Source organism: Maniola hyperantus, chromosome 5 (assembly GCF_902806685.2).
Source record: "Maniola hyperantus chromosome 5, iAphHyp1.2, whole genome shotgun sequence".
NCBI classification, from domain to species: domain Eukaryota; kingdom Metazoa; phylum Arthropoda; class Insecta; order Lepidoptera; family Nymphalidae; genus Maniola; species Maniola hyperantus.
Window position 1 is genome coordinate 12,671,010 of NC_048540.1, and position 144,179 is coordinate 12,815,188.

Sequence of the window (144,179 nt, forward strand, 5' to 3'; positions counted from 1 at the left end):
CTAATTCAAGCAAAAGTTCGGAGCGCACTCGAAAGTTTTCAGATTTTGTAGAGAGAGATTTTATAGAATAAAATATCACCCGCTGTCGCCAGTCACTTCTAACTTATCTCAATAACTAGCCATTGTCCTCTGTTTGCGTTTAATGGAGGCCCTTCCTAAATCCGAACCCTTATCATATTGGCACAGGCTGTGTATTGATGCCTTTGATTCAAGCCCGGGTTTTTCAATCATGTCTACTTAGAAGCTTGGCAGGGTTATCCTTAAGGCCTTTAAAGACACAACGCGTGAGCTCAGCGACGCGGCAACGAGTATCGTATTACAAGGAACTGTATGAAGGCGTACACTCTAATAACGCACATACCCAGTAGCCGCGCTTCTGAAGTCGCGCGTTGTAGTGTTCGCCCCCTGCGAGTGTTCGTGACGTGCTTTGTAGAGTTCCTTGTACAGTTTGCGTCAGGTAAAAACTGAGTCACTCAAGAGGGGATGGAGAGAGCTATGCTTGGAGTTTCTCTACGTGATCAAACCAGAAATGAGCAGAACCCGAGTAATCAGAGTACTAAAACGTTTTTGCTTAACGTTTCCGATACGAACTACTAAGGGTTGGAACGCCCTTCCGGCGTCTGTGTTTCTGTCTGTACAATAGTATCAGGTACATTCAGACGCCTCCATTGTCACTTCGCACTACCAAATAAGTAAGTCAATGAATCACCGACTGCAAGGTTGGATTTCTTTCTCCTAACTCATCCCAAATTCAGTAACGTGACTTCCTATCCTTTCACGTCTTTCCCGTAGACCTTGGATATTGCAACGCTTTATCAATACCAAAGCCACGGAAAACGTTGTCGCACTGATTGTGTTTAAGCTGCCGCTGATATCACGCGTCGCTGCAGTTGCGTATTAAGTCTGTTCAGGGCTTTATAGAGAGTTTTAGCTACGGAAATTGAGCTTCAAGTGTTGTGACGCTTAGCTTTGAGATGATAATTTACCCAAAATAAATCACTAGAGAAATATTTCAAAGCTCTATGAATAATAGTTTAGGTATTCGGGTAGGTAAATAGCTCTATTTAAAAGCGGACTAAGCTCATCGGATGCCCCTGTTCTGTGTTGTTTTTTCTTGCGGATTTGACTCTCAGAAGGGTTCGTTACCTTTTAATGCCCCTTCCATTTAACCAATTTTGACGAAATTTGGTACAACTTTCATCCCGGAGATGGACCTTAATCATCGTGGACGAAGTTGTGCGCATGATGTAGTTAATCTAAATATATAAAAGGAAAAAGTGACTGACTGACTGATCTATCAACATCATCATGATCAACCCATCGCCGGCTCACTACAGAGCACGGGTCTCTTCTCAGAGAGAAGGATTTTGGTCATAGTCTACCACGCTGGCCATGTGCGGATTGGTAGACTTCACACACCTTTGAAAACATTATGGAGAACTCTCAGGGATACAGGTTTCCTCACGATGTTTTCCTTTATCGTTAAAGCAAGTGATATTTTAATTACTTAAAACGCACATTGTTCCGAAAAGTTAGAGGTGCGTGCCCGGGATCGAACCCCCAACCTCCGATTAGAAGGCGGACGTCCTAACCACTAGGCTATCACAGTTTTTTTTTCTATCAACGCACAGTTAAAAGTATCGTTAAAACTTTTAGTTTGCAAAAGCATAACTGAGCAAACATGACGAGAATAGTGTTGAAAATAAAATTCCGAATTGGAATGGTTGCAATAGTTAAACAAAAGTACCTAGGTATGAATAACAAGTTTCGCGTTCGCACATCACCTTGTTACAAAATATGGGGCACGGTGCGAAGCGAAAAGAGTTCCATTGCTCTTTGTGTCGTTCAGCGATACACCTCCGGCGCGTTTAGTTCACATTCACTACGTTTACGGTCCCAAACATAGTTTAGCTACCGCCTACCGTGCCTACAGTTTGAAGGCTTAATTTTTCCTTACCATATTATTGTTATGATGCCAACCAAAGTTTAGCGCATACACACACTCATACTCACTCGAAACCACAAATGTTGGGAGCGTGTGGAGTGCTACGAGACCAATCAGAAATGAAATCTGTAGTTGTCTACAGATTTCATTTCTGATTGGTCTCCTAGCGTATTTCTCTAGTGAGAAATTGAATAGCTCAATGCGTCGCGTAGCTGAAGCAGCAATGTGCGGGGCAAAAACATAGTTTAGAGAACTGATAGAAATTGGGGTCTCCCGTCTCGCACCGGAATTGGCAGACCACCCACTGGGTGGACAGACGATATCAAACGAGTTGTAGGGAGCCGCTGGTTTGAGGCAGCAAGATCGTGGCGTGTGAATGTCCGTTCAAGGGTGTCCAGTCTTCCGTGTCCAATGCTATGCTGTGGTCTTCATGGCGCCGTACACAGCACACTCCTGCTGCTGACGTCTCGCGCACTTTCATTATTGATTCTCGAGAGAATGTTTTTCTAAACTGTATGCACGCTAAACTGTTACACAAATGTGTTACTGCATAGTTTAGATAAAAACTACTCACTTCGTGTGAGCCTCATGGTAAACTGATAGAAAATACTGACGAAGTAAATCTTATTCTTGGAAAAAGGCTTCGTTGAGTAGGTAGAGCACTTTATACCGAGAAAAAACATGTACCAAATTTTTTTTCGGTGGGTGCTTTACTTGGTGGAGATAGAGATCAATATGCTATGTAAAATTTAAGAATTTCACTTAGCTTCGCTGCCAATATGAATCGACCCTAAGAGGGTTAACTAGGGGATCATGGGTATTCCCTTCGGGCACATATTATTATGCCAGATCTACTTAGTAAAACTCGTACATTGACTGACAGACAACGCACAAATTGAACAGGTAAGTTTAGAAGGACTTAATTTTAAACAGGAGTTCCATAAATCCTTCAGAGCCTCAATAGCTCAACCGGTAAAGGAGTGGACTGAAAACCGAAAGGTCGACGGTTCAAATCCCGCCCGTTGCACTATTGTCGTACCTACTCCTAGCACAAGCCTGACGCTTAATTGGAGAGGAAAGGGGAATATTAGTCATTTAATATGGCTAATATTCTTTAAAAAAAATAAAATGTGTATAGTGCATTCAATATTAACTGGCGTGTTTCCACTTGAGATCGTCATTAGCAATAGGATTACATTCGACATGCCACGTAAACAATAGGGGTAGTAAACCAAACACTCATAGAGCCCATTCATTTTGTTGCAAACCAATTAGTGTTGATACTTTTGAATTCACCCGCCACGACTTAATCCTATTGGTATTGCTAATGGCAGTCTCAAGTAGAAATACGCCAGTTAATATTGAATGCACTATATTAACACTGCCTTGAAATATAGTCCAATTACGAATGTACTTGTTAACGGTGGGGTGGGTTGCGGAGCGCGGGCGGCGCGGCCCGCTGCGCGCAGATTCGCGTAGTCTGCGCGATTGATGGACGAGGGTTTACGTGAGCGTGGTTTTAAATATTTTAAGTGTCGTTTAGTAAGTTCTATTATAAAATGGTGCATTACTGTTCTGTCTACGGATGCTATGCGAATTCTAAACAGAACAAGGGTCTAAAATTTCACCGATTTCCCCGCGATTTTAATCCCAATTTTGTGACAACCCTTGCATATTTGCGTAGGAACACGTATATACCTACACGAGCGGCGGCATCGCTCGACTTCAAAGGCGTCAAACAACTGGTAGTATTTCGTTAAACTGTGATACTAATGTTACACACAACAAAAGTACGGATTTTTGAAAATTCATCTCCCTAAAGATCAATTCACATTGGAAATATAAGCAAAATCCTACATTTTTAAATAGCGACACGTCACTAACACAGCTAATACGATGTATCTAAGGCACATTTTTTTTTTCAATAAAAACTCAAAGGGATCCTGAATCCATGCGAAAAAAGTCATGGAAATTAGTATTTGATAATTTGACCAGCTTGCAAGATAAATTACAGTTAGTAATACTATCCGAGCTAGAATATAATGATACCTAAGTTTGCTAAAAGCTAATGTTGCTCTGAGCTGTTTTGTGATTAATGACTCGCCTACGCAGCGGGCGGCAAAAACTACGTCTTCAAAGAGAAGTAGGGAGAACCAGAGCTCTTTTGTTCTACACGTCTTGAATACCTAAGGCACCTATTGGCATTTCAAGACTGAAATATGCTGAGTAGGTACGTACGGCTTTCGGAAACAAATTAAATTGCTGGTATGTAAGTAATATACCAAGGTAATTGTTATTTTCGTGTGTAGGATTGTATATATATAGTTGCATACCTACAATCTACATAATATTATAACTAGTTCAATAATGGTGCTTTGTGCGACATTAAGGAACTTGTTCGACCGCCGACGACTAGCGAGAAACGAGTTGAGTTAAAAACTAGAAACGTGTTGGCAATCCTAACCTATAAACCGATGATATCTGGAGTGCGTGTGTTTTGACCGCCAAAAGAGCGTCGCTGAGCGAGTATTTTTCTTTGATAGCTCTTGTCGCGACAATTAACTAGTGGTGAGAGAGTTCAATATATTATGTATGTATCTTTTTACTGACACTGAATCGATTTTCCGTTTCTTGCTGAGCAAAGAAGCAGTCGTATTTTAGTCGACGACGACGGTGGGATAAGTGCCTAAACGTGGTGTCGTAATAAATGGCACAATTTCAGACATTGCTGTTCAGAAATAAAAGCTTTATGTGAATAATTATAAAGCCACTATAGCTAGTTTAAGCCGGCTGCAACAATTCGCCAAATAGCAAACAAATGCAGTTTAGAACTGCAATTGCTGTTTTAGACATGAACAAATTCGATACACATACGTTCAAACTGATACGGCCACACCTAGTTATAACTGGCTAAAACCAAGTATATAGGTATCGGCACTTCAGACTTTGGCCGAAACATGTACTCTTAAGTTACGTTGTCTTAGCCTTTATTTACTATTGTTTCAGGGATTGGGCACAGAAGCATACGTGAATAGCGCGTTCAGCCGCTGAAGGTTATGTTCGAAGAACTGTACAAAGGCTTTCATTCTGCCGACAACGTGTGAAACCACGCCGCTGCAATCGTGTAGAGTTTTTAAAATTCGATGAGGATTAGAATTTCTAGAAATCTTTGAAAAAATTATGTCTTCATTTACTGACGACCCAAATACCAATTTTCATGGATGTAACTTAAAAATGACAGACGACATTCAACGAGATATTCATATATGTAATATAACATTAGGTGTCTACCGCAAAACCTTGTAAATTCTACATTGTAGAGACAACCCCATAAGACCGTCCAATATTGTGTGACTTATGAAACTAATACCTAGCACACAGCTAGTGCATGCTAAATTATTCACAAGATAAATATTGGAGAATGTATTCCAAGACAGATTGAATATTTAGATTGTACAGAAGTAAATGTGGAAGGATCTCCTTTTTGATAAATGGATGCTCCTATAAACCGAGCGCTGTCAAGAAATGAGAAATATCGTTTTCAGAAAATTTTCAGTTCATGCTATACCAAGTACTTACCTAATTGTATAAACCCTCTTTACTTAATTGCCCTGCAGAACCACTGTTAGCGTTTGATTAACCTTGTATACAATCACATTGAAATATAAGTTGACATCCTAACACTTATATTCCAATTTCCAGATTGACCCACCAGGGTAACGAACACGGAACCTTCCTTCTAAATACGGTTAAAGAGCTTTATTCTCACTTTGAATATTGAATTCACTTACATGAGAAATTTCACAAAATAGACAATGTGACAATAAAATATATAAAGAGAATATTATCACAGAACCTATAATTTAGCGATTTTATGGGTCTTGGTCTCAATTTTTCAATTCATGCCAAGTACCAAGTAATAGGCTACTTGACAATTTTTTTAAGTTGGTCTTAAATGGTTAATATTTGTCCTATTATATCAAAAAAATTAACGCTATATTTTTTTGCGCCCTAAAAACCGTAAAACTTTAATTTAAAAAAATATTTTTCTTAGACAGGTGAAAACACTGTCGGCCATGTTTGGCCGATAGATTATCTGTGCTCTGACGTCATGCATTTGTAAACAACAGCATAACCACAGAGTACATTATATATACTGAGCATAACCTACCAAAGTTTAATAAACATGACTTCTATACTAGTTTACATGAAAAATATAGTAATTATCGTTATTGTATCATCCGAGAATGTAAAAAACGCATCGATAAAGACCACAGGAAAGTTGTGGATTAGAGTGCCCAGTGAAATAAATATACGTAACACGCAAAGACTTGCTTAAAGGGATCCTATATGACTAACGACTTCAACCCAAATTTATTTTTGCAAAGATCACTTTGTTGTAAGTAAGTCTTACTTAATAACTTATTCAATTTATAAAGAGAAAACGATATTTTTTTACGTTTACTATGAGTTTTTAGAAATATATAAAAACTAGCTTATGCTCGTGACTTCGCCCGCGTGGACTTCATAAATTTCAAACCTCCATTTAACCCACTCAGGGGTGGAATTTCAAAAAATCCTTTCCTAGTGGATACCTTCCCTTTACCTACAAAGAACACACTCACCAAATTTCATGTATCTAGGACCAGCTGTTTAGATGTTTAGGCTGTGCGTTGATATATAAGTTAGTCAGGACTCTAAATTTTATATATATGGATACTACGTTAGTCCCCGCGTGACATAGGAATGACATTTCTTTGTTTACATATTTAATGACGTCACATCATGGCTGACAGCGTTTTCTGCGTTTCAAATAAAAATAAAAATTGTATTTTTTTAAATTGGATTTATATATCCATCCTGCGTTTTTAATAATTGTTATTGATATATTTCGTTGTTTTAAGCAAAATACTATAATAAATAATCATTTATTGGACGAAATTAGATATGAGTCAAGTAGCCTATTGTATAAACCCTCATTACTACATTTCCCAGCAGAACCACTGTTAGCGTTTAATCAACCTTGTACAATCACATTGAGGTGGTCCCTAGAGAGCCTTTATTTTTTAGGCCCGTAACAAATTTAATCAGCCGAGCAAAATAACATAACCGGTCAAGTCCGGATCGGATGACGACAGGTAGGGTTCCGTAATAATTGTAATAGGTAGGTATGGTAAGCGACAGGTCGAGATGGCAATCGAGGTGGTGTGCTCGAGCACGGCTGACGTGTGGGTGTGCGGGGCGTCTACCCGCCTTAGGCCCGGTATCCACCTAAGCGGAGATGAGAGGAGATGCGTTCAATCGACCAATCGGATTCAAAATAGATGACGTGAGAAAAACATTATCACGTCATTTTTTAAAAATCGAATTGGTTTACTTTACGCATCTCCTCTCCGCTCCGCTTAGGTGGATACCGGGCCTTACACCCCGATAGCCATCTCGACTTGTCGCGAACTTACTTGTTTTTGTGAATGACTTTTTTCTATCACTGTAGAGCTGGTCTTGCAGGAATAACTACATACATTAATAATATATAGCAGTGTTGTAGTACCTTGTCTTTCTACTACTCTATCGCAGAATAGGGAGAAGCCGTGAGCACACGAGTATCTACTCGTGTGCCGTGAGTGTTGCTATCTTTTTGTGATGGTGGACTTACAATCAACTCGCACAAACTGCTTTTTATTACGGTTTCTCTTATAAACTCTTCTTGTTTCCTGTGCATAGGTATAGCTGTTATACATAATACAGTACTGTTTATTCCAGCGTTTCTTCTGCTTGATGCATTTTGAAAATCTTGCATAAAAAATCTCATTAACTCAGCCAATTACAGCTCGAAATACTTTACCTATAATAGTAAAAACTAGGTAATTGGACTACGGAACTCTAAAAATGAGCGAGCAATCCAACTGCACCCAGATTAGCTGCCTCGAAATATGTACGGTTATTAATCATCGCGGGCCATTGTACAGTGTAGACTGTAGACCCAACTTGTATGGGGCTGTTCGTAACATCCACTCTTATGAAGTTCACGAAACTAATCTATCATGCAGTAGCGTCAAACTTTAAACCAGTATCTGGGATAGATAGTTACATAATGAAAGCATCGATTTTCGCGCCTCTGGGAGTCAATATGGCCGATCTAAATTTAACCAATTTAAAAATTTTGCTCGGTTTTCAAATGGAGTAAGTTTTATGGTTTTGACTTGAATGATACAAATAGTCGAATCGAAGTTTTACATAATCCATCGCTGCCATCGAAATAAATGACAAGATTATGGTCAAGCGAACAAAATTTTTCACGGTTTAGAAACCAAATAAATCAGCACCACCTCTTAGATACTAATGAACTACCCGTTTGAAATCCAGACGACGAATTTACCATTGCCATTTTGTTTGTTCAATAACCCTGTCCATACGAAGTAATATAAGTCAATGATCGCTGCAGACTTCAACGATCAAGTCGACTGCTGACCAAGTTACTGACTGACAATGACGACGATGACTGACTGACGATAAACACCCGGTCCGAACCATTGATTCTAGATTGCTGAGCACAAATGTTTCCTTTATAATATGGTAGACAAGGAATAAGGACGCACTATTCGAAATTTTAATGGGAGTGAATATCAAAGCAAAGAATAGTCATTGTTATGAAAGAATGAGCTGTACAACTTGTGTGCTTGTGTCTTGGACTAAAATGTTACCCTTGCAACCCACTACAGCTACTTTAAAAATGCAATAGACCTACCTAAGTTAGGCTGAGTCAGCCAACTTACATACCTACGTACCTGCTAAAAATTTGGCTATTGACCTAAATAGGAGTTGGTGTTAGAAGTTCGTACTTTTGTGGATGGATCGATGTGCTATTTAAGTCATCAAATTCTCATGAAGATTTCAGTACGAGAAAACACAATTCTTGTAATGCATTTCAATGATTTGTGAAATTCCTAGGCCATGCACGGCGTAGTTATGTGGAGTATGCTGGAAGTCGAGAATGTCTTGCTGGTATTATATCTACGTATTTATGTTGTTATGTACCTTACCTATTTTTATTACCTACCTATGGGCTATGTTGAATATGCTATATAGGTTGAAGTATGTTCTAAAATTGACAACTGCACTGACTGGCACAGCGGTGAGCGCTGTGGTGTACTTATAAGGGAGGTCTCCGGTTCGATTCCCGGCAGGGGCCATTTGGAGATTTATAGTTTCTAAGGAAAAGTTGACTCACTGACTACTGACTGATCAATGCACAGATCAAACTACTGAACAGATCGAGCTGAAATTTGGCATGCATATAGCTATTATAATGTAAACATCCGCTAAGAAAGGATTTTTGAAAATTCAACCTCTAAGGGGGTCAAATAGGCATTTTAAATTTGTGTAGTCCACGCGGACGATGTCGCGAGCATAAGCTAGTAAAATATTTTTTTGTAAGTTACCTACTAGTGTACTTTGCTTAAAAGTCTTTATTCGAAATGATTTTTAAAATCTTTATAATATTATGAGAAACATTAACATTTTTAAAAAAATTTTGCTTCGAATGACGTTATTCATTTAGAGCAGTTATACGATTAAGTAACGTACAGAATATAAAGCTTGTATGTTTGGATAGGATACTTTAATTAGGAAAGTAGGTACCTATGTATGTATAGTATATGTGTATATATAATTATAATTTAATTGATGGAATTTACTGAAAGCGCGTTAGCATTGATATTACATATTTTATTCAATAATACGTAATAATTTCTAATTTTTAGAATACAAAATATTATGATTGTTTTTATTTGACTTGACTCGTGCGGTTAGTATTCTTTATAAATTTTATCGACTTCTATGGATATACGCGCTTTATATCAACTCCGAGCGAGGTGATCCGCTGACGTTACGGAGTTGATGTAGTGAGTGTATGTCCATAGAAGCCCATTAAGAATATTAACCGTACCACCTTGAGCTTGCTTCGTTTGCTAAAGGCGTTCATAGTTTCTCTACCATCATGACGAAAGCAAAAACAAAAACCTGTGATGTAAAAAGGAAAACAATCCAGAAATTGCGATGGACCAGTCACAAGACAAGAAATAAAACTCTCATTTGCGGTGTTCCCACTAGATTTCAACATGGGGTTATTCAAGGGGCGAACCAACAAATTCCTAAAAGGCCGGCAACGCATCGGTAGTTCCTCTGGTGCTGCAAATGTTCATGGGCGGCGGTAATCACTTAAAATCTGGTTGTCGTTGAGCAAACGAGCAGGCAAGTCATCAGGACCCGCCTGCTCATTTGCTCGCTGTCCCTATTTAAAAAAATAGAAGAAGAACTCTATAAAGGTCCTAGCGCGAGCATACTCATCGCCCGCACGTGAACGTTTGCGAGTGAGATGATTCGCCGACGCCACGGGGTTGATGTAGTGAGCGTATGTCCATAGAAGTCCATTTTAAAAATACTAACCGCACGAGGCAAAGCGGTGCAGGTTAGGTGTCTAATGAGCTATGTGTCGGTAAAACAGAGAAACGCAAAGCGGAATATAAGGTGGGTGTTAAACCATTTCAATACAAATGGTGTAGATTACCTTCCCTTTGTACTGCGTCAGCAGTTATAATTTTACTACACCGTCATTACTTGCCTAATCAAAACGCTCGTTAAATAGAGTGCGTAGTTTGAATACAAACGCGAGACATGCGAACAAATTCACGAGAACGCAATTATTTCTAAAGATATTATAGACGTCGAATCGGGCTATTAAATAAAATGTTTTTAATGTTTATTCATTTACTTAGAAAGCATAAAAGTTAGGTATACAAAACTATACCCACTTAATACTTATGTAGATACCACACCAACCCATGCCCATGTCTATAGATAATAGATATTAATTTCTTGGTGACAAAGTTGTATGGAAGTGGAAGCAATCGGCTCTGCATTCAACTGAACAACAAATCTAAATCCAAGTGGATACATAATTTTATATATTATGTATGTACTGTGTAATAGGTATGTCTACAAAATTTCATTGAGTTTGATTGGTTAGTATTCAAATGAGAGCTTAACTACGTTTGTTTGGAGCGCACTACGAGTGAACTCCTTTAAAACTTGTAATACTTAGATTAATTGCCTTTATTATCATTTTTACGTCCATGTTGTATGCCGTGTTTTATTATACTAACAGATTACCATTTAAAAATTAAAGCAATCTGCCGACGGCTACAATCCTTGGCTCTTTATAATCTTGCTTACCGACATAAATTTTCAATTAACGTAATGAAAGGAACAACGATAAAGCATTTTATAGGTCTTCCTTGCCGTTATTATCATCATTATTTAGGTATAAGATAAGGATAACTCAAACCAAATTATTAGTAGATTAACCTGAAAACGAAATCATAGGCTACTGGGAAAGCCGATATCGGAATTGCTTTTATGATTAGCCCGTTCAATTTGACGAATGAATTATGACGCTTTCCAAAACGACAAAATCGGACCTGACAAGTTTCCTTTAATTATAAAATTTTACGCTTTTCGCACCTTAATATATTATTAAGACGGGTCTCTTTCGAGCGCTCTTAAGGGTACCCCACCCCACACTCCACCCGTCTATGATTTATCAGAAAAAATATGGTTTCAAAGTTACACGGACTCCAAGGATTGGTGACTGTGTATACTACGCGACAGGTCGAGATGGCAATCGGGGTGTCATACCCCGATTGCCATCTCGACCTGTCGCTATCCCGCACCGGGTTAGCGCGGAGGCTGTGTGTGTGCGGAGCATCCCCACCCCGATTGCTATCTTGACCTGTCTTGTAAGTACTATAAATCTTTGTAACTAGGCAGTTAGGCACATAAGTATTATTTTAAAGAAATCTGAATAACATTAAGAATCAAACTTCATTTGTATGGTGCATGTTAGAGAGAGACTCCTCTTACGGATAACTTTTTGAAATTTTTTTATGAGCTAACTTGGCGTCATACAATTATTACAGCTTGAGAAATCTACGTATGTTTTCATTCAATTTTAAATCGCGTAAATAAATTCATGAAATACGTTAAAGCTTATTATGAAAGGAGCACCTATCTGCATTAACATTATGGATTCTGCTTACTTATTACATTTAAGTAAAATTAACACATTTATGCTTTTACTACTGAGAGCTTCATTAATTTTTAATGTAGGTAAGTAAATTCGTATTCAAATGAAAGCATTATCCTCCCCTTTGATCTGGCGATCCTATAATAATTAATAAAATTATTATAGCAAGTAGGTCAGGTAATCAATCGTGCAGGCTATATAGGTTCAGCCCAATTTAGCTTAGGCAGTTGTCCGACCACCGACGATTAGCGAGAATCGAGTTAAGCTAAAAACTAGAAACAAGTTGGTGAGCAACGAGAAGAGAGTTTGTAGTTAGGATAGTTTTGTCGCTGGGTTATGAGTGAGTGTGCGACTGCGACGGATCAGTAATCACCAACACCTCGATTGCGGTAGAATGACAGCTACAATGACACTACCGCAATGATCTGATTGGTTGACGCTCGCTCACTATTGGCTACAATGCATTGTTGCAAAAAGAATCCCACAAATTCAGCCAATCACAACAATTGATATTTTAATAATGATTGATGATTAATGGATGATTGATTGATTTACCGGCATACATTAATTAATCACCGCGAAGCCCTGCGCAGTCTAAGATGGGAGCGGGCTAACCTGGAAGGGGTACGGCAGTTTTTATTAAACACGTGCCCCTTTGGTTTCTACACGGCATCGTATCGGAACGCTAAATCGCTTGGCGGCACGGCTTTGCCGGTAGGGTGGTAACTAGCCACGGCCGAAGCCTCCCACCAGACCAGAACAGAAATTTAGAAATTATAAAATTCCAAGCCCCTGCCAGGATTCCGCGTGGATTTAGGTTATTAGGTACTTAAAGATCCTGTTGGAATTTCTCAAAATCATTTCTTGAAACGTTCGTTATAACGAGAACCTACAAGTATAGTTCGCAACAGGTCGAGATGGCAATCAGAGTATGAGGCGGGGGGACATCATCCCGCCGCACTGGGTTAGCGCGAGGGCTGTGCGGGTGTGCGGGGCGTCCCCACCCCGATTGCCATCTGGATCTGTCGCGTACTAATAGCAAAGATAACATCTTGTTTAATATATTATCTTTGCTAATAGGTAGGTACCTACCTATTATACCTACTACATTTTATGTTGCTACCTACACACATTATGCAAATAAACAATTAATTATTGTTTATTTGCATAATGTGTCTATCGGCTATCGCTGCGGCACCGAAAAAGCCGGAAAACAACCTTACTTTATACGACGTCAAATAAAAATTTGAAATTCTAATTAGGTAGGAACTTTCATAAGACTCTCATACAAAATACAATTTTCGTTGCAAAGGAACATTTTAAAATTTCATAAAGGCGTAGAAAATAAAACTTAATCCTTTAATTTATGCAAACGTTGAAAATATTTTAGTTAATTAGCCCGCTCTCGACGCAACCCGCCGACCGAACGCCCGACGGCGTTGTCGATTCACTATTTTAAATTTTTATATATTTTCTACTTTTGGTTAATTTTTCGTCGAAATATAGAACAGATAGATGTTACACATTCGTTTTATGGCGTTTCTTGTCTGATTTGAATCTAAATAATACAACAAAATACAAAATACTATAGTACTCGACATTTCGAGATTGCCGGGGTGGGGATGCCACGCACACCCGCACAGCCCCCGCACTAATCCGGTGCGGGATAGCACGGGTGACGTGCGGGTGTGCGGGGCGTTCTCCCGCCTCATACCCCGATTGCCCAACCCAACTTGACCGGATTTTAGGGCTCCGTACCTCAAAAGGAAAAACGGAACCCTTATAGGATCACTGTGTTGTCTATCTGTCTTCCGTCTGTCTATCTGTCTGTCTGTCTGTCAGTCAAGAAACCTACAGGGTACTTCCCGTTGACCTAGAATCATGAAATTGGCAGGTAGGTAGGTCTTAAAGCAGACATTCGGGGAAAAATCTGAAAACCGTGAATTTAGGGTTAAATCACATAAAAAAATTAAATTGTGGTCATGAACTAATAATTAGTATTTTCAATTTTCGAAGTAAGATAACTATATCAAGTGGGGTATCATATGAAAGGGCTTTACCAGTGCATTCTAAAACAAATTTTTATTTATTTTATGCATCATAGTATTTGAATTGTCGTGCAAATGTCGAAAAAATACTACTGTAGTATACGGAACCCTCAGTGCGCGAGCCTGACTCGCACTTGGCCGGTTTTTTATCTTCCTTGTTAGTTTAGTTTTTCTTAAACAGACCATTCATTGTCATGTATGTAATTGGATTGTTAAAATAGACCTATTAACATAATAACTGGTAAATAATTCTATTCGTAGAGCGAGATAAGATCAACAGTTCGTGTTGCTGACGACTGAGCCGTTAGTACTATTATATTATTCTGTGACTGAGTATAAAACTTTAATGAGTTTTACTCACTTGTTAACTTAAGCAATAATACAGTGTGAAGTTTAAATACCTACTGCTGCTTTGTTTAGCTACTACGCTCTCGTTAAGGAAATTACTACTAACACAGTAAACTTGACAATCATGCATGAACTATCACTTTGCTAGCAAAGTGAGCCCCTTGTTTTCTTTTTTTAAATTCAGATACGACTGCAATCTCACATGATGGTAAGTGATGATGCAGTCTAAGATGCACGCAGGCTGAAGGGGTATGTCAGTTTTTATTAAACGTCTACCTTTAACCCTTTGGTTTATACAGGGAATTGTACCGGAACGCCAAATCGCTTGGCGGCACGGCTTTGCCAGTAGGGTGGTAAGTAAATAGCGACGGCCGAAGCCTCCTACCAGACCAGACCAGAAATTATTAAATTATAAAATTCCAAACATCCGGGAGTCGAGCCTGGGACCTCCCACAAATAACACTCCCACAGCGCTTACCACTGCGCCATGGAGGTAGGTAATTGCAAATGTTTATGCAAGGCATTATGTATAGATAGCTTGAACATGTCATTTTTGGAGTTCCATAACAAGGAATCGTTTTCATTTCGTGCAATCTAACCACACGAGTAGATAGTCTACTCTGTGGTCTAACCGCTGCGCTTTCCGGTGCAAAGTTGCTTTGCCTTGGGACCCCAACGTGCCCCAACATCTTATATCGGCTTTCCGAACTACGCCTTACTAAATCATGCCCGCGACTTCGTCCGCGTGGGTTTAGGGTTTTAAAAATCCCGTGGGAACTCTTTGATTTTCCGGAATAAAAAGTAGCCTATGTCCTTCCACGGGATGCAAGTTAAATTTAATTAAAATTAGTTGAATGGATGGACCGTGAAAAGCTAGCAGACGGACACATAGACAGATGGACAGACAGACATACTTTCGCATGTTTATAATATAAATAAATATATAAATAAATAAGCCTACCTCAATTTTTTTTTGATATATTTTGTATATACCTATATACATTTTTTTTTTTTTTTATCTTTTTTTTTTTACTTTCATTTTTTTCTAATTAATAATACCTTTTTTTTTGTTTAATATTGCTTAAAGGTTTTTTTTTTTTTATTAGTTATGTTTTTTTTTTTTTAATACAATAAAACTTAAAGCTAGCCTTATCTAATTACTATATAAATCATGACCGCGTGGAATGGTGCCAAGAATACTGGCTGCATTTCCGCGCTGGACAGCTAGGCTGATCCGCTGCGCAAAAAATGAGCCAGCCCTTCTGTCACCAGTTGAGGCTATTAATCGCGGTGAAATGTCTCGTAAAAAATTTTTAGCACTAAGACTCCATGGCCCCAGGGTCTCCACGGCAAACGGCACAAAAATGTAACTCTCTATAAGAGAGGCATACTTGCGCCGCTTGCCGTTTTCAGCTGTTTCTGCTGCGGCTCCCGGTCTTGATGCTGTCTTCCTGATATGACACGGGGCCAATGTGTCAACGCAAGTTGCGTCCCACATTAGCGCCCGTCCCCGTTCCCAGGGAACCAGCGTCAATCCATCAGGTCTCTTGCCATCATCCCGACTAATCCCTGCCGGCTCAATGAGCGCAGGAATATTTATGGTGGCAAGAGCTCTTTTAATTGTATCGTTAAGAGAGCCATGCCTAAACAGCCTACCGGAGCTCCTTTGGCAAGAGAGTCCGTGGATTCCAAATTTATCAACCTCTTTTCCACACGGACATCTGTGCTGATGGCACAGTGGTGTTCCCAATCTGAGACCTAGAGCCACAAAGGTTATATCTAGCTCTAATAATTCAGAGGTCATCCCAAACGCGGGCAAAGGCCTCCCCCTTTTTCTTCCAGGTATCCCTGTTAGCGACCAGACTTATAAATAAGATTTATAATATCAGTGAGGATTAACTATACAACATTTTAACAAATTTCTAGTCATTAATTCCCAGAAAAACATCGGTTCCGTTGTTAATTTTGGACTTTACTTCCAAAGCTAGCCCTGTTTCCGAAGTTTAGTGCAAACTATTGTTTCCAAGCTCACTTCCACAGTTGTGGCGCAAACTTACTAATGACCTTTTATGTAAATATAATTATGTATGTACTAGATCTACGTACTAAATGATGCCCGCGACTTTGTGCGTGTGAATTTAGTTTTTTGAAAATCCCACGAGGAATCTTTAATATTCTGAGATAAAAACGTCATGTCTGTGGGCTCTCCAAGTCTTTAACTGATATCTATCTATTTAACCGTTGCTTCGCAACGAAAGAACGACCAGACACACATGTTATAATGTATCGGGTATAAATAGTGTATACTTACCTATTATTATATGTCATATACTTCGAATGTGATAGCATGAAACTTTTTTCAAAAGAATAGAAAACTAAGAATAAACGTAAAATATTACAATATTATACCTAGTTATTTGGCAGATCGATTTCAAAAGTGATTATCACACTGCACTTTTGCACATTTGCAATTTACAATATTCTTGTTGCGACAGTGCATTTTGACCAAATAGCGACAGAATGTTAGCCAATCAGAGCTGATCGTGATTGTCACACCATAGCTGTCAAACCACAAGAATTGACCTACACGGTATTTGAACTTGTGTAACTCTGTGTGTAATACATAGGTCCTATGACCGTTCCGAGTCACACCTATTACGACAGTAAGTCCTTTTTTACCTGTATAAAAATCAAAATGTATTGTTATCAAATCACGGAGCTGGGAATTCTATTCTTCCATACCATTTATATTTTATAGCGCGAGTTCTTATTTAAAAAGCCTTTTTCTCATTAACTCTTATTACTATACAAATTTAATCTAGTAAAAAGTAATTTATATTATACGAATCACAAAGCGACCTAGAGCGTTACATAAATTCAAAGCCCTTATTTATCTCGCTGAGTAATGTAATAATAATTATTTTTATCGTCATGATATTTATTATACTAAGTAACATAGTATTATGATATGCGAACGTTGTCTGTATGTTTGTCTATCACGTTGCTACGGCTCAACCGTTGAACTGATTTTAAGTAGCATAGTGGTAGCTTGTAACTTGGAGACGTGCATAATGATACTTTCTATTCCAGAAAGTTAATCCAAGGAGAAATGGAATACCTAAATGTGAAAAAAAACGGCCAAGTGCGAGTCAGGCTCGCGCACTGAAGGTTCCGTACTCGGGTATTTTTTCGACATTTTGCACAATAAATAAAAAACATTTTAATGTTTTTGTGATGTAACCACAAATTCACGATTTTGGGATGTATTCCTATTTACTTGTGCTATAAGACCTACGTACCAAATTTCATGATTCTAGGTCAACGGAAAGTACCCTATAGGTTTTCTTGACATACACGACGGATTTGGCAGGTAGAGACGCGGCTCAACCGATTTTAACGAACCTTAATGCAGAGATAGCTTGCAACTTGGAGAAAGACATATTATTATGATACTTTTTACGCAGAATATTGCAGTCTTAGGGAAAAGGATAAGTACCTACCAACATTGTCAAAAATACAAATTCTACTCGAACAAAATCGCAGGCAACAGCTAGTCAAAAATTGAATAATAGAACCTTTTGCGTATATTAAAATTAGTGGCGTGTTAATAATATTTTTATTTGAAATGTAAGGGAACCCCAAAATGCTTAAGTACTACGCTTCAGATAGCATTTTACCTCAACTCATTATTGTACTTGGAAGGTTTTTAATAATAATTTTCGCAAATGGGAATTTCTGAAAGTGTTAATGAGCCTTGGGAATGAGTGAATTCAAATGAGATTTAGTAATGAAATATTTTTGTATTAAGATATTTTTATACAAAATATACCACCTACCTTTCTCAGACAAACATACTTTCGCATTTACAATATTAGTATGGCAAAACAGGTTATATTACTAAATAATATTAAACTATAATATAATATTATGTAGTTTCTATTTTCATCAACTTAAAGCTACGAGAATAAAGAGAAAAAAGTTCAGAACAAACTCAACCTTGTTCAAAGGCAATGTAAATTTTTGGATAACATTGACGCCATCGAACGAAAAACCAAGCTTAATTAACTGACGGAAGGCTAATGGAAAAGTTGACTAACGAACACGGTACATGAATACATGAAGGTACATTGTGGAGAGAACATTTTTTTCTGTAAAAAAAACGTTACTTACGTGCTAGCTTTACTTCACTGTTGTATTTGCACGCTTACTAAAATTTTGTTTTTAAATTACACTGTACATTTTATAATGAGTTGCCTGTGGTTTATTTACAATGGAGAGAGGATAAAAACGGGACACACATCGATAAACGGCCAGTCTCGTATTATAACTCCTTCTCGTGTTAACTACAGCCTTAGTCTAGTGAAGTGATGTGACTTCAGAGTAAACAAAGGCGACAGAGTTGCTAAGTTAAGTATTCTTATATTTTATTGTAATGTGTTTTAAAGTTTAATTGTTATAACCATGTACCAAATATGTTTTAGATATTATGTAATGTTGTAATGCTTTTAAAAGATGTGTGTTGTTGTAGTTTGTTTGCCCTTTCTTCTACACAACAAAACACCTTTGGAAACGGGTGGTAGATACATTTTAATATAAATAGACCTATGCTGAGAAATACAACAAAATACAGATAGGTCTATAAAGATTAAAGTATTAAAGATCTTTCAATAAATGATTAATTATTATTCGACTTAGTTGGTTTTACTTCTGTATTTATTACCTACCCTCTTTTGCTAATTAATTATTTTAGACATTGAGATAAAAGTAAACATTAGGTTGTTAGCTTCTAATTATTAGAAGCCTGTTTAGATGATTAGGATTCTTACTTTGAAATAATACAGCAGATGCTTTGCTTGATTTTTAATTACTTGGCATGACCTGACAAAATTTACAACTACCTACATTTCAAATAATTGATAGATGATAACTTTTATTAGTCGTCATTAGATTCTATTGATCATCACTATTATAGCCCACTGTCTTAACTTCTTTTTTCTTAAATCTCACACGTGCATCTTTTGCGCTAGCGTTTCTTCCATCACTATCTTTTCATTAATAACTAGCTTCTGCCCGCGGCTTTGCCCGCGTGGCCTACAGGAAACAAATGGCATTTTTTTTTCAGAAACAAACATTATAACATCAGGACAAGCACTCTGAACAGCACCGAATAACACATATAACCTTCCAACCCCCATTTCACTCCTTTAGGGAGGGGGATTTTCTCATAGTCGTTTCTTAGCTGACACCTAACCTCAAGAAAAAACCTACTTTCCAAATTTCAAGTCAATTATAATATCAATAATTAAAACTTTCCCATACAAACCACATTTTACCACCCTTATGGGCAAATTTTCCAAAAATCCTGAAATACGTATTTCTTCATTTGTGACCGAAAACCCAAATACCAATTTTCATGCAAATAACTTGACAAATGACGGACTTTCATACAAACTTCCATCCCCCATTTAACCCACTTAGGGGTGGAATTTCAAAAAATCCTTTCTCAGTGGATACCTACTCTGTACAAAGAATAGACCCTCCAAATTTCATGTCTTTAGGACCAGCGGCTTAGGCTGTGCGTTGATTTCACATAAAAACTTACATCCCCTATTTTACCACCCTTATCCAAAAATCCTGAAACACGTATTTCTTCATTTGTGACCGAAAACCCAAATACCAATTTTCATGCAAATAACTTGAAAAATGACCGACTTTCATACAAACTTCCATCTCCCATTTAACCCACTTAGGGGTGGAATTTCGAAAAATCCTTTCTTAGTAGATACCTACTCTTCACAAAGAATAGACCCTCCAAATTTCATGTCTTTAGGACCAGCGGTTTAGGCTCTGCGTTGTGATATCTATGTCAGTCAGTCAGTCAGTCAGTCAGGACTTTGAATTTTATATATATAGATAATTGATAGACATGGACAACTTCTAAAAAACATGATGATGTTCAATATTTCATCTATGAATAATTAACAGTTTCAATTCAGTTTAAATTGTGTGTTCAATACTCGTAAAAATTCATAAAATCTGTCTATGAAAGAACGTCTTATTACAGAAATATTCATTACTTTTCATCACACTGGGTTAATGAATAGATAAGATTAATCTTGAAATTGCAAGTTTCATGTTTTCAAATGACTATTTTTTCTTAAAATAATAGTTTAAAACGTTCAAATTCTATGTTGAAATTCGCAAATTATAATATTTTTTGTCGTACATCTATTTAATATATTTAATAATTAGTAGGCACTATGTTTTCGTAGTTTTCAAGAGGCTTTAGCGCGAATAAATCGCGAAAGAGCGTAGGGCTTTCTATTTAATCCATTCGTAACCACAGGAGCGCTTTAGATTGAAGTGATTATTCATGTTCTGTCGCTATGACTCCGCCATTTCGTACAGCTATAAATTATGGCGGGAATGTCTGTCTCAGTGCCTGTACAGTTTGAGGAATGCCAGGCGTGTACATGTAGATAGGTATCGACGAATACTTAGATAAAAAAGGTTAAACGGAGTACGAGAGAATTATTAACAGACGGACCACCACCAAAACACACCATGTGTGATGTTGCGTTATAGTGGTGCGTATTGCTTGCTTGGTGCCTGGCTTTTCCTGCATGTTTAGCAGGGTGGGTGGGTGGCGCATATCGCTTGATTCATGTTGCACCACACAGATTTCTCTGTTAGCAAATAAAATTTTTGGCTCCTTGACCAAAAAATATCATGAAACATTGTGAAGAATTCAGATCTTAAATTTTTAGTCTTCCCTGTTAGAAAAGAATAGAAAATAGCAACTATGTTTTATCCATACTAATGTTATAAATGCGAAAGTGTGTTTGTTTGTCTGTCTGTCTGTCTATCTGCTAGCTTTAAGAAAATAAAAGAGTTCACACGGGAGTTTTAAAAATCGAAACTCCTCCTATCACCTAGTTCAATAATATTTTACAAAACGTTTTAGAATATTCGAAGTGTTGTCCCGACAAAAGTTTCCGTTTGCTTCATATTTGTATAACAAGTTTTCAATAAACGTTCGTTATTTCCCATATGAGTAAAGCTATATTTCGCTGTTTATTGTAGCCCCGACCTCCGGCTATGATTGATTGCGGCTTACGTGGAACTTCTCCTACACAAAATTACGATGTTATTATGGATAATATTTATATAGCGATTGTCAAGGAATATGAAGTATGAGGAATGAGGATATTGTCTGATTATATTCTGGAGGCTCGCTCGCAGTAAGACGAATACCATAGCAACATAAAAGTTCGATATACCTATATTTTCTTCTTGCTCACTTGCTCTGGTGTTCTACGTTGACTTACTTATATACTCACTTATTCTATAAATTAAGATGAATATAAACTGTTTTAAAAACTTTGTGAAGTATTCTAAATTACCAACACTTAAATCTACTAGCAGCCAAAATTAATAATAATAATCTGTATCTGTAATCTGTGGATAAGTTACTTTGCAGTATTGTTATTTGTTTAAAAAGACCATACCTACTTACAATTGTTGCCAAAATATAACAACATTGTTTCAGTAACTTATCGACAGACTATTGCTATGATTATTATATTTCGGATGTAAGAAGCATAGAAAATTTTATCGGTAAGCTAAGTTTGTAACTGCGATTCTTTCTAAGTAGTATGGTTGATTTCGGTAAGTACATAAAAATAAAAATTTCACTGTCCTCAAGTTAAGAATGTTATAATACATATTATGAAAAACAAAGGCGGATTGCGACTGTTGCAAACTAGGTATGTATTTAGAAAATAAATTGGACAACTCAGCGAAAGATAATAAACTTGAATTCTTAATTTTTGCTAGTTTTTTCTTTCAGTTTATTCCAAAAATATCGAAACAAAATCCTTTTTTATCAGCACGCTGTCTGTAGGTGGGGTTAACAAGGGCTTACAAAATAAAAATGCCAAATATCTCAACACTTTTATTCTATTTTTAGTAACTTCGATACGTTTCTCTGCATTCTATACAGTGTTTATTTACAATGAAATATGATTTCAATTATAAATTGTCTCATTCATTTACAACATCATAAATAAGTATTATAATATTCAATGGAATATGCAGGTACTTATGTTAAGAACTCAAAAGTTGTTAAATCATGTTAAAAATATGACAATATTAGAGGAGCAGATTTTAAAAATAAAATAGGGTAGGCATACAATTCTATAATTTACCTATACAATAATTACTTACCTACCATGTACAAAATATAAATACCTAAGTGTGTGACAAATACGAGAAGGGCGCTAACGTCTGTACGTAGATTAATAAAATAACACGAATAACAATGTTGCTAAGTAACTTATCGGTGGTTAGCGGATAGATTGAATATAGAAAACGGACGTGGGTAAGTCAATCTTGATTCTCGGGTTCTAAACAATTCATTTCAATTTTAGTTGGAACAATATTATTAAAATTTGACTAAGTAGTATATAAGTACCTACTATGTAAAGTTATATCTTACGGCGGAATTAATAATAATAATAAACGAGATGGACAAAATTTGCCCCAGGCTGAACTATGCCAACCATGAACTTAATGCCACGACTGCAAAACGACATGCGGCTTTTTTTTCTTTAAATAGAAGATTTGTACTATTAAATGACAGATATATCATCTCTGTACATTTATTAAATGGTACATATATTATCATCTCTGTACATTCTGGGGCACGCCTCCATACAATTTTTGTCCATCTCCTTTATCCATAAACTATCGTAGCGACACTATTAATTTAAAAAAAAACCACAATAACAGCTGAGGTGCATATGTCTTAAAATTGAAAACGTACAAACTACGAATTCAAGACAACTCGTCGAGTCTCTTCAACACGTAATGTTTTCCAAACTAGAAGTACCTGGAAGTAGGAACAAGTAGCATAGTGCACATGAAGTTGAAAGAAACGCTCAAAGTTTGCACAAACTGCTACCGCCATACGTGACATGTGTAGACAATGTTTAGCCTACATTCCCCTTTTATGCATGTCAACCACGCTTTTGGGAAATATAGGGAAATAGCACGCGTGATAGAGATCAAAGATATACACTCCCCTTTTTCTAATAGTTTACGTGACGTTATAACTCTTAATAAGAGGAGTGTACTTGCGCTACATTCAAACGAAGTTTGAAATATTAAACAATCAACCTCAATGAAATTTTAGAAGTAGATCCAAAGATTTTTATACAAATCTTTGAGCTCGTTTGGAACTTTTTATTTTTGCGGAAATCTGTTATCTGACAAACAGATATAACGTCTTTGTAGAATGGTCTACACAGGGTGTAACCAGAACGCTAGCAAAAACTTAGCGTTAAACACAATCCAATACCAATACCTGACCATTTGCCTCACTTTGTAGTTTAAGTGATTTAGTATTTTTCAAACCCGCAATGCCCCGCCTACGACGCGGCATTGACTCCGAGTAGCCTACTTACGCAACATTCGTTGACTTCTAGCGTCAGTCAGATGTTTCGTAAACATTTTATGATTTTTTTATAATATATTTTTTGCGTTTTTTGTGGTATCATAATATTATAAGTAATCATTAGTACTAGGTATCATCTATCTTTGTTTTTGCCAGCGTTCTGGTTACATCCTGTATATGCGCTATTTTTTAAGTCTATGATATTATTGTTATCGAACTACGAGTACTTTGAACATAACTTAAATCACATAAAATGGAATATTTACTTTGTTTTTCTTAATAACAATAATAATCAGTGACATCAAAGGTAAAGTATAAACAAATATGTTATAGGTACTTAATATTTTTCTTTTCTTAAAAATTTCATCATTAATATATCTTTCATTTTCTATCGAAACAATCATGCTAAAATATACACTAACTGCATACATACTAGTTTAAAGAATAAATTAAATCTTTGTTAAATATTTTTTTATATATATAAATAAGTAGGTAATCAGTCTTTGATAAGGTTACATTAATTCTAAAATAGGTAACCTAAGTATATTAATATAGCTCTCGCTAAAGAAATAGGGGGAGATGATAGATCAGAATAGTAATTATTAATTATTCTCTATTATTTTATGAAAAGGTAAACCCACGCATACTTTATTATACACCACACATTTATTATGTAATCTACTAATTGTTAAAGATTAATTATTTTAATACCATTTTTCATTCAAACGTTCATTTTATTATCTTTATTTTGGCCAACCAGTTCTAACTCTAAATTATTTACAGGTTTGTTAAGTGCCACCGACCACACTTACCTTGTACGTATTTACAGTAGTTTTTTTTTCTTCTGAACATCTCCCTGATTCTTATCTTGAGATCTATAGATCGCAATCTGACTTTGCTTAGACTTAAGATAGAGTTAAAACGAGACAAAGATATATCTCTCACATAAATCTGACTCGTTTTAACTCAGTCTTAAGTCTGAGCAAAGTCAAAGTGCGCTCTATAGATTTCAGCCTTACAGCTTTAGTTCAAAGTTGACGCACGAATCACAACCTCGAACTTCCCTCCAAGAGGTAAAGCTAAGTTTAAGAGGTAAATGCGCCAGATTTGGTATCATAAAAGTAGTGGCTAATAACTTAAAAAAAATAACTAAGTAGGTACTTATTCAATAAAGAAAAAAGCCGGAAAATTAACAAGAATACTAACTTACCTACTATTGATGTCTTTAGGTGGGTATTTTCGAAACATTGTTTTCAGTGTAAATCGACTTTAAAAATGATGATAATTCAAAATTAGTTTTTAGTAGTACTACGGAGTAACCAATAAGTTTTCTAAAACAATATAAAAAAATTACTGGCTAATGGTGGTTTCGGCTCTTTATTTGGTAATGGATAATGGCCACTAGTTTTAGATCTTTCCACAAAAAAAATACTACTTAAGTCACAAAGCTCATGCTGCCCCTACCTACCTACGGGCTGCTGACTTTGATCTATTACTGGTATAGTACGAGACAGGTTGAGATGGCAATCGGGGTATGAGGTGGGGGGCGCCCGACACACCCGCACGCCACCCGCGCTATCCCGCACTGAGTTAGCATGGGGGCTGTGTGGGTGTGCAGGCCGTCCTCACCCCGATTGCTGTCTCGATCTGTCGCGTACTATAGGTACCCTTGCAACGTGTAGATACAATTGCATTAGATGGGTCGCTCCGAACAAAAATCCTGTTCTATGAGGCTTTCGAAATTAGTATAACTGAACTTGAGGGTGTTCTATGGAGCAGCAATTTGCAGCCAGCAATTTTTTTTGTTCAAAATGTCCCATCTAGTGCTTAGTATAGGTCGTTTTCCTTGAGTTTAACACATATAGATTATGTTACATGAATTTTGTACAATGAGACTCGCACACTAGTTCACCTTAAGCTACATTCAAAACAAACCTATTAAAAAACTACCGCATTGTATATAAAATTATTGGTATTAGAGTTGAAAACCACCAAAATATAGACGAACCTGAAACAAATGAAAGGTTTCAATATTATTAATCCTTACTTTTTTCTTACCTACGTGTAAACGACTTTTATATAATAAAATGGGTCACGGTTCTATAGAAATTCTGTCATTGTCCTTTCCCTGTTCTCTAACTTAAGTACGAGTACCTATAGATATACATTATACATAGATGCTTATAACTGCTATAGTAAATAAGATTATAGCTTAGATAAAGAGCAATTTAAACTTATCTATAACTAGCTTAGGCTCGCGACTTCGTCCGCGTGGACTACACAAATTTCAAACCCCTATTTCACCCCCTTAGGGGTTGAATTTCCAAAAATCCTTTCTTAGCGGATGCTTACGTCATAATAGCTATCTGCATGCTAAATTTCAGCCCGATCCGTCCAGGTGTTTGAGCTGTGCGTTGTTAGATCAGTCAGTCAGTCAGTCACCTTTTCCTTTTATATATTTAGATAATAAATGGTCCATGGATTTTGATAAACTACTTAGCAGCTTTCATAATCGATAGCCAGTGACCTAAAACACTATCAACCTTCAACGCATAAAGGATAACCCACTGACGCATTGATTTGAATAATTTTACAGTTAGGATTAACTATGATCCATCGGATTATAATAATAATGCCCCAGATTTACTGCTTAGCTTACTATCGTAGTAATGAGTTTAGGCCACAAAATTTGTATAATAAATCCACCAAACCATGACAAAATGTCTAGGACAAAAATTTATCTACTCGAAGAGTTTTGCATAATCTTATTTTCTAAATTAATCTATACTCTATCCATACTATCCATACTAATTAATGTTTTTAAAGCGAAAGATTGTCTGTCTGTTTGTCTGTTAGCTTTTAACCGATGTTGACGAAATTTAGTACAGAGATAGCTTGCATCCTGAGAATGGAATTGGGTTTCTTTTGGTCCCTAAAATCAAAGAGTATTCAAAGGCCCATCTGTTTAATCAATTTTGATGAAATTTTCAACAGGGATAGCTTACATCCCTAGGTACCTACATATAGTAGGTACCTAGGGATACTACTTTGTATCCTAAAAAATTAAAGAGTTCCCACGTGGTTATTGAAAATCCTAAATCCACGCGGAAGAAGCCGTGGGCATCATCATCTAATCTAGTATGTTTAGAAATGTGAATTTATTACAATACAGACAGACAACAAAGTGATTCTATAAGGGTTCCTTTTTCCTTACGGAACCCGAAAAATGGCCTTCATGATGTCAGAGGAAGTAGGTATACTACTTGTAATATATATCCACTACCCGAAATGTTATTTAAATTGTCATTCATGTATAAATTGCTTGCCGAAAAATAATAATAATTATTATAGGTAATTGCAAAAATCTCATATCATAAATGTAGTATCATACACAGGCCAAGAGCGTCGTCAATTTGCATTCAATTTAAGTTTCAGTGTTAAATTAATATTTATGACAAACTTAATATAATTTTGCATCGTGTGCTCTGGCTAAATGTAGGTCATCCAAATGTAATAACACTCACCTACGGCACTATTACGGACGCCCAACACCGATGCAACTTCTGGCTGTTCCATATCGAAAATTAGCTCAGCGCGTGCCGCGTACAAGTTGTATATACTTGCTATGCAGGTCAGCCTCAGGCTGCCTCGCTCGAATGCCTCATGTCGGACGACAAATAAAACTTCGCCTACCGACGGCAGCCTATTATCGGGCCCCGACCTCTCGAATACTGGCTTCATATCCTCCTTGGGAGGCCGTCTGATTTCCTCTTTGTGAAGGTTTATATAAGACTCGTCCAAATATTGAATGTTACTTTCGTCGTGGAATATGTTGAAATTGATATCGTCTTCAGGCTGCTCGGTAGTAGTCGTTTCACTTTTCGGAGGCGGGTCCCATTTGAACCAGGCTGGTATTTCGTGCACGAACGATTCCATGTCGATCTGTGAACAAAGGAGTAGATTATACTGTCCGTACGTACATTATGATTCAAGTGTGTAAAGTTAGTAATTACAATCTGAGTGAAATTACAACATAGTATTTTTGTCATTCACAGTAGTTAAGGTTAATTTCTAAATGATGATTTTACTGTCCAAACATATTTTAAGGCTCCAGATAAGCAAAGCTCATACAATGTTATTACATTGTTGTACATTGGCTTAAACAGTAAAAAAGACAAATTCGTACATTGTGTTGCGTACATAGGTTGCGTACATGTGCGTGACACTTACGCGTAGTAATACAGACTACACAGATAATATTTGCGCGTAGTTCACGCACGTTTTGACACCTTCGAGCGTGCTTCAAAAATGGTGGCCCCTTACCAGGATAGTTATTAGTTGTCCTAAATCCTAATGTGGTAGCGAAGCTATTTCATGAAGCATGGTAACTGTAAAGTTAATGCACTAGTGCGTAAAAAGCTACATTACGTACTTGACAGAGATAATGAGGGTCCAAAGTACCAAAGTGGTAACAAATGTGTTGAAAAAAGATAGCGTGGGTAGAATTATTCCCACGATTAATAATAGAAACGTGATCCTAAGTGGATAATGGTTAGTTCGCTAAAAGCTAATATTGCTCGTTATTGCTTTCTGATTAATGACTCACATTCTGCTGGCCGTGGCAAAAAATACAACGCAAGAAACGAAACAGGAAAGTATGATACGATGCATGTACAATGTATCGTATATGCCTTATTGGCCTCCACGAGCAAAAAGTTGGTCCGGAAACTATTTTTGGGAGGTTTCCTTTTTTCTCACAGCTGTTCACACAAAACCCGAAATGTGATAACAGAAACTTTTGTATAACTATAGAAAAATCGTTTATGCAGTAGTAGTAAAATATGCTTATCCTTAAGCAGGCTTCACTCCTAGAAATATGCATAAACAGGAATACCATACAGGAATTGTAAAAATTTTGGACGCTTTATGTTTGGGTATTGCGAACTTTTCTACAAAGTGTCTAAGCGATTTCGCATAGTTATAGATATGTACATATATTATTATGTGATCAATCAATACATAATAGCAATTTATCGATAACAATAAACTTACAGTTCCTCCACTGCTTACTTGTAGACAAATAGACATCGACAGATTTGTTAAGATCCGTTAAAAACATAACTAAAGAAATTTAAGTTTCAATCCAAGAATAGCATTAACTAAATAATGCTAATAATAGTGAAAACAATTAATTGCATTTTATCTCATTTCAATCTCAAATAGCAACCGAATTAAAAGAGAAGTTATTAACTGAAAAAATGCAGATTTTAGCAATATCTACATATTTAGATCCAAGATTCAAAAGATTTATTTTACTGACTCACTGGCATACCTTTTCTAGAACTAGACTACTAACGACCTCGCTCCAGAAAGTGCAGCGTTGAAAGACCTCCCACTAGGTGGACAGATGACTTCAAACAAGTCGCGAGGAGCCGCTGGATTCAGGCAGCACGAGACGAAGTTCCTACAAGAGACCTTGTGCAGCAGACGCCTATCATTTGATAATAATGATGATGATGATGTCGAACCAAGAACAGAAGAGAATAGCGTGGAAGTGAAGAGGCCTTAATCTTGCAGTGGACGACAATAAGATTTACTAAGTTGATGATGATGATAAGTCATAAGTAAGTGCGAAAGGTAAATTCTCACCTCATGGCCGTTAAGTGCGAATGTGAGGTTGACTGGTGGCTGGGCGGGCGGCGACGCGCAAGTGGCACGGAGAGTGGAACCCACGCCGTACCAAGATCGGTCTGAGACGAGCTTTGGAGCCCATTCTGGGGGCTCTGCAACAAAAATATCCTGCTTATTATCACAATAGTTTAGTAGGGTAGTTTACTAGTCAACATCAGCATCTGCCTTTTTTTCAGTATTGAAATGGCATTATTCAATAGCGCAATTAAATATTGTAGTGTTCATTCCTTTAAATATACTTTTTCCATGAGAAAATATTTTAACATCTGGGAAAGTTGCGAAGTTGCGGGCGAGGAATATTTTTGTATTCCATTCCCTACCGACCACCAATATTATATCAACTCGGAATCCCAAGGGCTGGAATGTGTCGACACAGAATAAAATAATAACACATATGGTATCCGGTACATAGAGTTGGTTACCTACGCTACGAGATTCTAGAGATGGATAAAAAAACCATTTCCAGACTAATATTATAAATGCGAAAGTGTCTGTCTGCTAGCCTTTCACGGCCCATCTGTTCAATCAATTTTGACAAAATTTGGTACAGAGATAGCTTGCATCCCTAGCTATTCACGGCCCAATAGTTAAACCGATTTGTATGGAATTGAGTATAGAGTTAGCTACTTTTCATCCCGGAAAATCAAAGAGTTCCCACGGGATTTTTAAAAAACCTAAATCCACGCGGACGAAGTCTCGGGCATCATCGAGTTATATATTTAATTTAAGTAAAAAATGACACTCGTGGTTTTTCTGACATAAAAAGAACTTTGGAAAAGTTTGGAAAACATGAATAAAAAAAACTTCATGGAACAAAATTTCATGGACCTAGAAAAATTATATATGCAGTCTACATTTGAATGAACTAAATAGTTAACTAATTACTGTATAAATCACGCCAGCGCAATTGTACCCACAATAATTTGATTACAAATAACTAGCTTTTAGTGCGGTTGTAGTAATAACACGCTTGACCTAATGCTTGAGTCATTGTAGAATTTATAAAATAAAATATTTGGAGAATTGAGCAGATCATTGACGAGAGCTGAGTTTGGTTGTAGAGAGAGAGCCAGCACGTCGCGTACCAGACAGTCGTTATTTTATAAAAGCTGAAAGCTTAGAATAACTGAAAGTTTCTCTGCGTATTGTCCCCAACACAGGGAGGAACGATCAGCGACTATAAAGTTTGGATCATGGTGGCTTTAGAAGATAACAGGTAATAAAGGTGTAAAAAATCTTACGGCAAAGTATAAAGTCTAATTTTAAAAAATAAAATAGACTTTATACTTTGTCGTATATATATATTGTATATTTTCTTCGAAATAGTACTAGAATTCACGTCAAGCATTGCCAGGCACCTTTAAAGTTTAACAATTTATTAAAGTTTAAGTGTAGGGCCTACACTTAAACTTTAATAAATTCTCATTCTGAGTAGAGTTCTGTGCTCAGTAGTACGCTGGCATGATGTTGATGACGCAAAAAAACATTTGGGCTAGTACTTAGCCTTATCAAGTCCAACATACTTGGCACATTTCAAAATAAATGTAAAGACCATAGGCAAGTTACTTGTAGGTATGGAACTTTTACCACTTGCAACATTTTTTTCGCTTGGTTTGTATTTTACCCAAATACTTAATAATAAGTACTTCCTACTTTAATGATTTTACGTGTCATTTGTGGTGTCAAAAATTCACGCTCATACTCGGCAGGGCATAGGGCAATTTCAAATCGGCACAAAATATAGCTGTCGTTTATATGCACATCTTAAGTAGGGTACTTGTACACGTATGTCCATAAATTATCTAGGTATATTTGAAACATAATAAATTTTGATATTAGTATTCTAGCTGTAATCATAGGGACTATTCTCATAACGTTCACGAGTGTAATCTATCACCCCGTACGTCCAACTTTAAGGCAGAAGATATCTAGGATAGAAACTTCGTATAATATAATGAAAGCATCGATCTTCGTCGCTCCTCGGAATCTGAGAGCCAATTCATTCGACGTAAATCGGAGTAGGTAACTAGAAACTGTTAAATAATTAAATCTAAGTGTAGTTGTGACAGATTAAAAGGGATAAATAATAAATATAGGACCACCACAGACACTTTCAGTATCGGAAATCGGCTATTTGGTCGCTTTTCGGAAGCTCAAAGCTGCAATTTGCTTTTAACTCGGCACATTTGATCGTTAGTATCCAAAGTTATGCAGCGACTGCACGTTTCAATTTCATTTCACATACATTCCATTGTGAGACACAGGAATTGAGATTTTAAGCATCTGTCATTAGTAAACAATACCCCAATTACCACTCCTGTGAGTTGCGCAGTCAGGTAAAACCTACGATTACGGACATGTTTTTTTTGACCATTTTAGCGCTGATAGCAGCAGTGAGTGTCATGTGAGCGTACCCTGAACTAAATGTTAGTGATAAGACATCTGTCAAATTAGTGTATGGTTAACACGAAGCTTAAGCGTTGACACAAAGTGCCAATTTTAAGTCCCGATACGCTCGGTGGGGCACTTCAGCCCAAAAAAACAGCTGTCATTTTGTATGGCATATACCCACGTACGTCTTCCAGCGTGCCTAACTTTTATAAGTAATTTAATTAATTATTCGAACCATAACAAACTTTGTAATTCATGTATTAAGTGTACCTCTGCAAAATGAGGAAACAAGTCACTTAAATAATGTGTTGCTATTTTTTAAAAAAATTGGCGCCTATTATAGTAAAAACTAGATGATAGACGTGACTTCGTCCGCGTGGATTTAGGTTTTAAAAATCCCGTGAGAACTCTCTGTTTTTCCGAGATTAAGTAGCATATGTCCTTCCCCGGGGTGCAAGCTATCTCTGTATCAAATTTCATCAAAATCGGTTAAACGGATGGGCCGTGAAAAGCTAGCAGACAAACAGACAGACGGACGGATAGACAGACGGACAGACAGACAGACAGACACACTTTCGCATTTATAATATTTGTATGGATAATATTTCGCCCTATAGATTTGCTTATTTAATTAACATTACGCTTATTAAATTAACATCAAGGTAAATCACCATGATAATTGCTAGACTTTAAATAAAATTTAAAATCTTGATTTTCTAAAGCGGAGAAATAAACAGACAAAAGAGAGGAAAAACAACATGAACGAGGCAATAATTTATATGACATTTTTTGTCCTGAATTCGAACAAAATAAGTACAATATCGCTACAGTATGTTATTCGTGTAAACGGAAATAATACATCTCTCTGACTTTATTCATAAATTTATTTTGGCAGGTGAATTTTATTCGCGCAGCAGCCCGAGCAACAACATTGCGAAAAAGCTTTATCCTGGCTTGTTCATGGACAAAGCGTTGTTAAACCCACTAGAGAGATGTATCGCATTGATTGTACTTGGGCTGCAGTAGAAAAAAATATACGGATTTGTTCGGCATGTTTCTTTTAAAGCGAATTCTTTTAAATGAATTTGTATATTTTGCCGATCTACTGAAAAACGGCTTCGTTACTGGTGCAGGTTAATTTTAGTAAAACAAAATGTATTTTACTATTTACCGGAGGATAAATAGCCTATGTCATTCTCCAGGTCTTTAACTATAGCCATGCAAAAAATCACGTTGATCCTTTGCTCCATTGCAACGTGATTGAAAGACAAACTAACAAAATAATCATATTTTCGCATTTATAATATGGGTCGTGGTATGGGTAGTGATATCGTATGCTACACAAATTATGTACCTGTATTATCATTCTGGTGATAAGAGTATCCGTTTCCTCTACTGAACATCCTCTCTTTTATCTTTTTACCTAAAACCTTTGATTCCGGTCCACGTATCTACTTGTAATTCATTCCCACATACATTTTTAGTAGACCGTACAGCTTTAGGAAATGTAGTTCGTATCTGTGTAGTTTCTTCGATCGGATTGGAACAAAAACTTAACCTGCGGAACCGTTAGCTTTTAAAAACGTACTTATCTAAGTATTTTATTTTGCTATCGACTTGTTTCAAATCAAATCATAATCATTTATTTTTTTCTAGCTTATGCCCGCGACTTCGTCCGCGTGGAATTAGGTTTTTTAAAAGCCCCGTTGGAACTCTTTGCTTTTCCGGGATAAAAAGTAGCCTATGTCACTCTCCAGGTCTTTATCTATACTCATGCAAAAAATCACGTCAATCCGTTGCACCGTTGCAACGTGATTGAAGGACAAACCAACAAACCAACAAACAAACACACTTTCGCATTTATAATAAGGGTACTGATTGTAAAGTCTTTGATCCGGTGCCCAATAATCTCTCTCCAGTTGTATCGTATTGCTGTCCCATCGGGCCGTTACCATAAGAGTGAGAGAATACAAGAAATAAAGAAAAGAAAGAAAAGACGTTTATTTTCCAAACTGTGCAACACATCACGTCTTACAAGTATAACTAAGAGCTGGTTATTCGGGCGCTTCTTCCACCGGAGCATTAAGCCCAACGTGCTTCAAGCAGAAGAAGCGCCGAAACAAACTGTCATGTGTGGCACAATCCGAAGAGAGTGCGCTTAGTACATTTGCATACACACATATTTCCTACGTAGTTGGCTAGTCTGCTTAGAGATTTAGCCGCCGGGGCTTGGAATTCGGGTGAAAAATTTTCATGCATTTTTTTTATTGCAAGATAGGCTACCGTTTGATGATAATCCTGCTTAATGGAAAACAAAGATGTTAAGGTTGGAGTGCGCTTGGCTAGAACATGCTTATTCACTGTTACCTTGTAGATACTTAAGTTATACGTGATAGTAACAACGCGTGACGCCTCTACTTATTTTTCGCTGACTTTATTCATAGATTTTCATTGGCAGGTGAATTTTATTGGAGCTATGGAGAAAATAAAAAACAAACAGTATTCGACACGTCCGTTTGCATTACCGTTGGCACTGTAGAGCTATCTAATGGAACATGAGAAAATGAAGAATCGTGTTCTAGAGACATACTTCAATCGATCGTGAAGAAAATGTGCAATTTAGCGCTTAAACTATCGTGAGTGATTTCCATTATAACTGTAGACGAAACCAGCTTACTCACGTATTTAGTCGACGTTAGAATGTACATTGTTAATATTATATTTTGACTGGAAGTTATAAAACTCATTTACGGTAGATTAAATAAAATACGGCAGATTTAAAAGTATAAAATAGGTAGGTACCATAGTTCGTGATGATACCGTTTTGTTGATACCGTACAATTTCATATTTTTATGTATGACCTATTATCGAATTTTAACAATTAATATTGTTTGGATATGTGAATTTAATTTAAAAACTATGTATAGAAGTCGATGAAAAGCAAATCCCCCATGTTTTTATTCCCATCCATACAAGGCACTAGCTGTAGCCCGCGACTTCGTTCGCTTTGATCTAGTTTTCTTTAATCCCATGGGAACTCTTTGATTTTTTGGGATAAAAGTAGCTTATGTCACTGTGCTCCAAGCTCTCTAGGTGTTTGCAAATACCCATGTAAAAAGTCACGTCGGTGCGACGTGATTGAAGGGTAAACTAATAAATCAACAAACAAGCACTGTCGCATTTATAATGTGGGTAGTGATGTACTTGGGTACTAGTAAATTCCAATATACCAAGAATAAATTGGTATTTGGACATAAAACAGTATTTTGTTAGATTTATATTGGCAGGCCCTTGGCAGGTGAATGCTATTGAGGCGGCCGGAGTAAACGTTGAACAAACGCGTGACTGACACATTCATTTACATTATTTTCACCGCTTTGTGTTTGAATAGAGCTGGTATACGCCGAAGTTTATTGAATAAATCACTGTAGGGTTTTATATTTTACTAGCTTATGCTCGCGACTTCGTCCGCGTGGACTGTACAAATTTCAAACCTCTATTTCACCCTCTTTGGGTTGAATTTTAAAAAATCCTATCTTAGCGGATGCCCACGTCATAATAGCTTTCTGCATGCCAAATTTCAGCCTGATCCGTCGAGTAGTTTGAGCTGTGCGTTGATAGATCAGTCAATGAGTCAGTCAGTCAGTCACCTTTTCCTTTTATATATGTAGATTCAATGACAAGATTAGTGGTGAAAAGTCATACTTTATATAGCAGTCTGAGAATGATACAATTGAGCCACGGTCGCCCATAGCATAGGCATTTTAATAACAACTAAGGTAGTTATCGGGTCGGTACTTACTTGAAAATAAACAAACTTACCTTGAACAAAAGGAGTAAAAAATAATGTTTGATCGTTTTACTTCAAGCCCGTCCTTATGAAATACTCACTCATGTACACGAAAGGTGTTTAAGTCGTCTAAAATTTTATTAGTAAAAGAGCATATATAGACCTATAAATACTCGTAAGTAAGTGTACTTTTTTGTGATTCTTTCCTTTTCTCAAATCAAGAGCACAAAAATTATGTTTGCAAACCCTTGAATAGGTCCTTGAATATATGGATTTCTTATAACAAATCATTAGGTTCGCTGGCATTGTTCACTTATAACAATAGGTATCTGCTTTATAAACTTCAAACTCTTTATTGCAGATATATTTCGAAACAGCCTCGATTTGATAATATTATATTTTAATATATACAAATGCCTATCTAATACCCATAGCCCTATCTAATATTTTTTAAAGATTATACTAAGTATTCAGGCAAGGTATACCTAAACTAATTTTAAGAAATCCCGATCGTAAATAAAGGGGAATAAATTTTATCACTTTCGGCTTGTGGCTGGGAATCTGTACGGTATGCGAGTGAGCTTCCTTTAGGAAATGGACCTTCATAATTTATGTTTGTTATAGAGACTATCCAATACACCTGAGCGGATATCCCGAGCTTATTATTTATGACGGAAAGTAGAGGGGTTTAGTATAAACATTATGTTTTTCACTACCGGATTACTCGGAAAGTACAAGGTTTTAGTATTTAAACATATAAAATTACTAGAAGATACCCGCGACTTTGTCCGCGTGGGTTTCGATTTTTAAAAATCATTGATTTTCCGAGATCAAAAGTAGCCTATGTCCTTCCCCGGGATGCAAGCTATTGCTGCAACAAATTTCATCAAAATCGATCGATCGAAATGAACCGTGAAAAGCTAGCAGATAGACAGACAGACAGACACAGACAGACGGACAGACAGACAGACAGACAGACACACTTTCGCATTTATAATATTAGTATGGATTAAAAACTGGACGATGCTTGTGACTTCATCCGCGTGGATTTAGTTTTGTCTAAGTCCCGTGTTAACTCTTTAATATAATCTACTTCTTCTGGAATACAAAATCCCGTCTTCAGGCAAACTATCTCTGTACCAAATAGCTGCAATGATGCTCGTGAACTGGCCACGTGGATTTAGGTTTTTATAATCCATGGGAACTCTTTGATTTTCCACGTCAAATAGTGACCTACGAGTCCTTTCCAGAGATGCAAGCCTGCTTCTGTGCCTAAAAAATTGGGCCGTGCAAAGCTAGCAAACAGACAGACAAACATTCACATTTCACATTAATAATCTCTATATATAAAAATGAATCGCTGAATGTGTTGCTGATCGCAAATCTCGAGATCAGCTGAACCGATTTCGCTAATTCTTTTTTCATAATATTCCTTGAAGTACGGGGATGGTTCTTACGGAGAGAATTTTTTTTAAAAAATCGACTGTAAGGCGGTACGAAGTTCGCCGGGGCAGCTAGTAGTTTATATAGATTCAAAAAACCATGTAAAGACTTTTCTTTTTTAAGCTGTTTCACACTTGTTACTACAGACGCACACTGTTATTACAGATAGGGTATTCTGAACCAGTGGTAGATTCAGTTGACGATTCGAAAGCACTTCGTAAAAGTTAGATTGAATTGAAAAAAACTTTTCTATTTTTATAACTTGAACGAAGAAAACTTCGAGTTTGCAAAGAAAAACGGAATTATAAGAGCGGTATAAGAAGTTAGAGAGCGTTGATTTTCTAAGCTATTTTAGACCTACTAACTTAATTTAACTAGCTTTTTTTCTCGGCTCTTTATAAACTCTAATCGAAATATAGTAGGTAGGTATATTAAAAAAAATACAAAATATTTCACAAAATAGCCTTATCTGGTGACGGCTGGCTAATTTTCAGCCTGGCTGTCCAGCACGGAAATGCTGCTAGTATTCTTGACAAACCTCTTCGCACCGGAAAGTTCAGCGTTGGAAGACGGACGAGGTAGACAGACATCAAACGAGTCGCAGGGAGCATGGACTCAGGCGGCGCAAGACCGTGGTGTGTGGAAGTGCTTACATGAGACCTATGTCCGACAGTGGACGTCTATAATTGGTTGGTAATGATGATGATGATGATTCTTGACAATATTCCACGTGAGCATGAATTGTACAGTAATTTGATTTTGTAACATTTAAAAAAATATGTATATTTTAGACCTTTACCTATCACTATATCCACGCTCATGATTTTGTGTAGATAAATCTTCTTCTTCTATGTATATAAAAGGAAAAGCTGACTGACTGACTGACTGATCTATCAACGTAAGCTCAAACTACTGGACGTATCGGGCTGAAATTTGGCATGCAGATAGCTATTACGACGTAGGCATCCGCTAAGAAAGGATTTTTTAAAATTTAACCCCTAACGGGGTGAAACAGGGGTTTGAAATTTGTGTAGTCCACGCGGATGAAATCGCAGGGATACACTAGTTATTAATATGTAGGTATATATATAGTAGTAATATAATAATATGCTTACCAACAACTTCTAAAGGTGCGGATCGGATCTCGGTGTGGAAAGTGGGCGCATCGGCAGACACCTCGCAGCGAAACCGGCCCGCCATCGCCGGCGTCGCGTCCTGCAGCACCACGCGTCGCGCGCCTGACCGAGATATCTGTTCGGATTATCCATTTTTAATATGCATGCTCCCATAATGATATCAAAGCTTTAGCATTTTTTTATGACGCGCGATGCCCTTGCAGTGATGCGGTCGGACCACCGTGCATTGGGCGGCTGGGCCGCGTGGCTATGACCGCAATGACCAGTTAGCATTGACTTATATATTACTTCGTATGGACAGAGTTATTGAACAAACAAAATGGCACCGACTCATTGGTGCTATAGCACCAATGCAACCTCAATGACGTCTGGATTTCAAACGGGTCGTTCATTAGTATCTAAGAGGTGGCGCTGATTTATTTTATCTAAACCATGAAAAATTTGTTTGATTGACCATATCTTGTCATTTATATCGATGCCAGTTAGTTTTTCCACGAGCATAGAAGTGCGCGGATTATGCGACCGGGCGGCCCGCATTTTGGGCTCTGCAGCCTGACTGCTACGCGCTACGTCTTACAGTCGTAGCACCTATGTACAGTTTAGCCGGCAGGAAATATTGTACATCGACTTTAGAAAGAGGCTTCGTAGATTGTTATCTCTGTCACTCATACCTATGTGACGTTTTGTCGGTGCCAACGACAGAGACAACGCTCTTTACAACCGGGTAGAGCGTTGCGTTGTCTATATCTAAGGGTCGATGTGCAATATTTCCTGCCGGTTACTGCTTATAGCTCGCGTAGCGCGTAGTACGCGACAGGTAGAAATGGCAATCGGGGATTTAACGCCCCGCAGGCCGCTGCGAGCGAGAGTGGGTGACGTGCGGGTGTGCCGTTCGTTCCCCCGCCTCATACCCGATTGCCATCTCGACCAGTCGCGGACTCTGTGCGCGGGCTACCTACCTACATACCCGAACGACTGATCCACTACTATGTATAATCAAAATAATAAAAGCTTGTCCTGCCGATTTCTGTTCGTCGTCAGTCGATTTCCCACGTTAACCAAATACAATAGGTATGCTAATTGGATGGAAGACTGAATTTTCCCTTTATCCTGTCTCCGTTCCTTCGATATCAGTACGTTAAACCGTAGTGTCCCGATGTGATAGAAATGGTGCAATAAGTAAGTTCTAAATCATGCCCAAATCAATACCTCGAATTTCAGATATAAATTAAAATCTCTGCAGAAGTTTATGAAAGCAACCCTTTTTCACAACGCAACCGCACGTACGACTTTCAAAACTAATTATTTATACAAAACTTTAATCGTATTTGAGGGTGGAATTATCGTTTTGAATAGAGATTTTGAGATAAGTATAAATAATATCTAACTAATAGCTAACTATGGGCCTCATAAGAAAGCTCAGAGTCACTCAACGGGCGATAGAGAGAGCTATGCTTGGAGTTTCTCTACGTGATCAAATCAGAAATGAGGAGATCCGTAGGAGAACTAGAGTAACCGACATAGCTCAACGGGTTGCGAAGCTGAAGCGGCAATGGGCAGGGCACATAGTTCGTACAACCGATAAACGTTGGGGTCTCAAGGTGCTGGAATGGCAACCTACTGGCAACTAGATGGACGGAGGACATCAGACGAGTCGCAGGGAGCCGCTGGATCCAGGCGGCGCAAGACCGTGGCGTGTGGAAGTCCCTACAAGAGACCTATGTCCAGCAGTGGACGTCTATTGGTTGATGATGATGATGATGATAAATAATATATTTTATGAGATCAATTTTTCGACGAAATAATAGACCGTTGTTTTAAAAAATAAATTGCTATAAGCGCTAATTAATACGAAATTAATGACTTTGTTGTGGAAAGCCTGATTGATGTATTAAAATGAATATTATGCATTATTATAACGCAAATTGCGTACGTAGGTAGGTACCTTCATCCATAATTTTCCATATCTTTCGATAATAAATGTTTTTACAGTAAGTATAATTACGATATTTTCGAAATTAAATTCGTCGATCTTAAGCTTGATCATATCTGACTGCAGATTAACTACTGTGTTTGAGCAAATATTACCAAATTGTTGTTTTATAATTATAATTAATAATGTTTTTATTTCAATTAACAAAAGGATGGTTGAAGTAAAAGGAAAAAACCGACCAAGTGCGAATCAGACTCGCGCACTGAGGGTTCCGACTTCCGTAGTACAATCGCATTTTATCGACATTTTGCACGATAAATCAAAAACTACTAACTAGATCTCGTACATCTACTTACCAAGTTTCAACAGTATAGCTCTTATAGTTTCGGAAAAAAGTGGCTGTGACATACATCCAGACAGACAGACATGACGAATCTATAAGGGTTCCGTTTTTTGCCATTCGGCTACGGAACCCTAAAAAGCGGTGCTTTTACATAAAAGACTAGGTAATGCTCGCGATTTCGTCCCCGTGAAATTAGAAATCGAGGGAATTCGATGATTTTCCGGGACCAAAAGAAGGCTATATGTCTCATGCAAACTATCTCTGTAAGTAGGTACCAAATTTCATAAAACTTGGTTAAACCGATGGCTAGTTTTCTAGTTTTTGCGATAAAGGCAACTTTGAGATATCCATCCACCTAGTGGAGGGTCTTCCAACCTCTGCCTTCCAGTGCCAAGTCGCCATTCCAGCATCTTGAGACCCCAACGTCTATCGGTTTTCCGAACTTTGTGCCCTAACCATTGCTACTTTAGCTTCGCAACCCGTTGAGCTATGTCGGTTACTCTAGTTCTCTTACAGATCTCCTCATTACAGATTTGATCACATAGAGAAATTCCGAGCATAGCTCTCTCCATCGCCCGCTGAATGACTTTGAGCTTTCTTATGAGGTCAATAGTTAGCGACCATGTCTCGGATCCATATGTCATCACTGACAACACGTACTGTTCGAAAACTTTGGTATTCAAGCACTGAGGAATTTTGGACAAGAAGACATCTCGAAGCTTCCTGAACGCTGCCCAGCCGGCTTTAATTCGGCGGCTGACCTCTTTTTCGAAATTAGACCTACCTAAATGGATTGTGTGTTTTAGGTATATATTATATTCGTCTATAATTTAGAGTGCAAAGCTCCCAACGATAACCTACTGGGTGGGGCGAGACATAAGCATTAACATAAGCATTTTCGTCTTAATCATGCTCACCTGCTGAGAAGCTCTATTAAGCTCATTGTATTGAGATCTTCCAGAGTTTTTGCAATAACGACTACTTATGTCTTTTATAGCCCTGAAATTCGCCTTTGGGTTATAGAATTTTTAATAATGGATATTGGATACCTACCTAACATTATATTTTGTGAATTTTTGGGTAAGTAAAAATTTTTGTTCAATATGAACAAAGTGCGATTCGAAAACCTTGCTTGGTTAAGCCATTAGAATAGCTAGCTTTAGTTTTGTGAAGTTAATCAAAAACTTGTGCTCGTGGTCCAGCTGAGTCAACCCTTTTGGCTCGCCCGTTCATTTGTTCGTTTTGGCTCGTGGTCATCAAATTACATCAATATCACTACCCATATTATAAATCTATATATAAGAAAGTGTGTTGGTTTATTAGAGAGCGCGTGCATTGCGGTGCGGCGAGTTGCTGAACGTTTTAAAATCCGTGAATTTGAATTTAAATCTATTAAAATTGGTGCGGAATTAATTAGTTCACAGATTTTGCGGGGAAAAAACGCACGGAATTTTACCGTGGTGCGCGCTAGCTTATTCTTCAATCACGTCCGGAATGAAGAAACGACTTGACGTGATTTTTGTTTGTATATTTAAATACCTGGAGAGTGATATAGGCTACATTAACTTGTTGCGGAAAATCAAAGAATTCCAACGGGATTTTTAAAAACCTAAATCCATACGGATGAAGTCGCGGGCATCAGCTAGTATACTATATATCATACTTACATAACTGCGTCGTTGCTCTAGTGGTTAGCATGTTCGACTGCGATGACGAGGTCCTGGGTTAGATTCCCAGGTCGGGACAAAAAAAATCTGTTAAGAAAATCTTAGTACTAGTGCCAGGAGTTAGGAAGTTGCTGGTGTGTAACCCCCGTGCCTCGGAGAGCACGTAAAGCCGTCGGTCCTGCGCCTGATCTCTCTCCGATGGTGTCGGATTTCCGTCCCATCTGGCTATGACAGCGAGGGAATAGAGAGTGCACCACAGTTTGCGCACACACTTGTGCACAGTTTGCTAATCTCGGTCGGGATGACATTATTATTATTACTTACATCAACTTCAATTCCTGGCAGTGGAAAAACTCTTGTATGTGGTAGTTCTTTGGGTATGTATCGGTAGAACTCTTCCCTCCCTCGGTACCATTTCACACTATAAAGGGCCTCTTCGTCTTCGAGCTGCCAGGTGCACTCCAGTGTCACTGTCTCTCCGACCAGCACAGCACTTGGCACGTTGATTTCCAGGTTGTGGAGGCCCCGAACACCTAAACAAAAAAAAAACGTTTAGGTAATAATAATATTAAGGTGACTTAAAATCTGATTGTGACTGATACTGCACTTCTTTTCATTAGAAATTTTGGTGGGACGCTTCGGCCGTGGCTAGTTACCACCCTACCGGCAAAGCTGGCCAAGCGATTTAGTGTTTCGGTACGATGCCGTGTAGAAACCAAGGGGGTATGGATTTAATAATAACTGCCATACGCATACCCCTTCCAGGTTAGCCCGCATCCAACTTAGATTGCATCATCACTTACTACCAGGTGAGATTGCAATCAAGGGCTAACTTGTATCTAAATAAATAAATAAAGACTAGTAAATGAACCTTATGTGGAACCTTACAATACTTTTAGCTTCAAAATTATTGAATTATTCCGAAATAGAGTGTTCTTGTTTAGAAACATTTATCTAGAATTAAGAATAGGTACCACCAATAAGAATACCGTATTTGGTTGGTAAAAAATTAACAGTTACAGTACAACAGATATTCGTAACTTATTTTAGGTATTTGTGCAGCGTTCTATATTTTGGTGGCAGCCAAATAGGTAGAGTCGCAAGTCTTGTCTAAGAGAAACTAACGTGTGAATTAATTTTAAATTTTATGAATATTTTGGTATTATTTCAGCAATGTATGAACATGTAAGTGATTCTCTCAAATTGTTATATTTTTAGATTTAACTATATTACTTTGTTTTCAGGTACGTTTGTAACGATGGGGCTGGCATACAGGTCACCTATAAAAGCCCCTTAAAAAATAGATAGAAAAAAGTCTTGTCTAGGAAACAACACATTACATAGGTGGCCAAATTATTACTTGGGAAGCAAAGTAAAATTCTTAGCTGACGCGGCCCGGCTTCGCTCAGCTGTACCTAACATGTCTTAGTGGGTTTTCACGTTATAAAGAAAATCTACATACAATATCTCAAGTAAATAAAGAAATAAGTTTTTAAACAGTCAATCAGTTAAACTTTTACGTGTGTAGATTTACTGATTTAGCATAGAATATGTACTGAAGACTTAACTAAACATACCATTAATTATTATATGTGTACACTGTACAGTACATATCTGTAGTAGGTATGTGCAAGATTATGCATATGCGCCGTAGCTCGAGTCATAAAGTCATAACTCCCAAGCCATACAAGTTTGCACAGTAGCCATATAACTTAATAATTAGCTTATACGAACTAATTATAAGCCGGACACACTTGACTTTGAAACATAAACAACGCACGGCGGCTGTGCGAAGCTGAGATCGCTATAGGCTTCTTCTCAGACCGAGCGCGTTTGAAACCCTCGTAGCTTTAGTCTGTTTACCTTACCAATTTGCAACAATTATTTATTTGTCAAATAAACTGTTGACAATAAAAAAGTGACCAGATTTTGTTGTAAGTCTTCCGACCAGACACCTCCATACTAATCAATACTAGTCCATATCCATACTATTCATACTAATCCATACTAACTTTATAAATGCGAAAGTGTCTGTCTGTCTGTCTATCTGTCTGTCTGTCTGTCTGCTAGCTTTTTACAGTCCATCCGTTCAACCGGCTTTAATGAAATTTGGTACATAGATAGCTTGCATCCCGGGGAAGGACATAGGATTTATCCTGCTAAATCAAAGAGTTCCCACGGGATTTAAAAAACTGAAATCCACGCGGACGAAGTCGCGGGCACCATCTTGTTTTGAATAAAAGGCTTTTGGTCCAAGATCCCACCGCCAGACCTTATCTACTTATTTTCTGAGTAACAAAATGTGTTGCAATGTGCTTTAATATCTCTTTATACTATAGTATACGTGACAGTTCGAGATTGCAATCGGGGTATGAGATGGGGTGGGGATGCTGTGCGGGTGTGCGGGGTGTTTCCTCTGCGATGGTCATATCGACCTGTTGCTATAATACAAGTGTACAACAACTCCTAACAACAGCTGAAATAAACACAAAACCGACGAAGCATAAAGTGAATACATCTCCAAATTTCCCCTGAAAAATGAAAACTATTTTCAATTTAATTGAGTCGACTACTCTCTGTAAGTTGAGCTGTACACTACAATATATTATAAAAGCCACTAATTGCACCCATTTCAAAACCGAGTCATAGACAAGGCTTTTTCGTTAGCAGCCTAGTTTACTACTTAACCTACATAATATTTGGGACGGAATTCATCATTATAGTACCTATTCTTCATTATATAAAAATCTATCTTTTGATTTTTGCGCTTAACACAAGTAACGACTAGGAGTTTCTTGGTACGTATTATGAACCCAGCCCAAATACGCAGTGTTTAAAGTCAACCGCATTTTATGATAGTGTTTTTATACACTTCAATTTTAAATATGTAGGTACCTACATATCGAAAAATATAATTATTATTTGGCTGAAATAAAGAATTCAATTAAAATCTTTCTTAGTAAGTTCCTTACGAGTAGGTAGGTATATTGGGAGATAAGAAATCTAAAACTTCCTTCTCATTGTATTTGATATACTTAAGTAGAAAGCACCTTGAAAATCTTTTCTTTCACGATTTTTGTGAAAACTCTTCATTAGCCTTTACAAGATCTTGCTCCTTTTTCTTAAGAAAAAGGAGGCTCTTATGGAGGACACTTATCATTGAAAAGAAGGTTCTAATTAAAATCCCTTGTTTTGGCGAAGATCACATTATACTTAGTCTCTTTACACACTGCAACCGAGCCTAATCCGATCCGACTCCAAAAAATTCACATCTAGAAAATTCTAATTGAATCCGCATGTCAATTATTTTACACTGCATCGATGGAGGCTGCTTGCATAATCTTGCCCTTATTTGGATCGGACACAATGCACAAGCATTTATACAAGTGATATTGTGCTTAATTCAAGGCAACCCCTATACAAATAGTAGGTACCTTCCTACTACGGCTTGTTCGGATCGAGAATTGTCGGATTCGGATCGGATTCAGTGTGTAAAGAGCCTTCGGCAACCGCTACAGCCTATTTGCAGATCATTGATCACTATATACTTAGTAGGTACGTACCAAGTAGGTACAATTTTTTTTTTTTAATAAAGAATATTAGCCAATTTAAATGACTAATATTCCCCTTTCCTCTCCAATTAAGCGTCAGGCTTGTGCTAGGAGTAGGTGCGACAATAGTGCTACGGGCGGGATTTGAACCGACCGACCTTTCGGTTTTCAGTCCACTCCTATACCGGTTGAGCTATTGAGGCTCAAATTAAGTAGGTACCTAGCTTTATTTCCCTGTAGATACTTTTTATAAAGGATATAGATAAGTAAACCTACTACATATTATGTATAATGCATACATTTTAAGCTCTCACTCGCCATTTTAACTTTATGTGTCAATTGTCATGTCAAAAGTACGATTTTAGTCCTTATTTTAAAGGTGAACCGTGAGATCATGTCAGTTGACACATTGATATAAAATGGCGACTGAGTTCTCATTTTCTACGGACTATAGATATTAATAAAATTCAACCTACGCACTGTTTCAAATTAAATTGGAACTTGGTACCTATTTAAAAGCAAAATCTTGTTGGTTAAATCTCGGTACAACTTGTGTAAATAATTACAAAATTAGAGACTACGAAGATCAATCACTTAGCACTGAAGCTAAATATTGATGATGTAGGATCCTGCCCCACTTTCCGACGAGATTTACCTACCTTCTACCCACTAACCCTCACTCCGAAATACTCGTACACTTTGGTACTCAACGTTGATTAATAATGTTTAGAAACTATGAAGCTTTAAAAAATATCGTTTTGGGATGCAATAGTAGAAACCATATCCATAAATCAAGTTTGTAATTCAACATGCTTTTAGTGTATGGCTACTAAATAATTATACGTCTAGATGATCTATACTATTACTCAATATTTTTTTTCTCTATTCTATTCTAAGGACGAAAGTAACATTCAGGATTCATATCAGGGTCATGAAAAAGATACTACTATACGGATCAAAAGTAACACCGTAAATAGTATCCATTTATAGGTAAAAAACGTAATTTAAGAATAATTTCATTTTGTTTCATAAATTACGAAAAATAATATACAGCTACCTACTTAGTTTATCTTTGACTTCTTGAGGTCGACTATTTTTATCAGTATTTTATTTGTACAGACATGCTTATACTACCTACTAGCAAAAGACAATTCATATTTTGTATTAGTATCGGGATTTGTGTTTTTCCTAGGACCAATTTTTAGGGATAGGTACGTTACTTTTTAACCCTACAGAGATATTTGTGTAGATTAAACTAATTATTCAAAAACGATTTTATGGACAGAAACACTTGCTTTCTAATAGTTATGGCCGGTAATAACGGACCGAATGAACGACTATGACCCAAAAGCCTGCCTATTCCCGTTTTCATCGTATTCAATAAAATTCATTTCAGATGGTCGTTTAATAATATCTTTATTGAAACCGGGACAGCAGTGGCCGTAGGCGATATTATACCTACGATAATCTTACATATCCATACTAATATTATAAAAGCAAAAGTGTGTCTGTCTGTCTGTCTGCTAGCTTTTCACGGCCCAACAGTTCAACCGATTTTAATGAAATTTGGTACAGAGTTAGTTTACATCCCGGGGAAGGACATAGGCTACTTTACGGCATTTTTATCCCGGAAAATTGAAGAGTTCCTACGGGATTTTAAAAAACCTAAATCCACGCGGACGAAGTCGCGGGCATCGTCTAGTATGAAATAATACTTTCACTAACTTTTAATATCAAGTAGAATTCATTTATAAAATTTCACCCGTTTTAAATTTTAATAAGAATTCATACTTTTTAATTTAATAATCTTTTTAATATTTAAAACCGCCAAATGGTGCAGCCATATTATTTCAGTTACGTAATAGTTTTAGTTAGGCACTTTTAGTGCTCCGTATCCAAAGGATGCTAGACGGGACCCTAAAATCCGCTGACTGTCTGACTGTCTTAGGTGGCTCTTCCAACATCAATGGTACAAAAGGTTTTTTTTTTAAATCTTTATTTTTGTGGGACTTTTGTCCGACACGGATTTACAAAAGGTTATTTGCATACTACTGGTAATTGATCACACATACTACACATAATATCTACGAGTAGTATATCTCTTTTCTATTATACAGGAGATTGCTTGCTTGATAATTGTTTTTTTAGGGGTTAGATTATAAAGATTTAGATCATTAAGTAAGATTTAAGTTACCAACCACATAGGTAGATAGTTAGGTGGGATCGTAGTAGGATCGAGTACCTACTTAAACACCTCATTGGATGCTCTTTGATTTGATTGTATTGTTGATCCGAGTCGGCGGCTCATGACTATAATTCTCCTAAAAGTCCTAAATCTTGTTCATTTTATGGTTTATCTGTCTTTAATATGAATCAAACAATACCAGTACTAAACTACAGAACAATTCACGTAAAAACAAGCGAAATAGAGTGGTCTACAATGTACCGCGATCAATCACTCAGCTACGGCTGGATATTGATGACTCTGGACTCGAAAACCACCGTCCGCCTCGCGGTACAATGGGTGCACACTTAATCAATTAATATTGATGGCTAAGTTATGCTATCCTGGATATATAAGACCTGGATAGTGACATGGGCTACTTTTTATCTCGGAAAATCAAAGATTTCCCACTGGATTTTAAAAACCTGATTCCACGCGGATGAAGACGCAGGCATCAGCTAGTTAATAATATAAATAGACTGGTTTAATATTGGAAACATAGTACTTTGAATTAACATGTCCTACAAATAATAGAAGTGGGTCGAAACTGATTAACAAGAAGATATAGTACTTAGCTACTAGTAACTAGGAAATCAGAATTAGTTATGTAACAAGTTTCAAACTAATCCCACAATTCAATATGAGTTAAACTCGATTTGATAGATTCGCTTATATAGTTATAAATGAAGATGATAAGGGATGATTTATGCTAACACGTGGCGGGCGCGGGCCGTGTCATGTACGAGTCATCCCTGAAGCATAAAATGTACTAAGCGTTTCAAATATGAAAACTATCGGCAAGGTAGCCTAGGTACTTCGTATCGTAACTCTTGATTTCTTCGTTCGTATCTATCAAACGTATAAAGAAAACTTGCAAATAAAAGAATTACAGACCTGCAACAAAATTGTCTTTATTGTTATCTTTATGGTTCCGTACCTCAAAAGGAAAAAAGGAACCCTTACAGGATCACTTTGTTGCCTGTCCGTCTGTCCGTCGTGTATGTCAAGAAAACCTATATGGTACTTCCCGTTGACCCAGAATCATGAAATTTGGTAGGTAGGTAGGTCTTATAGCACAAGTAAAGGAATAAATAAAAAACCGTGAATTTTTGGTAAAAAAAAACAGAAAATGTGTTCATGAACACATAATTATTATTTTCAATTTTCAAAGTAATATAACTATACTAAGTAGGGTATCATATGAAAGGGCTTTACATGTATATTCTGAAACAAATTTTTATTTATTTTGATGCATAATAGTTTTTGATTTATCGTGTAAAATGTCGAAAAAATACCAGAACACGAAACCCTCGGTGTGCGAGTCTGACTCTCAATTGGCTGTTTTTTAGAATAATTTGAATTTCGAATTTAGTTAGTATTCACAGCGTGTAGTCATCATTGATCATCTATGCGATCATCATTATTAATTTTATCATTGATGTTGGAATTCCCCAATTTTATTATTAGCAGAGTATTTATGTTTACACAGGACTTTTAATAAGAAAATTAAACGTTCAATCTAAAAAGAAATAATTCATGCTTCAAATATAATCAAATCATACTTAGTAATATTTCTTTAATTTCTGCGAAAGAACTCTTCATAAAAAACTTCTTTGAGGCCTTCTTTATTTTATTTTAGATAGCTTTGACTTTATTACATTCTTTATTTTAATAATAAAATAAGTATTCTTACTTTATGAGAAAAATATTGTTTTGATTACATACATCTTTTCTATGAATTCTGATAATTTGATTATAATATTAAATTACATTCCAGTCCAGCTCTTTATTAAATTACATACAAGTCTAGAGAAAGTTGCCTTCCATGCGAGTTGATTTTTCATAAGATCAAAACGTATAAGTATTGAGTACGCCCGCGGGATGTTTGACGTATAGTCCGCGACAAGTCGAGATGGCAACCGTGGTATGAGGCGGAGGGACGTCCCGAAAACTCACACGTAACTCGCGCCGCGCTCGTCCGCACCGGGTTAGCGTGGGGGGTGTCGCACACCCGCGTGCGAGGCGTTCCCTCCCCGATTGCCTGATTTCAACCTGTCGCGTACTATACCTACCTCTTTGGCAGCTCAAAGCAAAATAAGACAACAATAAGTATGACACTTGATTTTTTTTTAATATTAATGGCGGCCATTTTGAAATTTTCTTTTGTTGATGTAGCGGCAATAGAAATACAGATTCTGTGAAAATTTCGACTCTACCTATTACGGCTCAGGAGATACAGCCCGCTGATAGACCGACGAACGGACGGACGGACAGCGGCGACTTAGTAATGGGCTCCCGTTGGCATCCTTCGGATACAGAACCCTGAAAAGCGTTGACTTTTAAAAACAGTTTTTAAAAACGCTGGTCAGAGAACGTCAGTTTTCTTCGATTTAGGTACCTACTAAGCTTGTGAGTCAACTAAGAAAAAACCGGCCAAGTGCGAGTCAGGCTCGCGCACTGAGGGTTCCGTACTACAGTCGTATTTTTTCGACATTTTGCACGATAAGTAATTCAAAAACTATGACGCATAAAAATAAATAAAAATCTGTTTTAGAATGCACAAGTGAAGACCTTTCATATGATACCCCACTTGATATAGTTATCTTACTTCGAAAATTGAAAATAAAAATTATTAATTCATGACCACAATTTAATTTTTTTTATGTGATGTAACCACAAATTCACGGTTTTCAGATTTTTCCCCAAATGTCAGCTATAAGACCTACCTACCTGCCAAATTTCATGATTCTAGGTCAACGGGAAGTACCCTGTAGGTTTCTTGACTGACAGACAGACAGACAGACAGACAGACAACAAAGTGATCTTATAAGTGATTCCATTTTTCCTTTTGAGGAACCCTAAAAACCATAGATAAAACATCAGCATCATCATAATCAACTCGTTGCCGGCTCACTAGTGAGCACGGGTCTCCTCTCAGAATGAAGCTGTGATAGCCTATAGTGGTCCGAGGTTCCTGGACACGCACCTCTAACTTTTTCGGAGCTAGGTGTGTGCGTTTTAAGCAATTAAATATCACTTACTAGTTGCTTTAACAGTAAAGGAAAACATCGAGGGGAAACCTGCATGCCTGAGAGTTCTCCATAATGGTCTCAAAGGTGTGTGAACTCTGCCAATCCACAGTTGGCCAGTGTGGTAGACTATGGCCAAAACCTTCACATAGATAAAATATCTATCAATAATTGCAATGTCTTATCTAAGAGTCACTGTAATTTCATTTGATTTCACCTGTTCTAGTCTTCTATAACAACAGATTCATTATAATAGAGATGGTTCTAAAGTCAGGCAAGCGACAACAGTGTTAAATTACACTTGAATGAACAAAATTAAGTGAACAAGTACAGTAGTGTCGCGCAGAACATCTGAGTTTATAACAATTGCCACTCAAGTCGGGGCGAAAATTGTTAGTTTCCTGTCTATGAGAGATACAAATGACATTGTAACGACTTCGACCGAGACGAATATTGTTCTCATTTGAGCGGAGATGAAAATTTGCCGTCCCATATTTACATGTTCATTTTGTTCTATACTCCCAGTTCCGATGCACATTTACGAAATAATGTATGAGGCATTAATCAATAATCCATTTCCCGTATTATAAAATGTAATCACAGGAGATTTCACTTTATGATAGATCGTAAAGCGTTTTCACGGCGCATGTAAAATCGCGATATTTTCACGTGTCACTTGAAATCAAATTTGACGCTTGATCGAGCCGGGCTATTTAATATACTCACTGAATAATTTGATATATCGTGAGAAAAGTACAGTGCGGGATCAAAGTACTGTACCTATTAATAAAATAGATTTCTAAATATTTTTACTTTTCGCTATCTCTGTTGAACGCCTGCATATTCCTAAATGGCGGTGACGCCATTTTGTGTGTCTATGCGCATACGTTCCAGATAATAATTTGAATCATTTAATATACTTACTTAAAAACCAGATGATGACTTTGCTGCGTCTTTGATTTTTCACAAAAATCCTAGAAATACAAAGGCGGGCATATGCGAGCATAATATACTAGTTTTGTATAATCCATTAAAATATATTATACTTTTTTAATAAAAGTTCACTTGCTTTGTAAAATTGTAGCATTTTCTCGTGCGATTTCATATCAAGTTTAACGCTTGATCGAACTGAGCTGTTTTATTCGTATAATATATTCATTGAAAAGTTAACGACAGCGACGGCGAGAAAAATCCAGACAATTTTTATTCCATTTTCACAATAGAGTTTAAATGCACCAATTAAGAAATTATAACAGATACAGCTGCTGGCTTGAAATAAATCTGTAAGCTCACCGATTTTGTGAATAAATACTATTAAGTAGCAAAAGTTTTAATGTGATTACCCGTTATGCTGAATCCGTATCCAAATATCCGTAAAAGTCAGAGAAACCTACATAGCTCAACGGGTTGCGAAGCTGAAGTGGCAATGGGCATTGGGCAGAGCACATCGTTCGAATAAAACCGATTGGTAGACGCTGGGGTACTAAGGTGCTATAATGCAGCTTCCAATGCTGTGTTTACCGGTAAGAGGTCGCCATTCTAACACCTTGGGACCCCAACCTAACTTATGCATAAGTTATAACTGAACTGCAATGTAACTTATACCTAACATAACTCGCGGCAGAGAGTAATATACATCAACCTTTAGAAGGAGATAGGAGATTTGTAAACATTGTCTTTGTCGTTGAGACCTACAAAACGTCATATAGGTACGAGTGACAGAGACAACGTTCTACATAGCCGAAATGTCATTCTAACTAAAGGCCGATGTACATTACTTTCTGCCGCGTACTGTATGTGGATTTACCATTCATTTTCACATACATTTTGACGATCTATAGTAGCTACCTAGATTTGACTTTACGATACTTTGCCGAGCACTCTCGCCGGGTGTGTGAAATAGCGCTAATCTCACGTGTCACCCGAAATGAAATTTGACGCTTGATTGAGCGGAGTTATTTAATTTATTCAATTATTCATCGAATAACTTGACGGTTACGTTAGAATGTTTACATGAATTTGCTTATTTTTAACTCCTAAATTAATAAAACAATGCAAATAAAACAACTCAAGCAACTGGGCCTAAAACCTGATTTTGCAATGTTTATAACGTAAACCCTCATTTATGAAAATGGTTGTCGTACATTTTGAAAATTATCTATGCTGGTTTCATGATCGGGTGATCATCAAACCGGCATGCATTCAAATATTAAAACTCAAATCAAATATTTTGTTTCTGTTTTGTTATTATTGAATTATTTATTACTAGCTGATCCCCGCCGCTTCTTCCGCGTGTATATAATATAGCCTATGTCACTCAGGAATAATGTAGCTCTCTATTGGTGAAAGAATTTTCAAAATCGGTTCAGTAGTTCAAGAGATTACCCCCTACAAACAAACTTAACGACATTACCTCTTTATAATATTTTATATATATATATAATATATAATATATAGTATAGATATACGTCGGCAAAAAATATATACTAGTATAAAATTATACTTACCCTATCGCCTATAATATTCAAATAGAAAGCATAGCCTTTATTAGCCAGCCAGCTTAATTATCCATTCGATCCTACGCATCGATTCAATACAGTACAGTTAGTACAAGATTGAACAATGCATTTATCGTTTATCGTTTCGTTTACTCCTCACGGTCAATGTTTACGTATTGTCCGGCAGTATGAGTTGGCCATAACAGTCAGTATTGGACTCATCGAGTAAAAGAAATAGTAAACGTGATGGTCCAACTCTCGCCACAATTTGTCTCTCTTACACGTTCGCAAAAAAAGAGGGACAGATATACGCTGCCATTTTGTTGAGTTTGGCATTTATTATTTCGTTTATTGACGTTTTTGACAGATTGACAATGACAGATTGACAGCGTGACAATGACAAACAAGTGACAGTCCACCACTTAGTCTATGGTGTGTGTGTCTATGGTAATTTGTCTAAGATCACTAAAAACCTCAAGAAACTTGTGTCCAGAGCCAAATTTTCATCAGATTAAAAAAAAAGTTACCGCTTTCTAGTCTGTTACTCTGTCATTGTCAGTAAAAAAATAAATCAAAACAAACCAACGAAACCAACATAACCTTTTATCATAACTGAAACTGAGAGTTGAGACTGAAACAAACGGAACAATCGCTTTAGTTTTAACTAGAAAACTGAAGTTTTACTGATTATTAGGTATATATTATTGTACGTAATACAACTTTGTAGAAACAACTTCGACAAGGAAGCTGACAGAAAAATACAGCTGGGCTGGGCAGCATTTGGAAAATTGCGTCAAGTCTTCAATTCGTCGATACCCCAAAGCCTAAAGACGAAAGTCTTTAATGAATGTGTCCTACCTGTGATGACGTATGGTGCTGAAACGTGGACACTGACAGTTGGCCTTGTCCACAAGTTCAAAGTCGCTCAGCGGGCTATGTTGGGTAACTCTGAGGGACAAAATCCGTAACAACGAAATCCGTTGGATGACCAGAGTGACTGACATAGCCCAACGAATTAGAAATCTGTACTGGCAGTGGGCAGGCCACGTCTGCCGCAGAACCGATGGGGCAGACGTGTTCTGAAGTGGAGACCGCGTATCAGCAAGCGCAGTGTGGGACGACCTCCAACCCGCTGGACTGACGACCTTAAGTAAGTTTACTCTCTCTCTTCGGATCACGCTCACATAATGTACTAATTACTAGGTAATACAAATCTCTTGATCTGAATTCTGACACATAGACAAGTGGCCAGGTTTGAAGAGTATAGTTAAATCATAACATAACTTCATATGTACCTACCTACTTAAATAATTACTGTCTACTAGGTACCTAGCATTAAATGAGTTCAAAAAGGGCTGAGCCATCATTAATAATTATATTTGTTAGAACAGTTTTGACTACTGACCGCTTGATAAATGACAACACATTTTAGACATAATCTTGTGGTACACTGAAGTTAAAGTTGCAATAAAACATCTAGGTTCTTTGTTTAAGACATGTAATTAAGTTCGGGACCTTGAGTTTGAGCTGTATTTTAGTGTATGTATAAAGGTTATCTGTCTATCTATCTGCTGGCTTTTTACAGCTCATCCGTTCAACCAATTTTGACAAAAGGTACAAAGATCTTTCATCCTGGGGATGGATATAGCCTATTTTTAAATAAACTAGGCTCTGAAAATCGAACAGTTCCCACAAGATAAATGAAGTTGCGAGTATAAATTATTTAGTGTGGAGCTTTGTTACATGCTGGAGAAGGAGATAGGCTACTTTTACCCTTTAAATCAGCGCGGATAAAGTCACGGGCATCATCTACTTATTAATTAATATTATAAATAAAACTTAGACCTCATTAAGATAGATAGTAAAATAAGAAGAATAGTTCTTGTCTAATTAGCAATTTAAAAAATTAAAGATCAATAATTTCTATTTTTTCAGTGATAACTGTGGACCAGTTAGTTACGTTATGTTAACAGCCTGTGAATGACCACACCACCTGCCTAATCCACTTTGTTAGAAGAATGCAAGTTGATTTTGCTGCATCAAGACTACACTCTACAGAATCCTCATAAGTCATCTAAGTGCAGTAACACTGCGCAACAAACTACAGTTTTATAACAATATAAAAATTTAATAGTAAATAAAATGTTTTTTGTCTCTGCTTTTCTATTATGAACATAGTGTTTTTATAGCTAGTCATGCCATAAGATTCTTTTATAGGCATTTTAATTCATACCTACATACAACGGGCTAGCTTTTGAGACTTGCCACCTTGATGGAGAAAAGAAGAGGAGATAGGGACGTTCCGGAGTCTCTGGATTCATCCATACGAAACGTGAGTGAGTCTCTGGCTGAAGGAGTGAAGGGGTTGACTTACCCCGCCGCCCCCTACCGAGGCCGTTTTAAGTCAATGACAATTTTATCAAAATTAAAAATCATTTAAAAAAGTATACATCCCCGGCGGAAAATCACTCCTTCCAAGGGAATGATTTCCCTCCCCTCCCTTTTACCTCAGCTACCCCCATCAAGGCTGCACGTTTCAAAATGTTCATACAAATAAACAAAATTGAAAATTGCCTGTTACGTTCTCAATAAGCTCATAATTAAAAAAATTGTGAGCTAATCTTTGAAGTGTTGAACCGATTTTGATGAGACTTGGTGCACAAACAGTTGGGGACAGTGTGGCTAATTCTGTTAGACGAGGTCTAAATCTATTGCTATCCTTTTCTGCAGTGCAGGGAGCTTATGAAAGGAACAGCAATACACATAAACCTGTCATTTTAATTTAGTTTTGATCATAGAATCCCGGAAATATCCAGGCAGGCAAATTCCAGGATACTTTTTAACTATTATTAGTATCATCTGAAAACTTACTTTTTTTAGGATGAAATAAAACAAATTAAATTCTTTTGTTTAAATTTAAATTAGATACTATAAGTAGGTAGGTATGCGTATAAGTATTTTACATCAGCTGTAAAATTCATAAGGTGTATTTAAGTAGGTACATCATAAACAGTTCAAATTATATAGGTATTCTACAAGTCTGATGACCCCCAGGTTAGTTGCAGTCTTGACTCTTGAATTAAGTTAGGTTCTAGTGGCCCTAGCTTAGGTAGCTGGAAGATAGGCAACATAATCTGGTAAGTATAGGTTAGGTACCATAGATGATCTGCAACCTGAAAATAATAATTTATTTTAGAAAAATACTTAATATAATAAGCTAGCTAAATTTGGTAGGTAGGTCCATTTCATACAAAATTTTACTAACTTATACCCTTCTATACTAGATTGTGCCCGCGATTTTGTCCGCGAGGACTACACAAATTTCAATTAGATAGATCAGTCAGTCAGCTTTTCCTTTTTTATATATAGATAAATTAAGTACCTACTTTCTTGTTTGTGAATGGATGCAAGTAATGGTAGGTAGTAGGTAGGTATTTTCTGTTATTGTATGTATGTTTCTTAATATACCTGGTAGGTAGGTACCTACCTAGGTTTCTATTCTGGTGAAAAAATGGGTTGATTTTATCAGATGTAGGTACCAACTTATATGTATAATTGAATCATAAATTAATGTAAGTAGGCACCTACTTAGTAGGAAATTTGAGCCACACGTTTGATGTACCTACCCATAAGGCTTAGAATAATATTATGTAGGTATTAGGTACCTAGGTATAGGTAGGTAATAAATTGTGCATATCTTACCTTTGCCTCAATGATCAAGGTGTGACATACTCTTTGTGATCGATCTTACAACGCTACAAGTAAATGCATTCTGCGAGCTATATGTATGGATGGCTATCGCTGCACAAAATGATTCATCCGAGATGCACTATTATCATTATCTATCATTTTAGCCTGTGGATGTCTGTCTTCTACATCCAGTCATCGCTGCACAAAATGATTCATCCGAGATGCACTATTATCATTATCTATCATTTTAGCCTGTGGATGTCTGTCTTCTACATCCAGTCATCGCTGCACAAAATGATTCATCCGAGACGCACTATTATCATTATCTATCATTTTAGCCTGTGGATGTCTGTCTTCTACATCCAGTCATCGCTGCACAAAATGATTCATCCGAGATGCACTATTATCATTATCTATCATTTTAGCCTGTGGATGTCTGTCTTCTACATCCAGTCTTGAGGCATCCTCATTCAGCCACTTCACGTTAGGTACCTACTCTATAATATGAACGGTCCATCGGTCGGTACCCCACTAGGTACTTGTGTGCTGTGGTACCAAATCTCAACTCGGTAGGAACGCAGGCATGGATTGTTCACTGCCACTTCAACTTGCTGGGTGGTTTCGACTATGTGAGAACCTGTTTCTTTGACGGATGCTCAACCCAGTACGACAGGCATGGATTGTTCACTGCCACTTCAACTTGCTGGGTGGTTTCGACTATGTGAGAACCTGTTTCTTTGACGGATGCTCAACCAAGTACGACAGGCATGGATTGTTCACTGCCACTTCAACTTGCTGGGGGGTTTCGACTATGTGAGAACCTGTTTCTTTGACGGATGCTCAACCCAGTACGACAGGCATGGATTGTTCACTGCCACTTCAACTTGTTGGGGGGTTTCAACTATGTGAGAACCTGTTTCTTTGACGGATGCTCAACCCAGTACGACAGGCATGGATTGTTCACTGCCACTTCAACTTGCTGGGGGGTTTCGACTATGTGCTGTTTCTTTGACGGATGCTCAACCCAGTACGACAGGCAAGGATTGTTCACTGCCACTTCAACTTACGGGGGGGTTTGGGCTATGTGAGAACCTGTTTCTTTGACGGATGCTCAACCCAGTACGACATGCATGGATTGTTCACTGTCACTTCAACTTGCTGGAGGGTTTGGGCTATGTGAGTACCTGTTTCTTTGACCGATACACTGCGCACATCACAAATTACGCCGCTGAACCAAATTTAAGTTACACAATCACGACGGTTAGCTTTGACTACCTTCCCAAACATTCTCCTTGCCTCCGTGGGCAAATTAAGGCATTTCACTTATTAAATTTCATCATTTTGTTTAATTATCAATAAGCTTTCACGCTTCTCTCACCGAGTATTTTTTGGTGAGTTACAATTCGACTGTCGACTCGTATCCATAAGCGAAAATGACGTCATTTACTAGTTTTAGGACGTCAAACTTAGGACTCGTACTGCCAAATTACTCGATATTGGTATTGGTGTAGGTAAACGCAAACCATTCTCGATGGTGACGTAGTTATATGGTAATTGGTATCGTAAAGTTGAAAGCTATACTCGCAAACACTCGATCATCTTTAGTTCGCAATATTTCCGCTGTGTCGCTGCCTGTAGATGTATGGAAACAGTCGATTTCGAGATTGGTATTTTTAAAACTATAAAATCTTATACTAACTGTACAGCTGTATTCGCGGTAGATTACACTTTATGTTAGGCCGTACGGCCGTAAAGCTCGCCTGCCGCGAGAAATTGTGATATTTTCAGGTGTCACTCGTAATCAAATTAGAAACTTGATTGGCCCTAGCTATTTAATTTATCCCTTGTATAATTTGTCACAATATCTATACTACACTAAAATTTAAGAGTCTGTCTGCATGGGCTAATCTTGAGAACGATTGAACCTATTTTGACTGAACTTTCACAGATAAGCAGAGGATTAATCAAGGAGTAGGTAACATGGACTACTTTTTTAATCGACTTTCAAAAAAGGTTGTGTTTTTCGTTCTATATACACCGAAATCTCCGAGTTTTCTGAGCCTATTTGAGTAATTTTTTTAGTCGATAGAGAAACATTGCGACATTGTCCCATAAAAAGAGACCCGTGTTCTGTAGTAAACCGGCGCGGCGATGGGTTGATCATGATGTTGACTTTAAAATAACGTACAGCTAAAACTACTAGGTATTTTTTTCAGTTCACCACGATACAGTCAGTAAAATAGCATCTAATTAAAGCAGTTCACCAAATCATACTACTACATTTAATTAGCAATGACCCAGCATAAACAACGCAATATATTTTTATTGTATTATTCAGATGTCTGTCCCGGTTGTCGCCGCCGGCGAAATGAGATCCCCTCGCCCGTTGCGAGAATATTTCGCTTCATTCCATTATTTTGAATAGGGGATCATTCGTTACTTTATCATGCCTTGTAATATGATAGCACATTAGCATGGAATCGCACGCATCGAAAGAACCGTATGCGCCGCAACAACCATATACATATCGAAAGAAATATATTTTGTAAAAGTGACAATCCATACTTCCATACTAATATTATAAATGCGAAAGTGTGTCTGACTGTCTGTCTGTGTGTCTGCCTGTCTGCTAGCTTTTCATAGCCCAACAGTTTCACCGATTTTGATGAAATTCGGTACATTAGCTTACATACCGGAGAAGTACCTAGGCTACTACTTTATATCCCGGAAAATTATGGTGTTCTCACGGGATTTTTAAAACACCTAAATCCACGCGGACGAAGTCGCGGGCATCATCTAGTAAGACATATTCCTGAATGCTACTTCAAGTGTTGCAAAATCAAATTGCTCTAGCTATAAATCGCTACGATTGAGCTAATATCCTAAGCGTCTAATTAAAACGTTTAACTAAAATTGATTCCGAATAACTTAGCACATACGACGCAGTATATTTTTATTGTATTTATATTATTCAGATATCTGTCCCGCTTGTCGCCGCCGCGCTGGCGAAATGAGATCCCCTCCCCCGTTGCGGAAATATTCCGCTTCATTCTATTATTTTGGATCATTCGGTACTTTAATCATCCTTGTAATATTGATCGCAAATTAATATAACCGCAAGCTGCCGCAAAAATCTGTGATAGCCTAGTAGTTAGGACATCCGCCTCCTAATCGGAGGAGGGGGGTTCGATCCCGGGCACGATGGTTTTTAGGCATAATGGTTTTTGATTTATTGTGCAAAATATCGATAAAATACAATTGTAGTACGGAACCCTGAGTGCGCGAGTCTGACTCGCACTTGGCCGGTTTTTTTAGTTTTTAATAACTTTGCATGTACATTGTACACGTGTCTGTTTAGTCTGTAAGTGTATATTGTTTAAAATGAAATATAAATAAATAAAATAAATGAAATGCACTTTTCACATCAAAAATAAGTCGCAAATACTAATTGATCTGTCTCTACCAAATCGCTTCAAGTAATCTTAAATTCTTAGTGTCTTACAACCACCCAAAAACCACTATAACCGCAACAACCATATACATATGAAAAGAAATATATTTTGCAAAAATATGTGGCTCGAAGTAATGAAATTGCAGAATAGGTACCAGTGGCGTGCACAGGGTTTGAAGCCAGGGTAGGCATTAGTTAGGTGAGAACCTGTTTACTGGCAGGTCATAATGAAAAATATGCATTGAGCTATTATAACTGGGGTATGCATTGAGCTATTATAACTGGGGTAAGCAGTGCATTTATGCCTCTATGACCAGCACGCCACTGATAGGTACCCTGTCTTGATAAATCCTGCATATAGAATCCGCATTCAGATCATCCGCATTTCATTGGCGTGTCTGATTTGTGGTGCTGACGTAGGTGAATCGCATTTTCAGGAACTGAAATGCGATGGGTATGTATGCGTATTGCGTACGGTGCGTGTGACTTATTCGTAATGTGTGACCAGCATAAGTCGTTCCTTGTAAAGCAGAAATTTTAGTGAGGTTTAGCCCTGAATTACGCAATCCTGTACAAAATCTTATTGTTCGTTATTTAACTGAAAGTAGCTAGCCTATTTCTATTTATCTGTCTCAATTTCTCTTATTTCTACAAAGGTAAGGCATTTTAATTAAACAATGAACCTACCTACGTCTTTGTAGATAAGAAATTATATAGTTAAACATTCTGGCTTAGAATTTCTTAAATCAGAATTGAATGAAAAATGTACGCGACTATTTATTCTGTGCTGCGGATAATAATTTTAAGAATATCTGATTCCTTCACCTGCTTATTTTAAATTTAAAGGATGAACTGACTGACTGACATCAAAATACAGCTCAAAACTTTGCATAAGTATTAGGACTTAAATGGCTCTTACATGTTAATACTTAAAACAAACTCTCTTTAACGCAGAACTTTCACGAAAGGATTTTGTGATACCTAAATCCATCTGATTCAGGGGCATCAGCCAGCAATTCAATAAATAATAATAAATTATATCTAGAGATTATATTTTAAGGAGCTGGCGAACAAAAGGGTGTAATTGCGATACATTAAATTTTTCAGGAATACAAAAAACTGAATGAAAACTGTCGAAACGTTACTGAAATTATTGTACCATATGGATCAAAATCACAAACTTTGGCCTCAGTTTTAGCAGTCTTAGTTCGTTTTGCTTACAAATGAGTTCACATTAATATAGATAGGTAATTGTGTTCAGTGAGCGAAAGCACGAACTTTGGACTCAAGTTTAATACTGTTGCAGGCATTTTTGTTAGCATATGAGTTCAGATTTATACGCAGTGGACCAAAAACATCTGAATAAAAACAAAAAGCATGTTTATCAGAAGCGTAACTACGTCGCTCTGTTCCAGCTCCAGCCCAGCTCCTCATTATTTTAAGGCAACTCACCCATTCCCCAGAAGGCCGTAGCAATAAACACCACGAAAATGCGGCTCCCAGTAGGGAGCATCATCTCCATGCCACCTGACATCCGATACCGCCGCCGTCTCATATAGCACCACTCTCTTTCACTTAACTCACTTCAAACACTTTGAACGCGAGTAGTTCGCCACACACACAATCTCATTATTGCGTCAACGCCCCTTCACAGTACCTGCAAAGAAAACAAAAGGAGACTCAATTATTTTTTCCCATTTTCTCTCGGCAAATATTTCTCTTTGCTATTACAGTAAGTGGTTCGTTATTTAGCAGTGCTATTTCTTTATTAGCAATTAAAAGCGATTATGCGGAGGCTTGAGTGTAAGCATACGGTACTGAGTACGTGCTCAATAGGGTCAAGTAGTTTGCGGCGAGATATCAGTATCACTAGAAACTCTATATTTTTAAATAAGAAAGAAAAAATAAACAAATAAGTATGTATTACATAATGGTGTTATTTGTCCAAATATGATTCCATGACGTTGACATTGCTAATAAAGAAAAGTTCTTATCGTAGACCAAAATCAAAACCGTAGATTAGAGATTAGAAAAAAAAGTAGATTAAACCAGTTTAATATACCTCAGTAACTAATTACTTTAGCTCTAATAGCTCTAATAAGATCTGAATGAAACGTTTCTAACAGTCCCTTTAGATACATTTCATTAGTGTTTTTTACTAGTTTAGTATACAGAAAACTAAAAATTAGGCATTTTGAATGCAAACATTTCACATACTTACCTTCAACTAATAAAGCTAGAAGTAGTCAGGTAATACTACAGACTATAGTCCAACTTAAGCTGTGATAACCTAGTGGTTAGGACGTCCGCCTTCTTATCGGAGGTCGGGGGTTCGATCCCGAGCACGCGCCTCTAACTTTTCGGAGTTACATGTGCGTTTTAAGTAATTGAATATCACTTGCTTTAACGGTGAAGGAAAACGTCGTGAGGAAACCTGCATGCCTAAGAGTTCTCCATAATGTTCTCAAAGGTGTGTGAAGTTTGCTAATCCGCACTTGGTAGACTGTGGCCAAACCTCACTCTGACAAGGGACCCGTGCTCTACAGTGAGCCGGCGATGGGTGATGATGATGATGATCCAACTCAAGACTTTTCAGATTTCAGTTTAAAATCAAAAATAAAGTCTGCTGAGATTTATTCAAACAGACTAGGTTAATAAGTATCAAAAATTCTAAATAATAAAATATAACTACAAGCCCCTAGCTCCAATCCAAGTTACATCGGTATTCCAGTTCAATGCTAGAGTTCTGAAGAGTTAAAAGGGCCTATAAAAGGGTATCTGAATAATATATACTGAGTTAAAAGTTTCGTTCGTTTCAATTTACCACAGTTCAATTACGGTTTTTTCAAAGTTACAATAAAAGTTCGGCCGAAAAGGTTGTTTTATGCTTGAACAAATAGAAAAACTTTCAATTTAACCTATAATATTTAGTGACTTTAATTTAAGAGAATTTTTAACTTTCTCCTTAAGCTAATATTATTTGATTGAATATTGGTTATCATTATTTTTGCAGTACTTACACTTCTTATTTATAATTGATTTATATAATTTTAATTGATTTAAACGATCAATCGTCGTTTTAAATCAATTTCTCAGCAAAGCAGGCAAATTATTTTATAGCTAGGCAACGTCATAAGCAAAATCATTGAACATACTACCTCTCTCTGACTAGGTACCTAATTAATTATTTCGGTGCGACGTAAAAGCTGATAAGGTTGTACTATAGGTTGTAGTATAGGTTGTACCATAGGTTTAGGTAATAGAACTGCCACATCCCGTTCCATCTTAGAGTACATCATCACTTACTGTTCATAAAAATAAATATGGCGTGTTATTTTAACTTAGATCATATTATCTACATTTATTTTATCCAAACATAATATAGCGGTCCATCCGATTGGGTACTATACAGACTTAAACCCTTTTCATTGGCTTAAACCCCATAAGGGGATATAGCCTGTGTGTATTTTTAATTCAGCTTAGGAAGGGGCGAACGGTAAGGTCAATCCTTTACGTGATTTGTATGTCAAAATATGGTTTAGTGTAACGTTATCAAACAAAGTTGCGAGGTAAGTATAGATAGTTTAATCCGTGATTACGCGCCCCACTCTTTATCCCAGTCGTGTACAGTGCAAGTATGCAAGTACTATTATAAAAAAAAAAAATAGTAAAAAAAAAAAAAAAAAAAAAAAATAAAAAAAAAAAAAAAAAAAAAAAAAAAAAAAAAAAAAAAAAAAAAAAAAGTACTATCATAATGCACCGATCAGCAATACAATACACACAAAGACAAAGATAAATTGGCTAAAAATTACTCCCCGCACCCCGTAGTTTCCCCGCACGCAAAACAGTGGGGCGCGTCTTCGTCGATTGAACTAACTATCTATCAGAGTCGGGCACAGTAATTTTAATTTCAATAACAGATTAGTAGATTAGGGGCCATAACCGAGGTACATGGCTCGTAGAATATTGTCCTCCCGACCGAAGAATAGTGCACATTTGTGTATGCGCAAGCACAGATGCACTCTCTATTCCCTCACTCTTATAGTTCGATAGAACGGAAATCCAACATGACCGGAAAAAGATTAGGTATAAGACTGACGGCTTTACGTGTTCTCTGGAACACCGCGGTGGTCCAAGACTTCCACACGTAACGATCTTGCGCTGCGCTGCCTTAATCCAGCAGCTCACTGTGACTCGACTGCATCTGTCCACCTTATGTAATATGTAATAACCTACCCAACCTATCTGTGCACCTATGTAATGTGGCAACGCTGCACTTTTCGATGCGAGGTCGCCATTGCGCCGAGAGACCCCAACGTCTATCGGTTTTGGGAACTATGTGGCATGTGCCTGTCCAAAGTGTCCATTGCTACTTCAGCTTCGCAACCCATTGAGATATGTCAATTATTCTACTATCTACTCATTCAAGATTTGTTTGCGTAGAAAAACTCCAAGCGTAGCTCTCTCCATTGTCATAGTTTACCTCACTAGACTAGGGCAAAAATATACACTGATATTAGTTAGCCGTTTGTAACTGGAATGTTTCGCGATCTCAACAAGGTCATCTGCGAGAAGCTTGTGGAAAACTGTCTTGAACACGTTTGGATACAAAAATAATACCACGTTTCGCGAAACGCGCCTTGTGACGCTGAATCTAGTTTGAAATAATACGACAGATTCTAAAATGGTTATTTTAATAATAAGGTATAGTTTTTGCATTTAACGAGTGCGAGTGGCTTATGCTTGTGTTAAGTTGTATCGGTATAAGTAAGGTACAGTAAATGTATGCGTTTGTGAGCGCTTGCTCGCGACTAATTGGTCCGACATGCACGCACACTTACACAATGCCCTTGTATACGACGTAACCACAAGTAAAGTTCACTCGTCTTCGTGAATTGCAAGAACTGTACCGGATTATACAAAAGTAGAAAATATAATGTACCTAATGCTTGGGCAAGCTAAAGTTTGTGAGTAAATTACTCAAATTCAAATAGAACTAGAACGCTAGTGTCACTTAGCTACATAACGCTACCACCAGTTCGGAAAGAAGATTCTACTGGAAGAGCCAGCAAGAAGCAGCACTCAAGCATAATATAAAACACATAAAATATTTCTACCTATGTCCGTTATAAACATTGAAACCATTCAACCGATGTGCCCTAAACCAGTTCCGTTAGAAAGGCAATAATGCGAAGATGGTTTAGGTAATATCTTTTTTTAGTGTACTAGCACACGCCGGGTATCCGCTAGTAGCTTATAAGTTATTAATTGTATATATTTTATATTAATGAAAATCACACGGCCTACGGGTCCAGAACCACTCGTCGGGCACCCAAAGTTTTGTAAAGACGTCCTCGACATGAAACGCTCTCCACCCCAGCTGTCGCAAATCGTATCTTGCCAATCTCAGCGCCGCCTTTGTGCCCCGTTCGCGTTTTATGGAACCCCGACATTCCTCAGCCCTTATCATATTGACACAGTCAGAGTTAAATCCTTCAATTTAGACTCGCCCTTTCCAATCTCAACGAACGGGTGATGAGGTCGGGAGCAAACAAAGCCTATTTTAAAAGAAATTGATCAAATACGCCTCTCTTATTTTAAAAGGTTTTTTGATTGTCAATATCTGATTTTCAGTGGCGACTCAGGCGTCCTAAGCGCATTATTTAAGAGCATATTTGAATAAAATTTGTAGCGTGCACTAATATTAATTAGAAATTAGAGTCTTTAAATGTAAAATTCATGTTCCGTCCCATTTAATTTAGAGAAAGACAAAAGAATCGGTGCTAATGTTGTTTTGTGATGAAGTAATGAAGTGCAGCAAAGTACACAGCATCTTAGTATTAGAATTTAGAATGCATTCTACACAGGTAATAAAAAGAGAAACTGACTGAGCAACATAAATCATCGTATATGAAATGAAAAATGAAATGAAATGAAAATCTTTTTTATTCGTATAAACTTTTACAAGTGCTTACGAATAGTCGGATGCATCTACCACTGGTTCGGAATGCCTTTCCTGCCGAGAAGAACCAGCAAGAAACTCGGCGGTTGCTCTTTTCAAATATTTGATATAGGTACAAAATTATGCCATGTATAAAATAGTATTTGCAGTCTTGTGCGTTGCTGGAACGAGCTGCAGGTCAAATCCACGCTCTTTTATCATTTAGATAATCTTCAATTGTGTAATATGCTTTTTTCAGGAGCATATTTTTAATAGATTTTTTAAACTTGTGCAAAGGTAAGTCCAAAATAGTTTGCGGGATTTTATTATAAAAGGTAATACCAATCAATACCCACAAATGACTTTTGGACTTTCCTGAGGCGGAAGGCAGGAGCTGCAAGTTTGTTTCTGTTTCTAGTTAGCCTATTGTGTAGATCACCAATTTTCTTGTAACTAAGAATATTTTGTCTTACAAAAATTATGTTATTATAAATATATTGAGAGGCTACAGTAAGGATATCTATTTCCTTAAATTTCTCTCGAAGGGAATCGCGTGGTCTTAAGTTATAAATTGCGCGTATTGCCCTTTTTTGTAATACAAAAATTCTCCCAATATCTGCCGCTTTACCCCATATTAAGATTCCATAAGACATAATACTATGGAAGTAAGCAAAATAAATATGTCCCGCAAATTGCTATTGCGTTGGAACCATGTCTCATTCACATCTAAATGTCGTCATTGTGGCGTTAGCCAAAATAAAAATATAGGTACCATCAGCTCGGAACTTCAGTCTAGGGCTGACGTCACTAAAATTGCGGCCACGCAATTTGCGGGACTTATACAACAGCTGTAAATCACTGGTTAAACTTGACATTTTGAATGTATGTATTCTGTAATAGGTTTCTGGGTCTAGAAAAGATTTTGAGAACTTCTAACCGGATCTTCGAAAACCCTAAAACCACGCAGACAAAGTCGCAGAAAAAAGTAGTTTACGTTATAATTATAGCATCAGTGCTATATCACATGGAAGCTCTTATCTTATTGACACAGAGAGAGCTAAGTCCTCCGATTTATCTTGCCCTCTCCAGTCTCAATAGACTGCTGATGAGGTCGGCGGCAAACAATGCCTATTTCGAAAGAAATTGATCACTTAAGTTAGAATCAACCTCGCTTAATGAAGGGGTTCCGTGATCGCTATTTACTGAATAAATATGTTACGGACTAACATAGAATAATAGTAACTATTCCATGTTATTCCGTAAGTTATATTCAGTAAATAACGGTCGATCAACATAACATTTTAACATAAAATGTTGATTATAACTTAAGTAATCGATTATTTTGATTCATCTGTCCAAATAATTACTTATTAATGCATTATTAAAATCAAAACCAAAATATGTTTTATTCAATTAAACTTTTATAAGTACTTTTGAATCATATAATGCATCGACCACCCGTTCGGACTGCCTTTCCTACTGAGAATAATTAGCAAGAAACTCGGCGGTTGCTCTTTATTATAGTAGGTTGAGTTGTGTTACATACGTATTCTGCAGTGGGAATCTGACCGCTGAACTTTAAGTATGTAGGTGGATAAGAAAGGTGAAGAATCGTGTGTACAATATAGTCGTGCACTCGGAGAGGTCTATATACCTACTATCTAGCAATTGACGTAAATTACAACTGATAATTGAGATTTTTGTTCTATTTTTAATCCTTTTGTAGGACGTATCTAATATTTTGTTCTGTTTACTATGGGCATGAAGTTTTAAATGTCACACAAATACAAGTAAAAATAATATGATTTTTTTAAATAGTCCAGGGGCTTGATTACGGTAGAATGGCAGCAACAATATCACGATCACAATCACCTCCAGTAAAATCGCTCACTATTGGCTACAACAAGAATGTCTTAAATTCAGCCAATCATAACAACTGAGATTGTAAAATGATTAATGCAGTTTTTCCGCAATCAATAGGCTGAACGATTTCGAATAATTAATATTCTGCTACATTTTAGGTAGATACATATTGTATCGGGTACATACATAATCCAAAAGCGCTCTGAAATCTGAATATATTCAGTTAGTATAGAGTAACGAAAATGTTACGGTCTTTATTTAACCATTTGGCTCCGGAACTCTAAATACATTATAATATTTTCTGGATGTATAAGACGAGCTCGATCGTTCAAAAAGCTTTCAGTGTAATGCCTCAGAAAACAATTTTAAAGTGAACGTCAATCTATAAATTCGTGCTTTAGACAAAATGACAGGTGCAAAGCGCGCAAATATTATACGGCTATTCCGTATATCTATCATGGGGAACTCCGAAATGCTCCGAACTATGATGTTTATTTTTTTAATTTCTCGTAGAAACATGTTTCTCGACAAAATCTTTTATCAATATACAGACTCCCGAATTACTAATATTTTTTTTTCCAAAATTCTTAAACGTTTAGAATAATATGAACTTCTCAGTACACATGCCTATCCGAACAAAAATCGTGTTCTATGAAGCTCTCAAAACTAGTATGATACTGGCGCCGATTCCGTTGTCTTTCTCAAAACTAAATTTAGAGTATCTGCATCCTTTTCTTTTTAACAATGCTAAAAAAGGACAGAACATGACTTTCACATTTAAAGACTCTAAATTTTAGTGCATGTTACAAATTTAAACAGTAGGCTCGCGACTGTGCGCTAAAATCACGGGTTGTATGTAACATCTAAAAATTAAATTTAAAATTGTCAAACTATGTCTGTCCTTTTCATATTACATTAGTAAGAAGAGCATGCGAATACTCTAAAATTTGGTTGTGCTCAGAATCAGTACCACTAGTTGCTAGATCCATCCGCCTTTGCATACAATTTTTTTTTAGTTTCTTTGTCATGTTATGTAATATTTTTTGTGTGCAATAAAGTATTTCTATCTATCTATCTTAGGTTGGATACTACTAAAAATTAAAATATAGAAGTCGTTAACATAGGTATAGGTACTGAAGATAACATTATGCATACCATGGCAAATTTTTTTTCAGTATTGGTACCTATACGTTTTTATATAATAATGGCATCTTAAATGAAAACTCTTTAAATAATGAATGTCTGAATCCGAATAATTCAATAAAATTTTAAAGGCTTTTGAGTGTCCATTCGACTGGCGGAATACTGATATTCGATATTTATTGGGGCCATATTTTTTATTCGATAATAAAATTTATTGCCATTTTATGGCCCAATCCTGATTTTACAATTCTCCTCCTGTTCCTATTTAAAAATGATATAAAATGTAAGGACTTCGTTTTCAGCAGCGAAATATAATATTATGGTTATTGCTTCAATTTACAAAATTATAAATAATTGAATTGGTATTTGATTTTTGACAACCTTCGGTCTACCTGTATAATGAAATCATCTCTACCAAACTAGTATCGGAAGAAACGTAAAATAAACTGATAACACAATATAATACGACTGTTTTTACAAAAAACATACACGGGTGTTTCCGTAAACATCTGCGCTGTGAAAAGTTTACAGTAGTTACTTGCAGAATGCTGCACGATTAAATCTTCTAGAGTTGTCTATTAGCTCTATGGCTGGCACATGATACTCTCGTTTACCACTTCCATTCTGTATTCTGCTAATCTAACTTAACCGCTATTCTGTTTCACTATTTCCTTAACCACAACATAACCTTATACCTTCTCAAATAAGTAAGTTAAAGTAAAAAAAAAAACCGGCCAAGTGCGAGTCAGGCTCGCGCAACGAGAGTTCCGTACTACAGTCGTATTTTTTCGACATTTTGCACGATAATTCAATAACTATGATACATAAAAAAACTGTTTTAGAATGCACAAGTGAAGCCCTTTCATATGATACCCCACTTAATATAGTTATCTTACTTCGAGAATTGAAAATCCTAATGACCACAATTTTTTTTTGTGTAATGTAACCGCAAATTCACGGTTTTCAAATTTTTCCCTTAATACTAGCTATAAGACCCACCTACCTACCAAATTTCATGATTCTAGGTCAACGGGAAGTACCCTGTAGGTTTCTTGACAGACAGACAGACAGACAACAAAGTGATCCTATAAGGGTTCAGTTTTTCCTTTTGAGGTACGGAACCCTAAAAACTTTTAAAAGTAAAAGCTTTTTTAGTGTACTAAAAAGGCTGGAATCCTTGGAATCTTACTCATGAAAACAAAATATCTACCCTATCATATGTCATTAGAGAGTTCCCCACCTTCCAGTTATATCATTAAGCATTTGTAGTTTTGAAAAGTACTTTTGAAAACAAAACAAATGAGTCCAAATTAGATTGTTCTGCCATATGCTATCAGAGAGTTCTTATAATGTCCGCCTTCCACCTCCATCATTAGTGATGCTCAGTGCGATACCATAACCATCTATTTCATGACCAAACCACAGGTGTTTGTTCAACTTAAGTAATCGGACAGTTTACCTACCAATTTCGACGAAAAAGACAAACTAATAAAAAGCTCTTAATTAAGAAGACGCAATAACCATGGGTGGTTAATACAAATAAGTCTTAAGCATTTTAATTTTTACGCAACCAATTTTTGTTGCAGCTTATTAAAAGTAAATAAAATCCGCGTTACTCCCTCCCTGCTTCACTCAGTCTTTTATCTTCAACCCTGTTTAGTTTGTCAGGGGTCCCTGTCGCCGACGAAATTTCAATTTTAATAAGACTAACGCTGATTAAGGCAAAGCTTTGTCTCTTTTAAATGGCAAGCCAAACAGCCTTTGTGTAGTTGTTTAATGGACGAAAACTGCCGTCTCATTATTTTTGAACCGTTTTAAGCAATTTTGCAAGACCTTTAAAATGTATTTAAGCTGAACAATTTGTACATAACACAGTTGGCAGATTTAATGGACTTGTTATTTTAGGGTTTTTAAATGGATGTTTAAGTAAGTAATGAGAAATATTATTTTCTGTTTCTGTAAAGATATTTTATAGGGTTAGTGAGTTTTATAATAGAGAGACATTACTGTAGGTATTTATTTATTATTTATAAAATTAGAAAGAGTAAGAATATAGAACACACTTAAAAAAACAAAGGACGACCTTATCACTAAAGTAATCTCTATCTCTAAGTAATTTTGCCTGACACTCATGATGATAATATAAATAATATGGATATAGGTTATATACACTTGCGTACAACTTGCACTAGTTAAAACTGTGCAATTTGACCATAGCTCAAAATATATATGCATAGTGTATTACAATCTGAAAAATTGTAGTTATAGTTGGTACTACTGACTATGCTGCTAAATATGCATTGTAGCGTGATTCCGACAAGAGAATTCGTATCCAGGCCGTTCTCTATAACCATACTATGTATGTAGACATACCTACATACGAGATTTCAGTTCTGATATTATATACCTAGAACTAGATACGTTACTGCATTGAAAACTGTACAGTAATTTCTCTATACTAATATTATAATAAAGGAACTTTTGTTGTCTAAGAAGAACGGGTAGCATTATTGTTCTTAGTACTTTCTCAGAATTTAAAAGTTCTCAAAAGAAACTAGATATGTGCAGAAATGTTCAAGGAACCAAACGAAAAGTTTTCGTATAGACGCTTTTTACTTAAATAAAAACTTGTATTTAATAAAAAAATATTACATTCTAAACATTTTTAGCCTTGCAATTTTACCTAAGCACGGCCGTTAGGTAGGTATATGGAAAAGTGCGAAAAACACGCCGGCCTATCATCATGTTAGAAAATATGGGCCACTGTGCGAAGCGCTCAGTGAAATGTGTTCCATTGCTCTTTGTGTCGCGCGTCGTCCCCTTTTGTTCAGTGATATACCCTCGAGCGAGTTTAGTTCGCGTTCACAATATTTACAGTCCCAACCAAACATGAGCAAGTTCATAAACTAGTGAAACGTCGCGACGTTTCACTAGTTTATGAACTATTGGAGTTTTGTTTGCGAACGTTTCGGATTAAACGTTGATGAATTTTTGGGCGTTTTTAGGGTTCCGTACCTTAAAAGGAAAAAGGAAATCCTTATAGGATCACTTTGTTGTCTATCTGTCTGTCTGTCTGTCTATCTGTCTGTCTGCCTGTCTGTCTGTCTCATTAGCGATTCAAACATTGAAGTATGATTCAAACTATAAAAAGTATCAAATGATAAAAGCTACCAAAATTCTTAAATGTTTTTCAATTAACAAAAAAATACTTTTAAGCTTTTTTTGTTGGAATCCAGGAAACGTGTAATCGGAGTATTCCAAAGGGAAAACCGAGCATACCTAATTGGAATTTGCTGCCGGTCACCAATATTTTGAGAGAAAATTTTCAATTTAATTACCGCCCGTTCGGTCAATCTAATTTTTTTAATTAACTAAAAAAATTCAAAGGCTTTAACCCTAATTTTTAAAGGATTTATATGTATAGGTAAATGGCGACTCAATATACGTGAAACAAGTTTTAAGTTAAAGGGTTATCATAATATTATTATCTCTCACGCAGATCTTGCAATGCTTAGTCGATGAAAGCGACGCGAGAAAACGTTGTCGCAGTGATTGTGTTTGGGCTGTTACTCGGCTTGGCTTTGGATTAGGTTGGTAACAGTTTACCCAAAAAGCCACAGCATTGCTGTCAGTGCCCATTGATTTAACGTTCCTGTGGGATACCGCGTAGAAATCGATTACAGAACTACAAGCTTAATGTCTCGAATGGTTCAAGAAATTGAATATTGGCAGAGTAAAAGCGATCACGCACTCATCCGATCCAAATCCTTGAAAATACGGATATAAAAAATATCTACGAGTCTGCAATCAGCTGAGCTGTGGCGGTTTTCTCTTTCTACTTGTTGGAAGTTGTTCGCGGAATTTCAGTAGAAAATCAAGTGTTCCTGTGGTGATTATAGCAGTGCTGTTCTCTAGACTCTTGTCTTACGTCTACTTAGGTGGCCTCGGTTTCAACGCTGAATCAGCGATGAAATTGAATTATTGATCTATAGACCTATTTATTTGTTAAATATCTTTTGAAGGTAAAGTTAACAACCAACACTGTTTTAGAGAATGGAGAAAAAATAAGAATGAAACATGAGGTATTTTCTCTCTGCATAGTGTTCCTCATTGCTGAGGCTCGTCACCCCTTTCCATTAATCACATAATGGTAAGCGTTTTCTTGGAAGATTAATGCGGTAGCAGATCCTTCTGCATAATGGAACAAGTATACCTACCTAATTGTAATCCCGCCAAAATACGATCGTTGACCTTTCATGAAGTAGGTATAATATTTGCTTATCCTACAAATACAATATATGCAAATGATTTCCGTTATAATTCCGTAAAAACCTAGCTGAAAAACAATATACAAGTTACAACAGTATACAAAAGTAACTTTTTAATTAATTATTTAAAATTTAAATCAATCTGAATAATCAATAAGTAAATGTAAAAATAAATAAAAATCAATTCATAACGAATAAACTTACTTATTTTATTAAGGATACCATAAACTTACCAGTTATTAAAACATTGAAATCCTGCAACTATATTCTTGAATTTAAACGTACACCTTTAACTTAGAAATCCACAAAATATGTCCAACTTCGTAAATGGCAAACTACTCAAGTATTGTAAGCCTTTTGAAACAGACGAAAACTTTAAAGTTCTTCAAAGTTTGTCGTTAAAAACACAAGGGATTAATTTCGGTTCAGTTCATCATTTCAATAACGCAAAAGTTCATGAAACTTCGTAAAAACTTCCCACTTTGAAAGAGTCTGTGTTAATTAAACTAATTTATTCATTCAAAAACATTTTCACTGGTTGTCGTCGTAAGCAATACGATGTGATATTCAATATGGTTTACGGTGTAGGTACAGAGTAAGAGGCGTTCAGAGCAAACGGGCTTGCTTTCGGCACTGACGGACAGAGCGGCGCGGTACAGCCGCGTCCCGCCGCCCGCCCTACGCCCGTACCAAACTCCGGCTAAGCCAAAGCTTTCCTAGATTGTGTGTCCTTACTGAACATTAATTACACCCAACTTAGTCTGATTAAACCTTGAGGAATTATCCGGATTGACAAAATTAACTTTTAACTTTAATTTATGTGATTCCAGGGGCGGTAATGCAAATCGGGTTTGAGAGTTCAAGTAGGTACCTACTTACAGTTTTTGATTTAGGCTTGGCTTCAAGAGGAAGTTTTAATAAAAGTTCTACCAAGTCTTTTTTGTCGCCACAATTGAAGAACTTATAAGTTCACCGATTATAATGGATTGGTAAACGAGTGGAGCGATTTTATTCCCTTTATGCAGGATTTAGAATGAGGTCTAAATACATATTATCAATGCTTGATCATCAATACAGGCTATTTTCGGCTAATTTTTAAATCGCCACTTAGGTAATTTTAAGTACCTAACAAATAAAACTGATATTTTCCAACAAAATGTCATGATGTAGGTTCGTTCATATTAGAAAAAACAGAAACTTGGTTCTTATCCCGCATAAAAACAGCTCTACTTTCTTCTAAACCAAATGAAAGTTCCCTAGGCATATTGAGGTTGTTGTAGTTTAAAAGGTATACCAATTAAATTCCCCACAAATTGCTAGTAAATATCAAAGTTTGCAGAAAATCTCGGCGGAGTTGTGACTTCGAGTGGAAAATTAATTGAGAAAACCATTACTTAGACCTTAAGTGCAGATTGAGATATTTACTTGAAATGTTTAATTAAATGTTGAGCTAAGCATTTTGAGACGTGATTAGATAAGATTTGCGAACACTTGCGCCGAGAACGCACGTTTATGTTTTACAATCTAGGTACTGGTAAAGTTAAATAACTAAGCCTAACTTGTAGTTTCGTAATTGATAGCCTAATTTGAAAACGTACGTTCAGGCTAGATTAAATGGTCTTGCTTTTGCTTGCCTCTATTCCAAATCTGAGTGGCTAATTGTTAATGTAATTGTAGCTTTAACGCTTCCATGCCATCCTTATCAGTGTCCCGTGTCTATCACCGAGATTTACTTAGTGCTACTGCCACGCTGGCCAGTGCGGATTGGCAGAATTCACACACCTTTGAGAAAGTTATGAAGAACATGAGGCATGCAGGTTTCCTCACGCAGTTTTCCTTTGCCGTTAAAGCATACCTTGATACTTAATTAAATATTTAATCAAACGCACATGGCTCCGGAAAGTTAGAGGTGCGTGCCCGGATCGAACCCCTGACCTCCAATTAGGAGGTGGACGTCCATTACCACTACGCTATCACAGCTTTTTCGTGTTGTTTTCATGTTTTCATGAATGTTCCATAATAACATGGAATTCTTTATAGGAATGAAATGAGTATTCATGATGACACATTTAAAAAACCTTAAAATCCTTAGCCATTCTATTTTTGCTTATCAATTTATATTTTTACAATCGAATAATCACAAGATAAATCACTTGTGGGGAAAAAGCAAGTTGTTCAAAGATTAATAAGACATAAATATAATAAAATACTTCCTTGTAGATTGGTAGGTATAACATAAAGGTTGAGCTTCACTACTAATGCTGAGCTATTTAGAACCCTCATAAATATAGTTTTCGTTTTAAAAGATTATGTAACTAATAAATTGTCACAAATCTTTCAAACTCAACAATTGGTAATCGAAAACTATACAATGGTACCTACTTATGTACTTTGAATAAATACTTTGAGTTTGTGTTTGAACTTTACATAAGTAATATAACATTTTACCAAAATGCCTATACCAGTACATTGCAGTCACTCGCTACGAAAATTTGGAAAGAATTATCGCAAATGTTGCAAATAGATAGCTTGTATTTTTAACTCCATACTGGGGCCGATTCTCTAGTACACAATTCTCTAAACTAAACTAAATTAACAGGTCTAAATCTAGTGCTTTCCTTTTCCGCAAGCAGCATTATGAAAGGGATAGCAGTAGATTTAGTCGTGATATTTTAGTTTAGTTTAGAGATTGTGTACAAAGGAATTAGCCACACTTTCAAACCTTTGCCAATTCTATTTTCTCATTATAAACTGGTTTGTTTCAACTCGAACGTTTAACATCTGAATCCGTGAAAATTGAATCACATATTCCTCCATATCAATATATTATAAACTAGATGATACCCGCGACTTCGTCTGCGTGGATTGAGGTTTTTAAAAATCCCATGGGAACTCTTTGATTTTCTGGGATAAAAAGTAGCCTATGTCCTTCCCCGGGATGCAAGCTACTTCTTATCCCAGAAAATCAGAGTTCCCACGGGATTTTCAAACGCCTAAATCCACGCGGTCGAAGTCGCATCACCTAGTCCAAAATATATTGGCTAGGATTTCTTTATGCGCTAGCCTTTTTCTTCCTCAAACATTCTGTCCCGTGAGTGTAAAGAGTATTACCTAAGTATCGCAATCGCTTTTCTCGTTAGGTCTGACCGCAGCATCTTTTGGCAATGGATGTGACAGTAGGGGCCGTATTCGGCGCAAAAGAAATTGGGGGGCATAACTGTGCCAACGACATTATATTACGATACTGATTAGATTTTGTTATTTTATCGGTGAAAAGTCGTGATTTTTTTCAATAAACATATTTTTATCCTATCCCTTAGAAGCTTCAAGTTTGACTTTTGGATAGATTATTTATGCGCACCAATAATACTTACCCTAATTAAATCACAATCATTCTTTACAAAGTGTTTTTGTTCACTATAGGCACACGCTTAACAACAATCACACCTGATGGGAAGTGAGAGGAAGCCTAAGATAGGACGCGTTTGCTGATAAGTGCCTTTTCCCTCTTGTTTTAAAGATACCCGGAAATACTGATCTTGGAAGAGTATTCCAAACTCTAGCCATGCGTATGAAGAATGATGATGCAAATCGTTTCGTGCGTGTAGAAGGAATGTCGACGGCATAGGGGTGGAAGCTCGCCCCGTGTTTTTATTTTTAGTAACCACAATTTTTTTTCCAGGTTACATATGTATGTATGTATGTATATACTTTATTGCACCACAGAAACACAAATGACAGGTTACAAAAAGAAATCTTAATAAGTAGGTACAAAAAGGCGGTCTTATCGCTAAATAGCGATCTCTTCCAGACAACCTTAACGCTAGGGAAAAAACGAACAAATGGACAATGGGAGGTGGTGTAAAATAAACCTAAATACTAATAGCTAAATAAACTAAACCATATAATAAGAATATAAAATACATATTGTTAATACACTAATACATACAAATAAAGTATAATAGACATACATAAGACTACATAGATATATATACACATATAGATTTAAATAATAAACTATGCCGTTACTGATGATAGCAAAGAGATAGGTAATGATCTTTGACGTCAATTTTAAATTTGTTAAGGGATTCAGCACGATGGATTTGCGAGGGAAGCTCGTTCCATAAACAGATAGCAGTGACCGTGAAGGAATTCTTAAAGTATTTTGTCCGATGTGTAGGTGGCGCTAGAATGAGTTTTCCCGCTGATCGTAAAACTCTATCTGGTCTGTCATGGCCTAGAAATTTGAAATTTTCTTTTAAATAACTTGGAGTCATTGGATTGAACATACATACATAGGGTAAATGTAAGAGCTGAGGTAGACGTGCCCTTTCATACTCGTATCTATTAAGTATCTCTCTACCTATTACGACAGGTTCATGAGATAAGCCCGCTGACAGACAGACAGATCGACAGACGGACGGACATATGGACAGTGGAGTCTTAATAATTATTACTTAAGTTGGACCCATTGGCACACTTCGGGTACGGAACCTTAAAAATTGAAATGCTTTTAAAACTAAAATTTAATACGGTATGCTAAGTGAATTTCGACTGGTTTTATCAGCAGCTATTATAATTTTAAATAGTTTTCTTCATTTAGACTATAAATTATAAAAGCACAATCTCTATGTTATCGCAAGAAGTATTTTCATTATTCATTCAAATTAACTAAACTTTCAATTTCAAACGTAATTTACAGATTTTACATTTGAAAAGTAATATTTAATTGTATCTCAGTTATTTTGTTTTGTTTTTGAAAATACTAAAATATATTATCACAGAGCAAGTACTTAATCAAACTTATAACCACTCAAACTTTATGGCCTAAGAAAGTAAGAACTAGCGCGTGCCTGACCTTCCTTATTTTATAAAAGCTGAAAGTTTCTTTGCGTATTGTCCCAATACTGGGAGGAACGTTTGCTTGGATCATGGTGGCTTTGGGAAATAACAGGTAATAAAGGTGTAAAAAATCTTACATCAAATTATAAAGTCTAATTTTTTATATTTTCTTCAGAATAGTATTAGAAATCACGTCATGCATTGCCAGATACTTAGTATGGTAGCAACCTCATGCCTGGACACCTTTAAAGTTTAATAAATTATAAATGTTTTTGATGAAGCCCATGTCCTGCCCACCTCCATGCCTGAGAGTTCTCCATAATGTTCTCAAAGGTGTGTGAAGTTTACCAATCTGCACATGGCCAGCGTGGTAGATTATAGCCAAAACCCTTCTTTCTGAGAGGAGACCCGTGCTATGTAGTGAGCCAGCGATAGGTTGATCATGATGATGATGAAGTAAAAATAATAGGCACTTATTAAATGAAGCCTCACCATCCTGTACGAAACATTTTGTATTTCCATAACATCATTTACGACTCAACAGCACAAAACTATTCCAAAACAGCCGTGACTCCAGTGCACTGACATTATTAACAGTCCGCACAGAAGCGGCTGAAAGAGCTAACAGTACGCTTAGTATAACATTTTACGTCTCATCAACGTTTCTAGAATTCGAGAGTCGAAACACAATAACGTCAAAGTAAAATGGACCTAAAGTGCCATGAATTGAAGTCGAAAATTCAATGCCACATGATTTTAATTTCGCAACGTTTCCGCTTGGAGCGCTGGCTTTAGATGTGTAGACAAACTTGAGCTTTAAAGCAAGGTGGTAAATATCTAAACACTACCCCTATTATAATTAATGTGAAAGTGGGTTTGTTTGTTGGTTTGTTAATTTGTTGGTTTGTTGGTTTGTTGGTTTGTTAGTTTGTCCTTCAATCTCGTCGCAACGGAGCAACGGATCGACGTGATTTTTTACATGGGTTTAGTTTAAGACCTGGAGAGTGACATAGGCTACTTTTGGAAAATCTAAGAGTTCCCACGGGATTTTTAAAACCTAAATCCACGCGTACAAAGTTGCGAGCATCAGTTAGAAGTGTTTCGACACTCGAATACTATCAACGTTGTTGGTGAGAGATAAAATCTCGTTCTAAGCGTACAAAGTACGCATTTAACGTGTTTATGATTTAGTTGGCTTCTGTGTTTATAATAAAGCGGAGATTAATGGCGTGAGGGCGGTCTCCGCGCCCGCCTGACATGCTCGTTAGCTTTTTATACAACCACTAGCAAAAAGCACGTGGTTTCTCCTTAATCCGAGCGGCTAAATCTGAAACTTTTTGCCCACGGGCAGTTTTGCTTATCACTTCCCATATTGTTATAAATGCAAAAGTGTGTTTGCTTGTTGGTTTGTCCTTTAATCACGCCGCAACGGAGCAACAGAGCGGCAGGATTTTTGTTATAGTTAGTTAAAGACCTGGAGAGTGACTTAAGCTATTTTTATCCCGGAAAATCAAAGAGTTCCCACGAGATTTTAAAAAACCTTAATCCACGCGGACGAATTCGTGGGCACCAGCTAGTAAGTTATAAACTACACTAAGCACTCTAAACTGCGATACTGAAGGTGACAGGACCAAAAACTATCGTATACTTCGGTGAGCATAAAACCTGGTTGCATGAACTAATACTCGAAGAGCATTCCCGACTATGAGCAAATGCTACTGACTGCAGACAATCCAGGGAGATATTCCTCCAATATCAAACTACGTAGGCACCACTCCGCCTGAATAGAGATAAACTTACGAAGGTGGTTGAATCTATAATGGAGCGAATCAGCCATCGACAGCCGTCTGAGCAAGTCCTGCATGAAAGCAGACGAAACACCAACGCATGTGCTGGTAGAGTGCTAGAACTCCAGCCTAACTTCATAAAGTCGTCGGCAACGTGGGTGATCTACTTGGCTTCCGGGGCGAGACTGGATGGCAAGAGTAAGGCAACTTCTTTAAATACTAAAACTCATTAAAAGATTTTACTCTTGAAAAAACCGTGATAAGTAAGCCATTAAACAACAATGTATTCCCATCCCACGGCTAACAATATTTTTATAAATATTCAAAATGAATATATAATATGTTTCCTTGATAACAAAAGAAATATCAGAGATGACAATATATTTTACGTAATAAATATTTTCTTTGTTCAGTGTACAGACAGATATTTGGTACAGTGTTTTAATGTTAACACACATTTGTACTTTTATTTCGAGGGCGCCCTCACATGTCTCGAATACTTTATTGCCTTTTTTCCAATCTCTTCGCAACGGAAGAGTGAAAAGCAAATGTGGTATTCAGTATCTGTACCTACATTTTTTATCAGCCTTAAGACATACTACATATTAAAGATTATTACGCAAGATAAACTCTTCGCTTCGTAAATCGTAACCACACAGCTTATCTATTGATTTAATTGTGTACGCATCACGCACAAAGCAATAATTGATCGATTGAAATGGAACTCGTAGTTTGATAACATGATACATTATTGCACTCCGCAGCTCGATTGCGGAAAACCTGCATCAATCATTATTACAATCGCAATCGTTGTAATAGGTGGTAATGAATTTATGGTGTTCTTATTGCAACAATGCATTGTAGCCAATAGTAAGCTAACGTCAACCACCAGAGGTGATTGCGATCGTGACATTGTAGCTGTCATTCTACCGCAATCGAGCAGCAGTTGCACTAGTACCCATCAATTTTGTTATCACATTTTAGACACCCTAACTCTTAATATTTCCTTTATGTGTATTGTTAAGTTAAAACACTATAAAACATACTAACGGGACTAAACGCTGTGGCTTTGTTATTAATTTATTAGACGCACCGCCCCCAAAGTCCCAAGCTCACGCTGACATAGATAGAAAGTAATAGTAGGCAGACACCCTGGAAGAGTCACGTGATGCTATTTGGATATTATTTATTGTTGAGGCTAATACGTAAATGCAAAATGGCAACTGGGCTAATAGCTGTGGTTTTGATTTATTAGATGCCCCGCTCCCTTAGCCCCAAATCCGTGTTGACATAAATAGAAAGTGATACCGGGCAGGCGTAAAATGTTACGTGGTGCTTTTTGCCTATTTATTATTTGCCTATAATATTTTATTTATACGTAAATATTCAGTGAAATTGTTTTATTAAGGGATTTTTCCCATTTAAGTTATTTTAACTTTACTATTGTAAAACATGGTAAACGGGCTAAATGTTATAGCTTTGATTTATTAGATGCCCCGCCCCCGAGGCCCCAAACTCCCGCTGACATAAATAGAAAGTGACAGCGGGCAGACACCCCGGAAGAGTTACGTGGTGCTATTTGCATATTTATATTGCGGTTAACACGTAAATGAGGAGGGTGATTATTGTTTTACGAGTGTGCTAATTTGGCTGACCAGCAATTAAAAATCATGCCTATATTTTCCGTAATAATTGACAATGTGAAAAGAATGGGACAGATTTCCTTTTCTAAAATAGGTGTAGTTTAAGTTTTTGGAATGAAGTTAAGAAACTTTTATATCAAATTTTTAAACACAGAAGTACCTAAGTCTCCCATTATCTGAGCAATTTTCTTAATGTACTAACTGTCGTACTCAGAGTCGCTTAATAGTTACTTAAGTTTAGTTAAAACGAGACAGAGCTATATCTCTCACATACATCTGTCTCGTTTTAACTCAATCTTAAGTAACGATTAGTGACTCTGAGTGCGGCTGTTATATTGTTAAAATTCCCTCAGTGCTTGACGACTAAAGTTTTCGAACAGAGTGTGGTGTCACTTGCCAGTGATGACGTATAAATCCGATAGTCGCTAACTATGGGTTCCATAAGAAAGCACAGAGTCACTCAGTGGGCGATGGAGAGAGCTATGCTTTGAGCTTCTCTGATTATAATATGTGATCAAATCAGAAGTGAGGAGATCCGTAGAAGAACCAGAGTAACTAATATAGCTCAACGGGTTGCGAAGCTGAAGTGACAGTGCGTAGGGCACATACTTCAAAAAACCGATAGACGTTGGGGAACCAAGGTGCTAGAATGGAAATCTAGCACCAGCAAGGGCATGCATTGGGCGACCACTAGGAGGACAGACGATATCAAAGGAGTCACATTGCGCCGCCGGATTCAGGCGGCGTACGACCGCGGCGTGTGGTAGTCCATGCAAGAGACCTATGTCCATCAGTGGATGCCTATATATCTGTTTACGGTGATGAAATAATAAATTATTAAAACACCAAAACATGATATCATGGAAAGTTCCAATCTTTGCAAAATTCCACGAATTTCTTCTCAACATAAAGGTATTTATTTCCTTGTTGGAATGTACTATGTAATAAAATTACGAAGAAATAACCTATATGTATCTACCTACGTAGTTTCCATATCTTCCTCGATCCTTCCCAGAATTTCATCTACAGTTTGGTCATTTTGTAATTATTAATAACATTCTACATAGCTGGATTGAAAAGGTCCCTGTATATATAATGAAGAAATATGACATCTATTTCGGGACATCCGCCGACCCAGCTGCCCACTTCGTCATAATGACAGCCGTTCTCACACTCATAAACACCCGACTTTGAAAAGAAACAAATTATATGGGACACCTCGTGAAATCACCAGCAAATATTTCAATTTACGCCTCTTTCATGAGTGTTGTTGTTTGTGTCCAATTTATTTTGTAATTTACACTGTCGCTTGATTCCCGGTTGTTAAATTTTTTTTATTTCGTTTACTTTTGGAAGTATTTTAAACACCAAGATTTACAGCAATTCCATTAATTGCTGGGCTTTTATTACACTAGTAAGATTTTTCCCATTCGATGACATTGCCTCTATTATGAGGGTTGTATATCAAAATTATTTTGTACACATATTTCGTTAATTTTTTGGAAATATTGCAAGTTTTACAGTAATTAGACATATTATTTAAAATTGAGAAGCTTATAGCTGAAATTACATGTAATGGTAGGTAAATCAAGATCCTTAGATCTTGGATGGAAGCCCTTACCTTACCTAGAACATGATAGTTTATTGAACCTATACTTTTAATTAATTTCTACGTGAAGACGCTGAAATGGATTTGCTGGTAAATGGGTGGATTTATTTCACACCGCGACTCCTATATATATATATAGGAGTCGCGGTGCAATAATATATAGCAAATATATATTTGCTATTTCTATTCTATTACGTTAGATTTGATAAGTAGCTTGTTCTCTCGACTTCATTTATGGAGGTTTACGTTTTTTTAAAGATCCTGTTGGAATTTCTCGCCATCACTTAAGTACACAAAAATAGTTCCTAAAACTTCAAATTTTTTATCCCCACCGATTGAGGCTGTGCGTCTGTCTGTCAGTCAGTCAGTCACAGTACTGTTTACGGTACGGTAAAAAAGAATATTCTGTAAGAGTATTCACATAAGAACCCTAGCCTACCCTAGTAAATGAATAGGTACAAAAATAGTCACGCCCGCCACCGCGCTCGCGTCCGCTACTTCGACATGAACACGATCTTAGGATCTGTTGATAATACGTCGTCTTTGTATGTTTGAGACGTCAAAAAGGTTATTATTCACTTCTTTGCGGCGACGAAAATGGAAATCTCTTGATTCTTTTCTCGATCTCAAATGGGCTTGAGCTCAATTCAGTGAAGGATCATTTTAAGGCCGCTGAAAAGAATTTTTATTTCGTTTACACTAATATGACGATCTCCCAACGATCTTTTTTCCTGACGTGTTTTTGTATGCTATGCCTATTTGCCATATTGGATTTATTATAACCGCACAAACACCTCAAACATATCAAAATTAAACAAATGTTTTTGCAAAAATTAATCGGATGAAGTGACAAAAATACAAACATGTACACATACATCTACAACTTAACTCATAAAGTTAGGTTTTAGTCGGTAAAAAGTTATTTAGACGCTCTGTATTCCAATTTTCTTATAACTTGATTCCACCATCGAACTCCATTAAATACCTAATACATCTTCACTCTTCATACATTTCAAAGTACCTATCTGCCACTACCGCAATAGAGATAAAGAGGAGTACACTATACTATGTATCAGATATTTCCGTATCTTTAGGGCTCCAGGACATAGCGACGGCGTTTACCCTCAAAGCTGTCGTACGCACACAACAACAGACAGTTCCCTTCATGTTAGTTACAAGAACAGATTAATTAATCTTTAATCTTTATTTGATAAAAAAATTTACAAGGTATATATAAGTACATAACCCTGGTTGTAGCAATGCAAAGTTCCTGGCCCCCAAACTAGGATTCCCTGTGCTATGGGAAGCCAGTCTTTCGCCCGAATATAAATAGGTAGGTACAATTAATGTGAATAACTTACTTATAAATACATAAACAGATTACAGTTAACAACTAAAAATTGAAACAAATAAGTAGTTTTCTTATTAGATGTAGGTAGATATAAAAGAGAAACAAAAAAAAAAACATTAATAGTCGATATTCCTGGCCCCCGAACTAGGATTCCCTGAGCTACGGGAAGCCAGTTGAATATACTTAGTTGTACTTAGAGGATAACAATATAATTTAGTTAATCTAATTCAAAAGATTTCGTTCATTCCTTCATAGAAGTAGGTAGGTAGCTGTTGAAACTATAGTGCCAGAGGTGAGCGGAGTGACGACTCCACGCACACAAAGTAAATGTGGTAGTATATGCAAAACATTGAGATGCTGGTGGATTGTTTAAGTGTATTTAATTTATTATATTTTTCATTATTTACATTATTTTATTTAGATATGTTATATTCCTGTATAGGTATTGCTATGTATACATGCGTAATTTAGTTCCGTTTTATGTTTTGTTATGCCTTAAGATGTTTTCCGTTTCCTCGTAGGATTTTTGGAGGAGCCAATGTACCTAACTATTAGTTAATATTACATATTATTATTATTATTGTATATCTATAAAACAAAAGGAATTTAGATAAGACTAGCTTATGCTCGCGATTTTGTCCGCGTGGCCTACACAAAATTTCAAACCCCTATTTCACCCCCTTAGGGGTTGAATTTTCAAAAATCCTTTCTTAGCGGATGCCTACGTCATAATAGCTATCTGCATACCAAATTTCAGCCCGATCCGTCCAGTAGTTTGAGCTGTGCGTTGATAGATCAGTCAGTCAGTCAGTCAGACACTTTTTCCTTTTATATATTTAGATAGTTTCTTTTTTAGGGTTCCGTACCTCAAAAGAAAAATAGGATCACTTCGTAGTCTGTCATTCTAAAACAGATTTTTATTTATTATGCATAATAGTTTTTGATTCATCGTGCAAAATGTCGAAAAAATACGACTGTAGTATGGAACCCTCGGTGCGCGAGTCTGACTCGCACTTGGCCGGTTTTATTTTTAAATTTTGAAATTGCAAAACAAATTTAAATTCACATCTGATGAAATCACCTCAGTGTTCATCCCTTCCCTTAAATATTTCAAAGAAGCCGGTTAAAAGGAACGTTAGTTTTGTTAAACATGAATATTCCAACCTACTTGACTCCATTCGTGACTTCGTACGGGTGGATTTAGGTGTTTAAAATACCGTGGAAACTATTTATTTTCCGGGATAGAAAGATTACCCCGGGATGTAAGCTGTACCAAACATTAAAATTGGGTAAAGGGATGGGCCGTGAAAAGCTAGCAGACAGAGAGACAGACGGACACACTATCGCAATACACTTTTATAATATTGGTAATAAATAATCTGTAGGTAGGTATGTATTTTACGACTAATATGTATTTACGCAGAAAGCAACTTGAAAGAAACGTAAACGTCGTGAACGCTAAAGGCTAGGACAGTAATAGGATTTGAACTCTAGATCAATGGCGAAACCTTTTAAAGTGCTACACTATCAGAAAATGATAAATCTTTTCCTAAAAAATGTCAAATAACTTATTCGTGATGGATGGATGTTCAAAGAAAGAATGTGATGAACTTTATTGCATTGATCCGTAGCTCCCGAGTTCCAATCCGAATATTTATACTTAGTACCTATAGCAACCGGCAAGGGAAATTCATATGGAATAGCACTTTGTAGGCAAAGCGATCGGGCACGTCTCGGGGGGGACATAAAATTCCTAAACCTTCGCCAAAATTGAGAAACTTGTTGAAAAATCTCACTTGAGGGATAAAACAGTTTTATATGCTATTTTTCTTCTGGAATAAATTCACACTCACACATGGATTTGGAGAAAGTTCATGGTAAGTATGCAAATCGTCAGGTTTTTGACTTTGACCTCTGGTATTATTAGAATGCTGTACTTTATAAAAAACTAGTTGACCCGGCGAACTTCGAACCGCCTGACAGTCGATTCTTTAATACTTACAATTTTTTAAATTTTTCTCTCCGTAAGAACCATCCTCGTACTTCAAGGAATATTATAAAAAAAGAATTAGCGAAATCGGTTTAGCTGTTCTCGAGATTTGCGATCAGCAACACATTTAGCGATTCATTTTTATATACAGAAAAAGAAGAAGACTATATGCCATCACAACATCCAACAAGTACCTAGTTATAATTTATTATCTTGTCTTCAGACTTACCGTACCTACACAGCTGTCTATGGACAGGTGTATGTTGATACAACGACATTCTAATCAATCTGGATTCTACCTAAGTAATATTGTTATGTGATGCCCGTTAAATGTTAATTATATCTATCTCGCGAAATTTCAGCACAAGCAAAACAAAGTAAAGCTTTCATGTTGAAAATTATGATTCAGTGTAAAGATTTCAGTTACGGTGAAGAAGCCCTTACATTTAAATTAAGAGATTCGCGCTTCGCTTCTTAATGTTCATTTTACATAATACGAAAGTTACAAAATTTTTGGAATTCTAAACTCATCTATGTATATGAAAGAAAAACTGACTGACTGACTGACTGATCTATCAACGCACAGCTCAAACTACTGGACCGATCGGGCTGAAATTTGACATGCAGATAGCTATTATGACCTAGACATTCGCTAAGAAAGGATTTTGAAAATACAGGGGTTGTATTTTCAAAAATCCTTTCTTGGCGGAAGGGAGTAAACTATGGGTTTGAAATTTGTTTAGTCCACGTGGACAACGTCGCGGGAATAAGCTAGTAGGTAGTATTACCTATATATCTATGAATTACTATTTACAAGCAGTACGCTAGAGTGGATTTTAAGTAATTAAATATCACTCGCTTTAATGGCGAAGGAAAACATCGTGAGAAAACCTGCATGCCTGAGGGTTCTCCATAATGTTCTCAAAGGTGTGTAAAGTCTTCCAATCCGCACTTGGCTAGCGTGATAGACTATGGCCAAAACCCTTCTGAGAGGAGACCCGTGCTCTGTAGTGAGCCAGCGATGGGTTGATCATGATGATGATGGTGATGACGCTAGATATGAGAATACACACAATCGCAGATTGCAATTTTGTTCTATACTATTTAGAGAACTAATCTATTTTGTCAGGAATACGGATATTTGTCAAACGTTTTGCGATTAACATGATATAGTAGTGAAGTTGGTTAGACAATGTTATCAACAATGTTTCTAACTAGAATAGGTACAGACTACAGAGGTATACGGCGTTATTAGCTACCATTTCGCAAACCTTGCTATTAGCATACGCTATCATAATGTTTTAGTAAATTGTTTACAACTTTCGAGGAAATTTTGGTAATGAGAGTTATTAGCCAAACATTCTTTCAAAATACTTTATTTTTACTTTTGCTCGCGACTTCATAAGTAGATTTAACTTTGTAAGGTTTCAAATCCATACTAATATTATAAACTAGCGTCCCACCCTGGCTTCACACGGGTAGCTCATTACAATTTTCGTAGGGAACTCAATTTTTTTAAATAAAATATACCTAGCCAATTGTCAAAATCGGTTAAGTAGTTCCAGAGATTACCCTACAAACTTTACCTCTTTATAATATTAATATAGAAGTATAGATAAATGCGAAATTGTGTCTGTCAATCTGTCTGCTAGGTTTGTATGTCTCATCCGTTTAAAACCAATTTTGACAAAGTTTGCTACAGAGATATGTAGCTTGCATCCCGATTCCCAGGGTAGGACATAGACTATCTAGTTTTATCTCGGAAAACCAGAGAGCTCCCACGGAATTTTAAAGACCTAAATCCACGCGGACGAAGAAGGCGGCATCAACTGGTTCCACATTGAATGCATAAAACACTGTTGCATAATATCTTGAAACCTTTATTTGAGCACCTTCTCTGTAAGTTTAAAAAAAAAACCATTAAAAAAATCCGCAAATAGGCAAAGGTCAACATGTCAAACTTTAAACAACAAACTCAATTCATCTAAATATTATATTATAAAAGCAAAAGGTGACTGACTGACTGACTGTCTGATCTATCAACGCACAGCTCAAACTACTGGACGGATCGGGCTGCGGCATGCAGATAGCTATTATGACGTAGGCATCCACTAAGAAAGGATTTTTGAAAATAATTCAACCCCTAAGGGGTTGAAATAGGGGTTTGAAAATTGTGTAGTCCACGCGGATGAAGTCGCGAGCATAAGCTAGTATTATATAAAAAGTAACCAGAGTGAACTATACGGAACTCATTTATCCAGTGGATGTTATACATGGGTAGGTATATTTATCATATTTTATGTCGTTTATATCGAAACAAAATGGGCTCTGATTTATTATGTTTCCATCCCAAGCCTCCGCTGACATAAATATACAAAAAGTAGCTTGCACGCGGACAACCCGGATAATTTATGTGGGTCTATTTGGAGAATATAATAGGTACATATTTTTTATACGTATAAGTTAAAAAGTTACGGTGAAAGGGTTTTTCGGATCAAGGCTTACATGGCTTAACTAAGTTGCGGTTTGTACACAAAACTACCTAGATATCTAGGTATATAGGCGGGTATCTAGCTATCTACCTAGATACCCGCCACTTCAGTTGGCGTGACTTTAGAAATTTTTATTTAAGTAGGATTTTTAAAAATTTCAATCCATATCCATATCCATACTAATATTATAAATGCGAAAGTGTGTCTATCTGTCTGTCTGTCTGTCTGTCTGCTAGCATTTCACGGACTAACGGTTGACCCGATTTTGACGAAATTTGGTACAGCGACAGCTTGCATCCCTGGGATGGACATAGGCTACTTTTTATCACAGAAAATCAAAGAGTTCCCACGGTATTTTAAAAACCTAAATCCATGCAGACGAAGTCGCGGGCATCATCTAGTTTAAAATAAATTAACTGACCTCATTCTACAATCGACTTCGATCATTATTTTATTGATAGTGGTTTGGTAAACAAACTACGAATACAGTAGCGCTTAATTTATTCTTTCAACGATGGTTGAAAGTGTGAAAGAAGAGCTGTCACCAACATAACGTGTAAAGGTGGAGACTGACTTTTTATTTCGTAATGTAACATTCGCAACGAGCTTTTTACGGTTACGGGCATGGTTACGGGCTTCAAGCTAAAACTGTAACGCAGATCTCGCGGCGAGCGGTTCGCCTTGCTTTACTTACTATATGAATGCTCACAATAAAACATGTTATATTATGTTCAAATGATAATATACAGGTCAGTCACTAGCTTTAGAAGCTCGCCGGATGTCTAAAAATAGTATTCACACATTCAAAGGTGTCACTTGTGGAGACGCGTATCTTTCTCCCCCTCGATATTATGTGTCAGGCAGCATTATTTGTGTGTAACGTAATCTTACTTGAAAGGCTGAATGAGTTTCAGTATTCTTATATTAGTTAGGTAGGTACTGTGTAAAGTTTTCAGTAAAAAAGGCAAAGGTTTACACTGTAAGCCTTTGATTTTTTTAGTGAATATTTGTTCATACCTTAAAATAAAGCTTTCTAGAGTTAACGTTAACAACACAACAGTGAAAAAAATTGAGGTCAGGATATGGACTAAACTTGAAAGTTGTGACCCCAAGTTAACTGTGTTAAAAATTAAAATTGATTTGTAGTTTTGACTTAAGGTGACCGCATACCAAGAGACAACAGCAAAGCCCGAAAAAGTTCTAGGAGCCGCCAAACTACATAAGTTGAAGGCAATAAATTTTTGATTTTTCAATTTGAAAATCTATGTGATACTTAGATCCCATCAATTAGATCGTAGAAACAAGATAGGTATGCAAATGACTGCAACAGATGTAGGCGCTGATATGAATTCTACTTTGAACTTTGTAGCGTATCCGATGCTGCGGTCGTCAATCGTATTTTCACAATAGGCCCATTGCAGCCCTAGTTGTCTTTAAATCTTCTATGAGACTTGCGAATCTATTGGCCAAGATTTATTTTTAAATGATTTTTACTAAGGAGCAAGGTTTTACTAAAATTAAAAAGTTTATTCATCCTGAGAAAATATCATAATAAAAAACCCGTCGGATGAACTTTATTATAAGTCACGGAAGTTCTTGTTTTCATCAAAGGTTTTCATCAGAATAAGTGAAGAGTTTTTTTTCTTACAAACACAAAAGTTTTATTCGAACAGATTGAAAAGAATTAGATAAGGCGAACACAATTTTCCGTTCCTTTGTCTCAGTAAAATGCTTGTATAAATTCAATTGCGAGAGCGGCGGAAACAAAGAATATTAGTTTATTCCGAGCCGTTGTAGGGCTTATTAGTGGAAGATTAAATTTTACAGTTTCAACATTATCACTACGTATACTAGTAGAAAGAAAACCCAGCCAACTATGTGCTATGTTTGTCTATTTCAAATGCAAGTGCTTATGATAAAAAGTGCTTACCTGATTATATTCAAGAAAGCTTACGATTTCTAAAATTATAATATTATGTTCATGCAAATCTGCCGGAATGAGCACATTAACACTTCTTTTCAGCAGCTGAGTGTCTCATTTTTAGCTGCTTAAGCTTCTATCGTGACTCTCAGGGAACGGGCATCCGAATGGAAGCATTTAAACATTTCATAGCTACCGTAGAGAAGCTTGAGTTTTTATTTTTATTTATAGACTAGCGCTTGGCTGCAATCAATCCTGCTGACAAGTGATGATGCAGCCTAAGATGGGACGAGCTTGTCTAGAAGATGGCTATTCACTCTTGACTTAAAAGTACCCACATTAAAATTGGAGGGGAAAACTGATGCCGGCAGGGCGTTCCATATCCTAGCGGTTCGGATAAGAAACGAGGAAGCATATAAGAAGAAAGAGGAAGCTTCTTTTGCTACAATTAAGCTAGAGTGATTACTTAAGCAGTAGCAGCTATTGTTGAAAAATGGTAATTTTTCTCTAAATTTAAAAGCCGTGCCCCTGCCACCAAGGCCAACGTAGACGGAACGCGGCGAGTGACGGCAAATGGAATCGAGGCGTAGCGAGTAACGCGGCACGTCAAAAGGTGTTTCATGGGCAAAAATCCGCTTGCCCCTTGCGATTTCATGATAGTCTTGTAGATGTGTCCAAGCTAAGTTGATTCAAAAAGCCTGAAAAAGCGTGGCATCTGAATAAAAAGGAACGAAAATATGAGAATTGAGAACGTATGTTAATTAGTTCTACATACGAATATTGTTTGTTTTAATAACAGCAATTAACAATTTCTACGAATTCGATTGCGTGAAAGCAAACAAAGTATTCAAATCACGGACCTCGGACCTAAATAGGTTCACGCTAGGGTTAATGGATTTAACAACTTGGTTTAAATTAACAATATCGCGTTTATTACTAAGTAAAACTTTACTTTGTTGTTATAAGCTTGTGTGGCACCTCCATAAACTGTCAATCTTCTTATTTTATAGGAGCTAGACGATGCCCGCGATTTCATTCGCATAAATTTCTGGTTTTCAAAAATCAAATGGGAACTCTTGTGAGATGAATAGTACGTACTACGTACCTTCTTACTTAAATATATATCTATACTAATATTATAAATGCGAAAGTATGTCTGTCTGTCTGTCTGTCTTTTATCTTTTCACGGCCCATCCGCTTAACTGATTTCGATGAAATTTGGTACAGAGATATGGTAGAGAGACATAGGTTACTTTTGATCCAGGAAAACAAAGAGGTCCAACTGGATTTCAAAAACCTAAATTCATGCGGATGGAGTCACGGGCATCCTAGTAGCTAATAGTTTTAAAAGCGTATTTATCTAATATTATAACGTACCACAGACTTAATAGCAGACTGAAACCCATGTGTAAGCGTTGCTAGCTCCTGAATATTTAATTATTTAGAGCTTAGCCTTGACGCGTCAGCGGTGTTATGTGCCTTTGATAACAAAGGAGTTCACTTCGAAGACTAGTGTGACATGACATGACGTGGTATCTACCTATACAACAAAGTTTGTGACAAAATTACCATACGTGACTCTAAAATGTCTAAATCACAGATATATTTATACAGTGTGGCCCCCTCAGTCCATTTCGCTCAAGGAGAGGTACTTACTTGTCAAACGTTACTTCCTTCTATTTTACGTTCGCTTTCGGCTATTGTATCCTAGTATACTGCAACCCACCATTGCACAATAACTTCAAAAGCAAAATACAACAAAACAAATCAATTCTTTCTTTAAAATAATTGAGTCAACATAACCTCACTTCACGTTATTTGTCAAGATCTCACGTACAACATCTTGACAAACAAAGAAAAGTGGCCACGGTGATAAGGACAAAAAATGTAGAGTAAACTCACGCATAGATCGACATATTGTCGAAGTTTGAAATTGATCACTTGATTATTTTTGCCCAATAGAATCGGCTATAATGACTGCCCTGTTTGATTGCGTCGGTCTATGGTCGGTCGGTCGGCAAACATCCAGCCAGCGACACCAAATTTCCACCGTCAATTTCACATTTCATAGCTTTCAAAGCACAGTATGAAAGGTAGCAAATTAGTCCAAAACAATTTTTTTTTTTTAATATTGTTGACACCATTATAAATACTATCTGTCCCGGCTTACTCACGTGTGTAGTCGACGTTAGCCCGACTAGTTTCGAACCCATACGGGGTCCTTTTTCAAGGGAGTCCGTCCGCGCCCGCGCCGCGGTTTTGACTGTATTGTTGACACCATTATAAATACTATCTGTCCCGGCTTACTCACGTGTGTAGTCGACGTTAGCCCGACTAGTTTCGAACCCATACGGGGTCCTTTTTCAAGGGAGTCCGTCCGCGCCCGCGCCGCGGTTTTGACTGTATTGTTGACACCATTCAAGTTTACGGGCATATTTTTATCAGTACCTATATTATAATGTGCGGAAGTTTGCTAGTCATAAAAAAGTCATTAAATTTTCATTTAATGTTACAGTTAAATATGCATACCTACTTATCAATAATTTTCTATTATCGGAAATTTTGCAAAGAATCTTTGCAAAATTTCCGATGCCAAAGATGCATGACTGTCGCGTCAAAAAGTCGGCTGTTGCTGTGACGTCATTATCATAAATTCGTCGCAAACGATGCTGACGACTCCATATAGAAATACGAACATCTGCGAACAGTTAAGCTGCGTAGTTTCTTTGTAAAAAGTGACTCATCCCTCTTGTCATCCAAGGCCATAATCTAAAACGGATCTCTTAAAAATAACAAAGGCGAGAAATCTCTTAAAATATCTTCCTTACCGCTAAGTCAAACGCAGGGCAGGAAGGAGCTAATTAACCACTTCCCATTCTCAGTAGAGTAACCCTTTAAAATATGAGACGCCATGAAATCGTTTAAGGTGATCGCATACTTACTACTAAGAGAAACGCAAGAGAGGTCAAAGCCACAAGTAGCTACAAAACCACAGACTGTATTGAAATACGCATCACGGCAGCTGCAAGACCAGCGCATGTGTGCAATGGATTAGCGCGTGCCTAATACGTCACTCAAATTTTCAGTTCTAAGCGCGGGCATTAGAACTCAAAATTTGAGTTTTCATTCGGCAACCTGTAAACGTTGCAAAACAACCGCGATTGTCCTACAGAAATTGGACGCGGAACGTAGCCAAACATGATACGTGAAGCCGCGACACTATCCACACTATTGTTTCGCAGCGTTTGCGATCTGTTGCGACGCGATTGAAGAGCAAGCTTAAAAAATCTTGCAGCTCAGCAGCGGTGTGCGATCTCTTTAAAGTTCCTAACTCTTTAAAATAATGAGAACGGAAAGAAGCCATGAAATCGTTTTAAAACGTGTTGGACGCATCTTGCCGGCTTCTAAATGTGGTATGTGTAAATTGATCGATGACGAAAAAAATCCCTGTTCACATATTTGTTGCGTCACCTTCACACGACGACCGACGCGACGTTTTTATAATGGGTGACATAACTTTCCTTACATCCGATGTCAACTACGCGAAGGATGGATGATGATGATGTGGTATTTCTTTACCTACTAAATTACCTCTTGGAGAAAGCTTGTCGCTTTCATGCGAGTATGAGAATATTATCAATATCATTCGCGAACTAACTGATTTAAAACTGCTATAATGGCTGTAGGGAATAACTACCTACTTAGCTAATTCTGCAGACATAAATATTAATTCATACTTCAATACTAATATAAATGCGAAAGTGTGTCTCTCTGTCTGTCCGTCTGTCTGTCTGTCTGCGAGCTTTTCACGGCCTAACAGTTTAACCGATTTTCATCAAATTTGGTTCAGAGTTAGCTTACATCCCACGAAAGGACATAGGCTACTTGTTATCCCGGAAAATAAAAAAGTTCCCACAGGATTTTTAAAAACCTAAATCCACGCGGATGAAGTCGCAGGCATCATCTAGTAATGTATATCTAGCAGTATGACGACCTGTCAAACATCCACATTTTAGAGCAAACCCATGGCGCGGTGGGTTGATGATAAACTCATGGCTTATCATCAACCCACCGCAGAGGGTCACTACTGACCACGGGTCTCATCTCAGAAGGAGAAGGGCTTAGCCATAGTTCACCACGCGGGCCAAGTGCGGATTGGCAGACTTCACACACTTTTAAGAACACAATGGAGACCTCTCAGGCTTGCAGATTTCCTCATGATGTTTTCTATCACAGTTAAAACAAGTGATATTTAATTGCTTAAAACCATAGATGTATAAAACGCACATAACTCTGTAAAGTTAGAGGTGCGTGCCCGGGAGCGAACCCCCGAACTCCCGATAGGAGGACCACGTCTATCACGGTTATCACGGCTCTGTTGTAAATTGATTGGCGACACGAAAAGACTGTAACTTATTTGTCACGCCACTTTAAAATCTCGACACTTAATTTGTCGTAACCCGCAGTTGACGACAGCAGACAGACTGCGTGACTTCACACATTGTTGTTGTATATTCATTGTAAAGTGACACTAAACACTCGGTGCTTTCGTTACAAGTTGTACCTAAATGCACGCAAAGAGAACTTTTTCAGAAGAATCTGCTTTTCGAAACATTGCTAATCTTGACCTTTAAGCATCTATAAAGTAGGCATATAATATGATAAAAATAAAAAACATTGATTTATGTAATAGCCAGATCAATTGATGGAAAACATGCAGTAGGTATGCATTCCCAATTAAGTTATCAAAAACAAATATTTATTATATTTGCAGGTCATAATATTTTATTGTACTTCATAATATTTTCGGACAATTTGCACATAGCTGTTTGGTTTAAAGTGATTGAATATTTGTATTCAGCTGTAACGGGTTTTATGAGTTTATTTATTTTAGAATCCAGATATTGCCTAACTCTATATTGTGATGGACGCTGTTTTAACGCAAACTACGTCCATATTAAAATATTTTACAGTAATCCTACTCTCGAACTATATATAGCCAATAAATAATGAGGCTGAAGCATAGGTTTCCAAAGAAATTGTAGGCGTTAAAATAAACATTAGTGGGTGAGTAATACCAAAATAAAGGGGGTCTTTACCCCTAGTTAGTTTAGTTTACTATTATTAATCTAAGACCCCCTCATTTTATGTTTATAAAATAACTAGCTTATACCCACAACTTCGTCCGCGTGAACTACACAAATTTCAAACCCCTAATTCATCCCCTTAGGGGTTGAACTTTCAAAAATCCTTTCTTAGCGGATTCCTGCGCCATAATAGCTGTCTGCATGCCAAATTTCAGCCCGATCCGTCCAGTTTGAACTGTGCGTTGATAGATCAGTCAGTCAGTCAGTCACATTTTCCTTTTATATATTTAGATATCAAAGCTATCGTAAATATAAAAAAACCTACTGCTGGTCGAACATGTTTGAATATGGCTGTTTTACACCGGAGAAACCACATGCGATGACATGAAATAAAAATTAGAAAATATGTAAACTTAGTTAATAATTAGCACTATACATTTTATAATTATCAAAATATTATTATTGAAAACTATAAAATTTATTGTTTTTTTTATAATAGTAAAAAGCGTTACAAATAAAAATTACTAGCTGATGCCCGCGACTTCGTCCGCGTGGAATTAGATTTTGAAAAATCCCGTAGGAACTCTTTGATTTTCTGGCATAAAAAGTAGCCTATGTCAGTCTCCAGGTCTTTATCTAAACCCATGCAAAAAATCACGTCAATCCGTTGCACTGCAAACCAAACAAGCAAAGCAAACACACTTTCGCATTTATAATAAGGGTACTGATGTACGATATAAGCGGCCACTACACGACAAGTTTGAGAACCTATGAGTTAGGATGACCTTTCCGAGAGACCTCAATTTTGCCTTAAATATTCTATGAACATTTTGCTTATATACAAGGTTACATCAGGTTAACATGTCTTAGCTGGTTTATGAAAATCCAAATCAATTTTTCAGGATATTTTTTTTTGAAATGTGACTTTACTGAGTAATTTTCGAAAGTAATAATCCGTACTAATAATTTCGATGTTTGGTACAGGGATGGTTGAACATTGCTCTATGAAACAAGGTCTACTTAGGTAATAGGTAGATCTGCAAGTGCGTAGGTTCTAGAAATGTTTTGACCTAAATTCGATGAACGTCTTCCGCCAGATACCTACCCCCAGGTATTCCGTACAATAAGTGTGATACAATCATAAATAGGTACAATATTATGTTTCATCATAATATTATCCTTAACAGCTGTGCTGTTCTGAATATAATAGAATAGAATAGAATAATTCTTTATTTGCATAATGTGGTACATAAGATGTTAAATCTAAGAAACAGTCCAGCACATTAGCCATGGCGGCGTACAATTAATATAGTTAACAGTTGAGATTATATTGTGTGACTAGATATTTTTTTATAATACAGGCAAATCATAAAATTAAACTTAGTAAGTACGAGTAATAAATAAAATGTCAAAACCAAGCCAACCAACAACAAGAGTCTGACCAATTTTAACTAGTAATTTTCATGTTATGTTTCGTAACGCAGGTGAATTTTTAAAGTAGTATATTTAAAATTTAAATGCAAGCTTTTAGTTGTGTTTAATATTAATTAGCGGTGAGTAAACTCAATCCTCGACTAAATTGCGACGAGATTAAAAAACATTCGTAGATGGAAAAGTTTGTCTTATTGGATTATTTTTAAAGTGTTTTTTGAATAAAAACTCTACAGTTTTCAGATATAGTAAGTACTATTAAATAAAATCAAGCATAATAGAGCGAAGACCAAATTTACTTTTTCCTAACGAAGCTATGCTATGAACATTTGGCAGCCTTTCGCTATTTCATTTAAATTTTTATTCATTACAAGAAAATGAGCGTATTTACTTAGAATATAAGTAGCAGTTATTTTTTTAGTCGGACGTATTTTAATTTAAGGCATTCAAATAGAATTTAGAAGTGGCAAGGCCGTGGTGAGTGTGAAAAAGTGGAAAAACCAGGAAATTAAGGCATTTTGTCCAGGAAAATTAGAGTCATACTGGATGTTTTATAAAACTGAAATCCACGTAGATGGAGTCCTGGACATCATCTACTTCCCAATAAATAAAACGAAAATCTCTACGTCTCGGGTGAAATAATAGAATTCGAAGAAAGTTCTATGCCATTTGTTTCTGTAATTACGTGGAAAGTTTTCTTCTTATTAGAAGTATACTTGACCGTTCCGGGTCGCCACAATTAAGTTAAATGGCTGCCAATTAGCAATGTTTATTTTCTTTCTGTGGGCCGTTTCGTTAATGAATGCAAGGACAATAATTACAGTAACAGAATGAGATAAAAAAATTCTTATTTTCTGGATTTATGCAATCAACATCAATATGTTAAGAGGTACCAAGACGGTCAAGCAGCTTGACGTCAAGCATGTAGATTTGTTTTACTTGATCTAGCTGCTTGATGCGCACTCGATGCGCCCGTCAAGTGGCATGATGGGCCCATCAAGCAGCAAGAGGCACTTTTCCCATTTTGTACGTGATCGTCGTAGTTAGAGCTAGTCCAGAAATGGTCAAAAAAAGCTATTTTTATCAAAATACAACGGAGATTTTACTTTCCAAAGTTCTGTGGCGTCTCGGTATAGTGAAATGAGTAATAATAAAAACTCTTATAAATACTCACGTGTGTAGTCGACATTAGCTCCGCGTGCCTGGATTTCGGTGACGGTTCCAGTGATGAAGAACAGCAGGAACTGTCGGGAGACGATCGGCAGCTGTCTCCCCCCACCCCAGCCACCCTCACAACGGGCTCTACGGGCAGCGGCACGTGCGTCCCGCAGTCAAAACCGCGGCGCGTGCGCGGACGGACTCCCTTGAAAAAGGACCCCGGATGGGTTCGAAACTAGTCGGGCTAACGTCGACTACACACGTGAGTAAGCCGGGACAGATAGTATTTATAATGGAAATCACTCACGGTAGTTTAAACGCTAAAATAAAAACTCTTTTCCGCTCCATTGTTCGCTACTATAATTTTCGCTGTTGTAGCTTAACAAAGTCGTCCGCTATGGCGGACAGTTGACGTGCGAATAAACTATGCTTGATCAAGCCGACGCAAACATTCGCGTCAAGCAAAAAATATGTATAAAATCGCATCACGCGTCAAACATGTGAGTGCTTGATTTCGTAAAGCAAATTTCGTAAACAGTCAAAATGCTTGACTCAAGCAAAAATCTACGTGCTTGACGTCAAGCCGCTTGACCGTCTCAGAACCTCTTAAAAGTCTTCATTCAACCTACATCAATCTTGGTACATTTGATGAAATAATATTGTACGAATTCCTGAATAGAGAGTCAACCTTTACTTAATAATAACTAAATGAAAATATTTTTATCAATCACTTACTAGCTAACCCGCCCCAACTTCATAATCAGTGATTCCAAACATTCCAAAAATCTTGAAACACGTAGGTACCTACTACCTACTTCATTTATGTCCGAAAGTCAAAATACTAATTTTCAACTTGAAGAATGACGAAGTTTATTTCGAACAGTTATCCGATTAGGGGTGGAATTGGCAAAATTTTTTTTTAGTGAGCGACTAAGCCTTAAAAGTTCAAGTAAATTGCAAGTTTCTAACCCCAGCGGATAAGGCTGTGTGTTGTATGTGAGTTAGTTAGTCAGGATTCAAGTCAAGTATTTTTATTAAATGTATGGATAATAAATAAACCATCATACCACGAATAGATTTCTGAATGAAATATTATATTAATTAGGTTGGCGAGCATTTATGTTTTTTTAATATCACTATGTTAATTTCGTTCGGTTGTAAATACCTACATGTAAGTATATATTGTACGCGACATGTCGAGATAGCAATGGGGTAAAAACGCCCCGCACACCCGTACAACCCTTGCTCTAACTCGGTGCGGGAGAGCCCGGTGATGTGTGGGTGTGCGAGGCGTCCCCTCGCCTAATATCCCGATTGCTATCTCGACGTGTCACATACTATACTTTAAAAAAATATATATAGAAAATAATTGTAAGTTTTACGATATTTAGCTTATTTAAATAACCACAAGCTTTCAAACAAGCGACAAGAGTAGAAGTATCCATTATATCCTGTTCTTCCCTAATGTCGGGGCTCCGAGCAGTAATATAATCAACGTAAATATCCTCGCAGGAGACTGACATAATGAGAAATCCGGTTGGGGAAAGTTACAGGATTTCTGAATCACGAACAGGGGTTGTTATCGGAATAACTATCTTGGATAACCGATAATTATTATTATATTACTATACGAAGGTCGCGACTTCGTCCGCTTGAATGTAGGCTTTTAAAAATCCCAAGAGAACTTATTGATTTTCCGGAACAAAAATTTGCTAATTTTCGGGATAAAAATATGTCCGTTTCCGGGATTTGTACTAATCATCAAAATTGCCATAAAAAGTAGCAGATTAGTTGAGAGACAGACAAATAGACAGACTGACACACTTCTCTTTTATAATATTATTAGTATGGATGTATGTAGGAAAAAATCCTAATCCTAATCCTAGTCCTAATCCTAATAATATTATAAATGTGAAAGTGTGGATGTTTGGATGTTTGTTACTCAATCACGCAAAAACGGCTAAATGGATTTGGATGAAATTTGGAATGAAGATAGATTACCTATACCCTGCATTAACACATAGGCTACTTTTTATCCCGGAAAATCAAAGAGTTCCCGTGGGATTTTCAAAAACCTAAATCCACGCGGATGAATACGCGGGCATCAGCTAGTAAGTTATAACACAATATCAGTTTCCGAGTTAATGCTGTTTATAATCGAATAATTTAATAACGTTTCCGCAAGAACAGCGCTATACATCGATCCATCTCACCCCGGCTTATATTAATACGATCAGAGGGAGACCGAGCATGCCGACATCCATCTTTGTTTCGGTAACCCGCGGTTAATTAAGAATTCGTCCACATGAAGCGATTTATTCGCGTTTGTTACTTATTTTGTTTAGATAGGAGCTGTATATACGGTAAAATGTATTTTTAAACAATTTAAAACTAAGAGGAAATACTGAAGGAAGAAATACTGTTTCACAACCACTAGATAAACTTTCTCTAACGAATAAATTTAACATTTTGACAGTTTTTGTATTGGGAATCTGTTAAAATGTCAAATTTATCTTTGAGTTAGTTTAAGTTAAGTTTATCTGGCGGTTATGAAACAGGCCATAAAATTATACATGTAAGAGAACCCGGCTTTACTCACGTATTTAGTCGACGTAAGCCTGACTAGTTTCGAACCCATCCGGGGTCCTTTTTCACAGGGATTCAGTTCGTAAACGCGTCGCGGTTGAGACAACGCTGGCCATACAATATTTTTATACCTTGTTGTGTTTGACAAAAAATAAAAAAATTGGCACTGAAAATACATTTTTTAACTAAATTACACTTACCTTAGGTTAAAATTAGAAAACCAATCATAAAATTAAAAATCTGCTTTTTCAGCATCATGAATTTAAAAGTATTTTTGACGCTATTAAATTATTCAGATTTCTGTGAAACTATGAAAGTACCTACGTAATTTTTCAATTTACATACTGCTAGGTATATCAATGAAAATTGAAATTTGGACTTTTGGTTAAAAATGAAGAAATACATGTTTCAGGGTGTTTAGAAATTCCAACCCCCAAGGGTCTTAACTAGGGGATGTTTTGTGTAAAACTCCATCATTTTTTATGGTTTATCTATGAAAATCGGTATTGCCTGGCAAAAATGTACAAGAACGTGTTTCAGGGTTTTTGAAAATCCACACTGGAAAATCGATTTTCCTAAAAATCTCTAGAGCGAAGCCGGGGCGGGTTGAGTAGTGTTACTATAATTGTTCCCACAAAAACGTACTGCAGTGATCCATTCTGCCCTGAGCCCTATAGGCAATCCTATAGGCCTTTATACGAGGAGAGCGAGAGAGCATGCCATCACTTCATCTTCGTTTCGGTATCCGCTGGTTAATTTAGCGCTCGTTTAGACGGCGCGATTTATGTGCACATCAATTTGCGCAATTAACGCCATACGTGAACCTCGTATTGATTACTTATTTAGTTATGTCAGTGTTTTTAAGATTAACTGAGTATTTGGGGGTTGTTGTAAAACTTTTTGTTTTGTTGTAAGTAGACAGGTAATTAAGGTGTCCAAAATCTTAGTGAAGGTTAAAGTCCAATTTTTTTATTTTCTTTGGAATAGTATTAGAAATCTTTGATGATGTTGTCTCCCAAAGCCACCATGATCCAATTTGTCGTTGATTGTTCTTCCCTGTGTTAGGGATAATACACAGAGAAACTTTCAGCTTTTATAAAATACTGAAGGTCTGGCACGCGCTGGTTCCTAGTCCATGATGTTTCGTCCACGGCTAGTTAGCTGTAAACAAGAATAGCCCATTAGACAAGCTGCCAAGGACTGCAAGCTATGTAAATAGGCGTAAGTAATGGTCTATTATAGACAAAGGCTTCAGATATTTCGCAGGATACGAGTACCGAGGCAATTTAGCGGATGCTAAATATTATGTAGGAGACAAAGGAACTTGCCGACATGAAAATGATACATTATAGTAGGGCAACCTTGTTACGATACTACATCATATTTTATAGCAAAATCTTGTTTAAAAATGTCCTAGTCAACAGAAAAAAATTGTGGTCTATATCTATATATATAAAAGGAAAAGTAGACTGACTGACTGATCTATCAACGCAAACCGGGCGGGCTGAAAGTTGGCATGCAGATAGCTATTATAACGTAGACATCCGCTAAGAAAGGTTTTTTGAAAATTCAACCCCTAAGGGGGTAAAATAGGGGTTTGAAATTTGTATAGTCCACGCGGATAAAGTCGCAGAAATAAGCTAGTAATATATATATGCTCGCGAAGTTTAGTAGTGGGTACCTACAATACTATACTGTACTAGGTATATTACAATATTCAAATCTCAATTATTTATTCAACCGTTTAAATACTTACCGTTTGTGATTGAAATCCAAAGGATTGTAGTTTATAGGTATTAGGCTTTAACCCCACTCCACTAATATAAGACTTAGGATAATTTCTAAGGATAATAATAAGATATGTCTTAGAGATAATCTGTTATTTTACTTATTTTAAAGGACTATAAGCGGAGACATTTGCAGTATATCATACGATGTTTAGAATAACTTAGTGGATATTCCGAACTTCAGTGATATTTTCGAAATGAGTCAGCTGGTAACTGGTAGCTTTCTCTGTATAAACCTAAGCTAGCAAACCACATTTATTTTAATATAACTAGCAAAATATACGTGCTTGTTGGAGATGGACCATAGAGAAAGCATGCCAAAAATCAAGTAAAATAAATGCCTTTTCATATTTTATAACACTTGCCATCTTATTTTAAAGTAGCCTGTGAATATCCACCATGCAAAATTTCACAAAGTTTGAAAAATATTACATTTAATTCCGCTTTATTGTTTCACGCGCGCACGGTCATCGAACCGAACTAAAGATTGCGTGAGCGAGAACATTCGGATCCTTGCCTGTTAGAAAAGGAAAAACATCTAGTTTAATTAACGTAGCAAACAATCGTTTTCTACGTTTCACGAAAGCGAATTTTCGCACTTATACAACTATAAATGCATAAGTTCGCTTTCCGTGAAAACCAACCTGCGAAGTATCAGCGCTATTGATTACTTTTTATTTACTGATATTACTAAGTTTCCATTGAGATTGGCTGCCGCTGAGACAAAATTCTGTAGTAAGGAACATTTTCATACAGTTTATACTGGTAACTGGTAAGACTGATCATACACGCATATTCCGTATGATATCCCGCCATGCAGTTGTCGTCGCACTTTATTCAGGTATGTTTTAGGCTTTAACTGAAATGAAAGCAAATAAAACTGAGTTTGCTACAGCGAAATTCCTTTTTCAATGAAACGCTGATTACGGTGATCCTGCCCCGGCGTCGAATTTCTTTCAGTTTCGGGAGTCATTGAAGAAGGGGCTTTTTATTTTCTAATTAACGCCATGGACCCTTTGAGCAGAGTGATAGTGATCTCTTAATTAAATTTCTGTCATTACCGCGAGATAACATTTCCTTTTTTATTTAGGCTGATTTTTTATTCAAAAAAGTAGGTACTTTTAACATAACAGTCCTAAAGATGGCTCTTTAGTGCGTTCAGAGATAAAAAGGACAAAGATAGGTACAGGTTGGCATCAGGTAAAAATATATCTGGATTCTGAACATAGATACAGTAGCTACTTATGACAATTTGTAAAGATCTTAGCCAAACTTAGCCTAGACTAACCAATTTCAGCTATGCAACAACATTTGCGGTACCATTTTGCCTGTAAGATGATGGTACATAATAGTCAGTAGCATGCACAGGTTTTGATGCCAGCTGGATATTCACTGTCAGACTATAATGAATAGAAAGCATTGAACTATTTCAAGGTATGCAGTGCTGTAATACCTCTATGACTTGCCTCTGCTAATAATAGCTGAACCCTACAGACAAAAATCTAACTTCTTCTTCTTCCTTACCTTATCCCACGCTACGTGGGGTCGGCACAACATGTCTTCTTCTTCCACTTACTTCTGCCACACATACCTATCCTCTTTCACGCAATCCATCCACCTTTTCTTTGATCGCCCTCTCCTCTTTTTTCCTTCCACATGCATAATTAACATTCTTCTAGTACATGGCTTTGTCAAGACATACATCTAACAGAATATAATTATTATGACCCCAGCAAAATCAGCGCGACAACGCCTTTCATGGCCTCGCGGCTTTTACATCAAGAAGCGTTGCCAAGTGAGAGATTTGTCACACTGATTATGCTCGACCTATTGGTGCCACAGTAAGCATTGAGTTTCAACGCAACATACGTTAGGATAACAAACGAGTGGTGTCACTCTCACACAGAGCGCGGGCAGTGTTTGTCGAGAGAATTAATGAGACGGCCAGATGCCGGACGCACACGCTGTAACTGGCCGTGTTTCCATTGTAATACGACGACACGTCTTAGAACACGACACCTTGTCATAAAAATTGTCGCAACTACTTTTATTTTTATTCTTATTTTTCATGTACCGAAATTGTAGTTACAAAGTAATAATAAATTGAGTTACATTGGAAATGCTTATCTCTAAACAGATATTACTTCCAGCTTCATATTCAAGGTTGTGAGTAAAGCGTATTAAGAAGATCTACAATGCACTAAGCAGTGTGATAGTCAGCTGCAGCTAACTTGGATTTTGTGGCTGGCCGTGTGTACACTGTCGTACGACGACACATCTTAGAAAACGGTCATAATACAAAAAATAGTCGCATCTAATCATAAACACGTTTTAATAATTCATTGTGAAAAGGACTCTTCATTTGGCCGTACAGTTTTGTCTGCTATATGATAATATCTAATTGTAACAAAATATAATATTATGGCCAGAAATATAAGCATAGGTATAATCAGTACAACCATGCCTTATCGCGATTTTTTTACCGTCAAAGTATTGCAAAGACTCGAGTCTTGTGCCATTCCGATGTGCTATGCTTGGGCTGCCGGCATTGCAGTAAGCATTGAACTTACAATATACAATAACAACAACAACATATAAATCAGCGTTGCGGCAAAGCGTTGTTACAGGTATGAGGATTGCATTGTTGTTGCGCTGAGTGCTTGGGCTGCTCGCTTACAATAATTAAATGAGTTAATGTAACATGAAGAACATCGCAGATGGAAGCTGGTTCTACGATTATATTGTGCGAGTTATAAATAAAGTCGCACATGCAAAATAATGGAATGTCGAGAGGTGATTGAATATTCAACGAATAAGAATAAACTGTTGCAGCAGAAAAATCCTTCAAACAAGTTATTACTTATAGCTTGACCAAGAATATAAAAAACTTGCTCTGGGGGCGCCACTAGTAAGTATATTGTCTATGGTCAATAAGTATAATAATGGTCTTGCATATGAATTAGTTTTACGGGTTTTATTTTTCTGGTCAGGCTTTATAATGGAAACAGATTATCCCTCACCCCTAGATCCCCTGTTAAATATTGATATATTTCTAGTAACATAACTTTGTTACAAATGTTCTTATTCGCATTACTGGCTTTAAGTGAAATGAACCTTGAATATTAAACTTTCAGTAGATTGTTCAACCTTTACATTTAACAATCGAAATAATATTTTTTTATGTGAGCAGCTTTCGAGCTGAAATAGAATTATCCGTTTCAATATTTTGGCAACGGTCCAAAAATAAGTCGAGTATTATTTTTATTTAAAAAAAATTGTGTAGGATGATTCAATTGTCATAATATTGCTATTTTTAATTTAATAACAAAAATAATTACACCTATATATTATGTATATAAAAGCGAAATACCACTCACTCACTGACTAATCACGAAATCTCAGAAACTATAAAGCCTACAAACTTGAAACGAGATGGACAAAATTTGCCCCAGGCTGAACTATGCCTATGCCACTTAACTTCTTAACACTTAACTCCTTAATGCCACGACTGCAAAACAACATGTGACTTTTTTTTCTTAAAATAGAAGATATTTACTATTAAATGGCAGATATATCATCTCTGTACATTTATTAAATGGCACATATATTATCATCTCTGTACATTCTGGGGCACGCCTCCATACAATTTTTGTCCATCTCCTTTGGAAAGTAGGTTCTTTGTAGGACAGGTGTCAACTAACAAACGGTTTAGAGACATGAAAATCGACATTAAGGTTACCTATTAGCTTTAAATAACAAAAATCTGTATAAGTCATTTTGGAAAATCCTTCCTTGAGGGTGGTAAAAAAGGGGGAGTTTGTTTAGGAAAGTTTTAACTATTGTTATTTTAAATTGGAAACACAGGTTCATTCTAGGGGCCATGTGTAAGATAAGAAAGGATCTCAGGAAAATCTGCCCCTAAGGGGATGAAATTGGGGTTGGAAGGTGGAAGTTGGAAGGAAATGGGTCTCAGCAATAGATAGATACAATTAATTATTTGTACAAGTGAATTCGGTTTGTTTAGTTGTTTATTCTGGAAATGAGAGCTCCTTGGGCGGTTCTTGAGCGGAGCGATTTATTTAATGACAGCATTTACTTGTTTGTCAAACGGGCCGCGGCGAGCTAATGTAACCTCATTAACTTCTCTATAGTGTACCTACTTATGTTGTAGCTTCTACTTCCGGCTTTCTGTTGTGTAAGTACTATTTTCATCGTACACTCTCCAGCATCTGTTTATGTAAAAGGACTCAAAAGTACTAAAAATATTTACTCAAGTTTTCTTTCTATAGTGTTTCCCGGACTTAGTCTCTGATATCTGCGCACTTCATAAACCATGTCGTAGTCATGTCGTATTAGTACAATAAAGCAAACTTAATAAAATGTCCATTTTCATTGGTCGATAACATTCTCTATTCGCTATTGGTTGTACAATCACTTCTCGGTAGGAAAGGCATTCCGAACCAGTGGTAGATGCATCCGACTATTCGTAAGTACTTGTAAAAGTTTATTCGAATAAAAAAGATTTTTATTTATTTATTTATTTATTTAGTCTTTAGTCTAAATATATAAAAGGAAAAGATGAGTGACTGACTGACTGAGTGACTGACTGATCTATCAATGCACAGCTCAAACTACTAGACGGATCGGGCTGAAATTTGGTATGCAGATAGCTATTATGACGTAGGCATCCGCTAAGAAAGGATTTTTGAAAATTCAACCCTTAAGGCAGCTCAGTTCGGTGCTTTCTTCATACAAACGTAGGAGGGAAAATACAACAATATTCGATATTGTACGCACAAAACTAAGAATTATATCGATTTATCTCGTCATTATCTAGGTTCAATGATATCTAAAACATTGAAAAAAATATTGATTTAAAAGTTACGAGCCTCAAAAGATTCCTATTTTAACACTAAATTTATGTCAACTTTGGGCGTAAATAAATAAGATTAGGAATAGGAAAATTCTAAAAAAAATTATCATTAGACATAGTTTATTTATTCATTAGTTGAAATAACTTTACTTTGCAAACCTAAATTCAGTAGTTTTTTCTCAAAAATACTTTTCCCAAACTACTGTTCAACCCTTTTCAAGCGCTAGATTTCGGCTAAAATCATCATGCTTCTCACCCCAAAACATTAGACACCGCGCGGGTGGCGGAGGGAAGGGCCAGCCCAGCGGCGCGCGGCTGCGCGTGTAATATTGTGGTTTCTATGACGACAACTGTTGTTATTATGTTTTCAAAAACAAAAGTCGTAATGATTTTATAAAATTAATTTTTATTCAGTGGCTATGCAAATGTGTAGAAGATTGAGCAGAGCAGAGTCAATAAGTCCTTCAAATACTTATTGCATTTTGTACATTGACCTCTGGAATTTGAAATTTGGACACCAATTTTATTCATTGGTTTATTGACCTGACTTTGTTGTTGAGGTCCTAGTAGGGATATCTACTCGTGTGGTCCTAGTACAATAGGTAAGTAACTTTGTTTAGTTATTTATTTTATCTAATTTTAAAAAACCGGCCAAGTGCGAGTTGCTCGCGCACCAAGGGTTCCGTACTCAGGTATTTTTTTGACATTTTGCTCCATAAATCAAAAACTATTATGCATAAAAATAAATAAAAATGTGTTTTAGAATACACAAGTAAAGCCCTTTCATATAATACCCCACTTGGTATACTTATCATACATTGAAAATTGAAAATACTAATTATTTTTTCATTAACACACTTTAATTTTTTTTTGTAAGTTGTAATCACAAATCTATGGTTTTCGGATTTATTCCTTTACTTGTGCTCTAAGACCTACGTACCTACTAAATTTCATGATTCTGGGTCAACGGGAAGTATCCTATAGGTTTGTGTGACAGATACGACACAGACGGAGAGACGGACAGACAGACAGACAACGAAGTGATCCTAAGGGTCCCTTTTTTCCTTATAAAGTACGGAACCCTAAAAAGGCACCTGTATATGTATAATAATATAGGTAGGTAGGTACCTACCTGGTGGTATTTCTTTGTATTTTTAGGGTTCCGTACCTCAGAAGGAAAAAACGGAACCCTCTGTCTGTCGGTCCGTCTGTCCGTCCGTCCGTCTGTCCGTCCGTCCGTCCGTCCGTCCGTCCGTCAGTCCGTCCGTCCGTCCATGCGTCTGTCGGTCCGTCCATCGGTCCGTCTGCCCGTCCGTCTGTCCGTCTGTTCGTCTGTCGGTCTGTCCGTCTGTCTGTCTGTCCGTCTATCTGTCTGTCTGTCTGTCTGTCTGTCTGTCTGTCCGTCTTACAAATAAAGTACGCAACGCTTCGTACAAATAGTACTTTTTTATTTATTTACTAGCTGACGCCCGCGACTTCGTCCGCGTGGATGTAGGTTTTCAAAAGCCCGTGGGAACTCTTTTATTTTCTGGGATAAAAGAAGGCAGGTCATGCCTGTCGTAGAGGTGATGGCCGTTGGAGCCGGAAAGTTCTTGAGTGGAGACCGCGTAGGTATAAGTAAGCGTAGTGTGGGACGCCTTCCAGCACGATGGACCGACGATATACAGAGGCTGGCGGGAAGTGGCTAGGTGAGGAAGGCTGAGGACCGGGTGTGGTGGCGCTCTTTAGGGAAAGCCTATGTCCAACAGTGGACGACCGCAGGCTGATGATGATGGAAAAAATCACGTTGATCCGTTGCACCCCTCACACGTCCCTATCCGCCTTCTCCACTCCTGTCACGCTGGCGAATAAGTTTGGAATAGAATAGGATTTCGATGGAGTGCGTGGATTTTTGTGAACGGAGTTCAACCATGTAGTCGTGGTTTGGTACAATAGTAAATGGTACAATATTAATTCACCAACAACAGTTCCTAAAACCCATAGAATAGGAGTGCAGTACCCTGCAGCATCAGTATTGAAGAGTTGGAACTTAAAGTTCAATAATGGTATATATGTTTGGCATCTACAATATTATCTCACAATCAACAGTGGCTTAGGAGTGCAATACCCTGCATCATCAGGGTTGAAGAGTTGGGATATCGAGTTGAATTATGAAGTCGTTGCTTGGTACCTAAACCAGAGATAGTTTATTCTAAGCGTACCTTTAATATCAATTCAACATCAACTATTCCTAAAACAGCTGATTGAAATCCAAAAGTACAAAAGCTACCCGTCATTATTATGATGATGGTTGAGAAGTTGGAACTTGAAGTTTTAACATGTATGGTTTCTAACAAAAAAGAATGAATGAAATCGGACTACGCGTTAATGAATTACAGCTCAGTATACATTTTAACTTTCAACCCCTCTCCTAAGGGAACCATGCTGAATTTCGGGATAAAAAGTATCCTATATCCTATATCCTCATAGTATGACGTCAAATCGTACCAAGTTTCATTGGAATCCATTCAGTAGTTTCAGCGTGATGCGCGGCCGTGATACAGACAGACAGACAGACAGACAGACAAAAATGAAAAAAAATCCAGTTTTGGGTTCAGTATCGATTATAGAGTGCCCTCGAAAAAAAAATTTCAAAATATCTTCAATGTACAGAATTTCACCTGTTACAGTTTTATTATAAGTAATAAAATAATAATAATAATATTGATTCAGATACAAGTTAGCCCTTGACTGCAATCTCACCTGGTGGTAGGTGACGATACAGTCTTGCTTACGACTATTTCGGATCGGAAATTCTTGGATTCAGGTTAAATGCAGTGCAAAAAGAGAGATCATTAGGATTCCGTACCTCAAAAGGAAAAAGGAACCCTTATAGGATCAGTTTGTTGTCTGTCTGTCTGTCCGTCTTACAAATAAAGTACGCAACGCGTACTAGTACGCGTAGTCTGTCTGTCTGCTAGCTTTTCACAGCTCATCCATTTAACCAATTTTGATGAAATTTGGTACAAAAATAGCTTGCATCCCGGGGAAGAACATAGGCTACTTTTATGATAAATAAGATTTAGTGGATACCGCTATTTTTCTGGAAATAACGTTAGATGCGAAACTTCAATGGGGCTCTCATATAAATAACTTATCGAACAGACAGTTCTGCTGCAAATGCGGTAAAAAAGATTCGCCAGTTGACAGACATAGAAACGGCGAGACTAGTGTATTTTAGTTACTTTCACAGCATTATGTCATATGGCATATTATTAGAAAAGAAAAAGAAAGAAAAGAAAAAACGTTTATTTTTTAAAGCTGTACCACACATTACCAGTTACCAACTGGTTAGGTTATCCCAGCGCCTCTTATACTTGAGTAATAAAGTCAAAAAACCTCAAGTAGAAGAAGCGCCGGAATAAAGTATGTCATGTGTGGCACAACCCAAAAAAAAGGTCCCTACTCAGCATAAATGCATATTGTCTTGCACAAGTACAAAAACATACAGCGCTGGTTTTCAGTAGAAACCCTGATTCAGATGGCACCACGGAATTATTATGGGGTAATGCTGCTGATATAAATTCTATTTTTGTGCTGCAGAAAAGGGCTGTTCGAGCCATATATAGTATGGGACCACGAGAGTCGCTGAGAACTAAATTTAGAGAAGTTAAAATTATGACAGTGCATAATCAATATATTTTTGAAAATTTATTGTACGTATATAAAAACATAAATAAATTAAAAAAAAAAGTGACTGTCATAAGTTCAAAGTGACTGTCATAAGTTCAAAGTTTTCATAAAACGTAAACTAATTAAAAAATCCTATTACATTGTAAGGATTATTTAAATGATAAGCAAGCTTGGAAATGAGTTGCTCGGCTTTGTGATAGTTCTAATAAGTTTAATTTATGATTTTGTAAAGTGGTGATAGTAAAAAGAATACCCGGCTGAGTTAGCTGTGGGCTCTTCTCAGTCTTGGGCACGTTTGGAACCCTCGTAGCGTTTGCGAAATAATTATCACCACTATATTTTACAAATCCAACAACTGACAATCGAAAAGAGTAATTTATTACCTATTTTGAACAAATCATTTGACTTTGACTTTTGATCTCGGAAAATCAAAGTTCCCACGGGATTTTTAAAAAACCTAAATCCACGCGGACGAAGTTACGGGCATCATCTAGTGCATACTAAATAGTTTTTGATTCATCATGCAAAATGTCAAAAAATACTATTTACCTATTTATTTATTTTTATTTTTCACTAGCTGCCCCGGCGAACTTCGTACCGCCTAACAGTCGATTCTTTTTCAGGATTTTTTTAAAAATTTTCTCTACGTAAGAACCATATTCGTACTTCAAGGAATATTATAAAAAAAGAATTAGCGAAATCGGTTCAGCTGTTCTCGAGATTTGCGATCAGCAACACATTTAGCGATTCATTTTTATATGTACCGAAATTCTAGTTACATAGTAGTAATAAATTAAGTTACATTGTAAATGCTTATCTCTAAACAGAGATTTAGAGATAAACATTTTACTATTGTAGTACGGAAACCTCGGGGCGCGAGTCTGACTCGTACTTGGCCGGTCGGTCTGTCGGTCGGTCGGTCGATTTATTTTAGAATGCATCGTATCGACAGCTGGTGGTAGTAGTTTACATATATCCTACTAATATTATAAACTAGGTGAAGCTATGATAGCCTAGTGGTTAGGACGTCCGCCTTCTAAACGGAGGTCGGGGGGTTCGATCCCGGGCACGCACCTCTAACTTTTCGGAGTTATACGCGTTTTAATTAATTAAATATCACTTGCTTTAACGGTAAAGGAAAACATCGTGAGGAAACCTGCATGCCGAGTTCTCCATAATGTTCTCAAAGGTGTGTGAATTCTACCAATCCGCACATGGCCAGCGTGGTAGACTATGGCCAAAACCCTTCTCACTCTGAGAGGAGACCCCTGCTCTGTAGTGAGCCGGCGATGGGTTGATCATGATGATGATGAGGTGATGCCCGCGACTTCGTACGCGTGGAATTAGATTTTTAAAAATCCCGTGGAAACTCTTTGATTTTCCGGGATAAAAAGTAGCCTATGTCACTCTCCAGGTCAACCATACCCATGCAAAAAATCACTTCGATCCGTTGCTCTGTTGCGACGTGATTGAAGGACAAACCAACGAACCAACAAACAAACACACTTTCACATTTATAATAGGTGTAGTGATGTGTGTGTGTGGATGTTTGGATGTTTGTTACTCAATCACACAAAAACGGCTGAACGGTTTTGGATGAAATTGGGAATGGAGATAGATAAAAGTGTTAATTTAGGGTATACCCTAAATTAACACATAGGCTACTTTTTATCCCGGAAAATCAAAGAGTTCCCACGGGATTTTTAAAAACCTAATTCCACGCGGACGAAGTTGGGGGCATCAACTAGTAATAAAATATAATTTGGACTTATCCGAATTCCGAAAGTCAGGGTTGTCAAATCACACTTATATTATAAAGGCGAAATTTTGTATCTGCGTGTGTGTGTGTATAGGTTTGTTACCCTTTCACGCAAAAAGTACAAGACGGATTTGGCTGAAATTTGAAATAGTGATCGCTTTTGAAAGAGTTCTCGCGGGATTAAAAAACCACTATATCCTCGCGGACGAAGTCGCGTGTATCATCTAGTTACAAATACATAAATACATTTTCAAAAAGATTTTCATTTCATTTCATTTCATTTCATTTCAAATATAAGTATGTAGGTCATATTGTGTGCTTAGACAATTTAATTATATACTTGAGTTTTCATGTAACAGAAACAAAAATGGATTGGCGGAAGAGGAAAAAGAAACGGTTTAGACTCGCAAAAGCAAATCCCTTGCAAAGAGGAGATCTATTAAAATTCATCAGAATCTTTCCAAACCATAATATTATCTTGTGATGATAATGCCATTACTTTTTCGGGGTTATTCCTGTGAGTCACACCCGACGTGAGTAACAATGTGACTCGAGGGGAATTTTATTTGACTGAATATGTACTTTTCCGGGATGCTGAATTTGATAATGACATTTATTTTCAAATCCAAAATAGCAGACATGCACTTTTCACAAAAAATAGAAATGGGTGTCGTTTTCAGGGTTTCCAGGATGCTGGTTTTGATAATGACATTAATTTTTTAATCTAAGATGGCGGGCCAGCACTTTTTATAAAAAATAGACGCGAGTGTCGTTTTCAAGGTTCTCCAGGATGGTGAATTTGATGATGACATTTATTTATTTTCAATAAATACTTATATATTATACTTCTATTTTAGTGGATCACAGGATTTTCTTTGACAAGGAAACGACAAAGCAAAAAATCGAATTGAATTAGATTATGATGCTATCACACCGTACCATTTAGAGCCAGCTTCTGAAAATTTGACACTGTGTTTGTAAGTTGATATTATTTAGATACTAGCTAATGCCCGCGACTTCGCCCGCGTGGATTTCACATTTTTCAAAATCCCGCGGGAACTCTTTGATTTTCCGGGATAAAAAGTAGCCTATGTGTTAATCCAGTTAAGAATTCTAAATTTCATTCAAATCCGTTCAGCCTTTTTTGCGTGATTGAGTAACAAACATCCAAACATCTACACTTTCACATTTATAATTCCACTAGCTGCCCTGGCGAACTTCGTTCCGCCTACGGCCTAACAGTCGATTCAAATTTTTTAAATTTTTCTCTCGGTAAGAACCATCCTCGTACTTCAAGGAATACCTAATTTAAAAAAAGAATTAGCGAAATCGGTTCAGCTGTTCTCGAGATTTGCGATGACATTTAGTGATTCATTTTTATATTATAGACTAGCTTATGCTCGCGACTTCGTCCGCGTGGGCTACACAAAATTTCGAACCCCTATTTCACCCCCTCCAGAGTTGAATTTTCAAAAATCCCTTCTTAGTGGATGCCTGCGTCATAATAGCTATCTGCATGCCAAATTTCAGCACGATCCGTCCAGTATTTTGAGCTGTGCGTTGATAGATCAGTCAGTCAGTCAGTCAGTCAGTCAGTCAGTCAGTCAGTCAGTCAGTCAGTCAGTCAGTCAGTCAGTCAGTCAGTCACCTTTTTCTTTTAAATATTTAGATTAGGATTAGGATAATATAATTATTATGTTACTAGCTGCCCCGACCAACTTCGCACCGCCTACAGTCGATTCTTTTTCAGGACTTTTTTAAAAAAATTCTCTCCATAAGAACCATCCCCGTACTTCAAGGAATATTATCAAAAAGAATTAGCGAAATCGGTGCAGCTGTTCTCGAGATTTGCGATCAGCAACACATTCAGCGATTCATTTTTATATAATATAGAGATTTACTATTTGTTGTCAGATTTGTCAATGCTGAATTATGTTGTATTTTAGTGACTCAAGACATTCCTTTTAGAAGAAAACAAGGAAAATAAAATGAATATGCCCAATATACGTACCACTGAAATCCAACATGATACTGCAACATTCAATTCTGTACTAAATATTGAAAGGTCTACCATCCCATACTTGTAAGTTGTTATGCTATGTTTTTTGCATACATTCTATATAGATAATACTCACAATATAATTATGTTGATTGTATGTTTATTAATTCCAGAAATGAAATGGAGAGCTTCAATAGTTCTGCGTCGAATGATACATCTAATGTGACTGTTGAAACAGAAAATGATACATATTGTGTTTATGTGTGTAGTGGGCTTTTAGAGGGAAATTGAATTGTACCTACTTCCTACTTATAAAAATAAAATTTTCATTTTTGAGATCAAAGTGGAATTTATTTTGACTTTTGTATACACAAGTAGATAGTATATATAGTTTTTAGTCGCTACTAATAGATAAGTGTAGGCAACAAAAGTTATTTTCACAGACAAACGAATGTGTAATCATGTGTTCCTAATAGGTAATCCGCCAGCACAGAGAATTCAACTCCTAGAGTACGCATATACAAGGTTTTACATGAAAACAAAATCGTAAAATGTTGGCGGGGGACAGGGGAGAATGCTTTGTTGTGATTGGTGGACTGACTAATCAAAACAATGTGCGGAATGAGGGTACCGAACGGGCGTGGGCGATGATTCATTTAAAATTCCGTGGGATCACCACGATTTAGCAATGCAATTCCTTAGGTACAGCATCAGGGTCGAGAAGTGGGTCTTCGAGTTCAATGATAAAGTCTTTACTTGATAGATATAGGTACCTACCTCCAATATCAATTTATGACCGACAGTTTCAAAATCCCATAAGTTTTGGTGGTCATGTCCCCTGCAGCATCAGGATTGAGGAGTTGAAATCCTGTGTGTCCTATATAAAATGACATTTTATATAGGACAATGTTGCAAAGTTTCTTTATCAATTAAAAAAATACGCAAATCGGTTCAGAAATCTCGGAGATTTCTGTGTACATAGGTAGAAAAACACAACTCCTTTTTTAAAAGTCGGTTAAAAAAGTATCCTTTGTTAATCCTCTACTTGTCTGTAAAAGTCCCGTCAAAATAGGTTCTGCCGTTCCGAAGATTAGCCCGTTCAAACAGACAGACAGACAGACAGTTTTTAAAAACGTTTGATTCAGCTGTTATGGTACAGTTCAAATAACAATATTATGAGCTTGCGGTAGTTATTTCGAAATTACAGACAGACACTTCATAGAAGTATGGATTTCTATAATATATACGAGTTGTTTATACACGCTGAGGCAGTAGTTACCTAATAGGTATGTATGTAAGTGAGATTTTATAGTATTCATCAAAAGATAAGTAGGTAATCATTATCATTCAAAAAAAAATTAAAAAATATTTATTTCAGTAGGTAAAACAATTTCACATAGTGCGTAGTAATTGGGACCATCCCAGTAACTGTTTTAGTATTGCTACGAGTACTCGTGGCAGGCGACCCCGCTCTTCCATAAAATCTTATACAATAATAATTGAAATAAGTAGTTCCTTCATAAATCATATATTTACAAAAATTCATCGGTGACATCTGTCCAACTATCTGTGTGCCATCATCAATATATCCGGACGCTAGTGTGAGCGCATGCACTCGCTACACTGCTCATCACTGAGTCTATTTCTTTCTATCACAATGTTAGGTGAAATAGCATACAGGTTACCCACGTGGGCCGAGCAGTTCGGACGTGCATCCAGCGTCACCTTAAGGGGTGAAATAGGGGTTTGGTGTAGTCCACGCGAACGAAGTCGCGAGCATAACCTAGTTATGGATAATTCCCTGGAAGTTGGAATAGACGTGAGCACTGTGGCCTTATAAGTGGGAGGTCAAAGTTTTGATTGTCGCACTGTCAGAGCAAAATCGTTTTCTCGCGACTTTTTCATTGATAGCGTTTCAAAACCCGCATCAAAAATGTGTTTCACCGATAGTGCTCGAACTTGCAGCTTTAGAAATACCACATCAGAATGAAATGTATCTCATTAGTTTCTTTTTGTTGAAAAGTCTAGCCTTTGCTTGAAATTTTGCATGCTTGCAACTCTGGACGAAACCACAAAAAGCACAGTACCGGAACTTCGTCAGCGTAGATACAGAACCAGCATAACTTGATCTCTAACTTAATGCTACCTTCACACTCAGTAGAGCTCAAGTCATGTTTGTATTTCACTTGATCCGCAAATATGTTTGTCAGACCAACCGCATCCGGCAATGTCACCTCATTAACTTTGCCATGATGTACGAGTATCTAGCAGATTTTGCGTCTGTTTTTGTATTTTTACGACTTTAACTAGGACTTCGCCAGCGTAAAACTGCAGGACCAATTATTTTAACTTTACATCCCAGTTTAAAGTATGTAGAGCGCAACTTTCGATGGTATTTATTACATGCAAAATCAGCAGCTATGTTTATCTAAATATATAAAAAAGGTGACTGATTGATTGACTGACTGACTGACTGACTGACTGACTGATCTATAACGCACAGCTCAAAGTAGGTACTGGACGGATCGGGCTGAAATTTGGCATGCAGATAGCTATTATGACGCAGGCATCCGCTAAGAAAGGATTTTTAAAAATTCAACCCCTATGGAGGTGACATAAGGGTTTAAAATAGGTGTAGTCCACGCGGACCAAGTCGCGAGCATAAGCTAGTCATCCATAAAATCGTCGTATCGTCTAAATCCTTCAATATCAACGTGACTTTTGGTTGCGTCTTTGTTTGCATTTAATATAAGTAAGTAATTAACAGCTTTAATTATAATATTTCCGTTGCTTTTTACTCAGTTGATTGTGTTGTGTTTCGAAAGCTTAGCTTTTGTACAAGAATTACCATAAATAAAGTCTCACTTTGTAAAATATGTTTTAATTACTTATATCTGGTGGCAAAATTATAAAACGAGAATATTGTAATAGTAGTTTATGAAACAGTTGCATAATGGGTGGTTTTAAAACAAGAGCGTGAGTTTAAAAACGAGCCGCAGGCGAGTGTTTACTTTTTATCTAATTATATAGAGTTTCATACACTATCTAAACTCATATTATTTTAAATTCCAAACCATAAAATCTTGGTAACATATTTGTCAAAACTCATAAGATTTTCTTGATAAATATTGCACGAAAAAAGATTGAAGTAAAATAATTATTTGGCACTAGCAGATGTCCACGACTTCGTTCGCGTGGATTAAGGTTTTTAAAAATCCCGTGTGAACTCGTTGATTTTCCGGGATTAAAAGTAGCCTATGTCACTCTGCAAGTCTTTGACTATACCCATGCACAAAATCACATCAATCCTTTGCTCCCTTGCGACGTGATTGAAGGACAAACAAATACACTTTCGCATTTATAATAAGGGTACTGATTTAGGAGGTACCGTGTATATCTACATTTTGATATGTGGTATGGTGGATAGTTACAAAATTAATGATTAATAAGGAATCTATTTTGGTGTAGCGACATGGGTGGTTCTGTCGTAAATCAACACAATTCGTTCCAAGAATATGACTGACGCCGTCAAATTGTAAAAATACGATGCCAAATAAACAAGTATGTCATTCCGGACTGAAATATGTTGATATTACAGAAGCTATTATATAAACGATGCTATATTGCGTGAAAACACCATACTGTGCGAGAAAACCGAAAGGTCGACGGTTCGAACCCCGCCCGTTGCACTATTGTCGTACCTACTCCTAGCACAAGCTTGACGCTTAGTTGGAGAGGAATGGGGAATATTAGTCATTTAACATGGCTAATATTCTTTTTAAAAAAAAACATCAGTACTATCATTTGTCTTCGTTTTTGCTAGCATTCTGATTACAACCTGTATTTAATGTTTATTTTATAACTTTGTTCCTTGGTTTAAAATTTTTATAAATAAAAATAGCGAGCAAACGAGCAGGTGACATTTGCAGTACCAGAGAAACCGCCAGTACTGGAGGTTTATGGGTGGACAATGATGATGATGAGGCATAATTTAAGCTAGTCTATCTTCAGACTTATGTATGTAGGCACTACATTACAATCTTAGAAGAATTAACCACTACAACACAAAGCCCTTTCAAAGGTGGCCGTAGCTTTTCCAGTAGGTATGTCCGCACTTTGGAGCGGTTTAATCTGATTTAAGAATGTTGAACCTTTTCTGGGTCCCAGATTATCATAAAGTTCTACTTTTGGGACGCGACGTTTAATTGGGTTCTAGGTAGGTAAGTCTTATCGCTGTAGAGTTACCCACTGAAAAATTGTCAATTTTAAGTTTTGCTGTGGATATACTTTTCTTCATACCGGGGTACGTTTTGAACCCTGGTAGCTTTAATTTAAATTTTAAGAAATTAACTAAAATAAAAATCAAAAGAAATTTTACAATACTGAAATATCTTCGACGTGTACTTTAATCAAACTTTAGAATGAAATGATTTGGAGTCTAATACTATAGATTTTTACGAAATAAAAAGTAGCATATAGGTTCAAAAAAATCAAATTTCAGCCAAATCCGCTCAAGTGTTTGCGTGAAAGAGTAACAAACATACACACACATATGCAAACTTTCGCCTTTATAGTACTAGTATGACAAAGGTTAGTTTGAGGAAGGAGTAATTTATATACGTTCAAATTGTACCAGGAAAGTGTGTTCTGAAAGTTTTATAATAAAAACCGAAAATCTCGGTATGCGACGGCAATCTTCAAGATCTGCTATGCAATAGTGTCAATTGTTGCACTACATAGGTATCGCCATGGTATTTCGAATAGGTTTGAATTCAATAAATCTAAAATAGGATTTTACTTTGAAGCCATGCGCTTTTATCGAGTCCAGGAAATGGGTGTTCGATACGAGAGTATGTGTGGAATTTCGAATCGAAATAAAACTATTGCACTATAAATCGACACCGATGTCAGCGGGCGCAATTTATAGCCAATTACTATTGAGCCTCAACTTAACGGTAAAAGGGGCAGACTGAAATACAAAAGTGCGTAGGTTTGGGCTCATCATATTTTATTTTCGCAACTTTGTCGAAAAAGCTGGATTATGAACGGTTACCCCATTCATAATCCAGCTCTTAAATATTTAAATCTAAATATATAAAAGAAAAAGGTGACTGACTGACTGGCTGACTGATCTATCAACGCACAGCTTAAACTACTGGATGGATCGGGCTGAAATTTGGCAAGCAGATAGCTATTGTAACGTAGCTGCATCTGCTAAGAAAGGATTTTTGAAAAATCAACCCCTAAGGGGATGAAATAGGGGTTTGAAATTTGTGTAGTCCACGTGGACGAAGGTACAAGCATTAGCTAGTAATTCATAATATCTATAAAGCCATACTTAAACCTAACTCACCTACATACGAAAATTACAATTACAAAGTGCCTGTCTGTTACTTTTTCACGGCTGAACTGCTGAAACGATCTTGATGAACTCTGAACAGAAATAGCTTGCATGCTGGAAGTGCACAAAAATACTTTTTATCCTAAAAAAACCGGCCAACTGCAAGTCGGGCTCGCGCAACGAGAGTTCCGTACTACAGCCATATTTTTTCGACATTTTGCAAGATATTTCAAAAACTATGATGCATAAAAATAAATAAAAATCTGTTTTAGAATGCACAGGTGAAGATCTTTCATATGACACCCCACTTGATATAGTTATCTTACTTTGAAAATTGAAAATCCTTATTATTAGTTCATGACCACAATTTAATTTTTTTGTGTGATGTAACCACAAATTCACGGTTTTCAGATTCAAGTGATCCTATAAGGGTTCCGTTTTTCCTTTTGAGGTACGGTACCCTAAAAATCAAGTTCAAGAGCAAGAAACTAGAAAGAAAGGAGATCGAGTTCAAGAAATTCCAAGGGTTGCCACAAGTTATTTTTAAATACTTGCTAAAGAAAACTCACTACAAGGAAAATGTCGGCGTTGCCATTTAAATTTGCAGATTGCATTAACTATAGTAAGTATACTTAGTTTAGTCAAAATTGTACACTCCAAAGATACTATTAGGGTAAGCCCGCAATGTGAAATTTCAGCGCTGCGATTTTTCCCGCCGAATTCCGTGCTGCCGTTGTTTGAAGCCGCACGCACTTAATAATTTCTATAAGTCACAGATTTGTGATATTCGACGTACTTAACCTAAAAGAAGCATAGAATAGGTTATTTAGCAATTTTGATAAAAAAAATACTTGAATCATTGTAATTTTTAGGGTTCCGTACCTCAAAAGGAAAAACGGAACCCTAATAGGATCACTTTATTGTCTGTCTGTCTGTCAAGAAACCTACAGGGTACTTCGCGTTGACCTAGAATCATGAAATTTGGCAGGTAGGTAGATCTTATAGCTGACATTTGGGGCAAAATCTGAAAACCGTGAATATATAGGGTTAGGTCACACAAAAAAATTTACTTGTGGTCATGAACAAACATGAAGTAAGATAACTATATCAAGTGGGGTATCATATGAAAGGTCTTCACCTGTGCATTCTAAAACAGATTTTTATTTATTTTTATGCATCATAGTTTTTGAATTATCGTGCAAAATGTCGAAAAAATACGACTGTAGTACGGAACTCTCGTTGCGCGAGCCTGACTCGCACTTGGCCGGTTTTTTTTTTTAAATGAAAATATTACAATAAAACTTAAAGCAAGCCTATCTAATTACTGTTTGATAAATAAAATACTTCTGTTGTTTGTTTTGGTAATATGTGGCTATTCTTCCCTGCACATGATTCTATATACTTATTACCTACGTACAAGCACGAGTATTGCTTGCCTATTCCGGTTTCGCTATTAACTTTAATTACACACAATTAGCAAGAAATGTATTTCATTGTGTAGGTATTTAGTCGTAACTACGCCATTCCACTAATGAATGCAAAAAGGACAACTTTACCTACGAACTCTTAACTGCTAACTCTAATTTTATTATCTTTTAATATCCATAGTTGGTCATGTTCATGACCATGAAGATGATCATGACCTTGTTTCTTAAGTTTCTTATTGACGACTCTTCTTAGTGGAACTAGCTTTCCGAACCGGCGGGGTGGTCGAAATTTGACATTAGGGCTTGCAAATTGCACTTTTTTTCAGCTCCGGAGTCGGGGTTTGATGCTGGCGTTCCAAGTCCAGAGTTCCGGAGATTCGAAGCTTCATAAAAAAAACTGAATGTGATGAAATAATGCGTTTGATTTATTGCGCTTACATAAATGTTCAAGTCTGTTATGCATAAAATAAAACAAATCAGTGAGAAAAATGAAAAGGAAACTTCATTTTACGACCAGTGCCCTGTTTATCAAACATTACAAGTCTACAAGCTACAAGTTACAAGTTACAAGAACTTTTTTACAAACTCTTGTAAATTATGTTTATCAAATAATTTCACAAGACTTGTAGGATTTTACAAGACTTTAATTTATAACAATTTATTTTTGCTAAATTGCAAAATAATTTTTCAACCGTAATAAATGACGATAAAATAGAAATTACGGTACCATAACTAGTCAAGTTATTGTTAAAAATAATTTTATTTTTCAAATAATTTAATTTTGTGTTAAATAACCTATTTGTAAAACCTGTTGCTTCTTATTTTACTTACCTATCTACTTTAATTTATTCTATTTCGGTACACCAACAGAAAGTACCGACACAAAAAGTTAAAATCAAAAATATTACATTCTTTTTCATGAATTAAGGTTAGACTTAAAATTTGAAAAAAAATATAGACTAAAAATTTTCGCTATTCGAATTACACTGCAAAAAATGGCGAAATCTGATTCGAAAGTTACAATTATTCTTCAATTAAGTAATTCGTGACAAAAAAGATATTTTATTTGGCGCATTTACTGATAAATTATCTAAAGACCAAAAAATAGCAGAGTGGAAAGAGATACTATTGCTATGTCAGTCGCTTGGACTTGTATCTGCCGAAAAAGATTATGCCAGCATACTCGTATGTACATGAGACACGTTTTGGTCAAATTTAAAAAGAGTAGCATTGATAAGTTTAATAAAATTACACCTTCGAATTATTTTATAGTTATTTTACCTATTTACTACTAGGTACTAGATAATTTAATTATTCTTTTATACAATATCATACTTGCATACAACTTGTAAAATAAATTAAGAGTCAACGGAGGCTCTCCAACTTTTTCGTTACAAGTTACAAGCTACAAGTTACAAAGGCATTTTTGATGAACAAAACCACAAATACAAGTGTGAAAAACACTTGTATTACAAGTGATATTACTCGTAGCTTGTAGTTTACAAGTGTAGTTTTGATAAACGCATTCTTGTAAAAATGCAAAAATTTACAAGAGAAACGCTTGTAATACAAGACTTGTAACGTTTGATAAACAGGGCACTGGTGAAATTATTATAGTTAGATTTTTCTTTCACATTTTTTTTGTTATGTTTTCGATCGATAAAATGGTATAAGTTTTACCCTATTTCATTCATATTATGTATAATTTATAAAGACTCCGTACTATTATGTAAACACTGAAAAAACTAGACTTTTTCTAAAAATATGAAAATCGAAACTCCAGTTATGTTCACGATAACTCCGGTTTCACAAACGAATCTGTAATCTTTCGAAGCTCCGGAGTTAGACCAAAACCGGAATGCCGGAGTTCAAGCTCTATTTAAAAAACTAGCTTATGCTCGCGACTTCGTCCGCGTGGACTACACAAACTTCAAACCCCTTTTGCACCCCCTTAGGGGTTGAATTTTCAAAAATCCTTTCTTAGCAGATGCCTACGTTATAATAGCTATCTGCATGCCAAATTTCAGCCTGATCCGTCCAGTAGTTAGAGCTGTGCGTTGATAGATCAGTCAGTCAGTCAGTCAGTCAGTCACCTTTTCCTTTTATATATTTAGAATATCATAAGTGGCACAAGCTGTCCTACCATCCATTTCATTTCAGTGGCAACTCGATGAGACGCACTCAATGCTGCCATATTAGTTTGGCTAAATCTCAGCAAAAAAAATATAAAACTCCAGGTAAAGGTATAAGGGATGTCCATATTTGTCGTTATAAACATCAAAATGTGTCTGGCCCCGTGAGAAGGGTAAAGCCCCGATCTAAGTCATGTTGGTTAATTATTTACTACCGTACAATATATTCTAAGAGCCCTGGGTCCTCAACCTTCGTAATTGCTTAAGTCAGCACTTTGTACCCTTCAGCCTAATATGTTTAGGCTGTGTAGTTTATTTACGATAGTTTACACAGAGTTATCGGCTTCAAACGAATCTCCTTCGATCTTGCATGCTCCCTTTACTTAACCAGCGTCTGAGTCTTCAAAGTCAAAAGTCAAACATTTTATTCAAAGTAAGTACCATTAGGTATACACTTTTGGAACTTCATGAACGATGTTTATAATATTTTTGCAAATATTTTTTTAATTGAATTTTTTTAACTTTTCTATTCAATTAAAAAATATTCGTAAAAATACATATAATTGGGTATTTGCCTACTTTTGAATTTGATAAATATTATTACTTTATTATAAACTAGGGTAAAAATAATGACGTACACTGAAAAAAATGTTAAAATCCAACAAAGATTTACAAAGTTACAGGCATTTTAATTTTGGAGTGGGAGGGTCTTCTATCCCTTTCTGGCAAAACGAAAATTTGTATGAAACCGCACGAAGCTACTATGGCATTACTAGGTGTGACGTCAAACTGCTGTATCGCTATCTCTGTCTAATCAGAAATATTTAAATGTTTATAACTTTATTGTTATTTGATCGATTTAATTAGTTTTTTCAGTTTACGTCATTATTTTTATTCCAATTTATAATAAAGTAATAAAAAAATTGGAGTCAAATACCCAATTAATGACTAAATTATTCAATAGTAGTTCATAAATAGATTTTAATCGGTAGGAATTGACATACAACTTTAGAATTAGTATAGGATCCCGCTATAGAACGACCTTCACCGAGCTCGTTAATGGATGTAACGTATTTTATATTCAATTTAATATGTCAATAAATTTATTTCATATGGGTTGCCTAAAAAATTTCAGTCCAGAATGATTAATTAATAATTGAAAAAAAAAAATTTAAATCATTACATCACAAATTCCATAGAATATGTAAACGTGAGGTTAATGAAATAATGTTTATTTTCATTTAACTTTTATTCATTAACGCGGTGCAAGTTACTAGTATCGATTTACCTGTTTATACCTGCCTACCCGGGAAAAAAATAACGTTTGCATATTCTATGGGCATACTTTCGATTGGTATGGAATTTGTCAATTAAACAAACCGGTGAAATGAATTTAAAAAAAAAATAATAATTATTATTAATTACGCATATACTGGACTGAAATTTTTCAGACAACCCATATGCAATATATTTATTGACATAATAAAATTGAATAGAAAATACGTTTCATCCATTAACTAGCTCGGTGAAGGTCGTTCTATAACGGGATCTTAGACCAAATATTTGACATAGCTTTCCTCTAGGTATGAAGTCTATATTAATAAACATTATACATGAAAAAATTTTGTCCGTTAGGCTTTAACTTGTATCCGGGAGCCGGATATGAGCTAGTTTACTACTGAACAATATCTCATCCCCTTGGGAAACAGGAAATATTTAATAACAAAATCCCATTGGCCAAAATGTGGCTAATCTCTATTGCTGTACATATGTTTTTATTTATTTTTCATTGCTGGATAGTTGTGAGGAACAAACATTATTCCAAATTCAAACTTATGATATGAAATGAAATAATTATATTTCCACCTTACTTTTTTGGCTAGCTATTCTAATACTGTTCGGGATGTTTAACATTCGAACCAAGTATGAAATGTGCACATTTTAAGTAGGTATATAATTCTTTAGGAAAATATGTCTCTCAGGACATATTTTCCTGGGGTGTGTTGTTTTAGTTTCTCAGGACATATTTTCCTGGGGCATTTCCTGGGGCATTTCCTGGGGCATTCAGGGCATTTACCTGGGGTTCTGATGTTTCATGTCTGCCAAGTGCCAATCCAACCAATAGCGTGGTGGACAGTGGCCAAAACTCGTCTCATTCTGAGAAGAGACCTGTGCTCCATAGTGAGCTAGATTTTAATACTTAACATGATTTGCGGACTTGAATACGAAATGCCCTATGTTCAAATTGCACTATTGTCCTATTTACTCCTAGCATTAAGTCTAAAATATGGGAAATAAACTTAATATTGTTTTAAAATATAAAGTAAAATATGATTGCCACTAAAAAAATTGTGGGAAATTTCTAGCCCAATAATTAAGCGTGTTAACCGATCTGGGAAACGTTTAATTTCGCATGAAAAGTCAAAATTTTAAAATTAATTTTGTTAACATGGCAGCTATTAATTAAAAGTTACACGGTAATTAGCCCTGGTTGACCCACGCTCTGATTTATATCGCTATGCTAGGGGTTTAACTTCGAAATTTCGCCTATCACAGACTACCGATAAAACTAATATACCTATCACAAGACTTACCGACTATCTTTTTAAACGCAAAATATTCATGTTCCTCAAAAAATGGGTCTACAAAATCCGGAAAAAGAATGTAGGTACCTACTAAATCTAATTTTCGACGCAGAGAAGTACCTAGGTACCTAGGTACAAGTGATTTCGTGTTAACACAGACGACAGTGTGTGTCGATATCGTAAAAAAACCGGCCAAGTGCGAGTCAGGCTCGCGCAATGAGGGTTCCGTACTACAGTTGTATTTTTTCGTCATTTTGCATGATAATTCAAAAACTATGATGCATAAAAATAAATAAAAATCTGTTTTAGAATGTATAGGTGAAGACTTTTCATATGATACCCCACTTGATATAGTCACTCACTTCGAAAGTTGAAAATACTAATTATTAGTTCATGACCGCAATTTAATTTTTTTGTGTGATCTAACCCTAAATTCACAGTTTTCAGATTTTCCCCCAAATGTCAGCTATAAGATCTACCTACCTGCCAAATTTCATGATTCTAGGTCAACGGGAAGTACCCTGTAGGTTTCTTGCACAGACAGACAACAAAGTGATCCTATAAGGGTTTCGTTTTTCCTTTTGAGGTACGGAACCCTAAAAATGGACGGATAAGATCGACTTTAGAAAATTAGTCGTCTGAGGTGGGCCTTATCAATAAATAATGAAATCCGTGCGAAAATTTAGCGATCATATATTTTAGTATAATATAAGTAAGTAGTCCTCGTTGCACAGAAGTTGCACAATGACAACTAAGTGCCTTAGATTTGAATAATTTCGCCCATTTATTGCTCCATAGACTCGATTGACACTTTGGACATCGCTCATCACAATCAGGAAATATTTTACCTAAATAGGTGCGCTGTTTTACTTTCTTCCACATTTTTTCACTAGCCTCAATATTCTTAATAACACGGGGACATTCGACGTGATTGACCTCCTTGCTGTGACATTTCAGAGGCAGTTCCTAAGCTTAAATATCAAATGTAAGCTTCTTGAGGTAAACTCAATGACCTTTAACTTCCTAGGTACTTCCATAGGTGAACTGACAACCGCCTCCTATTCGGGACGCAGAGGGTTGGATACCGGGTACGCACCTCTAACTTTTCGGAGCATTATATGCATTTTAAGCAGTTAAATATCACTTGCTTTTACGGCGAAGGAAAACATTATGAGGAAACCTGCATGCCTGCAAGTTCTCCATAATGTTGTCAAAGTTGTGCGAAGTCTGCCAATCCGCACTTGGTCAGCGTGGTGGATTTTGGCCTAAGCGCTTCTCATTCTGAGAGGGGACTGTGGTTAAAAACTATTTAGTGGTTAATTATATATTACTAGCAGCTACATTTCAAAATTCAAGTAAAAATAACAATAGTTAAAACTTTTCTATAAAAACTTTTCCCCCCTCTTTTACCACCTTTAAGGGGGGAATTTCCCAAATTGAATTATACAGATTTTTATTATTTAAAGCTATTAACCTAAAAGTCGATTTTCATGTTTCTAACTTCAAAAACATTCATACAACTTTCATATTACAACCTTCGACCCCCCCTTTCACACCCTTACGGGGGGTATTTTTCAAAACCGTTTCTTAGCTGACACCTACGTCCTAGAAAGAACCTACCTTCCAAATTTTAAGTTTGTAGGCTTTATAGTTCCTGAGATTTCGTGATTAGTCAGTCAGTCAGTCAGTCAGTGAGTGAGTGGTATTTCGCTTTTATATATTTAGATAGGTAATAGGTAGGTACAGGTATGATTCTTAAAAAATTTAAATCATAAAAAAATGAATTTTTCAGTAAGTACAAAAAATTCAGCAACGAAATGCAGAAGTCAAGAGCTTAAAGCTCCCAGTGAAGTTGCTTGCGGCGTAAGCTGTAATGTGCGATCATGTTTATTCCAAAATAACATAGGAATATATATCCATCCATACTAATATTATAAATGCAAAAGTATGTCTGTCTGTCTGTCTGTAGCTTTGCACGAGCTAAACATAGCTTGCATCCAGCGGAAGGATAATATATAGGCTACTTTTATGCCGGTAAACAAAGAGTCCCACGGGATTTTTAAAAATCTAAATCCACGCGGACGAAGTCACGGGCATTATCTATTAATAACTAGCTGCCCCGGCGAACTTCGTACCGCCTAACAGTCGATCCTGTTTCAGGCATTTTTTTTAATTTTTCTCTCCGTATAAGAACCAAACCATCCTCGTACTTCAAGGAATATTATAAAAAAAGAATTAGCGAAATCGGTTCAGCTGTTCTCGAGATTTGCGATCAGCAACACATTTAGTGATTCATTTTTATATTATAGAAGACTAGCTGACCTGCCCCGGCTTCGCTCGGGTGGAGTTTAGAAAATTGAGGGGGAGGTTGAATTAAATGTTTCTCTCCGTAAGAACCATCCTCGTACTTCAAGGAATTATATAAAAAAAGAATTAGCGAAATCGGTTCAGCTGTTCTCGAGATTTGCGATCAGCAACACATTTAGTGATTCATTTTTATGTTGTAGATATACATAGTTTTTTTTCTCCGACGAATAGGAAAAACTAGCGCCTCTCGTGAGGAAAATTCTCATAAATACTTACTCCGCAATTCTTTGAACTCTCCTCTTTGACGGAAAATACTTTTTACGGTTCATAAATCCTGTACTTATGAATTGACCTTTATAAGCCTTGAACCACTACTTGAATAGTGGATAATTCCATATTATATGATGTTATTGTGTTCATATTATACTATGTTAACTTGCTTTGATACTGATTTGTTGTGACTTAGAAGGCTTAGGATGAACGTAGGTAGTCTGTTGAGATTGTTCTATATCTCCGATATTGGTATTTGATTAGGTATTTACTCCTTGGTGGGTTTCGTGGGTGATATTTTCCATGCAAATTTCCACAGCTCCACGATATATTATGTTGATAATTATGAAATAATCCGCCCAATCGAGCGTGGCGCAACTCGATATGCAATGCGGGCGTTGTTCCATTACATTAATCCTTTAATTATTTCATATTTTCCTACTTTTATATCCGCCTGAAGAAGTAACAGCATAAATGAGTTCAAAAACTATTTATTAGTGCATTTCACACCCTCTTAAATCTACATTATTCAAAAAAAATATTACGCGACAGGTTGAAATAGCAATCGGGGAGGGAACGCCCTGCACACCCTCACAGCCCTCGTACTAACCCTGTGCGGCCGAGCGCGGATGACGTGCGGGTGTGTGGGGCATCCCCCCGCCTCATACCCCGATTGCCATCTGAACCTGTCGTGGACTATATAATATATATATCTCTCGGCATCGTATAACTTACCATTCACACTCCTATACCTAGCTATATCGAAATAATTATGATTTCTGTGAGTAGGTAAGTAGTTCCTAACAAGTTAATGAGTTGCTTCGAATCATAGTAGGGTAGCTCTGTCACACACTTCCTCTATCTAAGCTACTTGTCCTCATAGAACGTACTCTACAGTGCACAGTGTCAATTATGGAGTAGCCAATACGTGCATACTTGACATCATTAATGGAATGGTTCTTAGGCACGCTCTCCTTTATGTTAGAATTGTCACACTTCGCTTTCAACTTGGAGACCAACTGCTTCAGAACGTCCCTTTTTAATTAGCTTCCCGCTTGTTTATTAGTTGCTTTTCTGCACTTTTTGACAGTAAAGTACCTGACGTGGTTGCAATTTTTGCTAGTTAGTTTAATTAGGTCCACTTTTTTTAGATGCACCTCCGTACCCAACTAAATAAAATATGTTTTACCCGGAGTATAAAACACTGCTTTTTTGACTAGTTTAGTTCTTGCAACCAATTTACATTATTCAGAACTAGATGATACCCACGCCTTTGTCCGCGTGGATTTCGGTTTTTAAAAATCCCGTGGGAACTCTTTGTTTTTCCGGAATAAAAAGTAGCCTATGTCCTTCCCCGGAATACAAGCTATCTATGTACCAAATTTCGTCAAAATCGTTGAACGGATGGGCCATGACAGGCTAGCAGATAGACACACTTTAGCATTTATGGTATTAGTATGATCATATCAACAACTGGACGTACATACAATCTTAAAGGAAAATACCTACCGGTGTGATGCAATAGATTTATAAATCAACTAATGACTGCCTGCAGCTTCACTCGCTGGAAGTATATAAATCCTTTTTTGTCTCTATCCCGTTGGAATTTTGAAAAATTAAGCGGTTTTGGCTCTCTAGGTAAACTAGCAAGTTTCGTCCACACGCCCAATTACTATCTCAATATTTTACCCTTCCTTTCAATTTGTTTAACAGACTTCCAAAAAGGATATGGTTCTCAATTCAGTCCGGTTTTTTATGTATATAAGCTCAAAAAACGAGCAATTTTTGTTCACTATAAATAATATGATTCTAACTCAAAATCACTAAAAAGTGAGTTACGATGTTTTTCCTTGCAGGTGTCGATATAATGCAAGGCGCAATAATGAAACAATAAACCTAGCCAGGTTAAACAATATTATAAGAAAGTCCATTTGAAAACATTTTATTGCGCAAATTTTTCAACGACAGCTGGAATAAAATCCAATAACCAATAAAATACACCAACTTCGTGAAAATTCACATTGTTCTGGGGAAATTACACCGAATATTTTTAGAATAAATAGCGTTAACGTTGGATAACAAAGTGGTTTGGTGTACGTTATTCACAGTTTGTTACACACACAGTGTGGCGAAAATGTTTATTGCTAAAATATATTGTTGTTAGGGTTTCGTACCAAAAGAGTGCCAAAGGGACCATATCACTAAGCCTCAACTGTCCGTCCATCTGTCTGTCTGTTAGCGGGCTGTATCTCATGAACTGTAATAGGTAGAGCGTTGAAATTTTCACAGTGTGTACTATTGCCACTGTAAGAAAAACTGGACAAGTGCGAATCAGACTCGCGCACTGAACCCTTTCCGTAGTACAATCGTATTTTATCGATATTTTGCAACGATAAATCAAAAACTACTTACTAGATCTCGTTCAAACCAATTTTCGGTGGAAGTTTGCATGGTAATGTACATCATATATTTTTTTTGTTTTATCACTCTCTTATTTTAGAAGTTACAGGGGGGGGGGGGACACATTTTACCACTTTGGAAGTGTCTCTCGCGCAAACTATTCAGTTTAGAAAAAAATGATATTAGAAGCCTCAATATCATTTTTGAAGACCTATCCATAGATACCCCACACATATGGGTTTGATGAAAAAAAATATTCAGCTCTAAGTCAATAAATGTAACCTTGCCCCTATTTTTTGAGCTAAATTGACTGGACTATTGCGGCTGCTTGCTGCTCAGGCGAGGCCTGTTGACACGCTATACTAAGTGCGAAACGTAAATGACATTTCTTCGAAGTGGCAGCTGCGAAGGTAGCTGCCAGTGAGCCAAATGTCATCAGCAAGTATGATAGTAGAGATTGCATGCCGCTACACTGTTACACGAATATCATGTACGACGGCAGGTACGTAAAACAACGATTTCTAAAGACTGGTAACGGGTTGCCATGTTCTATAGACTGCTCGTTTTACACAAAAGTGTGTAAATACCACACTGTCCATGAAGTCTGTTTACCGCTGCGTGCATGCTTGTCACGCTCACAAGCCTTTGAATTTGACTTCAATTTTTGGAATTATGACAATAATATGAGCTTTGCCTATCAGAAATTTTGTATTTTTTTATTATTAAAGATAATACGAATGGTCTGTCTGCAGAAGCAATAGTTTATACTTAACTAGATGATGCCCGCGACTTCGTCCACGTGGATTTAGGTTTTTAAAATCCCGTGGAAACTCTTTAATTTTCCGGGATCAATAGTAGCCTATGTCCTTCCCCGGGATGCATCTCTATACCAAATTTCATCAAAATCGGTTAAACGGATGGGCTGTGAAAAGCTAGCAGACAGACAGATAGACAGACGGACAGACAGACAGACAGACAGACAGACAGACAGACAGACAGACAGACACTTTCACATTTATAATATTAGTATGGATATGGATTGTACAGGAAATTTTATTAAAAGCTCTTGATTTTGCCCCGAGGATGTCCCAGCTCCCGTCCCGTTATACCAACCCAAATAAATTACCGCCTAAATTAATTATGTCTTGCCAAGTTTCGACGCCATCAAGCTCCGAAGATGATAAATATATTATAATTTTAGGCGACCTCCATACGAAAGGGGCTTGTAAGCACGGAACAGCAAACTCGTAGAATACTCGTGCGTAGAGTACTGCAGTCATTTATGAAAAGGCTCTGCCAAGTACCAGCTTGATGAATTGGATTCGGTGGATCGTTGCGGTGGAAAACTTTAAAGCTTAGAATTGACGAAGAACATTATAACTATCCAGTGAACGACAAAGCTAAGAAACTGTATTTCTATCAATTGCCATTCAAAAAAAGGTGCCACAAACTCACACACACCCCACATTTGTTAAATACGTAGCTTCACAATTAAACTGCCTACCACGGTAGAAATTTAGTTTTTTTTAAATTCATTGTAGGTAAACGCTTGACCACAATCCTACCTAGAAGATGCTTATTCACTCTTATTCTAAAGATACCCGGATTGTAATTGGTAGGAAACACATATCGTGGAAGAGTATTCCAAAAATCCCTTAGCCATGCGTATGAGGAATGATGAGACCTAGTCGTTACGCTATAATGAAACGTACGGAATATTTCTATGTTTTGTCGTTCACTGTAATTATCACTCTATTGACAGAGCCATTACCAATTTACGTTCTGGTGCAATACTATGTGGTAACTATACTAATTATATCGTAAATATTGTGGCTAATTGACATAATCGGATTAAATTATAACATCGACCATTACACCAATAGTCATTCATTTTAAATGTTTTTAACTACTGCGGTTGCAGTAAATGGATTGAATAACTTTGTTGTTTAATTTATTAAATAATATTAATTTTGAAAATTGTTATTGTTAGCACATAATATTATGCTATTAGTTTTGATCACTGAACCACCATGACCTCTAGGTACCTATAGCACAGCGGCATGATGCGATGCTTTGCAAGTAAGAAGCTTTGGGGTTGATTTCCAGTAAGGTCAAAGAAAATGACTTCTAAATTAAAATTTCATTAATTGTTTAATAATATTTATTAAGAACGGTGATAGCATTGTGGTTAAGACGTTGGCTTTCTATTCGGGAGGTCGGGGGTTCAATCCCGGGTGCACCTCTAACTTTTAAGAGTTATATGCGTTCAAAGGCTGCTTATTTTTATCCCGGAAAATTGAATACCCGACGCAGAACTCTGGACACGATCGGGGCCTAATTGATTTGGTACGTACATCAAACACTTTAGACTCCTAAACATACAACCCCTCTAAAATGCGTTTAGTCAATTCATCAATAATTCCTTGACCTGGGTGTGGCCGGTATGTTATAATCGATAGCCAAAATTGTGCTACTTTTACGTTCGCCTAGTCAATCTTCAAGTCCAAGCCTTCGACTAATATAATATCTGCGGTTCTGCACCTTTGCGTTTTTATATTGGAGTATCTCTAAGTACATAATAATTAGAGGAAATTGTGCCCTGTGTAATGGGCCCTCCATATTATAAATACGAAAGTGTGGTCGTTTGTTGGTTTGTTGGTTTGTCCTTCAATCACTTCGCAACGGAACAACGGATCGACGTGATTTTTTGCGTGGGTATAGTTAAAGACCTGGAGAGCAAAACAATTTTGCAAAAGTAATTTCGCACTACTACGCTACAGTGGACATCAGAAATAGCTCACTGAAACGTCCTGAAATATTCCACCCTCGTCCGTTGTATAAAAGCTTAACTGCCTATTTTGATCCCTGTACTTTACATTCGTATGATAAGCTGTTATTTTATTTGAAGGCTTTGTTTTTGGTCCGAAGGAACGTTACAAAGGATGTTTGCATAAAGAAAACATCTGGCACTTATACCGATACGATAAAAAAAAATATAGACCTTCTGACAATTTTGTCGGCTTGCTTATCAAACGACACTTATATTTTGTTGTGCAAATGTTAGGACATTCACTATATTCATACATTTCTAATAACATAATATTGTTCGTACTTTTACTCCTCTACGCCAACGCGATGCCTCAATAACTGAACCGATTTGGCTGAAATTTGGCTTGAATTAAAACATAGGCTATATAGTATTACTCCAGAAAATTTTCGTTCGTTCGTAAAAGTTTTCGCAGGAATAACTTTAACCGAATTCCACGTGGACAAACTATAGCTACATTGGCTTCCATCTCGCAAACATATCCCGGAAAATAAAAGAATTCCCACTGAATTTAAAAAATCTAAATTCACACAGGCATCGTCTAAATTCTAGTGTATAATTAAAAATAGAACCTGACTGGCTGGCATAAACTAATGTACACCTACTATAAACAATGTACCTACCTAAGTACTTTCGTGTACAGCTCAAAACGGTGTGTATAAAACAAAAGATTTTGTTCCTTCTGATGTAAATAAAAGATTTTCAGCACCCGGATGAAGCCGGGACGGGTCAGTATATCTACATAGATTTCATCTGATCTAAATATTACGAAAATTGTTTAGTTAACTTGGCATTAACTATTAAGTTAACCGTATACCCGTATGCTTAGTATAAGATTTTAAGTCTCACCAACGTTGCTAGAATTCGAGATTCGAAACACAATAACGTCAAAGTAAAATGGACCTAAAATGCCTTGAATTAAAGATAAAAATTCAATGCCACTGATTTTAATTTCGCAACGTTTCCGCTTGGAGCGCTGGCTGTGTAGACAAACTTGAGCTTTAAAACAAGGCGTTTAAGATCCAGTTTACTAAAACGTGGAAGCGTTTCGACACTCGAATACTAACAACGTTGGTGAGACATAAAATCTCGTACTAAGCGTACTGGTTCTCGGTTTACGTATAGTTTTAACAGTGTTATGCGTCCTACGGGAGTCGCTTGTATACGGTTTTATCCGTAAAGTGTTATTTTACGTAAATTTCCCCTGACTAATATATAATACATCTTATTGACTTATAATATGTAGTTATATCAGAATCATTTAAAAAATTATATATAATTCAAATTATAGTGTTTGGTTTATTACCCCTATTGTTAACGTGACATGTCGAATGTAATCCTATTGTTTGTTAATGACGGTCTCAAGTGGAAACACGCCAGTTAATATTGAATGCACTATAGAATAAAAGAAGCACGTAGTTCCTACCTGTAAAAGTTTAGCATTTCGTTTCGTTAGCCCTAAGTAGGTACCTACCTACGTGAAATAACATGGAATTAAATTACTTTCAAAGATGGCTAAATAAGCGACATAGGGGGAGCGCTGCGTACAAAAGACATGTAGTTTGGTTATCATTTGAATATCAAAAAATCAAACTCAATGTCGTTTTTCAAACACGTTCTGGAAACTAAAAATCTTTGTCTGTGTTACTGTAAATGTTACAGATTTCCTTGACTTTGATTTTGATTAATAGATAAGAACCAAACTACGTTTGTATTGAGTACAATACGGACACACTTCTTTTAAAAACTAACCTTAAATAAAGCTTTATTTAATTTGTTTTAATTAAATATAATAATACCAACATAACATTTCAAATTCAAAAAGGTGTGCAACATACTGTGAGTACCAGTTACATATTTTATTGTCTAACAAACAATACAGTTACATTCGCTGCCAACTCGTGAATGTACCTAAGGGCGTTTGTGCACTCATTTAAATTTGGTTCGTTTTCGTGATTCGTGAAAATACGATTTAAAGTTGCCGTCATACCAAACCTACGTATAGTCTGCGACAGGTTGAGATGGCAAACGGGGTATGAGGCGGGGAGACGCCCCGCACACCCGCACGTCGCCTGCGCTCGTCCGCACTGGGTTAGCGTGGGGGCTGTACGGGTGTACGGGGTGTTTCTTCCCCAATTACCATCTCGACCTGTTGCGTGTTATAGGTACGCTTGTGCACTCATTCGATTCGTATTTTAACGGATCCGTTAAATCACGAATCAAATGAGTTCATCAATCACAAGTGAACGTACGTTTTGTATATGACGGCCACTGATCGTATTTTTACGAATCACGATAACGAGCTGCATTCGAATGAGTGCACAAACACCCTAATACCAAAGCAGTGAAAGCAAAAAACCACGCATACCGTTGCCGTGGTAGTATTATAGAAGTGGTGTAATATACCGACGTCGAACTATAGCGCACTTTGTTGTCTGGCAAATGGGCGCGACTCGCAACTACCTAGACAGTTTTTATGAAAAATAATGTTCTCGCCGCTCCACTTTCCAGAACAATACAAATAGTGATGTAACCCACATCAAATTTTTGTTTTATGAAAACTATAATATTATTATGTGTATTTTTCAGACTGCCGCAATAGCGGAATGGTCGAGCGCACTAAAATTCATGGTCAATGGTTCAAAGTTCAAACCTCACCAGTTGCACTATTGGTGGTGGATGCACGCGACTTCGTTGGCGTGGATATAGATTTTTTAAATCCCGTGAGAACTCTTTGATTTTTCGGGATAAAAAGTAACCTACAGTGCGACAAGTCTCTCTTGGCACTTGAATGACATTGACAGGGGGCGCTGCCTGTTGGAGAACAAAGGCTTAGAATGTTCAAAGGGGACACTCGACGGCAACGTTGGTTCCGTTTTTTGCCACGCGCCAAGATAGCCTTGTTGCACTGTATGTGTTAATCCAGGATAGGTATAATCTGTCTTTATTTCAGCCTAATCCGCCTAGTAGATTTTGTGTGAAAGAGTTACAAACATGCAGACGTATTTTCTCCTTTATAATAATTATTATTAGTGTGATGCGAAAGTGTGTCTGTCTGTCTGACAGACACTTCACGATCCATCCGTTTGACTAATTTTAATGAAAGGACTACTTATGTTTTCGTTACATCACTAAAATATGCTCGTACCTTCCTTAGTTTCACATCCAGCCTTGTTTTACCATCTCGAGAATGCCAGTTCCTTCATAATTTATGCCACGCCATTATTATGGAACTAGTTTACTTTCCACAAAGTGTAAAATACCGATGTTTCACGTAAAAGCCGTTTAAACTGACTCAAAACTCAAAATAATATCAATTCAGTTCACAAAAGATCAGCAACAAATATAGAATTAAGGCAGCGTGTGAGAAAATGTCTTAAAACCTTAGTCGTTCTAAGAGGAGACCCGTACTCAGTAGTGGACCGGTGATTTGTTGAGATGAGGACTAATTATAATGTAAATACCCTTATTCCTATAGTCAAGGAAAACTTCATTTATTATGAGCTGGTCAAAATTTTTTGCAATTCATTATAATATTTTATTGATATTAAAAATTTACAATAAATAGGTAATAGTTTTATTATCTGTAATGTCAGGAAAATATTAAGTTAATCTTTTAAGCCCATCAATTGAGGGCAAGTAAGCATGACAAAATATGATAGCTTCTGTTAGTATGACACCTTGTGTAAAAATCACGTTATACAATCAGAAAACAAAACAAATAAAAATAGAGCCATAGGATCCCATAAAAATATTTTCTTAAAATATTAAATGTATTTTTCATTTCCCCGTGGCCTTTATATTTTTAAGATAAGCACTTAAAGCGTGGCCAGGATTACAGTTAGATACACGTGGAACGTAGGCAGGTACCTACTCCAAATCCTATGAATGCCTTTCTAAACAATCTTCACTTAACGCCTGTTCCAAGAGAAACCTAAACAAATTATCCCTTGCTTGTCTAATGCAATATCTGTCAATTTGTATTAAAGTTTAGTTTAATTTAGGCCACGCCAATATCTGAAATGAAATTGTATTCAGTTTTAATATATAATATTATTATTATAGTTTACATGCTATCAAGGGTCTTTCTTCTAGATTATTTGATCTAGAATTCGTGACTCGTGAGTGAGTGATTCGGCACTCGGAAACGATGGTTCAAATTAAAGCAAAAATAAAGTTAGCTGAAATAATGAATCAACTAGCTTAAGCTTCTGCAATTTGATCTAGAAACTTATGATTTTTCATATAGGTGTTGTCTGTAACGTAGACCCCCCTCTAAGAAAAATATAATTTAAAAAATTGCAAAGGGACGGCTCTGGCCGTCTGCTCATGCCTCGTACTGAAACTAGATGAGCAACTCACACTGATAGTAATTATTTTGAATAGGATCGTATAGCTATCACGCGAGCCTATGTTGAAGTAACTAACACAGAACAAAGTAGATGTCGCCACATGTACCTTCAATCACTCGCCATACAGCCTGAATCGCGCTAGCGAGGTTGCGATAAATAACTGACAACGAACAAGCTAGATTAATTAAATAGAACAAGTTAGATAATTACTCGCCAGACAATATGAATCGCGTTAGCGAAATTTTCTCTTCGGAACACTATAAAAGTTTCAAGATACAAGTTGGACCCGCGGGTAGTGGTCACACCCCACGACCCGCCAGTAGTCACAGGCGGCGTTGCGACCACTGAAGAGGGCCAACGCCCTGAGCAGTTACCCAGGGACAGGGAGTTGGACCAGCTGGGTCTGCAGACATAACGGAGGATGTTCTTCTTTTCAGGAAGGGAAGGAAATGAAGAAATCCTTTGACGTCCGTAACAAAGGGAACTCTGTTTTGTGGTGTGGTGTTGATAATAAGTATGGTTTAATTGAGTAAACGGAGGTCGGGGGTTCGATCCCGTGACATCGTGAGGAAACCTGCTTGCCTAAGAGTTCTACATAATGTTCTCAAAGGTGTCTACCAATCCGCACATGGCCAACATGGAAGACTATGGCCAAAATCCTTCTCCCTCTGAGAGGAGACCCGTACTCTGTAGTGAGCCGGCGACAGGTTAATCATGATGATGATGACTAATCGAGTACCTAAACGCAGCATTTAAGTTAGATAACAAAATATTGCTTTTTAAAAACTAAACGAAACAAAATCCTTTTGATTTGATATCACGAGGCCTCTATTTACCACAAGACCGAGCACATAACAAAACAAAATGCCTGTAGTTTTATTTTCTCCACCGCGCACCGGCGGCGTACACGTGACGTGATTTTAATGAATAGCGGGAACGTTGAATATGAAACTCAACGCCGCCGTCGAGTGGCAGGTGTCATGTACAAAGTGCTGAAATTTTATATAAGCTTTGGCATATATTGCAAATTGTGTTAGCCACTGCGGTAATAAACTAAATTTAGTTAAACTACACGGCATGAAGTTAATTTTGAAACATGCAAGATAAAGTTCAAATCTAAAACGGAAACTCTGTTTGGGTACTCATCCGTATTCGTGATTCTTCGAAGTGGCCGTCATACAAATACGTACTCATTTGATTCGTATTTTTACGGAATCCGTGATTTCACTGATAAGTGCTAAAGCGCCCTTCGACTTCCCCTCATGATAGAACTCTTTGATTTTCCTGGATAAAAAGCAGCACTTGTATAGTCTAGTAAGTAGTTTAATTGGCCACTCTCCAGGTAAGTACTTAACTAATCCATGCAAAAAATCACGCCAATCCGTTCCTCTGTTGTGCATGATTGAAGGACAAAACATCAAACACACTTTCACATTTATTATAAGGGTGTAAATTTTAGCGTTTGAACCATCTCGAGTGATATCCATTATAAATGAAAACAGACTGGACGTGATTAGTCGAAGTATACCCGGCTTTCGAACCGGGCTTGCTTCGACTAATCACGTGAATCCAGCTGGTTCTTATGCTTGTCTAGGAGTTGTCCGTCATGATTTAACGATTCTGTACCAGTGGACAGTTCCTGTGGCAGTAAAACGTGTAATGGCGCTGGACAAAACGCTCCACAGTCCAGATTTATTGAGGGCACCGGCCACGCCATGCAACTCGGTCGCTCGTAAATGCTAAGTGATGGATCCTTTCGAATAGAACAATTCTAGTGAATATAAAATCTCAATGAAATCTATTCATTCCACTAAAGTGAGTAACAAAAATGGTATCTGCAGCTGTCTTTAATACCTACTGGGATATCGCATTTTTAGTATCACTTCACTTATCACTAGGTACCAATATGACAATCCATATTATTCATTCGAAAGTTTGGTCGTTTGTTTGTTGGTTTGTCTCTCGATCATGCTGCAATGGAGCAACGGATCCATGTGATTTGTACGACATAATCTACCACGTTAGCCTAGTGCGAATTGGCATACTTTACGGAGAACTCTCAGGTGTGCAGGTTTCCTCGCAATGTTTTCCTTCACCGTTAAAGCAAGTGATATTAATTGCTTAAAACGCAATAGCTCCAAAAAGCTAGAGACCAGGGATCAAACCCCCAACTTTCCTAATAGGAGGCGGACGCCTTACCACTAGGCTATCATCAGCTTTTTTTGGCTACCACTAGCTGTTTTTGTGTTAGATTATTTATGTAAATGTTATATTTTACTGTAATTGATGTTTCATAATAAATAAGTATATATTTATGAATCACAATGCAAATAAATAGACACACTTATTTTTACCTAAATATCATTTAATACGAACGTAACTCACAAGCTTTATTTCAAAAACCCTCTCAATTCACTGAAATATGTGCCAATGGCCTATTTTGGCAGCCGGCAGAAGCACACTCAATTCTGGTGCTAAAATCAAAATATGGAATGGATAATTAGGGTAACGATAATTGCAATGGAAATGTGTGAGAGCTTTGAAATAATGCGTTTTGCATAAATGATAAAGCTGGACGTAAACTACTTTATATACCTACAGATCAAACGCTTAAGCGCCGTAAATACTCAGTTATCTGCAAGGACTAAGTTTTTGCGGTGCTCACATTTGACTCGGTCCGCGGTCACTGGACACGAAAAGTTTTATAATCATCACTAGCTGAGGCCCGCGACTTCATTTGCGTGGAATTAGGTTTTTAAAATTCCCGCGGGAATTCTTTGATTTTCCACGAGAAACCAATAAACGAAAAAACAAACACACTTTCGCATTTATAATAAGGGTACTGATAATTTTATTAATCTACGTGATAAGGGTACTGATTCAACAAATGACAATCGAAAAGTGCACAGTGGTACCCGCTTTGAACTTTGACTTGACTTTGACTCAGTTGAACCGATTTACCTAGATGGGACTGCGCAACTACGAGTAAGTAGAGTTTCAAGAAGTAATCTAGCCCACTTTCATCCCGATAGATTAAAGTATCCTATATGATTTATAAAATATAACCTAAATTCACGCGAAAAGTGCCTAAATAAATAATTAAGTAGGTACCTATAGTTATATATTAAAGCGAGTAATATTAAAGCGCGATGTATACAGGGTGTAACCAGAACGCTGGCAAAAACAAAGACAGGTGATACTACTGATGATTACCTACTGATATCAGATATGATAACACAAAAAATAACGCATAAAAATCCTATATTTTGTAAAAGTTCACGATGTATTGCAAATAAAACATCTGACGGACGCTAGAGGTCAACGAACGTTGCGTAAGTAGGCCACTCAGAGTCAATGCTGCGTCGTAGGTGGGGCATTATTGACCCGAGTTTTGCACGATATACATTGCGGGTTTGAAAAATACTAAATCATAAAAACTACAAAATGAGGCATACAACGGATTATTGGTATTGGATTGTGTTTAGGTAGTATAACAGAAACGCTAAGTATTTGCTAGCTTAATTACTTACTAGTTAATGTACCCTGTAATTAGTTACCCTGTACTTACTAGTTATATACGCTATACATAATAAAGTAACTAGAATCCTTGAGATAAACCTTTGCCATTTAAAATCCCGCAAAGTGTATACAGGTGTAAAATTAGCGTCTGAAGAAAATCCATTAGTGTATTAAGTGCTTTTTGACAAGTCTCCGAGAAATATTTTAAGCTAGCACTTACCTAGATATTATGTATGTAGAAGAAATTATTCGCGGTTCTGAACAGACAAGATGACATTTCGAAACTGAGGAAACATCCAATCCAATCCAATCCATCAGCCTGTTTGCGTCCACTGCTGGACATAGGCCTTTCCAAGAGCGCGCCAAATTGGCGCTGCTCATTAGAAGTAGTGCCCATACTGACCACGCTGGGCAGGCGGGTTGGTCAGCGCAGGGCTGTAGGCTATTTCGCACCAGTGACGCTGCTGCCCGTCTCTGGTCTGTATTATTTAAGCCAAGCCATATGGAATGGTTATCCCGCCATTCTTCGGTCGTCATATCCTCGTCCGCAGATTCGCAGGGGGCACCACGTGCAGTTGAGGTTGAAATTTGGGGTGCTAAGATGTTAGCGCACCTCCTTACCCCCTTGAGGAAACATGCTTAAAATTAAATAAATGATATTAAGTACCGTATACTAGTAGGTATTTCAAGTAACTTATAAAGTTGGTTGTATAAGTGTTTTGCCCAAAGTCCGGAATTTTCGTAGTACTTCTAATTTGTCAAAGGGATTGCAGATTTATCGACTTTCGATTGATAATAAATACTATAAACCTCGAATACAGTTAGGTTTATCCATTGATGTTGGAATCCCGGGTTTATCATATTGGTACTATGGTATGCGTTTATAGTAAATTAAAGACATTTTCATAATATGTATTTTTTTCTTATCTAAAAGTTTGTATTACAATCTTCGTAGTTCCAATAGGTACCTACGTGGAGATTAACTTCTTGGCCTATACTGTGTTATAGTTACTATAGTTGTGTGAATAGTAAATAACGATGGGCGTGATTGCTAATTTTAAATCATTTTAATTTTGTGAAATTATTATTTTTCCTTACAG

The 144,179-nt window shown here is 36.8% G+C and overlaps 1 protein-coding gene and 1 long non-coding RNA gene across 3 annotated transcripts; one reads left to right on the plus strand and one right to left on the minus strand.

The window, feature by feature from the left end:
• Positions 1-22,366: 22,366 nt before the first annotated feature.
• LOC117982399 (uncharacterized) lies at positions 22,367-74,555 on the minus strand. The gene is made up of 7 exons (XM_034968754.2): positions 74,166-74,555; positions 62,170-62,374; positions 42,599-42,807; positions 38,311-38,446; positions 29,529-29,662; positions 27,404-27,821; positions 22,367-25,887 (listed from the first exon to the last, which is right to left on the minus strand). The coding sequence occupies exons 2-7, from the start codon at positions 62,270-62,272 to the stop codon at positions 25,826-25,828; spliced, it is 1,062 nt and encodes a 353-aa protein (XP_034824645.1). The 5' UTR covers positions 62,273-62,374; positions 74,166-74,555; the 3' UTR covers positions 22,367-25,825.
• Positions 74,556-112,413: 37,858 nt separating this feature from the next.
• LOC138402342 (uncharacterized) lies at positions 112,414-116,255 on the plus strand. 2 transcript variants are annotated; one of them, XR_011236745.1, is made up of 4 exons: positions 112,414-113,080; positions 113,127-114,897; positions 115,867-116,003; positions 116,093-116,255. It is a non-coding gene; the product is annotated as an uncharacterized lncRNA (long non-coding RNA). The 2 variants fall into 2 exon arrangements; XR_011236744.1 differs by having other exon boundaries at positions 112,414-114,897.
• Positions 116,256-144,179: the final 27,924 nt, after the last annotated feature.

Excerpts from the sequence above, each read along its gene's own strand:
- LOC117982399 (XM_034968754.2), bottom strand. The coding sequence starts at position 62,272 with ATGAGACGGCGGCGGTATCGGATGTCAGGTGGCATGGAGATGATGCTC. Across the intron at positions 29,663-38,310 it reads CGCACCTTTAGAAGTTGTTG|AGCCCCCAGAATGGGCTCCA; the intron begins GTAAGCATATTA and ends TTTTTGTTGCAG. Across the intron at positions 25,888-27,403 it reads CGTCCGTAATAGTGCCGTAG|GTTCGTCTATATTTTGGTGG; the intron begins GTGAGTGTTATT and ends CATTTGTTTCAG.